The sequence below is a fragment of the Vidua macroura genome, chromosome 1, assembly GCF_024509145.1.
Source record: "Vidua macroura isolate BioBank_ID:100142 chromosome 1, ASM2450914v1, whole genome shotgun sequence".
NCBI classification, from domain to species: Eukaryota; Metazoa; Chordata; class Aves; order Passeriformes; family Viduidae; genus Vidua; species Vidua macroura.
Window position 1 is genome coordinate 129,951,276 of NC_071571.1, and position 144,179 is coordinate 130,095,454.

The following is a 144,179-nucleotide window of genomic DNA, read 5'->3' on the forward strand; positions in this document are numbered from 1 at the left end:
GTCAAAGGCTACCTTCAGGTGTATTTTCCTTAAATTTATTTCCATAAAAATATGCACTGGAAACAAGTTATCTATTCCACAACAGAGAGGAAGGGAGAGCTGCAGCTGCATGAGCTCAGAGACCTGGCATGATGCAGGCTCTAGAGGAAACCCCCCCACAAACCCCACTCCAGAGTATGGAGGAAGAAATGAGCTCCTCCCTGCTCCTGGGAGTCCTGCCTCTGCTTGACTTCACAGGAGCTGGCAGGAGCACTGATGGGAGCTTCCACGGAGCCAGAACTTCTCCCCAGGATATGAGAATCAGCACAGCGCTGTTAAACACATCCTGAAAATCTGCCACGTCTCATGAAAAAAAAATTGGAGGTGGTTTCCCCTTCTCCTCTGCAGAGAGGGAAGCTCCTCACACTGTTTGTATTACATCCAAATATCTTCTTCAAACAAAATATTTCCCTTGTGAAGCAGCGCAGCCAAAAACCTGGAGGAAACCTTGGTACAACTTTTCCTCTGAGATGACAGTCCTTACTGGGAAAAATAAGAGCATAATCCTGTGACTGGGGAAGGCATTGACATCAGCAATGTGGGGTGTTAGATTAAGAAAGGGAAAATGTAGTTGAAATGCTATTTTTTCTAAAGTAAAATCTGATCTCTTTGCTTGTTGGCCTTTTTTAAAGCACTGAAGAAACACTCACATTTTTTATGCATACATATGTATAGATAAATAGTTAATTTATACAAATATTTTATGTATGTTAGGCATTAAAAGCCTAACTAATTGTGGAAGTTTGTTTATTTTACCTAGAAAAAAATAGATAAAAATCCTTGAGGGTAGGACATTTTTCTTCTCAGTTATACAAGGATCAGCACAAGGAATCCTGGATAATACCAGAGGTTCCTGGACAGCACAGTTGCATAAAAGGTAGGTTACCTTTTTTGCCCCATTGCATTATTTGCTGTCACTTGTGTTGATAAAGATACACCCATCTTTTTCTTCCTAGTTACTTCTCAAAGCTTTGCTGCTCTTGCATTTAAAAAGAAAATTTCAGTAAGCCAATAAAGATGGTTTGCTGTGCTTTGGAATCCAACTTAATTGGGGTCTCTGTTTACAGTTGTTGTACAGAGAGCTGCTTGTTGTCCTTTTCTAACTAAAGTGATCACACTGAAAAGACAAATTTTGAAGCTTTCTACCCTTTGTCTAAGTCACCTAGCCTGTGAGCTGCAGAACCAGCAAAGTCTCTTGTCCTAAACATTATTTCCCAGCAACCCACACTTACATTCACATCTACCACAGATCTTCCCACTATACCTCCTTCAGATCCTCCCACTTGCCGGGTCTCATCCCCATCAGATGGACAAATCAGTAGTAGCTTGTGTGGTGGCTTTTTGTGGAACAGGCATCCAGCAGTGTGTGAGGAAAACACATCTGTTCCTCTGCTGGTGCAGCTACACAGCACACAGCTGCTGGGCTCATGCTGCAGACACACTCTCAGTTGAAGAATTAATTTTGGCTATCCTCTTCTATCCACTTAGTAAATTTTCATTGATTTGGTACATACACATCTTTGAAATCAGTTTTAGTAGAAAGTGGTAAATGGGCTCAAAAAGATAGGGGAGATGAGAGGACTAAGTTTTTGTGAATGCTTAAATCTTTTCACATAAAGCTAAAAATGCCTACTCTCAAAAAATGTCTTATAAAATATATTTTATCCACCAAACATTCCATGCAAGTGGTTAATGTGCCACAAGGAACAGAAAATCTGGAAAAAGATGTTTTCAGACTACTTTTCTTGGGCCCAGCATCTACTTTTTTCATTTAAACATTAAACAAAAAAGCCAGTCATATGTAGGTTAATAAAGTGAACACAAGGGAGATGTACCTCTAAATTGGAGCCAGACGATGAATAACAGAGCAGGAATGTACTTAAACCTCGGTACCAGCTCGTGACAAGGTCTGCTCTCTGTCTTAGCCCGTGGATTTTGGAAAAAAGCTTCAGGAGCTAAGAGAAAAACTTTCAAGCTGACAAATACTCCTTGGCTGGAAAAGGCTTCTGTTTTAATTCAGTACAGATGTGACTTTTAATGAAAGCATTATGGCTTTGCAGCTGCATGGACGATACAAACCTTTTTAAAGGAATAAATGACTCAAAACGCTTTATTTTCACTGCACCATTATGCTTGACCTTTGCTGGGATACAATCCTAAAACCAGCTACAATGTTGTTTATGCTTACCTGTCTCTTATCCAGCCTAATCTTGGGAGAAATGGGGCAGCCTGACTCCTGCTAGATGAGAAAAGAGAACAGCCCCTACCTCCCGTGTGGGATTTAACACTTTGCAGGATTAGGTGTCTGGTGAGTATAGACACCAAAGGTAAACAAAAAGGAAAAAAATCTAAATGCACCAGACAGGGAACTGCAAAGAAATACTGGGTCACATTATCACAGAGTCACTAGATAACTGAAAACTAGGTCAATGTGAGGAACACTGGGAGCTTTTGCTACAGCAGTCATTCTCCAGAAATTAAGCTGGATCCAAGGGCTGGCTATTTGGCTCGTATTCAGACACCTGCTTCACACAGGCACAGGGGTAAATTGTAAACCTAATTTCTTCTCTTTGTTTCATGTCTTAATTCTGCTGGGCAAGAGACAAGACAGACACCTGCGTAATAAACCTTTTTTTTTTTTTTTTTTTTATTTAGTCAGGTAGCATCTTCTTTATCTCACCTAGCTTCTGTCTGATTAGAGTCCAGTAGTTTCCTTCCATGCAGCAGCATCTCTGGGGGTAATTAACCACATAAACCTTACAACAGGATAAATCAGCTCCTAGAGAGAGGCTGTCTCTTTCCACCTATAGAAGCTCAGACCAGACAGCTTTCAGATAGCCATTAAGGTGCAGCAAATCCCACCCTTATTATATACAACCCCACTGAGTAATTAAAAAAATAATACTGACATCAAGCATATATTTTCCATCTCACAGAACAAGCACTGATGCTCTGAACATACAATCTATAGTTAATTTTAGGTAAAACCTTTCAGTCCATCTTCTTTCCTGCTACTGTTTCTGTATATTTCTTTTAGATTTCTTCCCCTACGAGGAAGAAGAAATCAACCCCCTGTGGTCAACATTTTCTTTCACCCAAAATGCCCTATATCGACACTGCACTAGTCTGGCCCTGATTCAGCAGAGCACTTATCCATTTATTTAAAGACTGCTGAATCAAGGCCAGAGGTACCATCCTGTGCTCAGCAGTGAACTAATAAGCCAAATATTGTGGAGTCAAGTTCAACATGCCGAAAAATTCACATTTATCAACTTGGATTCCTGGAAGTCTCCACATTTCTGCAAAAAATTTGGACTTTCACTGATTATATTCTCTGTACTGGAGGTGCAATATGTTGCATCTTCTTACCTACTCAGTAAAATTTTAAAAGTATTTACCAATGCTCCCGTAAATCATTGGTACAACAGTCTCCAATAATTGTCCCATAACATGTGTATAATATGCAGAGCATATGGAAATAAAGAAAGCATTGTAAGAGACCAGTTCATTTCCTAGGGTAGCTAGAAAAGGAAATAAGGAAACCCTGGACAGCTGATGAGAGAGCCTAAACAATTCTGTTTAAAGGGAGAAACTTTAAAGTTATTATTCTTTAGCAAATCATCCTGAATGAATTTCATCATTCTTGATTCAAATGTGGTTTTTTGACACTTTAATTATAAAGAAACCATTCCTGAACCATACAATATGAACAGAGATGACATAAGTTTAAGTAAAATGCTATTACCAGATAATTTTGCAAAATTCACAGCCTCATTCAAATTAAACAGCACTTCTCTACAACAGATGAAATGAATATTACAAAAATGAAATTGTATGCATGGGTTCAGGAATATTTTAACTATTTTATACTTTCTATAAATATGCATGTGTGTGTGTATGTGGTTGTCAAGAATGGCATGCTGGCAACTTGCAGTTTAATTTTTTCCCCACAGTAAGATACACTCTTATGTTCTTGGAAATTAGAAGCATTCACTACAGCAGTATAATAAAGCAATGTTCATTAAAACAGGATATGTAGGTAATACATTTCTATTACCACATTACAGCATCCACTTAACTAAAATACAGACGACTCTATGAATTCACCTAATTTTTTTTGCTTGTATTCTCCTGCTCCTCATTTATTATTGAGCTACCACATTTATACACATTTGGACAAATTTTCTCCAGAATAAAGCACAACAAATCAGCACAGTATAATGTTTACCTCTCACCCCTTGTCTTTTTCTTTTCCTTCTCTTCCCTTTTCTAGTCACAAATCATTTTCACAAGCTCTGACTGATTAGTTGTCACTTTCCTCCCCATTTTAAATTCAACAAAAAAACAAAGTTGAGCTCAATATATTTTTCTTTAATAAATACATGCTTCTGAATAATGCAGGGTAAGCAGTTACTTCAGGTATTACATAATACTCTAGTTCAATTGATAACATTTTCAGCCTGTAAATCAGTTTCTAAATTTGCATGACAAGCACAGTTCACATGACATTTAAGCTAGTGACTTGCTTTACAAATTTATGGATTCTTCTCTTCTTATAATGCTAGAAGAACAGGAAGCGTTAGTGTTAAATTATTTTGATTCCAAAACATTGCAAATTCTGTTTCACATTTCCAGGATCTCTGTTCCTCTGCTATGCAGTAAATATTCAGGCAGCAAAAGGGCGCTGCAGAGGGTACAAAACATAAAGGGAGACAGACTGTAAGAAACTGTTTTCAACACCAGCCAGAAGTGAATTGGAGCCCTTTGCTCTACCATATATAAAGAAAATAAAAACAAAAGCAAAAATCTTTAAAAAATATTTCCATAGGGAACAGAGCAGACATTTGTAGAGCATCTTTTCTGATAAGGTGTCCTCCACACAATATTAGCTGAGGCAGAAAAGCAAGATGATAGTTGCAAACAGAAGTAAAAGCACAGCAACAAACCTAATGTCCCATATTATTTCACCTCTCCATTTTCACATTCAGGGTAGACAAACATGAAAATTTTAGAAAAATTGTCTGGTTACACTGCAGTTATATACTTTTATCCCACTGGCGTTAAGGCAGCTTGGGCTTTCCCTGAGTTACCCAGTTCCTTACTGTACCTCCTTTGTCTAGCTCTATTAAAATACAGCACATGCAGAAGCATATTAATTCAAATTGCACAGTTGTATATACACAGACTGACCTGATTTATAAGACCAGGATTCAGTAAGTACTTAACACCTTGAATCTCCAGCTCAGCTGCACTCAAATGACATATACTGGACTCAATTCTCACCTCAGCTTGCTCAAATACAAAACTCCCTGTGGTTTGGGGGGCTGGTGGCTAATCAAATGCCAACCAATTAATGAAAAATAAGAGGTAAGATATTAGCTACACTGAAAACCACCAGCCAGCACAACAGGAAACAAGGCTGAGTGAAATTATAATTTCTGAATGCTATTAATTATTTGCAACTGAAGAAGGAAAACCAGTCCTGTGGTTAAGAACCTGTAATAAGACTTGGGGCCAGACAAGTGACCTGCTTCTTGGTTGTGTTGAAGTTTCCCTGAATAACTTTGTGCTGGCCAATTTGTCTCCCATATCATTTTCTTATATATGACATGATAATACCTACACCTGTTTCTCTTCCTGCTTCTTTGTCCTCTTTCCTCACCTTCACCCATAGAAACACTGACATAAGAGGTAGGCTCTCCTAAGTGCCTGTTACATTTTTTTTCCTTTTCATGAAAAAATACCCCATGGGGCTTAGGTTAAAGGAATATGAAGTGCAAAATTTTACAGTAAGATTGTTTTTTAAAAAAAAGTCTGTTAGAATTACTAGAGAAAAATGTTTAGGTCTCAGTGAAACTATATCTATATGCTATTCATAAAACACAAATTTTATGCATATTAAGATATTACATATTTCAACATTATTCAACCTTACCATATCACAAGCCCTAAGCTTGACTATAGAAATCCTATTTTTCAGCAATATTGAACTGCACAAAACCTTCTGCAAAATAAATAGAATCAGCTATGAATTAAACATCATTCAACCTTAAACAAGTCTGCATATATAATTTTACTATAAAATCAATAAATTTTTCCATTTTTTATGAAACAATATAGTCAGCATTTTTCTTTAAGCAGGACTGTCTTTTGGTGAGGTTCTAGGGCTTATATTATGCAAAACATCAAAGTCCAGGGCCCTCTTCATGAATATATATACCTTTTCTTCCAGCAACCTCAGCAATTATAAAACTTGCCTAATTTTTTTTTACTCTGTACTGAAATTGAATGGACAATGTGCACGCTTGTTTATCCACAGGGGGGTTGAGTGACCAGATAAAAGCCTTTTTTACCCTTATCAGTAGGCCATACCAATTGGCCTACTGAAAGACTTAGCTATCTTCACACAAATATAATCAGTGAAAGTTTAAATTTGATATTATGCAAGACAAAAATGCAGAAATGCTAGAGTACGCAGGAAAAATGAAAGCTTTTAAAATAGTTTTCCTCTTTTTTAGCAGTCTGTACAGCATGACATATCCCAACACATTGACTACATTAATACATGTATGCTTTAATAGATCAATACCCAGAACACACTTGCTCATAATGCATTACAGATGGTTCTCTGCTAATTATTTACATTTTGCTGTATGGAGGCTATGCTGCTTACTGCTTTGATGATACTTTGAGTTACTGTTTTGATGACTCTGAATAACTTTAAAGACTTCAAGGTGATGCTGTGTTCCACTTACAAGTCTCCTCTTGCTCTTATATATGTGCTTAGCATGCAAATTGGAAGATTTCTATTTACAGGCCAGACACTAAGTGAAAAACAATCTGTATCAGATAATTTAAAGAATATAGTAACCTATGCTTCTTATCCATTGCTTATATACTTGACCAGTCAACAATCCAAAATCTAAATTTATTTATCTGCTTACAATGTTTGTGTTGCTTTCTTAAGTCTTGTGAATAACTATATTCAATATCTATTTCAAGTTTTACAGGAATAAATCTCACACACTGATCTACCCTATTAAGTATCATCCTCTGTCAATTAGTTTTCTTCATCTTATTAAAATATTTATTATAAAAATATTATTTTTTAATAACAAAAGATAATTTTGGGAGAGAAAATTAAATTATTTAATGTAAATGAAAAGAGCAATGCTATATTTATCACTAATAATATCATTAATTAATTCATCATTCCAGGCATGTACATTTTTTAATATACCATTTCCATTGTTTAGCTAGAACTGTGAAGTCATTTTAGATTTACATATTCTTTTCTGATCTTCCTGAAGGAAGAATTATATAAATCAGAAGAGCAAAACACTTCAGAAGTGGTCTTGTAGGAGTGGAAGAGAATACTTTTTTAGCTTAAAGGTGGAAGAAGGCTTCTGCAAAAACTTCCAAATTACTTTGTTCCTCTGAGTCACTTTAATCCCTTGCAGAGAATATCTTCTGGAGTGACCTCCTTGAACCTTTGTGACCAGGGCAATAAAACACCAAAAGACCTAGAGATTAGAAAAGAGAGTCTTGAAACTAAAAAGGGTGTTCCTCAGGGCTATAAGTTACACCAACATAGTGAGAATGAATCCCAGTGGGAAGGGAAGATCCTGTATCCCTATCATTAATTATCTGCTTCATAATCTACTCCCATTATAATTGCAATACTTTCCAAATGCAGCTCTCCTTTCTCATGCCTGCAGCAATGCACATTGTTCCCTGTCTGACAAAACCAGTCTTTGTTTGGGAATCACAAGCTATGTAAACTGCAGAGTAGTCTTTAAGAAAAGAATCAGATCTTTGTAGTGTTTACACTACACGTTTCTCTTCAGTGTTTTCTACACATGATTTGCCCATAGAACCCCACGGATATTCCGATAGAATAATTTAAGAAATACTGATCTACATCTCTAAATGTTGCTTTGTTCTTCGCACAGCTTTACTCACCCCATGTGTCTTCATTATTTGCTTGTTCTTCTCTGTTATGCTTGTTCTTTCCTGTTATTTAAAAATAAAGAAAACCAATTTTATTCTGCGGTACAACTGAGGACACCAAAACCTTGCTCAGAACAATCCACGAGAATAATTTAGACCACAGACAAATAGAGTGCATATGTTTAAGAAGAGGAATGTGTTTAATCCTACAGATCACACAAGTCGTCTCCACCGCGTGCTCGGTGCTCGGAGCACTGTCTGCTTGTCCAGCACGAGCTGCAGGCCACACTCTGCAGCACAGACTGCACAAACCTGTCAGAGGCACCACAGCCAGAGCCCTCCTCACTGCCCGACCACCCCATGACACGCTGTCCCTGAAGCCAGACACGGGCACCAAGTGCTATGCTCTCTATTTGCAGAAGACCACCCTGGGCTGCTCTGGCTCTGTTACTGCACATGCACTGATAACAGAGCATCTCTCCCAGACATGGTCCTAGGCCTGGAAAAATACAAGAAAGAAAGCTTTCAATGAAGACAATAAGACATGAAATGCATGCCTGCTATTTTACAACAATGTCAAATTTAATATTTATGCCAATATTCTATATGGCCATATATAAGTGTAGACAAATTTGAGAGGTTTTCATAATTTTTTGCTCGTGTTTTTTTCCTTTTCCAAAGAGTGCAAAATTACTGGAACACTCACACTCCCTCAGTTGGCAATGCTATTTTTGCTAAAGCTAACTCCTGATTATATCAAGTATAATTCAGCAATGTCTCAGCTGTTAATGAAATATAAGAAAGAACATTTAAAAAAAGAACCAGGTCTATGGTTTATGAAAGGATTTGTGGGAATTGGGGAACAATTACCATTCACTAAGACAGTTGCTTTGCCAGCTGCATACATCTATTCTATCTCCATGAAGACCCCTAATCCACAAAGCTGAAACAGTCTTTCAGGAAAGGCAATTGTTTTGAGGGGTTCATTGTTGCAAAGGCAAGCAAGAGAATCAAGAACTGATCATTTATAATTGTATCTTTTAGTAATAGACATACTGGCTTGAATCTGGAATGTTTCAAAATTATTTTTTAGTTATTCAATATCCTTTTTGATTCTTTGCTTTGAGGTTTTTTTAAATAACTTGGGACATCTTTAAAGTTTGTGGTTTAATTTTCTAATACTTTTAAAACACAGAAGAGAGGTGGCAATAAAGTAATCATTTTACATTAAGCATCAGGAGAGGAGTAATGAAGTGGAATCACAGTGTTCAAGTCCTTCATTTACAAAACACTCTTTTATCCCAAACACCTGCATCTTTCCCCAGGCTAAGGGAGCATTTTTATTTAGAATGTTAGAAGCTCTAGTGCATTATCACTTCAGATCACCTACAGCCAACTGATTCTGGGTGCCAATTAATGTTATTACCACCTAATCAAATGCTATTTAATGCAAACTGTGGGCTATACCCTTGGCTTTGTATACAGCCTGAGATTCACAGCTGAAGAGAAGAAACTATTTGCCAAGGGCAGTTTACAACAACTGCAAATATGACACTAATTTCTAAGCCAAGACAGAGAATTAAAAAGAATTATATGTATTTCAAGAGGGAGATCTTGTTATAATTACTTTCAAGGTATTATATGTAAAGGTCATATTGTCAAGAGTATCACAGGTGTAGAGGTTTCAAAAGCATAAAGCTAAGTAGGACTCACTCTCTGTTCTCTAGGAATATTTCCAAAACTGGAGTGGGGGAAGGGTGGACTAGATAATCTCCAGAGACACCTTCCAACCTCAGCTGTTCTATGATTCTCTAATAATTACCCTTCCAGGTGGAGGGCATGCAACTGTGATATACAGCCAACTATGGTGCACAGCCTTGTGCCCGCTCACAACCACATGAATAGCTGCTCACATACCAAATCCAAGGTATCTCCCTTTTCACCTTCATCTTCCTGAGAAAACTCCTTAATCAGCAGTTTGTAATCTAAGGTGGCATTTTCTGAATTTCTCCTATCTTCTCTGCAGGTGTTACTACAGTATTAATGGTAAATGAACAGACACAGCAAGCTTGGGCTTCCTGTGCTCAGGAGAAAGCCCAAACACAAAAGGATTATCTGCAGCTTTGCTACAGTCATGTTATCATATGAAACACCAAAATATGCACTGCAACATATTTTGGAACTCAGGAAATTTAGTATTTCTTTCTTGGATGATGCCAAAACCACTGAACTTCCTTGTTTTTTTGTCCCAGGAACTGCCAACAGCTTGCCTCCAGATCCCATAAGGTCCTCAGACACTTGCAGCTGTCTCCTGGGAGTTTGCTGGTAGAGTGTCATATCCCTGCAAATGAACAAAGAGGAAGCTAAACCTAAGACAATCTTCCCTTGCAGATATTCTTCAACTCCTGACGCACTGAGGAAAGAAAAGAGCAGCACCAACTCTCTTCACAAGCATAAGCACTGGTGAACATGAGCTTTTCCACCAGATCAAAGGTCACTAAATAGAACATGCACAAGCCTCCTCCTATAAAATTTGATGGGGCAAAACCTGCAGTAGTCATATGATTAAAAGAGCTAGCTTTCTATGATAAAAAGAGAAAGCTTTCACTTTCCCAGTAAAAATTCATGCAAAAGTTCTGACAAAACTTTCTGACAGCCTTAATGCCTTTGTCCTGACATGGAGTGACATAAAAGCATGAGGTCTAAACCCTAGTGCATGGTTTGGCTAATTTATCAGGAATGCCCACATACTCGTTTTTGATCCAGATCAAATGTGGACTTAACAGACCCAATACTGTACTGTGCAGCCACTTCCTTCCTGCAAAGGGGAGTAAGTGCTTCTCACATTCCCAGCAAAGACCATCCTATCAACGTGCTTTCAGGATTTTGTGTGTCAGAGCAAACAGTACACTTCTCCAGTTCTGACTCAATTTCAGAAAATCTTGCTTACAGACTGAAATTTTCTGATATCTTCTCGGAATGCCATTAAATTTGCATGGGAGCTGGGCTTCAGTAGCTAGGCCTGTAAAATGTGTTGGGTTAGCTGCAATCCATTCACAGAATATGTGATCACTATCTCATACATTATTTGAAACCCTGCCAAAACCTACTTGAGAAATAAGTTATCTCACAAATTATTTCTGAAGAATTTCTTTTCTATTATAATTAAAAGCCCACTTTATATACACTAGGCATCTTATTTCCTTAATTATTATCAAACAGTTCCTGAATGGTTTATGCATTCATCCCCAAACACCCCAGCCTGTAATTCCCCACTGGAATATAACATATGCTGAATAATAATTATATGAATATCTAAATGGCAAATATTCTTTTCCAATATCTGTTTGCTGACCAAACTTTTCATTATCAATTAGGCAAGACTAAAGAAGGCAGAAAAGAGCAGTGTCATCCCAGCAGATATGCTCTATGTGCTTGGTGATGCCTTGAGTGTAGGCACACTTTGGACAATCCATCTGCATCTGTAGCTGATTTACACTTGACATCATTGCCAAGGGCTCTCCAGCTGGAAGGGCATAGTCCACCAGTAGACCACATTGGGTCCCCAGGCCTTGCAAAATCCATTCTTCAAGTTGTGTTTGATTCAAGTTCACCATGCCAGGACTTAACTGCTGACACCCTCTTGGTCTAGATGGTCTTTGCTTGCCTTTCAGACCCAGCTTGAGAAATTTCTCAGAGTTGATCATAACTGAGTTTTGATGCCTACTGCTTTTATTCTTCTCTTTGGTACTATTTTCTACTGAACTATAGACACAACCATATGCATTCAAACAAAATCATCATTATTCTTTTTTGACCAAGTGCCAAAAAACTTTAAAATTAATGGCATTCAATCCCTTAATAACACTTTTCTGCAAACTTGAATACAGCAAAGAAACACTCTGGAGTTTTCTGGTTTAACTATTTGGATTTTATTACTGTGTCGCACATGACAACAATCCTAACAAACCAGGAAAACAATATTTTATTGTATAATGACTTTGTTTATTAACAAATTAAATTATTTTTGGTAAAGCTTCATGCATCTATCAGAAATCCTAAGATATGTTTGAAATTGCATAGAAATATGGGAATTGTAGTTTTAACAAAAGAGAAAGGCAATAAAAGTCCAGGGTTTCTGTGTGCTCGAAACTCATATCTAATTCTCAGTCTAAATGCATGAGGTCAGTGCCTTGATTCTAATTTTCAAAGAACAGTTAAAGTCATTGTTTATATCAATAGTTGCTTTTAACTCAGATACCACCGAGGTAGCTGCAATTCCGTGTGCTAAAGTTTACTGTAAATGGTTGCAACCATAATGAAGGCTGTTGAAATTTGGAATATTTGAAGAGGTGGAATCTGTAAAACTAACTCCTAGAAACAGGTCAGAAAAATGCAAAGTGCAACTATTTTGGAATGTGACTCCATATTCAAGGTCATTTTGACTTAAACCTGCTTTTGCTGCAATCCTTCCCAATCATTTAAGAGGTATAACTGTAAAATATTTGTACCAGAAAAACACAAAGAGTCAAATTGAGAAAAATGTGACAGAGTAAAAAAGGGGCCAGTTTTTGAACAAACCAAAAGTTAGTAATGCAAACGGCAGACTAAAGTTTAAAGTTTTCTGAAGTTTTGGCTTTTGGTCATGGAGACTTTTTTTTGTTTTGTTTCTTATAGAATTTCTTTTAAGGCTCTTGTTCTAGCCTATTAAGGAAGTGTGGTCTTGCTGTAATTACAAATAAAATTGTAACTCTCACTTCAAAGAAAGAGCACAGCCAGTTCTTTTTGAAGTGATATAAAAGAGAAGTCCATGTAAAAGAAAGGAGTTATATTTTGATGTAAGAAAAATATTGGCTACAGAGTTTCTTCAGAGAATGCTCAAAAGCAAACAAAAGTTGCTTGGGAGTTAGATTAATTTTAATGAGCTTCCAGGAACATTTATGACATATCTACCCCAGTGACCACAGGTGGATATCCCTGCTGGGTAACACTTGGCTGCTCCTGAATAAAAGAGCAGAGAGCAAACAAACAGAAGAGACAAAAAAAAAGGAAGATATTTTTGTCAGGGTACACTTAATGAACACCTGCACTTCACAGGCATGGGTAACTATTTACCACCTTCTTCCCTCCAGATAAATATCTACTAAGAAATTAGTCCTCTTTCTGTATCAGTGACAAATTAAACGAAACCCTTGAAGACTGCTTGAAGGCAAACTACGCATAGGTTAATTTTCCTTTTTTGTATGTCAGGAAAATAATCATCAAGGGAGCACCTAATTAAAAAGGACTCAACCCTTTGTGCACAGTCATGCTTGTTGCTTCATAACAGAATGACTATTGATCTGGACATGGAGAATGCAGTTAAACGCAGCTTCCAACTTTAGTGGTCCAGCTGCTTGGCATCAGAGCACCCTAGCAGATATCCATCAGAAAATCACCTGCGTAAACGTCAAACTAGCCACAGTAAGAGAAACCACAAGGTATTATTACATATGGAAGAAAGGTCTCAACATCCTTTGCATCACTGCTAGTTTGGGAACTTGGCCCATTTGTCTGGCTCTGCCTCCCTTCCTCCCATTTGCAATGCTGATTTATGCCTTAGGGGCCTGGGCTTTTGCAACATATTTATGAGCCCCAGACAAGTTACCCAAACAGGGTAGCAGCCTGAATGCAAGCTATGTATGTAGTCCATGTGCCACAGTTAAGGGGAAAAGAGCTAACAAACACCAAGAGTGTCCAAAAGCTAATTTCACAGATAGTGTAGAAGGGCAGTAAAATAAGCAGTATATTCTAGATAATGCTAAATAAAATTCCTTATCAGAGCATGGGAAACAACCACTCCACTGCACACTGCAAGCAAACTAGTGGCAATTCCACAAGGGGAAGCCATAAGTTCCTCCAGAGCTGACCAGAGCAGAAGCTGAAATTTAGGCATGCCCAGCACACTATTGTTCACAGGCTGACGTCTGTCCCCAGCAGCATGTGCCATCCTGCCCATCAGAAGTGTCTGTAAAACACCAGTGTCCTTGTGGTATGACAGACGTTTATGCCAATACAGGACAGCGTGTTTTTCAAAGATGCTCAAGGACTGATAGGAATCTTGAATATCTGATGAGTTAATTTTAAAGGCTAGATGCAGAAGTCATCTTAATGAAATTTACTTAGGTGTCCAATACCAATTAGCCACCTGAGCACATCCAAGAATTTTGTTTCCACTTAGTTTGAAATCCTGACCACTGGTTGGATATCAGCTCCTCTGGAGAGGACTGTTCATGTTCAGTGAGCATAAATGGAAATTAAACATTAGTCCAGAACAGCCATGGAGGGTCAGATGGTTTAGACTTGTTTTAGATTAAGACACTTACATTTAGGTACTCAAGCATGCATGTCTTAATATCAGACTGAACACTGCCCTGAACTTCTGGCCTGGTCTAGAAAAATATTGTCTTCATGGGTTGAGGAAAAGGTACACTCACAATAAACTTCCTCAAGATCTGCAATCAAGCAGAAGTCTGTGCCGGAGTTTTTTGGCTCCTGACTAATCCAAATGGGTAATTTTCAGACTTTCAGCCTTATAAGCAAAGAAAGCAAAATCATAGAGCAGTTCTTCCTCAGGTATTAATCCCTTATTACTTTTTGTTTTGCCTTTAAAATATTCTAGAGCAAATAGTTTCACTTAAGTAATATTAGTGCTTCTTTCCTTCTATTAATCTTGGTCTCTTTATTTCTGCTACACCATAAATGATAGCATTTTTGCTTCACTTTCTCTCTCTTCTTTTTTCATGGCCTCAAATGATTCTTTTTATAAGTGGTTACACAATCTTCTGCGGCACTGACCTGGATCTGAAGAAAACAGACCTTGTATTCCATATTTTAAATGCTAAACAAGGAGAAAAAGGATGAAAGTTCCATTGGCAAAAGATTTTTTCACTCAGATCCTATATCGCATCTACTGAGGGTTTTGCATTCAAAAATTTTGGATACACAGTAAGAGAAAAATACTTAGAGAAAGTAGCAGTACTGGTATTATTGCATTAATGTCAAAACAAATGTTCCACACTCTGGTGGCAAGAAAGTCAATCCATCACCAAGGGTCAATTGCTTTTGCTAAAGGTGGCTTAGTTGTCATTAAAACAAATACACTGTTGTGACAAAAGCATCATAGGAATTATGCTCTGTGCCCCTTACAAAAGGAGCCTTGACATCCTACAACAAAACTGGACCTTTGGTACAAAAGGCCAAAAGCTTCAAATACTCTGTGTATGACAGAAGAGAACAGGAGAGGTCAAAGTGCACCTCCTGGTGTCTTATGTCCTCATAATAGCCGCTAGTGAAAAAAATGGATTATCCTAGGAAATTGGCCATACACTACAAAGGCAGAGAAAGTACTCTCAGTGTTCTTTGCCAGCCTGTCAAGGGAAATCCTGACCTCAAGTCCTCAGTGATTGAATAGCCAGGTACCCAAACTGTTTCACAATCAACTTGGGACACCCCCTGTGCCTTGCCCAACATCCCAATTCTGACTGTGGCTAAACTCCAGTGCTATTGGGAAGTATATTACAGAATTTGAGATTCTACCTCATTTGGGAGGTGTGGATTTGCAGATTCTTTCAAAAATATTGCAAGATGTTATTTCACAGTGTGTTGATACCAAAAAGATCCCTGCTACTCAGTAGTCTTCATAAACAAAACAATATATTGCCTCAAACTAAAATAAGACAATAATTCAATACAGAAATTTATAGACAACATGTGACACTTCAATTAATTTTAAAGACTGCACTTACAGTCCCCCTTGGGTTAAAGCTTTTCTAACACATCAGGAGAATCAAGCAAACAAAGTCTATATTTCTGCATAAAGTATTTTATGTTCAATACTTCAATATTTATGTATGACATTATTTACCCTACACAAAAATATAGGCTTTGTGCTTTTCATTTATTCAACACTTTAGAATTGCTAATACCCATGGGTATATTACACCCACAGGTTTATTCCTCTGACAATGCTTACTCAATAAAATGAAATTTTAAATTTTAAATTAAAGGTAGCTCTAATATGCAATCATAATGCACTGTAAGATATTATTATACAGGATGTGTGCCAAAGGAGCTACCTTATGCTGGTAAGGTACACCATGGTAAGGACTGCTGTGAATGAATGTGACACATGAGAATGAGGAAAAAGATACATCAAGTAGCTCCAGCTTCTGACTATAACAACTCCACACTACTAAAGTAATTTTAGAGGTGGCTGATAATCTGCCCGAACCCACCAATATCTCCAGCCTGGCAAAGAAGCATCACTTACACACTACTCACCTGCAAAAACAAACCATGTCTTTGTAACTATGCAGAAAAGGCGATGTCCCCAAGATACCTCCCTTTTTTAATGGTCTTGGCATTAACTCTTCTGTCAATGACATTTTATCAAGAAATCTTTTTTATTACATTGCATGAACAGAAAATTCTCATTGTACCGTTATTCACATCCCTACTTAGCCTAGATCTATGCTGGGTGTCCATGTCAACGACCCCTATTCAAAGACGCTATTCTGAAACAAAGTTGCTAATGATCTTCCCAGACAATCAGCAACTGAAATGCTAGCCTGATAAACCACCATTGTTTAATTCTACTCCCACACCAGGGAAGCTCCTGGTTCATCACTATCCTCCTCTTTTTTCAGAGCTAGGAGCAAGAGACCCCGTAAGGAAAGCTTGGCTGTACACACTCATATACTGCGAGAGGTGTAAAAAGGCAAGGTTCACTCCGGATGATGCTGTACTCTCTTATTTAGAGTTGCCTAATATATATCAAGCCTAAATTGCTTCCTGAATCCCAAAGATCACTCCCACAACCCTGCTACGGCACACAGCAGTCAATAAATCTTCAGAGTGCTACCATTTCTCAAGGTGTCGTTTGTTGTCCTTAACGCAGCAGGAATAACAGAGTTCATGTTCCTTGACAGCCTTAAGTGTCCTGCAGAAAGAGACTGCCCATCCCTCATAAACAACCACAAGGGTTCCTAGGATTTGTGGTCTGAAACGGGCCAGATGCTCCTCTGAGCATTTCCAGAGGTCAGAGGCAGCGGTGCCAAGGGTCCTCTTACACTCGTTATGTGCATTGGCTGGTCTTATATTAGAAGAGCATCTTAAAAAGCCTGTATGAAAACAAACCCCTTTGCCTTCGGGCATTGTTTACTGCCATCAGAGCGACTCTCCCTGATGTGGTCTATCGAGTATTTATTTCCTGCTTAAAACTAATAAGCTGTGAGAGTGTTATTTGTTCCCCCACCTCCCACTTTTTCTAATTTTCACTGCAAACACAGCTTATTTACACTCTGTCTCTTTTAAAAATCAAGTGTCAACCAAGTGCTAAACTGCTGCTATTTGCCAACGTTTCATTAACACCTTATTAACTTCCAACAGCTGAAGGTGACTGGACCCTCACCTCTGTTTATTTCCTCAAAGTAACAGTTAACTGAAGCATCAGGATAGAGGCACCCCTGTAAATACGACTGAAAACAAATATGCATGAGGAATATAATCAGGCACAACTTCAGCCAGATCTGCTAACTGACACATCTAGTTAATTTTATGCATCGTCACATACTATCAAGTTTGGAGCTCAGATTTTTATTAGAGATGATAATAAAGATCTCTGCATTTCCCCCCTAGTCCATATCAGAAACTGGATAAAACAGAAATACAAACCTTGTCCAAATTAGGCCACCAGTAGTTTGCCATTTCAGTTTAAATACCAGGTTCAAAGGTGTGATCCTTTTGTCATGTAAATCAGCACAGCTCCACTGATTCCCATAAAAACTTCAGTGGTTTACACAGATGAGCCTCCCCCATGTGTATATACATTATTCTATATTGAATTCCAGTCCATGTAGCTATAACTGTAAAAGAAAGGAGGGAGGAAAAAAAAAAAAGGCAAGCCCCAAGAAATAGGACTCCTAGAACAGGAGGATGGGAAACATCCTCCTTCAGAGGTATCTCTGAATAAAAGGAATTAAAGCTTTTCTTCAGCTTTCCCCTATTTCCCTGTCCTAACCTCCCTCTCCTACCACTCACTTCTGTGTCCTCATTTAATTTGAAAGGAAAGGGACAGGAGAGCTTAGACATATATATTTGCTATATATCTCTCTCTCTCTGTTTTTCAAATCACAAAAAAATCTTTCCTGCTATTTTGTTTTTTTTTTTTTTTTTTGGTGGGGGGGTTATGGGATTTTTTTGTGGGTTTTTTTTGTTGTTGTTTTTGTTTTGTTTTGTTTGTTTGTTTGTTTTGATCCCACCCTTCCAGACTACAATTTTGCACACCTGGAAAAAGTAACTGATTTGGTGGAAAGCAATATAGAGATTTTTGTTCCTCTGCTCAAATAGGCAGGGTCTTTGAGCTCCAGTAATGCTGGAGGAGCTGGAGCTGTTATGGTTGTTCTCCAGTTCATACTTTTATTTTTGAATGGCATATTGTTTTCTACGATTGCATCATGTATGTATTAACTCCAGGAGCTCAGCTGTCAATCCTAGTTATCACTTTTCATTGTCCAAACAAGAATACAGATGTTTCCAATAAGCTAAAGAGAGGGAGGTCTCTTCTATGAATAAGCATTCCAGAACTTGAACTAATCAACAATAAAATTTTCATGCATATAGTAAAAAAAAAAATCACTTTCTGAAATAATCACTGGAAAAGCTGGTAAATCACAAAGCAGCTAATGTGAGAAGAGTAAAAGGAAAGGAATTGGGCAGTATTTAGTCGGAAGTCTAAAGTCCACAAGTGCAAAGAATCATATGAGTGATTAATAAAACATGGATAAAATAAAATGGATAAAATGACATAATAAAATAACATGGATAAAAAGGGATACTGGTGCCAATAACAAATGTAATGTACGTAGTTATTGCAAGGATGGAACCTTGAATTATTGTTCTCATCTCAAAATATTGTGTTAAATGAGAACATTTAAAAATATTTGCAAGCTCATAATCTGAAAATTAATGTAGCTTACCTGATTTTTAAATTTTGCATCTACCCAGGAACATTCCCAGGTTTTACTAGTTTTGGTATAATCTAGTGTATAACTTTTAACCTTCTATTCTCTTAGTGTTCATTCTGTTTATGCTTATAGTTATAAAGAGACTTGTGTTCAAGGATTTAAAAAAGTCTGCAGGGTGGTATATTTTACTTGAGGATTGAAATGAATGCTTTGCTCTCAGATCTCTGCAAGTACATTGGACCAAATTTTGGTCTCATTATCACCAATTTAAATCTGGAATAGTTCCACTACTCTCTGTAATGTTACTCCCAATACATGCTGATTTAACTGAGTTCACAAGCTGGTCCATTGACCTAAGTAGTGTCAGTAGGAATGTACTGTGAAGAAAATTTGATCTACTAAATTCAAATCCTTGAGGTGTTGTTCTAGCAGCCAAGTTGTTTAGAAAGAAAACACTGAACTTGAATGTTGACCCTCCATCCCAGCTGGATCTCCATGTAAACTGTGCTCCTGCTGTAGCCTTTTAAATAGATCAGCAATTTACATTTTAAATAGATCAGCAATTCAAATTAGTGACATGCCAGAATGTAGGTAGTGTGTAGTGGGGAGATTTAGCACTACCTGAAATTTCATCAGTGTTCAGCAGCATAACTCTCTGTACATTTTCTGAGAGCAGGGATTGGATGGGCTGTAAGGATTTGGCCACTGCATGTCTATACCCAGGGATGGCAGAAGTGGCTGTTAGATAAATGACGAGCAGAGATGGATGTGGTGCCCCAGATTGCCACCAGACCTTGACTGGTGATAGCAGGTGGGCTGAAGCATGAATCTTGCTGGGGAGAAACATGCCGAAGAAGCATTTTGGACAACTGTGGGAGGCATAACCATGTTCTGGCCTGGCATAGTTTGCTTATGTGGATGTGTCCCACAGGTATTCAGAGTGAGGGGAATGGACTATATGGAGCAGGGATGTGACAAGATGATGGCTCTATGTTCCAATTTGTACTCCTTCAAATGCCCAAATGTTTCCAAGAAAAGGAAGCATTTGCTCCTAGGAGTTCTGAGATCTACTAAAATGGAAGTGGGTGCCTCTAGGCTTAAATTACAGTGGCCTGTAGGTTTTAAAACCATATTCTTGAATTTTAGTGCCACAGTAGGTGGTCAAAATCACACCAAAGATAAATGACTGGTTGTGAGAGCAATGTGTAAACAGAGGAAAATGTAAGTGGAAAGGCCAGTGTAAAAGTGTATGACTTCATGGTGTTTTCTTCTGAAGGTCCCAGCCCATGTCAGTCTGTGTCACACAGTGGCTCATCAGGCCCTGCTAGACAAGGATCTGCCCTTCTGCCTTCCCACAGAGCCACACGCACAGCAACAGTCACTTGTCCATGAGGGCCCAACACGTGCTCTGTACAATAAGCCTGTGGGAGTACTTGTAAGGTAGAAACAGCCAGTTCTTCCGAATTAGTGGTGGGAAAAAAATACAACTGACAAAGAATGAGATTTTAATGAGACGTTTTGTTTGTTTGCTGCTTTTTGTGGTGCTTCCTAATTTATTTGTCCCTCCCTTCTCGTATTTAACCATTGCTGCCGGGCAGCGAAAAGACTTTGAGCTACATTAGGTGCACCTTTGACCTTCAGCACCAATCTTACTGTGAATGGACCAGATGATTTTGGGCTGATAAAATGCTGCTGCAGTTCCCAAGCCCAAATAATTTTCCCCTCAAAGAAACGGTGAAGCTTCGGTACTTATGCCCATCTACATCACTTCCTTTACAGGCACAAAGAGCCTTTAATTGCTGCCACCAATTAAAGGCGTGTAGTGCAGGCACGCACCCCTCACCCCCCTCTGTGCTAGGTCTAGCTGTCCTTGTGTCAAGGAATTCCACTGCATGTTATCCGCCTCCCTCACGGCCTGACACAGCGCAGAGCAGTGTCACACACCTCAGCGTCTGCCTTAAAAACCATCTGCGCCAATCACAACACAGTTATTCTTAATTCCTCCAGCTCAGGCATTTGTTCACCTCACACCAGGAGGAAGAATAGGGGGCAGTTGCTTGGGATAAACACGAATGACTGTGGGAGATCCTCTCAGAAGCGGCTCTGTCAACGAGGACATTTGCCTCATTGACAGCCCCCGCAGCCTGTCGGCTTGGCTGCTGCTCTCCACAAGAGAAATGGCAGCATTTCAGGCTCTTGAGGGTGTGATTGATGGGTGTTGTCGGTCCCTACCTGTCAGCTCATTGCACTGACAGGAGTGAGATCCCCTAGGGGAGGCAGCCTTACACAGTACAGCCCACCCGTCCTGCTCAGTGAGACCCTGATGTCCCTCTGCAGCGCTCCTGGCAGGTGGCAATCTGCTTGGCAGGGCGGGGGAAGGGCAAATGAAGAGCTGGGAGCACAGCTTTTGCTGGCAAGGGCAGTGACATCTCTCTCAGAAGTACCTGGAGACGCTGAAGCAGGGCTGCCAGAGCAGCTGAGGCAGGCTGGCTGCTGCAGAGCACTGGTTCAGCCTGGGGTTAGGATAGATCCTGCTGCTGCAGCTGCAGCTGAGGGGACGTCAGTGGGAGAAACTTGTGGGATGCTGGCACGACTCCATGGCTTTGCATGTGCAACATTAAACACGTGCAGAGGGTTTGCAGTATGTGCTCCTGAGCCCAGGGGATGACAGAGGTGATATAACCATTTACCCCCGCCTGGAGGAATCCCCCACAGATGCCCATCGCAGAGCTGGCACATGTAGGTGTGAATTCCTTACTCCGCAGGAGTCAGGCTCAATGTCATCTGACTGTTCCTCTGGTTTTGCATTGAAGAGGCTGGTCAGAAAAATAATTCACCTTGGGAACCAGGAGCTTTTTTTCTGCTTTGTGTTTGACAGCAGGAGGTTTAGGGCTGTTTTTCAACATTGAAGTTTAAAGAGGATCTTTTCATCCACAAGAACATACGAAACCTCAGACCATTCAGCCAGTGTTAACAAGAACAAAGCAACAGCAAGAAAATCCAGCTGTCCATTCCCTTTCTAGCTGTCCCCTTCTCTTCCCCACCCTCTGCCCCTCCAAACCAGCAGTGGTTAACCTTTGAGCAGCTTGACCTGCCTCTCCCTGCACCTGGCTCAAATCAGCACCAATGCTCAGGCCAGGAAACCCCAGCAGGGCCATCCAAAGCCCAGTGAAGTCAGTGGAAATACTCCCACTGGCTCTAGGGGAGGCTGCAGCAAGCCCAGCTTGAAGCAGAGCCATCTTTCCTTTAAAACTTTTGCTCGACAGTTCGGAGCCCGCAATGTCTGCGCATTAATACTTTTGGGGACTTGCTACGGTGCCTGCAAGGCAAGCACTGACGTCACAGCTGGATCGCTCCTTTCAGCTGGTGCCTGGGATAACAGTCTCACAGCTTCCCTTTCCCCTCCAAATCAAAGGCAGCGGCTGCAGCTGCACAGACCAGCGAGTCTGTTTAGTTTTTGTGGGCCAACAGCCACCAGCTGTAGAGGCTGCTGTGCTTTTTGCTGGATGGGAGCTTTTAATTCCAGTAGACAATGTGTACAAATATTTCCCATACCAAAATTGTTCCATATCTTCCTAAGTTAATTAAATGTTAATTTTCTAATGAGGTGGCAACAATGGCAACAACCTGTTATCAATATGCTAGCTAGTGCCCATAACCAACCAGTGAACGCAGAACCCTTGCGCTGTTACTAAACTGCATTCTTATATTAATTAATTACTTTTGCAGCCATATTATTCTGAAGCTGGACACAAATGTGGATAGCAATTAAATGAAAAAAAAATTTACATAATTTGTAGATTCCAGAGTTGCTTTGTAGAATTTATTATTTCACAGTGTTGTTATAGAAACCCCTCATGTGTTTTCATGTCTGCTGTATGCTAGTTTAGCAAGAAATGGTGAAAGGAAAACTCAGGATGAAAATGCTATTTGTTGTGGTTTAAACCCAGCCAGCAGCCAAGTCCCACACAGCTGCTAGCTCACTCCCCCACCAGCAGAATCAGGGAGAGAATCCAAGGACAAAAGGTAGAAAACCCATGGGTTGAGATAAAGACAGTGTAACAGGGAAAGCAAAAGCCATGAACACAAGTAAAGCAAGGAATTAATTCACTGCTTCCCATGGGCAGGCAGGTGTTCATCCATCTCCAGGAGAGCTGGGGCCCATCACGCATAATAGTTACTCAGGAAGACAAACGCCATCAATCCGTACATAACCCCTTCCTCCTTCTTCCCACCACTTTATGTACTGAGTATGATGCCACATGGTCTGGAACAACCCTTTGGTCATTTGGGGTCACCTGTCCTAGCTGTGTCTCCTCCCAACCTCCCATGTACCCCCAACTTCCTCACCGTTGTGGCAGCACAAGAAGCAGAAAAGACTTTGGTTCTGGGTGAGCCCTGCTCAGCAATAACTAAAACATCTCTATATGATCAGCCCTGTGTTCAGCACAAATCCAAAACATAGCCCCATACCAGCCATTGTGAAGAAAATTAACTCTACCCCAGCTGAAACCAGCACACTCTTCAATATACATTCAGCATAAATTAAGGTTTAAAAGTTTCCTGAGTTGTGCAATAAGAATGAAATTTTGGCATTCAGATGGAAGGGTGTGGATGTATCTGTCATGGCTTTATACTCAGAAGAGGACTTAGGTGCTTACAACCTGGCAAAGTTGGAATTTATGTGCTTACATCCAAAAGAGAGATTCTACTGTCTGCTTCAGGAGGTTTCCAAACTCTAAGCTCAGCTGCCAGTACAAAAGCTTCCCAGGCATCTTGAATTTGGGTCATACCCAACAGCTCTTCGGTGTTAAAAAGATCAAGTTGCCCAGCATCCACTTCAGGTACCACCTTAGTTCAGACATAAAAATATGTTCCTCTGTTTATCTTCCCTCAGGGCTGGTTTGAACACTCCAAGAATTTCTACCAAAGAGCTCTGAAATTGGATTTTTCATAAAACACAATGGCAGCTATTGATTTATTTTGAAATATGGCTGCTGGAGTCCTCCCCTGGTCTAAGCTACTGTAGTATTTGAATGGGATATGAGAGATGCAGCTCAATGCCTTACTCTGCCCAGTCAGAGCTCACAGAACCACAGAGGGTCCTGAGTTGAAAGTGACCCTCAAGGATCATCAAGTCCAACTCCTGACCCTGCACAGGACCATCTCCAAGTGTAACACTATCTGCTCAACAGCATTGTCCAAACTAATCTTGAATTCTCTCAGGCTTGATGCTGTGACCACTTTCCCAGGGAGCCTGTTCCAGTGCCCAACCATTCTCTGGGTGAAGAACATTTTCCTGATATCCAAGCCAAACCTCCCCTGACACAAATTCAGGCCATTCTCTCAGGTCCTGTCACTGGTCACCAGAGAGAAGAGATCAGTGCCTGCCCCTCATCCTCCCCTCACAAGGAAGTTGCAGACTGCAATGAGGTCTCCCCTCAGTCTCCTCTTTCCCAGGCTGAACAGACCAAAGGACCTCAGCTGCTCCTCATGCGGCTTCCCCTCAAGACCCTTCACCATCCTTGCTGCCTTCCTTGGACACTCTCTAATAGTTTATTATCTTTGTTCTCTTGTGGCACCCCAGACTGCTCCCAGGACTCGAGTTGAGGCCACCTCAGTGCAGAGGAGAGTGGGACAATCCCCTCCCTTGCCTGGCTGGTGGTGTTGTGCCTGATGCACCCCAGGACAGGTTTGGCCTTCCTGGCTGCTGGGCCACTGCTGACTCATATTCAACTTTTCACTTACCAGGACCCCCAGAGGAACATATTCCTCTTGTGATATACTCTAGTCAGAAGATTTTATCTCCCTGGAAATCATTGTGAGATCTTCTCATCCCTTCTCAGAAAAGGAATGGTAATTTCCATCAGGACCATGATTAAGAGATCCAACAGGTGCTCTGCTTTTGACAGAGCTGGCACCTACCACCATCAAGAGAGCATTCAGATGGTGAGGAAGTGGACAAGTCTTCTTGATGGCATTGAAATTAAAAAGCCTGTTAAAAAGCCATTCCAAAGTGGGGAAGGGCATGGGATTTCAGACAGGCTTATTCCACATATCCATGTTCTGCTATCAAGTGTGCTCCACCCTCCAGCACCTCCATGTGCTGTTCATGGACCCTGGACACCCAGTCAAGGATCCGGGACTGAGAAATTGCATACATCAGTGGTAGAGTGTTGTGATAGGTAAAACCTGCACTGGTTCTGAATCCTCTTAAATCCTGGGATTTGTATTTGGGAAACTCCAAACATTTTTCTGCCATTGCCCAGCATGCTTCAAAAGTACAAAGGACAAATTTTTCCCCACTGTTGCAGAACAGACTATGTTTATAGTGACTAACAGATTTTATTGGGAATAAATTTTATGCACTATGTTTAGATAATGAGGTAATGCACTTCCACATAGAACATTTTTATAGCCATTCTCTTAATGGTATGAATTTCATCACAAGGAACAACAGGTGAGATGCACCTGTAAGACATTTCTTTGAGGGCTTCACAGAGCCAGTGTAATGATGTCCTACAAAGGAATAATAAAGTCTGCCAGGAAAATTAAGACATAATGTAAAATTCATGTTAAATCTGTTTAAAACAACTTGTTTGCTGAACTCAGTCAAATACCTCTGAACTGTTTTCATTACATTTACTACTACCTGAGTTAAGTAAAAGAATACAAAGCTGATAGTAAACTGTGTGTCCATTCACACTAAGGAATAGGTAGACAATTACCTCTGCTGTATTCCTGAGTACTTCTTTCTACTCCTAATGTGGATAGAAAAATTCTTAGTATTCACCCCTAGTAGTTGATGACAATGGCAGTAATAATAATGATGAGGATCATAATGATAATAGTGAAATAATTTACATTTAAATAAAATATTTTCATTAAATAATTCTACAAACTTTGCAAAATGATGCAGTGGGACCACTTTACTCAGTTGCTGAAATGCAGCCACTGAAATGCAGAGTGAATCACAACATCTGCTCAAATATAGGTAAGGTCAATCCTGTATGATAGATTAGGATCAGGAGAAGGAATAAGTACTATTATGTAACAATGAAGGGGAAAGTATTTGAGTGCAGGTTTGTAGGAAAACAACAGCTAAAACCCCTTTGCTTCAGACAAAAGTCCTACATGGTGTTTAGTAATTATTATGTTTTTGAGTTTTGCTTCAACCTAATGGCAAAATCTTAACTGTGCAGCGATCCCTACACCATACTGGAGGAAGGAAAAAACCTGGCTGTGACATACCAGCACTGTAGCTTCCCAATGGCTGTAAAACCTGAGGAGGTTTCAGGAGGAAGTCTGTTGGCACCATGCACTGAATGAAGTGAACTGCTTTTTAAGATGACTCCTTTCATCCCAACCTATCACTTTCATCTTAATGAATTTGGTATTATTCAGCACAGTGGATTTAATTAAAGATATTTAAAGTATTTAAATTATTAATGTTTTAATAATTAGAAATAAGTATTTTAATCAGTGACTGAATAATGTATATTATTAAATTCTTTTTTTTTTTTTTTTTTTTTTTTTTTGCAAATAATGGACTAGGTTTTTTCATTTCTCTGTATTTGCAATTCAGCACTGTTCAGAAGTTGCAACTCTGTTATACTGGCTTGTTGCAAAATATAGTGAGTGCAAAACTGCAGCCCAAGAAAACACACATACATGTGGGAGAAAGAATATGACAGTCTACTAGAGCTCTGCTAAAATCTCAGTGGTGATTAGATACAGTGGTGTGAAAAACACTGGAAAAAAAATCACAAGTCACAAAATCACAAAAACAAACAAAAAAAAAAACCACAAATCACAAGTCATAAAAGTTATAATTATAATTATGACAGAGAAAATGTACGACTTTTATACTACTAGAGATAGGACAAGATGTAATGGCATTAAATTGGAAATTGATAGGTTTTGATACTAGGAAAAAAATTTTTACTGTTATGGCGGCACTCTGAGACATTGGAACAGAGAAGCTGTGGATGTCCCATCCCTGGAGGTGTTCCAGGCCAGGTTGGATGCAGCTCTGAGCAACCTGATCTAGTGGAAGGTAACCCTGCTTTTGGCAGGGAGGTGTGATCTAGATGATCTTTAAGGCTCCTTGCAGCCCAAATCATCCTATGCCTCTATGCATGTGCCCACAGAGTCTCAGCACAATATCATGCAGGCAACAAACATGGGCTAGCCTAGGAGCAGCTGGAGACAGCCTTTCAGAGACCACACACCCAAGCACACCCAGAAGTAAATTTAAGATTGCCATGAGATGAAGTGAGTCAGACAGGCTGTTCCAAAAGTCACCTGTGGTTCCACTGTGGACTGGGAGCAGACATCCTGGCCAGACATGGTGGCCCTTTGGTGGATTATTCACACATCTGCAACTCCAGACTGCCTTCTGCTCTACAGAGACTTCTGGTGTGCCCAGTTATTCACTGTACACTCAGGATCAGTTGAGAATCAGCCCTTAACCAAACCAACCTCTAAATTCCCTTCATTTCTGACCAGAGTTGGATTTAGACACCAGCCTCCTGACAATTCAGCAAATCTAGGCTCTGTGTCCCCTGTGGCTTCTGCTCATCCTGCCATATGCACTCCTGACTTGGTTTTCTCACCAGGGTATTTCTTGCTCAGGTCCCCTGCAGAGACCCGCCCTGTCAATACTAATACTTCCTGCCTGGAAGGCTTTTGCAGCAGCAGGGAACACATCAGCTGCACTGGCCCTGCAGGGACTCTGAACTCCCAGAGCAGGCAATACCACTGGGAGAAGTGTGTCATGATGGCATAACCATGAACAGACTCCTGCCTTCTCCAAAACAAGCTGCCCTGCCAGAGACACTGCACCCATCTCTGTGCCAGCCACAGTGAATCAAGCCACTATCTGCGTGGGCTTTTTTTCCCCTTTAATGCAGCTGCCATATATCCAAAAAACAAGTCATTAGGAACATAGCAGTATTAGTCAAATCAACTTTGTTTTCAGAGGAATGAAAAGCAGTGATATAGTTCACAAGTAGGGAGTGTCAGTGGGTGGGAGTATTACACAGTTTTCCAAGCTATTTTTTCCCCTGTGAGCAAATTTTCATTCTTGCAGAGACCTCCTGCATAATTGCTGCTAAAGGTCACACAAGGTTTGTTTTTCCCAAGCTCCCCAGCAGAGTGAACTGGCCAAAGGCTTGGGATTCAGATGGAGAGGAAGTGCTGCTCCTCCAGGCCATGGCACTGCTGTGGATTTGAGCTTCTGGAAGAAGAGCCTGCTCTGCTTGCTGGTTGCTTTCATTTCAGTACCATCTATTCAGCCTTACACATCACTGATTATTCCTCCACTGGGACATAGATGGCCCAAAGCTTTTTCCACTGGGCTTTCCAAAGAGGAACAACAGTGTCTTTCCTGAAATACTTTATTCCAGTTCCACCTCCAAGGACAGCTGTGATATCTGCCTCCAAATAATTAAGACTAGCATCAAGTAGAGGTTTTTACAGACTATCCTCTTTTTCCTCCTCAATAGCCCACCAACTTCATCTCTCAGCCCATGCTAAGGTCAAGAAAACTTGTGAGAGGACCAACATAATACAAAATCTCTCACAGAGTCTGTATTCTTCAAGACTTCCAAGAGACAGGAGAACTTGACAGAGCATGAATATGTTGCTGGTGGATCTGGTTATGATATTTGCCTGTGAGGGATGTAATAAGTGGGGTATCTATATAAGTTATAATTTAATGAACGGAGAGGTTTATTTCTGCAGGTCTCTAAACCACAGAAGTGAGGTAGCCTGGTGTTTTGTAATCCTGTTTTACTTAAAGTATTCCTGTTGGCTGGGTGGAAAGATGTGTCACCCTATGACTACCACATGATGAAAGGAGAGATCAGGAGTGTACATGACTCCTTCCTCAGACTCCGTCAGAGCAAGGACCTCTGTATTTCCTCTGGAAGAGACTTAGCATACTTCTTATTGAAATGTTTTTGGGGTTTGGGATTTGGTTTGTTTTTTTTTTTTTTTTGTGGTGTGTGGGTTTTTTTCCTCTCATATCCAGCTGCATGAATTTCCTGATTACAAGAATTGTTTAGTTATCTGTAATGTGCATAGACTTACATGAAGCTTTACAAAGGAACCTTTGCTGTTAGGCTAAGAATGGTTTATTGTAGCACCTGCAGTTCTGATAATGCTGAGTTGTTAATGAACTGAACTACTTTTCCTCCTTCTTAGCATGAGAAACACTTCTCATGATCTTACTCATGAAAAGATTGCATTGTGGTCCTCTCATAAGTTTTCTTGGGTTTCTGCCATTGGAGGAGGGAGTCCATAAGCAGCAGCATCTGGCAGAACATCTGCATCAAGTCCCTGCTGACAACATGAGATCTGTCTGCCCAGGCTCACTCCTCCCTTGATACAGAACTTGACACATCGTGTACCCCATTGCCAGACAACCTCAGCAAATATTTCTCTCTCTAAGGGAGGCTGTGTCAGTTTTTCAGTGTGTTCATCCTGTGTTACCTCATTGCTTACCTGATGGAAGACTACTCAGACTCTTTTCAAACTGCTTAGTCTCTCTGGAAGGAACCTGATGAACCTTGATATGAGCAAGCTGGAAAGCCTGATCTAGGTGCAAAGATCAAATCTAGCTTTCTCCAGACCAATGACCAAGAAGTTTTAATCCTTCACAAATGACAGGAAAACTAAGTAACTAAGATAAACGTCAATGAATGGATGTGACTGATCTGTTCTTCAAGGCTTTGCAAGGAAGCAGCAAGGAAGTGCTGAAGGTCGCCATGCCAGCTCTGTAGCTCTTTGGTTGAAATCCAGTTATATTTTTTTTGCTGCTATTCTACATCACTTTGAGTTATACATTACTGTAAATACCCTCTGGTAGACCCTTTCAAAGCAATTGAGTAACTCAATGTTTAATAAAGATAGATTAATTTTCTTGTTTAAGTTCTGGGAAATACAAGATCATTTTTCATTCTGAGTTGGCAATGACAATCCTTAAACTAGTACTGGAATAGGTGGAATAATAACTTTGTGGAAATTATTCTAGAGATCTGTACTGTAAGGAATGGTGAATCAATGAAATCTTCCTTTCTGTATTTGTATTATTTTTTAAATTGAATGTTTGATGCCCATGCACAACTCCCGTGCTGCAGGAATGATTCTTATTTCCAAATGCCCTTGCTCGTGGGGAATGTTTTTTTCTTTTTTTCTATCTGTAAAGACGTATAAAACAGAATTTATCTTTTTCTGTAGAGAGGAATTAATCTAGGAAGAGACACCTCTTCTGTGTACAGGAGCCTAATATAGTGTAGAAGAAACACTTGCCACTGTGGTTTTGAGGGTGCTACATTCACAAGCAAAGTGGGCTGTCTCAGATGTGCTGCCTCTCCATACCTCATAACACTGTCATAAGCCCAGTCGCAGCCGTGTGTACATAAGAGGTTGAATAATGCATGGGAACAGTCTCTTAAGCATTTATTTTAGTCCTTTCATTTGGCCTTCAGGCATTTCCCACTCCATCCTGGTATCAACTTGAAAATTTCCTAAGACAGAAGGTAAAGCCCACTGAAGGAAAAATTTCAAAACCATTGCTTTTGTTGGAGTCATACATCTGATATTTCTGTGGAGAATTTACCAAATTTCATCATTGCAGTCTTCAGGAAAACTCATACATACTACAAGTAATTCTTATTTTGAGGTAACCCTTAACCAAAGGGATGTAATTACCACTCTGTAACATTTCAGATAAGAAGCTATATTTGACCGAACTGTATCACTGAAAAATAAAGGCCACTCTTCTATTAATTAAAAGCAGCTGATGATCAGTTTATGAGAAAATAAAAAATTCAGATGTATTCTCATGAATAACACAGTCATGTTTATAACTTATTTTAATGTGAACTCAAAAACCTCCATGTATAAGTGCAAGGACTGTCAAATATAATTCACAAGAACAGGCTGCTCTTCAAAATAAATATCTATACAGTGTACTGGGAGAATGCCTCCACATATATTGACTAACTTTAAATTAATTTGTGGCTTTGGCAATGATCTAAAAAAGTCACTCTACTCGCTTTTCTGTTTAGTGCATCCTGTTATTACCAGAGCAGCAGAGACTGAGTGGAACAAAGGCAGAGTACTGCCTGAGAAGAGCAGTTCAAGAAAGGTGTTAATGAACACATAAACATAAACATGGTAATCTGCAGTCATGAGCTCTTTAGGGCAGCAAAAACCCATTATACTGTTGTTAAAACAGCCCTGCCTTAAGTAGACAAGCATAGCTCATCTTAAGCTGAAGGAAGTCATCAAAAGGGAAATAGGGAAAAACCTGAGTTTCACCATGCTTGCAGCTCTAAAGGTTCCTCAGGCAGGAAAGGCTAAATAAAGCTGCCCTGAATTCACAATTTGCTGTCCTCACCAAAACAGAAAAAGTTTTACTACATTACACAGTAATAGTGACTTGAGGCCTCTTCAGCTTCAGCCAGGTGAGAGCAGGGGAGATGGCAGGTCACTCCCCAGCCCCTCCTTGAAAAGGATAAGGCCTACCAAAGAGCAGTAGGCATGAGCGTGGCATTCTCTGACTGGACAGGAGTCCCACAGACAGTAAGCGAAACAACTGTGCAGAACAGTTTCAAAAGGACAACAAAAGACAATTTTTCTGGCACCTTCCTGAGAACCTAATACATAAAAGCGAAAAGGCTGTGCCTCAGCTTCTATTTACTTGTGGCAACAAATCAGGCACCAGTAATGGTAGGAGATTCACCCAGTAGGTTAAACTCTGCTCTATTCTTTTTGTAGCCTGTCCAAAGCAACCCAGGACTGCAGTCCTACTCTAAACACCAGCAGCTCCCCACTGAGCAGGAAAGATGCTTTAGGAGTGCAGAATCAGCAAAAGGGCTCCCCATTTCCCTCCACATCCCTCCTCTCTGCTAACAGTCTCACAGGAGAAGGTGCCTCCAGAGAAATGTGGACATTGCCAATATCAGAACATTTACATTTAACTCTGTAACAGACACACACAGCCACTCTCTTAGCATAATGTGACTTTTTTTACACATGAAGGCAGCAACAACTGCTCTGACCTATGCTTTGTCCCCAAACCCTGTTTCTTACTTAAATAAATGACCCATTGGTCCAAGAAGAAGCTGCTTTGCTCCAGACACCTTTATCTCCTTGTGGCCCTTTATCATCCTATGAAAAAGAAGAAGTTTTATTAGCTCTGACTTGATATCAGACTTAGCTCTTCTTGAACAACATGGTGAGTTGTGAGGTGGTGGGCTCCTGGAAGAACTGGCCATTTTGCTTCAATCTTTTTCCAGTCTTGTTTCTGGAAGTGCAATAGAACAATGACATCTGTTTGTCACCAAACTACATACTCACCTCCTGTGGCTGCACTATTTTAAATATTTCTACAATATCTTTATGAAATGGCAAAAAGAGTACTAAAGATCTTTATGTTGCTCAGTTTTTCCACAGTCCAGCAAAACAAAGCTCTTTGTAGTTCATATTTGTAACTGACTTGGACATATAACTTTTAGGGAGAGTTTGAACTGTGGTCCAGGGTGGACAGCTTTTCTATGCTATATGTAGCTATGGAGAATAAGACAACATAATCAAGCCTATTGATTGACTAGTCAGGTATTTATTTGTTTTTAACATGCGAAACCAGTACAACAATCACAGAAGCTAGAAAAAATGTACCACTGAAAAAAGTATTCATGCAGAATGAGTATTGTACTTGAACTATCCTCCACAATCATCAGTTAGTCTGTCCCAATATTTATAGTTCATCATTACAACTGCCAAAACTGGCAACCACCAGGATTGTTGTCTCAATTAAGGACAGTAAACAGATTGTCCCATTTTTTTTAATGAAAAAATCTAAAATGTAATACTTCACAGTTTAACATATTTATTCATTTAAACGAGCTAAAAAATAGTGGTGTGACATCTGCTTGAGAGACACTGGTACCTAACATTTTGGCTGTCTCCCCACTAATTTGATTGTGATTAAGGGGGGATAAAAGGATGAGTAGAGGATTCTGTCAATTAAATGAATTGATGAACTGCAAAAAAAAAAAATTCACTCTTGGAAATGTGTAGAAAGAAATACAACTACAAAAATGCATTACAGCAAACTAAGAGGATGATGGAGAAAAGTATTGCAAAATATCTCCACTGGCTCTTTTCAGGAAAAAATATTGTAAGCATAAGATCACAGATAATCTTTGCCAATTTATTCATCTCATGGCTTCACTTCCCAAAGTGCAAGCATAATCCACTGTAAAATCTTTTAGGATGCAGTTCCAACATCACATTTCTGCTGTCTTATTGATGTGCCATGCTGTTATTTTCTTAGTCATAAGCACCACTAATTACTATGCTACTGTAAGTAGAACTTGAAATGCGATCAAGATCTGTAGTATCTTTTTTGTTGGAACTCTAACTTGCCTACTCTGCTTTTCAAGTACAGTTCTCTAAAGAAAATTGTCCTGAATGCATTTGACCTTCACCAACTGGCTCAGTTGTGCCTTACAGGGACCATCCCTTATCAGTCATCTCTCTGCTGGGAGCTCCTAGCAGCATTTTCCTTCTGAAGAGGGCAGCATTCAAAACATGGCCCTAAGTCAGCAGCTGACTCTCTTCCATGGTAGCAACCTTCATGAAAGAGGCATGAACAGTTTTGTAGGGCTTTCCTTTAGTAGAGTTGTTCAAAACCTGTGTTTTCAAACAAAATTTTTAGGTCACCTAAGGACACCTAAGTAAACAGATGAGTTTGCTCATGTAGTAGCTACTTGTAGTTATATGTTGCAGCACAATGTCCCAGTCTACATGTCCTGCTACAGCTGGTCTGATGCATGGAAGCAGCTGATTCTGAATCACATGGTGTCTATATGATATGCAACAGTGAATTTTAACTACAGCATTTTTCAAGAAAAGTTTAAATGTATCTCTAGGGTCTATTAGGGAAATGCTTAACTTGCCTCCTAAGCTTCCAGTAAAATATGTTTATGGACTCTAGGTAGTAGAACTAGAGCCTTTCATTGGCAATGTTCACTAGAAGCACTAGTAAAAATACTAGACTGAGGCTTCTGTCCTGAGATGGTCTACATGGTGGTTCTGCTTTTGAAGTATCAAAGAGAAAAGGAAAACCACCTAGGAAGATTTGCTCAGCAAAATCACTTCTGGAAGACTGTTATGCCTTCCTAGCCAGAGATTCTCCCAGACAGGGTATTTGCTCCCACCCACAGCACAAGGACTCAGTATAAGCATCTCCTCCACAACCTCTGCTAGAAAGAAATTCAGTATACTCCAGGAGTAGAGGGCAACTACTGATGTCTACCTTTTCCTTCAGGTGATTAGCTTTGAAAAAACTCATTAAGTCAGGTTTGCCATGTAAATTGTTTGATCAGTAATCCTTCTTTGAAACAAGCATATAGAATTACCAATTTTATAATAAAAAAAGTCTTCTACAACTGAAGTGATAGAGCTGCATGGATCAACTCTAGAAAGAGATCTGATCTATTAGTATTGGGCAGGATGCCAAAAGAAGTTCTCTTCATTGTCTTTTAAGTATTCATAGGCCACATTTAGTTTTATATGAGTTTAGCAGCTAGAACTGCCTAAAGTAATCCAGATATTCTAAAACTGCTTACATTACAATGCTTACTTTTGAATATTGTGCTGTTTAGATTGCTTTAATGTCCTTTCAAATGTATACATAATTCAGTGTGTTCAACATTAGTAAGAGAACCAAAATAGAGAAAAAAAAAAACATTTATTAATAAAATAGACACCAAGCAATTCATACAAAGATAAATGGTCCAAAATCCAAAAGGCATATTTCAATCTCAGATATAATTAATGGCAAAATAAGCAACATATCCCATTAGGAATTATTGTACTGATAAAAGAAGATTTAAGTGTAAAAGAAGATAAAAGTGTATTTGCTGTAATATTTACCATGTATTTCTACATACACTGAACAGAAGTCTACCCAGTCTAAGCAGAAAGAAATTTTCCAGTTACATGAGAATATCCTTCTAGTACCTGAAGGGAGCCTACAAAAAAGACAGACTTTTTACAAAAGCGTGTAGTGACAGCACAAGAGAGAGTTGATTCATACTAAAAGGGAGTAAGTTTAGATCAGACATTGAGAAAACATTCTTTATTCTGAGGGTGCTGAGGCACTGGAACAGGTTGCCCAGGGAAGCTGTGGATGCACCATCCTGGAGGTGTTTGACACCAGGATGGGGCTTTGAGCAACGTGCTCTAGTAGAAGGTGTCTCTGCCCATGGCAGAGGTATTGGAAATAGATGATCTTTTGCATCCCTTCTAACCCAAACTATTTTTAAATGATTTCATGATTCTATGATCTTTCATGCAAATGAAAAGACCCAATCCAAACAAAGCCAATAGACAAACCAAACTGCAAACTGTGGGCAATATGAACTCATAAGCCACACATCGGGGAAGCTGACAGAATCACATATATGCACACTTCAGATTTGGTTTGATTCACAGTAATGGGAAATGGAATATTCCTGTTCTAGGAACTTCATGTTTATAAATTTGACAGTAAGAATTGCTTCCCTTTTAGTGCAACCAATTGAGAGAGCAGGTTACAAGATGACCTGCATGAAGGGAGTAACTTCCATATATCTTCATAACTTCATATAACTTCAACATATCTTTCTCAGACCATACATGACCCAGAGAGCCATATGCTGACATTAAGGAAGCAACCACTCCAGCATGTAATAGAACATGAAAACTGCTAATGTAAAGTAACAGGAGAGGTCTGCAGCTTCTGTGACATGTGGTTGGGTGCTGGTGAAGTGAAAGGCATGTCACATCCAAGGAGATAGCTTGTGATACGCCTTTCCCTCCACTGGAAGTTGGGCCATGTGTCAGATAATGCTTCACCATAAATTCAGCATGTTGCAAGGTGTTTGGTCAACTGTGTGACTAGTAGTGGACTGTAAGTCATATGCATACACAAATGTTAGGATTTTGTGTCTGTAAGAGTCATACATAGAAAATGAGATATATTTGCATATATACGTTTCTCTTTCATATATTTCTCGGAAGACTGTTGTACTCTGAATTTCTAGAGTTGTTGTTTTGCATGGCAGAAAGTGAATGAAGACTATGACACATATGGAGTGGGTCCTTAGAGACTCATGATGTATATGATCATAGTTACTGTATGATTTAAAAATTAACTGTATTGATCCAAGTTTCATAAGTGGTGATAATGGGACTGCGTCAATTTAAAAGAAATATATTTTCCATTATAATATTTGCTGTGATTTGTATCCCTTTGTCTTCAAAATCACTGTATGAAATCTTAGTCAGGCATCTCAGGAACAAGACAATAAATACCTCAGTTGTAATTAAACCTAACATTCAGCTCTGAAATTTATGTCAATGGCAAAACCAAGCTGCAGAATTATGGAAACTTTTCTGAAAATCAGTCTGCCTAAGTTTCCTTGCAACATTCAGCACCAATGGCTCTACATGTTTTGATACCAAACTGAATCAGAACTGAATCTCAGTCAGAGAAAGACTGACCACACTTCTAAGAGGATCAAAACTGAGTCTTTACATCCACAAGCTCAGTTATATGCCAAACTCAAAGCAGAACAGGATAAAGCTAGAATTTTAAAGCTCCCTGCAGCTGCTTTGACACACCAAATTCTTCAAGTGGCTTTTGGCTATCAAAAGGAACAAAAATGCTATCTACAGTGCCTAATTTGAAAGGTACTTTGCAAGAACTGAAGGATATAATGGAGCCAAGATTTACCAGTTATTAGTACAACAGGAAAAAAGTGGTTTTTTATTACTTACAGCCTCTCACATTAGTTTGATGATTAAAATGATTGTATAGCTGGAAAGGAATGTTTTTATACAACATGCTCCTAATAGGTAGAGCAAGTTGATACTAAAACCATCAGGAAGAGCATAATTAAAACACAGTTTTGACTTTATATTAATAGTAGACCAATACACTAATTAAAACCAACATCAACTAAACTTTCTATTTACACTAGTTCAGACAGCACAGGAGGCAAAGAACTGTGTTTCAGAAGCATATGTGAATGTTAGAGCTTCTGTCATCCAGGTGCCATTTCTAACAGAACACATGTGTGCTGAACAGTTGGCAAAAGAATGAAAAAGATTACTGCAGATATATGGGCACACAGAATCTGGAATGACAGAAAATTAAGTCCATATAGAAGGTGACAGACTGCTTGTAAGAAGATAGTTTTTTTCCTACAATTTCTTCAATCTTCATGCATGTGCACACATGCACAAGAAAGATTAAAAGGGAGAGAAAGGATGAGGGCATTTTGATATATTTTAAACACAAATGAAGAAAATACTTTTTATTTGGTATTTCTGCTTTCTTTTCAGAAAGGAACAGGAAACTAATTTGGTTATTAGGAAGCTCTGATTCCTAAATTTGGTCAAGGCAGACACTCCTGTGAAGTCAGCATCAATACCCATGATAATAGTAGCACCTGTCTTTTGACATCAAAGTTCTCTGCCTGAGAAAAACATAATGTAAACAATAAACTTCATGTATTGTACTGTTGCTCCTGGCTCTGGTGTTAGACAAATACACTTGGCCAGGCATAAGTGTTCTTCTTTTGGAGACCTGGAATGTGACTGATGTATTGCAAAACTTTCTTATAAATTTGGACTGCAAGAAAAGGCATAATTTACTGTCTTACAGTGAAGGGACTGTGTGTTCCTGTGTAGTCTTGTTGAAGCTGAAGAAATCTTGATGATAGAGTCATTACATCTGCTAGTTTTCATCTGGGTCCAGATCAAGGTCAACTTCATTGGAAACATTAAGATAAAAAAACGCATAGAAAGCCAACAAAAATACCAGTATAGCTGCAAGGACAAGGGCAATTTCCTGTAGAAATAAAAGAAAACAAAAACCTGTTAGAAATAATGCCGTATTTTCAGATTAATCAGGAATAAATATTATTTCCCTTCTACAAAGCACATCAAAATAACATCAGACATAATATAATTGCATAAGGCATTGATACTTTAATGATTTCTCTATGGTGGTTACCATTCCAAATGTTGTAGAATCCATTCACTTAATAAAGATTTTGGTGAATCTGATATACCATCAGAAAGAGGATATTTAGCTCAAAAATCTTTAGTCTTACCTAGAAATAGGAGCTTTATATATTTTTTTATCCAATTCCTTATTTTTTAAAGGAAAAGACAGAATTCACAAACCACAGTTTTGAACACAAATTTAAGTTATGAATTTACACTGTGAATTTTGATGTTTTCTAGCAATATGTTACTGCTTTTTGCCAACAAATTTGTAATTTTTTAATGAAGCAAACACAGTATGGTGGAAGTCAATGAAAATTGCTACCTCTACCTCCCAACCTCCTGGCATGCAGTACAACATGGAACTACAAACTCCTTCAGAATTGGATGAAACTTTTCTTTCTTCGGCTCTGAAATAAGGCAAAAAGCACAACAATTTGCACTTGCCTCTCTTCCCATAAAATATTGCAACTTGCTGCATCTTCCTTAATTAGCATAAAAGAGACTTCCAAAGTATACATGATTTATAGCAGCTTTCAGAAGGAGAAAAATGTTTTTATACTACACATTATACTCATTATGTGACTGCTATCATCTTAAGGCTGGACTCTGTAAAAATGTAATTACAGTACAATCATCCTCTTAATATTTCTTTCATTTCCTGTATTTCTTTCCAAGACACCCTATTTCTCATTTTTAAGTTTTTATTTTTCTGTAAGGCTCAGCACACTTCCTATAGTGTTGACTCTCATTTTGCTAGACAGTGAAAGATGAAAGATAAATAAGATAAATCTGAGAAAAATCCTTATGTCCCTTCAGCTCACAGAAAGTATGACTCTACAGCTAACATCTACTGCTTGACTCCTGATCATCATGATGAATTTTTAAAATTGTGCATTTGAGATGCTCCAAAGGTTAGTTTGTACCTCCAAATCCCACTCTCCCTCTAAGGAAAGAAGCAAAACTTCCCCTCCAATTCTCAGCTTCATGCTAAGCTATAAAACAATTACATCAGAACAATCCCAATGCACATTTAAAATGAGACAAGAAAAAAAGTTCAGTGATTTTATAACAACTGGTCTGAATTGGTACAGAAGATGTCACATCAAACCTACTCTGTCAGTTGGACTGAAATGAGATGCCTACATTGAACCAAGTCAACAAGACCCTTTACTTTCCAAGGACAGAATCTGTCCATCTTGTGTCCTCTAGGAGAGGCCAGGAGACTTCTTCCCAAAAATGACCATTTCTCCCCTTAGACTAGAAGGGAGTGCAGATGGTACCTCTTTTTGTGCACTGTGGGATTAATCCTACCCAGCATCTCTAGGTTGGTGGTGGCTTTGTGACCAGCATTGTGTTCACTGACATGAAGGAGTTAAAACTGTGCGTTTCATTTTTTTAAAGTCTAGCCCATAATCTGGCATTCTTCTATAGAGCAGCATTTAATTTGCATTTACATGAATGCATTATATAGTTTATCAGAATGTTGGATCAATAATTCAACATATGCCATCTAATAAATTTTGAAATACTACTGCCTAGTTGGCATATGTTCTATAGGAGCATATTCTTTATTCTATAGGAACTTTTGCTTTATATTTTATATGGATTATTGAGATGTACTTTAAATTTGTTTTACTACATTAAAATTGCTCCTGCAAATTTGCCGAGGCTGTTGGCTACAGATATCAACTACATTTTCCTCTTAGAACTGTACCATCCTCTGAACTTCATCCTCCTGATTTCATGATTTGATTTTTAAAAAAGTACATCTAATTCACTCATATATTAAAGGAAAGTGATTTTTGCTTTGTTGCAGTTGCAACACGTCAGTATCTCACAAAAGGGCATCGCAGCATCAGACAGGTTTCATTTATTTCCTTGTATCCACAGCTGTGCTCCCAGACCCATCTGGCCACACAGCTACTAATCTTAAGAGGATGTAATAAACAAGTGACATACAACTGCAGGCTCCATCTGCTCAGGAGAGTGGACAACAAAACCGTACATTGCAGGCACCATTCACACTTGACACAGAGAGCAAATTCATTCCAGTATTAAAAAGTTTTTCCCTTGTTTGGATGCCACACATCCCACTCTTTCTGCTTTACAATATGTTTACCTTTGCCCTCCCTTCTCCCTGGTCTCCCTTGTGAAATGCTGTGAGTAGCAGCAGTAAACTTTTCAGGAACCTTTGCATTAAAGATTTGTTTCAAAGGAAGTGGAATTGGGAAAATCTTGAGTTTTATTCTCAAGATTTTTATTCGCAAGACTGCCCAGTAACTGCTTGACAGAAGCAATGCTTTAATTCCTCTGCCTAAGTTTCACAATGAGTAACACTGTGATAATAATACTATTTTCCCTACACAGCCATTAGGAACGGTGTGGGTGGATCAGTATTTATTATCCCTGGGAATGAAAAGTCTTACTAAAACTCCAGGTTGGAGAGTTACGCAAGAACCTTAGTTTTGAGTTACTGAAAAAGACAGAGTAACAAAAATATAAAATAAATGGCCTTACAAAGGACATCTGGCTCTCAGCTAGGGATATGTAGTCTCTTAAGAATTGCATCCAGTTTATGGACTTTTATAAACATAAATTTTGCAAGGTAAATAGCAAATGAGATGCTGCACCACTATAGTGTATTTGCAACAACAGATACATATTGTCATTTTAATTTGTTTTATACTTTTCAGGCTTTGCTATTTGTATTTTAAGTCATGCATAGAAATGAAATGTTAAAATACTCCCTGCTTGGCATATATAGCTCCCTTTCTCTTGCACTTTATGGATCATCCCCATCATCCTCTGCAAAATCCATTTACTCAAAGGATTTTACCATGAATAATTAAAGAATAGAGAAAAAGTTTTATAGGAATAAACTTAAAATGATCAGAGGGCTTTTTCTCCTTTTTTTTTTCTTTTATATCATGGTACAGAACACTAGGAAACAACATTTCTACTCTCAAATCTCAAAGTACAGTCAGAGAAGCCTTTAAAAAGGAACAGAATTTTCTGTTTTACTCTCTTACATGTAGAATAGCATATGTAGAATCCTACTGATTTCAGTTTGGTTAAGTTTTCCAGAAACTTTTCATAAAGGAAACACAAACCATTACAGCATAATGTAGATTTAATTCTCTTATCATTTTTTGTCATTTTTATGTCTCTCATGCCAAAATACTTGGATTATGTCCTGAAATTCACCCTGAAGGAGCAAGTGGCAGAATGGGATATAAACAAGATTAATCAGGAGAGGGGGTGAGGAAAAAATGTTAGCTGTGATAACAGAAATCTGGACACTGTGTATGGCAGCTTCATAGCCTACACATATAGAGAAATATCATACTTCCAGGAAATGTCAGGGGGGTTTTACATGTTGTTTAATTGTCCTTCAAATAGAATCATACCTTTTTTACTTGAAACCTGCTTAAAACTAAGTGAAAGAGTACCACAAATTGCTCTCTTTGAATTGCTAAACTCTCCCTAGCTCTTTCTGAAAAGAGATGAAAAGAAAATCAGGCTGACCAAGGATACCTGTAAAAATACATATACAAGAACTGACAATCTTTTTATCTCATATTTTTAATTGAAGACTTTAGGTGGATATTCACTGCGACCATGTTTTAGAGTTTCAACAAAATCGTATTTATACATGAATGTTTACTTCCTTAATGCAGGACATTCTACAGCTAACAGAAGGCAACAAAAGTAATTTATGAACTTTTATCCACACTTTTTTGGCTCTAATTTTTTACTGTGAAAATTTCAGATGGAAGAAAGATCATTGTTGTCTCAAATAATGAGAACAAGGTACTATTAGAGAGTCATTGAAAATACCTGGCTATATGCCTACAAAACAACAGGATTCATTTGAAAACAGCTAGATGCAAAATAATATATATAGGTATCAAAGATGCATACAGTACTTTTAAAGTGGAGTACTCTGCCTTGAAAAACTGACTCTAAGAAGGTCTTTGGTTTTCACAGGTAAATACTCCCTCAGTGTGATTTCTGGATGTACAAAGGTGGAGGGATTTCCAGCAGGGAGATGACCGGTATTTATTTTATCATAGAGAAGAATGAGAGCTAGTTTGGTTACACCATATAATTATATACACCTGTATTTAAGTAAAGCATTTCACAGTGTGGGGTCCTTTTATCCTGTTTACAAGAAACTTTCAAGGCCCAGCTGCAGTTAGATAAGTTCAGCCTTGAACTAAGATGCCATTTTTTTAGGAGCAAGAATGATTGAACATTCTTCAGGAAAATATGGACTTGCATACCTGTGAGTCCTTTACCATCTGATCTCTCTCAAAGAAGTACATTTTTATTTAGAAATTGGTAAGAATACTTCAAATTTGGCTTGTGTGAAAAGAAGGACCTGGCTGCCAGGAATCAACAAACTCAACTCTCCTAGCTGCTCCTCTCCTTCACGGCTCTAGGAAACCTCAGATTACTTCAATGGTCAATGCTACATTCTGAACCCCACAAATACTAAATTATTAAAAGTAACAGCACCCTATGTTTAACTGCTCAGACTTTTTTATATAGCATCAAAAGTTTTCTGATGTTGACATTTTCCTCCATTGTATTGATTTTATTTCTAGGATTTGAGGTTTTGCTGTTGTTGATTATTCTTTGAAGTGCCACAGACTGGTCTTAAGTAGAGACAGATTTGAGAAGAAGGTTTGTGAAAGATGGTCTACTGCTCCAAGCTGGTACAGATTTTGCTTGGTGCATCTTCTTCACATCTCAAACCACCATGATTATGATACTTATGTGTTCAGGTCAGGCATAGATCTGATTTTGTTCTTCTCTGTGCGTGCTGTTTCCCCTCCCTTTCATTTCAAGGTCAGGGATCAAAGCCTGACTACAGGGATAACTGGGAATATCACACTTTATCTATTGCTGGCACATTAAGCTGCTCTGCATTTTGTGGTTTGAATTGGTTTGAAGACCCAGTATTTTGGCTATTACAAAGTGCTTGGACTTGGAAGAAAGTATTTGGATGAACTTTTATGATCAATAACATATAGAAGTGCAGATCAAATAATCTTATAGTCTCTTGTGGCCTTAATTTCTACAAAGCTATGAAACTGTATCTTGAAAAATGTAGTTCACTAATTTAGCAGATTATGAACAGCATGAAATTGGAGAATATCCTTTGCTAAAATACACCAGGAATGTGTTGCTATCTATTCCCATCTAAGTTGTTCCAGATGAGAGAAACTCTCCATAGTGAGGTATCTAACTACACAACAGATTAAGCAGATATGCTAAAGAATGACAGACAGTAAGCTCTCACTTTGTTTAGGAAACATTTTTTCCTTAGCTGAATCGATGTACTGTGTTGCTAATAATTCTCTGTGGAGTGATATTCTGCAGTCAATGATGTCTTTGCAAATACTACTGTTAGGATTTGTGTCTACCTTTCAAGAAGAGAGAAAACTTCGTCACTTGTCCCATGGACTACTGATTTGTTCTTGCAGCCTGTAAAAAAAAAATCTCTCCCCAAGAACTCCCATGACTTTTAGTCTCTGCATACCAAACTCCAGCTATCTGGGGTCCAAGCTTCCACACCTCTCAAACAATTTTCTGCTTGTCACCCTCCTGCTGGCATGTTTTCCTCACCCAATGAGAGCAGAACTAGCACCAGTAGTGGAAAGGCCTTCCTGCTTTACTTGGTAAGGATGAACAGCTGGGCTTCCACCAGCACAAGCCCCATGTGGGGGGGCCAACAAAATGACCCAGAGAAAGTTCAGAGGCTCCCTTTTTGGTACTGCTACAAAGAATTTTGTCTTATCCAAACACCAGGAGACATATAGCACATTGCTTTTTCTTGGAGCTGTTTCTCGAGACTAGGTCCTGCTTTTCCAAGAGACACAATGTATTTTGGCACTGTCTACATTAGTGTCACATATACAAACACAGCCAGTACAATCACTCTGCTACAATATTTAATCTTTAAACGTGTTTAAAGAGCAAATATGACACACCAAGTACTAGCATGGTCACCCTGCTTGAACTAACTTTGGATAGTTATTAGTGCTCAGCTGCTTCTCTGACATTATCAACACAGATAAAAATCCCTCATTGGGGAAATTAAAAAGTACTAAATGCCAGTGACTGAAAGAAACTTTGTTACTTTAAACCTTGCATTAAAATGACAAGGCAATCAAAGTTTGACATGACAAACTAATTAGTATGCCAGCGATGAAATGTGAAGAATCTCCAGGGGATTGGCTCTGAAAAGTTTTATGTCATTTACAGGGCCTTTTTTTAAGCTAATGTTGTCAGCTCTCATGGTGAAATACACAACAGTTGAATTTCATTATCCTCGTAGAAATTAAGGACTAAAATCCCTTCACTATTTTCTAGTCCTCTTTTTTTTCTGCCCTAAATACTACACTAAGTCTTAGTTCACAGCCAGGCATGTAATTTCTTCAGGACAGTAATGCAAAACAACCCTAGAGTTATCAATGACATAAAAAAGCCTATTGTTTTAAGTGGCTGTATGGGGCTTATTGCATTAGCTTATTGTGTGTATGTATTTCACAGAACTACAAACATATTCCCCTTTCCCAGAGAGTTTATACTTTTACATTTATCCTTCCTCTACAATATTTTTATTAGCTTCAACTTAGCATTTTATAATAATAGGTTAATTTATTTTAAAATGCTGCATACTGCATCATATACTGAATAGATATGTATATAAAAAAAAGTACATTCCAAATACATGTATGTGTCTGGTTTCTTCTCAAAGATTTACAAGAACTTTGGACATTTCTTTTTAAAGTGCCTACTTACTGCATTGTAGTTATATCACTTTTTTTTCTCTCAACACAGATTTAAGTTAATCAATTGCTACAGAAGAGAATTAGGGCCTATATGATAAAAAAAGACTAAAATCCCAGTCTTTGGAAGGTGAATCATGTTGCTTATTGCCATTACTCATCCCAGGGAAAAGGAGGAGCTCTTAAGAGACAGTGGGAAGTGGAAATGAGTTTCTGTTTGGGGTAGCAGGTGAATTCCTTGCTGACCTACCTCACCTCTCCAGGTGCCCTTAAACAACAGATATGAGACCCTGGAATGTGAGGACCAGGGAGATGAGAATGTAAATGAAGATACATCCAGGTTAGAGGGGCTGCCTAGGGCAGGGCAACCTAGCCTGCAGATCAAAACCTCCTCAATTAAGAAAAAAATAAGGGTAATAGTCATTGATAACTCCCTTTTGAGAGGAATGGAGGGCCCAACATGCCAGCTGGACCCAGCCCATAGGGAGGTGCGTGAGCCTCTGGGAAATCACCAACAAACTTCCCAGCTTGGCATGGCCCACTGACCATTGCCCACTGGTTTTCCAGGTGGACACATACGAAGTCCCAACAAGACTAAGGATGATCAAGCAGGACCTCAGGGCATTGAGACAACTGGTCAAGGGATCTGAAGGACAAATTGTGTTCTCTTCTGTCCTGCCAGTTGCTGTCACACCAAACATAAGTTGTCAAGAATAATTTCAAAAATTATCCAGAAAACAACAGAGAAGGATTTACAATAGGTGTGGAGGATGGATGTAAAAAGATGGCACTTGGCAGCTGGAAGATCTTAACACTGGACTGAGCAAAACAAGCCATGCTCAAGAGAGGGGTACAGGTTATGGGGCTTCACAAATAAGCCTCTCCAGGGGTAAGGAAGGAGATTTCCCTACAGACACTCCAGGAGCATCTACTGCCCATGGTGAACTTCAGCTACTGGAGGGATTGAGCAGGGTGAAGAGCTGTCACTGTGAGATGGGAAGAGGTGCACCTTTACCCCAAGACATTAAATACACTTCGCTTCCATGCTGAGCACTGTGGGGTCTATAAGCAGAAGGGCAGTTTACTCTACAGAAATTGCCCATGTTCTGGTAGAAGAAGTATTGTAACATTTACTAAGCCTGAAGTTGTTGGCATTAAGCAGGCTCAGTGAGAAGGATGCATTTAAAAGCCCTGCCTTCCTTCCCCTACAAGCAAATCCCCGAAGGGAAAGGTGCCCAACTTACCGTCCTTTTTGCTTCAGCTCTGTCAGCTTTTCTCAGCAATTTGGAAGCAAAATAAATTAGTATGATCTATTTGGGGAAGACAGACTTTTTTCTTAAGGTCCAGAAACACAAAAGAATATTACAGCTGGAAGAAAGTATTTTAAAGATTTTTTTTTTTTTTGAGGCAGAAGCAGAATTGTAAACGTGAGACATCACACAGTACAACTAGTAGAACCCCAGAAACACACCCATTCAGGACCTGAAAAGCACATGTGCACCTTGATGGCAAAAGTCCTTTATTCACTAATACTCAATTCTTCATTACATATATGATTACACATATGCTTTCCCATTCACCCTCATTTTTAGGAAAAAATTACTTAAGAAAATAAGGAAATGAAACAGGTTTTGAAGGACTAAACCTTATACTCTTCTCACTTGTGAAAGACATGCAAAAAACGTGTTCATTTAAAAAGAATTAGGCTGTACACTAAGTCTCCAAGTAGAACATCACTTTTAAAAGGTCACGCCATTGAAAGAAAAATGAAAAGAAAAAGGAAAATTTAATACAAAAGGAAGAAAAAGGAACTCAAAAGGTTAATAATTTATCCTTTAAACAAAAAAGGCAATCTACTTTTTCTCATTAAAACCTGACACACAGCACTAACTGAGGAGATTATGTTGTGAAAACATACTGCATCACACGGTAATGCTTGATCGAGATCAGCAATCAGGAGCAAAAAGAAAGCACTGTTTTGTGATTATAATAGCAAATTCTGGAAGACAACCAAATACATCATCTGGCAGCCTAACAGCTGTTACAGCTTGGTAGTAATACCTTGGCATTTGCTATAAGCTATAACTTGAAAAAATTGATTTCTCATCTGCCAGAAACAAGAAAATGTTCTCCTTTTAACATTTCTGAAGTTTCTTTTACTAGAATACCCAGATAATGGATCTACTTTTTTATTTTCCTCATGTTTTACCCTTGCTGTTAAGTTAATAGTGTATCAGTTAGATTTAAAAAAAATAAATCCGAGGAAAAAATACTGGAGGCAACATAAATAATGTGTGTTCAGATAGATCCTGTTTTGATGACACACCAGGTAGTAGATAACAGAGAATATTTCTAATTGTCCTCCTTGCTCATATTCACAGCTGTGATCTAAAGTAATTGTTATACTTCTTACCTGCCTGAAAAAGGAACATTTTCAAAATAAATTTTAGTATCTTTCCATATGCTTTCCTTTGCTGTTAGTAAAGTCTTCTTTTTCCAAGTCAGAAGTAGTACACAAGGATGCAGACTGAGACAATAAGGCTGAGAATTAACAATACTTAACAAACCCAGTCTTTAAATTACTACTGACATAGGATGAGAAGAGGAACATGGGAAACGTTTATTGTAATTTGTCTAACTATACGAAATAGTTAAGGAATTTGTTCTGTGTGTAGACAGGCTAACTAAAACCATCAATTTTCTAAGCACACAGTACTTTAAACCTTAAAGTAAGCATGCATCATAACAAGGACATAAGACTACGTAAAATCTTTCAGCACTTCAAATATTCAAGTCATTTTAGGGTTAAGTAAAAGCAGTTAATCATAAATATTTTAGATTCTAGCATTCTACTTCGATTTTGAAGTGTCATAAACAATATCTCTCAGAAATCAATATTCACACATTACATCTATGGGGAAAAGAAACAAACACAAAGGTGGTTTGAGCTATCAAAGAAGTCTCTACCTTTACTCCTAGTGCAGTTTTCTTGGCCTCTGCTTTTAATCTTGTAGCTCTTAACATAGGCCTGGTTTTCTTATAATCTTGTTTCCCTAGAGTAAAAAAGCATATTCAATCAAAACAATGCAAAAATAATATAAAGAACATGAGCATTTATTTCAGTTGAAAAGTCAGATTCAACATATTAAAAACATCCCACAGTCCAGCATTTTAAACAACAGCTACTCTGTCACACAGTGATTCAATCTGTGGAACAACCACGCTTAACACAGACAGTGACAGAAACAAGATCTGACAAATCAGTGTAGAACCTGTTACTCCAGAGTGACATCAAAATACATCTATGGATAGATATCCACTAGTACAACGTTTAATACATTGTTCCATAGGAATCAGTCAGCAAGTAAGTAGATTAAAGGTAGATTATGTTTTTCCCTTTCATTGAAATCAAAACAAAAATTTCCATTAGAATTTTTCTTGGTAAGTCATCTCTAACGCACATATAAATGTGCAAGACAAGACATTCTGGTGAATGTAAAGGTTTTTGTAATGTAATTCTGAACCGGAAGATTATTTGCAGGTATCAGAACTCAGAGATATGGAGATCAGTCTAAGTAAATACTAATAAAATCATTGCTTGACACCATCTGCTTGTAGAAACACGTTACACAAAAATTTTTAGCTTAACTTTCTACAAGTTACAGGGACTATCTCTTGCAGCCACAATGCGTGCAGCCCAGTGTTGATTACACTGAGTCCATATGAACTGAGTTCAGAGGAGGACATGTAAGCATTCAGAAATGGTAGAAATTGCATAAATCATTTATCTCAACTTAATAATGAAGCATAAAACACCTGATATCTCTCAGGGACATTTCTGCTGTCTGAAAGGCCTGTTACTGTTGTACTATGAACTATTAACCGTAGCTTCTTTAAGCTAACAGAAGTTAAGGTACAGATACAGTCACGAAAAAAGAAGAAAAAGAGGAATCTGTGAAGAAACTGCTTGGAGGGATACAGTCTCAGTACAACTACTTTGGCTTTTTAAAAAAGTCCTTTTCATTTTTTCCCTCCTAATGCGTACATATCTTTTTTTTCTCTATGCCTAATTCCGAAGCTAAACCATAATGCTTAAAGCAGAGTGTCCAGCCTTTTTCAAATCACTAAGTTTACCTGTATTAGCTTTCTTTACTGTTACAGTCAAAGAGTTTAACCTTTCCTCTAAAACTTTGTCCAGTGGTTTTGTATACAAAAATCCCATTTATCCAAGCAGATGTGATTTTACATTCATAATCAATAATGCAAACTTCTCATTTTATGGCTGCCTTGAAAACTGGGATATTATTGTGCAGTGATGAAATTCTGAAATGTGAGTATCTCTTTCCAGCAATACATTGGATTCATGGAAACCCACTTCTGACTATGTCTACTCCTTGTATCACCCTGCTCATACTCAATACAGAGACTGTCTGTGTAGCATAACATAAATGCTGAACTCGCATTACAAATCTGCTTTCATTATATAATCTCTCCTCAATCCTATGGATTATATATTGGGAAGGTCTCCATACTATTCTTTGGTCAGATATTCATGAAAGACTTGAAATAACTTAAAAATACTCAATAACAAATGAAAAAAATAACTGAAACCATATGTATTAGGAATAAAAAAAAAAGGAAGCATATATCCAAGGAAACTCAGAAGACAGAGTGAAGAAAGGATGACAGAAAGATGATTTATGTCAGAGGCTCAAATATATTCATCCAGTCAATACATCTTATTATCAGGACAGGACCACTGCAGCATTATTTTTCAGAAGTCAGTAATATCTGATAATAGGATGCATCAGGAGTACAATAATTTTTTAGAACAGCTGGAGAAAGACTTGCAGAAACCACAAAAATGGCTAAGTCATGAGATGACACCAGCCAGAGTGAGAATATGTTTCTTCTCCCTAAAGTCCCACACTCATACTTTTGCCATGAAATAGTTAAAAGATCTTTCAGAATTTCCATTACAAATGGCAGGAGTTTATTACTCATAAAAATACACTCCAGGCTGAAATTTGGCATAGACACACCACAGCCTTGAATTTTTTTGTTTGTTTGTTGGGAGCCAACTTTCATAAGTGATGCAGCTGTTCTTACTTACTTGTGAACTTGATAGAAATGTATCAATCTGAAATGTTTTAAGCATGAAAAATATCTTCATTTAGAACTATATAACTGACAAGTGCTAAGTTCAATCTCAGTTCTCATAATTCAGGTTTGCTGCTCTTCCATCAGGGGTAAATGAAACAAGACAGTCAGAAATTTCCCTTCCAGTGATGCAACAGCATTAGATAATGAAAACTAGAAAGTCTGGTAAGGTCCACTAGGAATGGGACACAAGTCAGCTAGTAAAACCCACCTCCCTTTCCTGCCATTGCCCATTCTCCCTCCTCTTCTCCACAGCTCAAGTGTGAAGGTGACATGAGCAGAAGCAAATATTGCATAGAAGACCCAGTCTGTGAAATACATGTACGGGCAGAACCGTGTTTATTCATCCAAATGAGAAAGCTTACTGGTGCTCTTTCCCTTGGTTTCTGGCACCCTGCTACTCTTTATTCCAGTATCATGGCTACAGCTAAGACTGGATTCTACTTATCTAGAGGATACTTCCAGATTTATATTAAGTCTGATACTAACAACTAACCCTCCTGTAACAACCAGGCTATTTCAGTGATGACTCTAGAACTGGTAGTTCTCCAAATCCATGCACCTGCCATTAATTTACCACTCTCCTTGCTAAATGTAATAGGCAAAAGGAAAAAAATACAGTAGAGAAACAGTCTGAGTCCACCAAGTGCAAGAGTTTAAAAAGGGCATCTGTGGACTTCTTTGTAATGAAAACCAGATTCAGCAATTGAACTAAAAGACTCTTAAAACATGTGAACTTTCTGAGGCCTTGGAAAAGACATCTGCACTACAGGACTACAAAGAACAATGAAATGCAAAGCTTCTGTCACGTGACTACTGATCATTACCACCTGGAAAACAAGCAGAAAAAAGTAATACAGGCTCCCTACAGCCTCCCCTCTTTCGGGCTTGCAAATTCAACCAGTATATTCACACTCTTAGTGTCTTCTAGTTTTATCTGACTTATCCTGCAAGCTGTCTTATACATTTATCTGTCAGAGTCATCAGTTTAAGCTATTTCTTCTTCTCAGGAAGTGATCGTCAAAGCCAGTTGAGACAGACTCATCTCATTTGTCTGCTTTATCCAATACCTATCTGAGACATCAAGTTTTCCTGATGGAATATATGAAGGCAAGAAGAAGCCAAAAAGATACCACTGGAAGATTTCCAGACCAAATCTTACTTTTCTTACTAAACATAATCCTTACCTCTTTGACTAGTCATTATTGTTATCAATTTGTCATCTCTTCTCTCAAACTCTAAACTCTAGTGCCAGCTTCCCAACCGCTATTTATTTCTTTATTTTTAAACAAATGCACTACTTCTTTTCTTTTTCAGGTCCATCACTTCCTTTCCACTTTTAAGGCCAAAGACTTAAAGTACTCCATGATAAGGCAACTATTTTTACTACAGCTCTCTGCTTGTCCTGCTTCCTGACAGTCCCTCCAAAGATCATCCACCTTCCCATCCAGTGTTTGAAGTAGCCTTTCTCTTTCAGAAACTCTACAGAGCTCATCTTGCACCTCGTCCTTTCCTTCCATCCTTCTTTTCCACTCATTTGGTGGCAAAGTGGCCTCAGTAGCACCTGAACTGAGCTGTACCATGTTTACAGATCCTGTTTGGAAAACTTTCCTCAGATAGAAATGAAGACTATTTTACTAGCTGTAGGATTAGAACAGGGTGAAGATAAGGGAGCTTTTTTAGCTACTAAAACAGCTTTATTGTGAAAAATGACAAAGGGTGCCTCCTTCAGAGTAGATATTAGAGATTCATACAACATGCAAAGTGAGTTTGTTTCTCTTCATGTAACTAGGAATAAAAATCTATTAATTTCACAAGATTTTATTTTTATTTAACTCTGCTTACAAGTGAAATTGAGATCCCATACATCTTCTATTCAATAATTATAATAACATATTAGAGATGACCTGATCTTGTTTATTCAGTATTCTTCTTAATTAAAACCTCCGATGACATGATGATAAATACAAAAAACCAAAATAATATGTATAAGTTAGGCAAGTTCATTTAAGTTCTGGATTAATTTTTTCTTAGTCTACAGAAATACTGTGACATTGCCAGGTAGTATGCACAACACTGTACCTCTGCATACATACCAAGCTCCTTTATACATGCCACCGAGAATGCAGGATGTTGAGCACTGTATTACAGAAAACTGACTACATTTAGGATTGTGTTTAAAGATGCTGTTTAAGACACAACCTGAAAAAATCTACAGAATAACTTCACGAGAAAAAAAAATTGTATTTCCAACCCTCCTAGATATTTACTCTTTCATTCTAACAATAGCTCATTACTGGAATTGAATAACAGACTAAAGACTGCCTCTCTGCTTTTCAATTCATCAGGCTTAAGCAGAAACAGGACTGCATCTTTGGCCTTTGTTGATGCTGCTGTCCAAGCTTATTATCATATGAATATCTAGTTATTGTTTTATAAATGTTCACATTTCAGGAGCTCCCTGCTTTCTTTTCTCTCAGCAGACTTTACAATATCCACCTTCATTATCATCATGTGGCAGCATTGCTCTTCCCCTGCATTTGCTACTTTAAAAATTAATGCACTGCTATTTTCTGAATACTGTACTGCGTAAGCTGCTTATGAGTACATTATGCTATCAAGCAAGCACATGCAGAAAAGCTTCCTAAACTGTTATTCTTTCAATGAAAATACAGCTGGTTCTGCTTCAAAGGCACTTCTTTTCACCTGCAAATGGACTTGCTTCTACACTTATTCCTCAATTCATTGTCTTTTATTTGTGTCTGCAAATCTTTAATTGCCTTTAATTAGAAAGAAGTAAATTCAGTGCTTTAATCTTGCAAATACATTCAATCATAATTCTGTCTGGGATGAATACCAAGTTCTATTCACTGACTGATCTTTATAACAAAGGTATATAAATTTATTGTCCATTTATATAGACCACATCAATTAAGCCACAATGGAAAACCAAATAGATAAGAGTCAAAATATTTGAAATGAGAAATGTGCAATCTAAATTTAATTACTCAGACAAATAATTTGAAGATGAGTTATTTACAGCATGCCAAAAAAACTGACAGATAGTTAAATTTTTTAATCACACTACAGATTTAAAATTCCTTTCAACACTTTCAGTATAATTTGTAAAAACCAACAAACTGCTGTCCTGAATCTTTCTCTGCTGGTATTATAGTCATACTCAAAACATTAGTAAGATGTTTTCCATACATTAGCAATCCATTTCATATGTTAAAGTGCTGCTTAAGGATCAATAAAACTACAACTAGAGGGTAAATTTTAGTTACTAGTAGCAGTTTAACTAAAGTATCTTACTGTAACTGATACTGAAAACCATACTAAAATACATACATATCTAATTAGAAACTAGAGACAGATTGTGGCAAGATTTACTGAAAAACTGCAAGTGTGAAATCACACACCTAGTTAAGCTGAAATCAATTGGTTTATCATGATGTTTGATATGAATTAGTGAAGGTTCCAGGAAACCTCCACAAAACCCCACAGAACAAACAGAACAAGAAAATGGACTTCTGGTCTTTTCAGGGTTTCCAGAGTCTGACTTCACACATCCCATCCTTTTACCTGCAGTAACAGGGGTAAGGGAGAATTAGCTCCCATTAGCATAGACAAAAGCCCAGGATGGAGGAAGGTTCAGTCATACCATTCTCTACAACCTCCCTATATGCAAGACACAGAAGATCACACCCATTTACACCTGAGTTCAGTTTTAGGTGATTGCTAGTTTAGGTCACTCTTTACCTCCCATAGAGAGACTTCTCCAAAGAGTGAGTGAAAGCAGCCTAGCACAACCTAAAGAGCTCCTTGGTGCTGCCTGTTTTACTGTCAAGAACAACTAGAGATGTTCAAGTCAGGTGGGTTGGCTTCAACTCTAAGGTTAAGCAGAATAAATATGAACCAAGGAAATAGCTCTAAGGGATAAACAGAGAAGAAGAACCAGTTCCTACATGATTTTATCTTGATTCAAGACATTTACAGACATGGCCAAATTACCTTTGAAGTAATTATCTTGGGTATTATTAGTACTATAGAGAGAAAAATCACAAAGCCACGAAGAGACTGTGAATTGCATTGAAAACCACAGCCTGAATTCCACCCTGCCAGTTAACTATGCCTGTGCTACAGAGCCACTGCGCTCTGTGCCATAATTAGCACACTGCTTCTTCAGAACCACTCCCGGGTACCAGCTATGCTTTAAGCTACAGTCTCAGGGGATAGGTTAGAAGACATTCCTGGAGGTCATATGATCCATCCCTCTGCTCAGAACAGAGCCAGTTTTTAAACTGTATTCAACGTGAAAGTCAGCTCCAGTGAGTCTGGGAGCAAGTCTAGCTGAGCTTATCCAGCTGAGTTTTTAGTATTTCCAAAGGTAGAGACCCCACAACCTCCCTAAGAAACTCTTCCCAACATTTGGTCATCTCTCTAGTAAAAATATTTTTCACCTACCTACCAAGAATATTCATATTCTAACTTGCCTTTTGTCCTATCATTGTGCACCTTTGAGATAAGTTAGGCTTCACCCTGCCTGTAGCCTCCTATTAAGTATTTGTAGACAGCAATAACATCTCAGTTGAGCTTTCTCTTCTTAAAGCTGTAAAGACAGCTCTTTCAACCTCTTCTTGTACATCCTGTGCTCCAGATGGACATCCTGACCCTTCACCGGACTCACTCTAGTATGCCCATGTCCTCTTTGTTTTCTGCTGCATGTGCATGGCACTTGCCTTTTTCAACTATCAGGGAATCACTTCTGTGGAACCAGCTAAATGGCTGACAACTGAGAGAGAATTTAGTAAAAAAATCACATTGCCTGACGTTCCTTAATGCCACCATTGCAATGGAACCAAAGTGCACCAAAGGGATTCAGTAGGGTCTGCAAACAGCAAGTCAATAGACTAAAAGGTTCAAATAAGTTTGCATTACCACCAATTCCCTAACTTTAGAGTAGTTTGTTTTTTGGTAGGAGTAAAGGCAAGGATTTATTTTCTTACATGCCCTGGGATGTAAGAGAAACTGAGTATGAGCTCAAAACTGAGCTCTATCATCTCATACATAGTAGTACAACTTTTCTTTAAGTGCCTTTCTAAATGCCAACAAGTTAGGTGTCTGGCATGGGGAAAGAAGTGTTTTCTAAAGTGCTTTGTAACACCATCGAAAAACACAGAAGTACCTACACACCTGCTTCCTAAAATGCATGAACAAGTATTTAATTCTATGATCTTTGTGAGATTTTAATACAATCATTGTATACTCCTTGAATAATAGAATTTAGAATTTCAACCCAGTGAAACTCTGTGAAACTCTGCTCTCACAGAACACATCTTCAACATGCCTGCTTCATTCTGAAAATAACTATTTATTTAGAATGTTGAAGAACCTCAGAAAAACAAAATTCCATGGGAATTTCAGGCCTAACTTCAGTAAAAATCAGTTGGCAAACCACACATCAGTAACAGTTTTATAACCTATGTCTGAGAATTGGCAACACAGCCCTAGTTCACATGTATGGAAACAAGATCAAGCTCTCAAGTATTTATTATTGTGTTTTGTGCTATGAGTGTCACACAGATAAATTCAATGACCATTCTTTTCCTGAGAAGCAGAAGTGAGATTTTCTTCTTTTTAATTGCTGTGATTCCAAAGGGAGTTTTGGAGTCTTAGGTTAACAGAAAGATTTTTATATGTCTTATACCTACACAAGAGTGTGTCTGTACTCATAAAAGGCATGAAAACCCCCCACAGCCTCTCTATTTTATTCAGGTTTAATGGCAGCTCAAATCACTGACCATTTTTCAATCTTGAGAGACGGAACAGCTTGACACTAATAATACATTTGCAAAGGACACATCATCATTTAACACAACATTAAGTGCTCAGGGACAACTTTTTACCGTAGACACAATGTGCTCTGAGCTCAGGGTTGACATTTAATGCTACAAAGATAATCCAACCAGTCATTCATAAGGGGTAAATTAATTTTCAAGCAACTATATTTCAGCTTTAAGCCAACAAGAAGGATACATTAAAATGAATAACTTCATCTTATGCTGCATGCAAGATTTAAAGACCCCCAAAATATAATGCATTCTTAAGTACATCAAAATATACCCATTTAATTATTGCTATCTTTCCCTCATTCCAAATCAGAAGTCTGGTAATATTTGTTAAATATAATATTCTGACTGGAAGAAAAATATCCCTCAAATTTTCTATGAGTTGCCATGAAAAGCAGTGTTTTATTTAAAAAAATGGTTTACATTTAAAATTTGTATTAGCCATACTTTGATTGTAACAGGTAATTAAGAACATACTTAAATTAACACCTTTTCTGATACTTAAGGAATATTTTAAAAATCTATATAACTATTGAAGAAAATAAATTCAGGAATCCAATTATTAATAATGTACAGAACAGCAAATAAAAACAATAAATCAGCCAATTATTCAGGGAATTTGTTTTCAATACCTGTAGAATATACTCAATTAACTGTAAGACTATAATGAAAGATCTGAAGAACAGCACTAAAAATATTGATGCTTATTACCACTATTTGATAGGCAGTCCTTTTTAATGTCTTTCAGTGCTAAACCATCTGTTGCAATCCTGTGCTTAAGTCCAACAGGTGCATACCAACAGACATTAAAAAGTACTGGCTCCATGCAAAAAGAGCCTCCACACACAGGATGGCAGCTCTTCAATTAACCTTTCCAACAATCTCGTTAACATTTCCTACTCAAACAGACAACTATGAAACCATTAAATACCTTTCTTAAAAATAAATTAACACAATTAATTTGAAACAGATCACTGGGTGGGTATTTAGCTTCTTTCTTCTCCACCTACATAACATATACATACATTACTTTGTACATGTTGTTTTGAGTACATTTGTACAACTTTGCTATGGAACAACTGCTTGCAGTTACACTTTAATATAAACAACCACATTTTAGTATAAATTTTGAAAATGAGAAAAAGCAAACCAAAACTACTACTGCAGAGACTATTTACAAGAGCATATAGTAACAGGTCAAGAGAAAATGGCCCCAAATTGAAAGAGAGTAGGTTTAGATTAGATATTAGAAAAAAAAAATTCTCTGTTGTGAGGGTGGTGAGGCTGGAAAAGGCTGCCCAGAAAAGTTGTGGATACCCCATCCCTGGAAGTGTCTAAGGTCAGGTTGGATAGAGCACTGAGTAATTAATTCACCACTGGTCACAACTTGCTAAAGAAAAGCTTCCCAGGTCTGAACCAAACAAAACCTGGACTGGAGCTAGAACATGTGGGGAACATACTAAATATATGGATTTAGTACTAGGGATGGGATTCATGTTGTTCACCTAGGAGTAGAAGACCTGCAAGAGCTGAGGGGGATATCCTATGAATAATCACAACCATGCTTGGAAAGTGAAAGGAAGAAAACATCTGAGTAAGGAGATCTGCAAGAAGTCAGGCACCGTAAGAATGGCAAAACTATGATCCTGAATACCTTAGCTTCTGATCCAGTATCTTATCCAGTGGATAATGTTTTTCTCAGAATTGAAAATAGAATGCTCTCTGCCAAGATGCAGCAATTTCTTACTAGTAAGTCATATAATTCTGGACCAGCTGTATATAACAAAGCCATCCCAAAATACAAGGTGTAATTTATTAATTCTGCCTAAGTAAAAGGTTTCCAGTAATACTGAGAGCATTCGCAGTCCTCACTTCAATGAAGCACATTGCAAAGGATGCTTTGTCAGACCTACATATCACTGTCACTCCAGAAGTCAATGCACTGACAGTTGTAGCAGAGGTGGATGTTACAGGATACTGTGAAAGTGATTATGTAAGATAGAAAAGCAGATTTTTGGAGCCTCACTCCAGCAATGCACAAATCAGAAGCTTTTAATGGAATTAGCCAAGAAGGGAACATCTCTTGTACACATCACCATTATCTCTTGGGATCCTAAAATTCCTTGTGAGGAATAATCTCTACAACTCACTCATAATTTTAGCATGCCTAAGAACTACATATCTTCAGCTCACCCATAATTTAAACTTCTTTCCTTCAACAGAAACACCACCTGACAGGTCTTAACTAGAAGTGAATGACAGCAACAGCAGCTTACTTAAAAGTGTAAAGGAAATGCATATTTATGAGCACCCAGAATAATGGTTTATGGACCTGAGAACTAAAGGTGTAATAATGCCTTGAAGGCATATTAGGAGACAGAATTTTACCTTTAAGAGACAAACTGGGTTTCTGTCAGTGATAAGATGGATGTTAAGATAATAGGACAGAGGAGCCTGGCTAACTTTTAAATTTATTTTTCAGACCTTCAACTCCATCCTTTTCTCTTTCTGAAGGCTCACAGAAAAGAAACTACATGCATGTGTATAGTAAAACAATGGAATCTTACTCCTAACTTCGGGACTGGACTTACTGCCTGATAGGTGAATGCCTGGAATCCTTCACAAATACTGCAATCTAAAATACACAGTGAAGAATAGCTAGGCTTTACATCAAACCTTCTCTTAGAAATAAAATTTTGTCAAGTAACTTATATGTTTCATTTTTTCCAATAACTGATATCAGTGATGGTAATGATTTTATCTGAGACCCTTTGATTTTATTTCACCATTTGCATCAGGATCACTGCTCTGTTGACATTTTAATGAATAAAATCAGTTGGCTTCAGTAATAGCCTTATTTTGAACATAACTATATTATAAATTGTTTAAATAGTGAAAGGCATGTATTAGGGAAATCTATTCAAAGAATTAAGGGCTGCTCCCAGTATCCTTTTTTCCAAATCTTTATTCCACAGGATGATCTTTTAAGTATGATGACTCTTGTAGGAAACATACAAAACATGGAAAGACTGTTTAGGAAAAAATTCTACCATCTGGAAAACTATTTGATTAGATCAGATAAAGCATGGAGCTGTCTTCTATTCCTGAATCTTTCATAAAATTACTGTATGACCTTGGGAAATATCTTTTCCTTGCAAGACTTTGGTACTCAGCAAAAACTCTTGAGATCCTAGTCTAATGGTATAATAGAAGTAAAAAACACTCATGAATATTATCTATTGGAGATGATTCTCTGATGGCCTATATTAATTTATTTTTAAAGATTTTAAAATTACATTTACAAATATAATGAGAAATAATTAAACAACTACCTGAAAAAGTAACTGAATCTGCTACTGACCCTTAAATCCAATTTCTTATTCATTAAAAATGTGTGTTAAATATTTATAAAGCCATGGACAAAGCAATTTCAGTTTCTGGAATTAAAAGCAGATAAAATGAAACAGAATTAAACAGAAAACTAACTTTTAGCTATGCTTTGTTCCTCACTAACTGTATGTGGACATTGCTCTGATCACAATGTACCACCTCCTGCATTCCCTTGATGAAGGCCCTCTGTTTAGAGTCACCTAATGTGGTCTAGCATGTGACACAAGATCCAGAGCATCAGCCATGCACCATTAGGTGGCCAGTGACTTGGTCTTAGTTCATCTCCTGTGAGAGAGTCCTGATGGAAACCATCAGCACAGAGGAACCCACATCTCCCAGGTGGGCTCCAGCAGACAGGACAGGCATTGATCTGTACAGATGAGAGCTTATTTGTAAACTCTATGAATGGTCCTCTATTGACGTTCCTCAATCTGCTGATTCTGTTCTTTAAACACACCAGAAAGGACACCTTCATTATACATAACATGCAGAGCAAAAAATAGTCAATACATTTCTTTTTCAAAGTAATTTTTCAGTTCCTTGCAACAGAGAGGTCTGTCTCACATTTGGAATGAAATGTTTCTCTGAATGTCTCATTTTGCAGATAGATAGATAGATAGATATAAGAACACAGAACAACAACAACAGAAAAAGCCACACACCCTCCCTATGGCTCATTTTTCAACAGCTCCATTCTTCAGAAGAAAAGAGACACAACATCACTTTCAGTAACAACACGGTCCTTGTGACAGACATGCTTTTCCTAGAGCCAAAAAAACAAAGACAGTGAATCTCACTATGTCAGTTCTAAGAATTTAGCAAAGGGTTTTTGGAAATGCAGGATAGACAACACTAAATTATTAAAAGAGTATTACTATAACATTTGAGTTCAAACACTGTTCAAATGGCAGCCCTAGTCGACACACCAGTGTGATATATTAGTGACCAACAGTCCCCAGACATACATGTGCCTTCATCACTTTCCACTCCAGGCACTTACTCTGCTATAACCCAGTCTAGCCAATATATCAGCCTATTCCAAAATTTACTGAGAACAGAGCTCTTCCAGTGTTCCCCATACTGGTGTACACTTCTAAGATCTGAGCAATTCTGTGGGAAAGATTTCAGTAACTGCTGTGCACCTGCATGAATTTCTTTCAAAATGTGATAAACTAAGTTAAAATAATACTTGGCAAAATACTGCCTTTGCATATGCTGTGTAATAAATAAATAGGTGGTGAAAGAAAACTCCACCTAAAGAAAGCACCTCAGTCAGTGATATATGCAGTGGAGATAGAACATATTACCATGTCCTTATGCCACCACCTTTGGCGCCTGCTGTAAACTGTTTGAAAGTCTTCCTTTTTACTTACTAAATAAAATATGTTCTTAGGTTCCTTGTCAACCTACAGACACTATGTGTTTTTCTTTTCTGTCACTCCCTGGAGATGAGCTAATTGCTAGAAGTATGTGGTATGAGCTCCTTTTAGTTTCCTACTGAGATTTTTTGATGACAAAATGCCTGTGTCACATCCTACCATTGGGACACGCTGTAACAGCTAGGACCAACAGGTAACAGAGGAAAGTCCCGTCTAAGACATATAACTGGGGATCCTCTGATAAACTGCACACTATACTTACTACTAGACTGTTAGGTACTGCACTTCTGTAATACAAAAAACAAAAAGTGCAGCCATGCCAAATGTACGCTCAACAATTTATTAAAAAGTCTCCAAAACGAACAGAAAAAAATGATGCTGTGGAAATATTGTGATCGCTTCACCATACTGTATTGAGAACACAGGCACTAAAAAACAAAGTTTAGTGTTATGATCAAAATGTGTTCCTTCTCCCTTATCTCTCTCATTTCAGCATGAATTTCATGTTCTCTCAAAAAAAAAAAAAAAAAAAAAAAAAAGGAAAAAGCCAGTGAAATTCACAATTGTGTTGTCAGCTCTCCCGAAATCTTGATTTTGGTAAAAATATTCAGTATTAATTTTTCCACAAGTAAAACTTCAGTTAGAAAGTTATGGTAATCCTTCCAAATGCATTCTCTTGCTATAAATATCTATGAAAGCTGCTCCACTTCACAGTGAAACTTTGTCCATATGGAACATATGACTAGGAAGGACTTGGTGAACTACTGAAATCCAGTGCTTTGCTAGAGAAGGCACATGTATCATGCTGTTTTCTTTAAAACTGATCATAGAAAATGATCAGTTGGAAAACAAGTTAAAGCTTTCAGTTTGGGGCTTTTGGGGTTTTTTTTCGGTTGTTTTATTTTTTTTTTCTTTAGCCTACCAATAGGACATTACCCAAGAAGCTCAATCTCCTATTCATAAGAAACTGCCTTCTGTTTCCTGTTTCTTTATGAAAAATTTATACAGTTATGGCCTGGATATATATGGACTGTGTCTTTCCCATGTGTTTACTTGGGAAGTTCCAAAAGGAACCATATTTGTCTTAGTTCGTGTTCAGCTGTGCTAAACAAGGCTCTTCTTGGTCTTCCCTAGTAATTCTGTCAGCATTCCTTTCACTTCCAATTCATCTTTCTTAAACACAGATGAGCAAAATAGTACTCAGTACTTCAAACTCACTGTCCCCAGTATCCTATTTAATTTTTTTTCTCATTACTTTAAATACATACAAGGATAAAGTACACTTTTTTCATGACCATGAGTAATCACTAGGAGCAAGGGAACCTTTCCACTAAGATTTCCACCCAATGAATTGATATCACTGGTTGCAAACTAGTTGGTCATCGATGTGCACAGTTCTTTGATACCACTTTGGCTATAAACAACAAATGGTAAAGAAACATAATTAGCTTTTCCAGCACTGAAATGTTATTCATTATATCTTCACACTTATGGATTGGATTTTGCTCCCAGTTACAAGGATAAGCATCTGAAATAACTGCTAAATTCAGTAGTGTGATACCTGTCCCAAATTTCCACCATGAGAAAATCCAACCTTCCTACTCATGGTCTCTTGACTGTAGGAAGTGTTTCTCTGCAGACTAAAAATTAACTGAAAGGTAGCTGAATAAAGCTGAATAAAAAAAAAAAAAAACAACACTAAACTATGCTTTTAATTTCTCTTTTTTCATCTGTGACAGAAATAAGATGAGGAAGACAACCCTCTGTGGGATACATTTTTTCAACTTTTTTAAGAGCCAAAATGTTTTATTCTCCCTCTCCAAGGAATACATGAAAGCATTTCCCTCTTTGTCCTTTTCACGATGATTACTCATTAGAATTTGATAATTTTCTCTACACAAACATGAGTTATCTTTCTTTCTTCCATTAAACCATTTGGATAGAAGCTCTTTCACGGAGTATATACTCTACAAAGTCTGTGGGTTTCCAAGCTGCCTATCAAGACACACAGAGCCTCCTGTATTACAGACATGAGTCTTTCTTGTAACTCTACCAATCTTTTCCATCTGGTATTGTACTTAACAGGTGGATTTTCTGAGACACTTCACACTATGAAGTATGTTAAGGATTGTACCTTCAGTTCTATTTGATTTGCAATTTATTCAATGTTTCTCTCTGTGCATTCTAGTTTGCACAGTCCTAATCTATTCCAGAAAAGACAGAGAGGACAGCAGCCGATCTTTTCTGTAAAAGTATTTCTTCAGAGACAACACCACTAGTTGGAGGTTGCCATTTCACTCCACTTCCTTCCACTGTTCAGTAGGCTGAACACCACTGCACTATACCTGAACATTATGGAAAAGGCTGTGCCAAAAACAGGACTGCATTCAGGTTTTGTTATGCTTTCCACACATATGAAAGGCAACATCATTGTTCACTGAAGACAGAGTAAAATACCTCTAAAAATACATGGATTTAAATTATTGTAGTTTAAATGTACTTTATGTGTTACATAAAGTAACACAGCCTGTAGGCCTGATCTGACCTACAGAAGCCACTGGATTGAGATCAAAACTGATTCTGAGAAACCGAGGGAAACTAACACAGGGCACAAATCCTTCTTAGGCTTCCTAATCTGTTCAATCTGCATGTGATATGGAATAATGACTCCTCCTAAACTCAGCTGACATGTGGCTCAGCTTTGCAAAGTATTCAACAGCAATACTGGTTTATTGCATGTGCTGGCCTGAGTTTTGCCACACCAGTTCCAGCAGTGTGCTGTCCTGGCTTTGATGCGTACTAGTTGGTGCAAGCAGCCAGATGATGAAGCAGATCAGGGAATTCACTCAACTCACAAACTGCTCAGCACATGTTTTACTTCAAACTGGATCAAAACGGCATACAAACAGCTCTGCCATCCCAGAGGATGGTATACTATACACTGTGACATGGTGGCAGGAACAAGGAGAGAGAGGTAGGCATTGTTAAAGGTCACTTTGTAATGTTGAACTGTACCCTCTGAATATCAGGTTGCAGGTGCAACATGAACAGGAACTGGAATTAAAGGGTATGCTCACTCCAATTGTTACAACAGTCTCTGACACATGTGCCCACTGTCACTCTCTCCCAAGTAATTCCTACACATAGCTTAAGAAGGAACTGAATATTGCCTGGAGCAACTTTTCATAAACAGTGTGCAAGCAGCCACTCTGTTTTAGGGATAAAAGAGTTTAACAGTACCATCAGGGTTATTTGACCTCTGTGCCAGAAAGCAGTACAATTCTTGCTTAATCTACAAGTGCATACATGAATCATCAGCCCAAACTCTCACCATTCACCTATAGGAACAGAAGCCTGTAGAGATTATTCTTACACATGTCCACTCAGTGCCTGCAAAAGGCCCCATTTACATTCTACTTTAACTTAAAACTTTCCCCTGCTCCTCAGTTCACAGTGACTGCAGGTCCCTCAGGCCAGCTCTAAACTGACAGCTGCAGACTCGTTCTGCAGGTGATGTGAACTGGTAAGGTGCAAGCAGGAGATGCATTGCCACAGTACATAGCATCATGGCCAGGTTAATTAGCGCTGATGAGAGACAGGTCAAGCTCAAGGACTGTGCTCAAGAGGCCCAGAGCTGAAGGGTTTAATGCACAGTGTGAGCTCAGACTTACTCAAAACAGCTTCAGTAAATCTGGGCCGAGCTCTTACCAGAATTCTGTAACCTTGAGCTGAAGGGACTATGTCTAATGCTGAGACACTGTTTCACTCCATATGCTAGTTCATTATCCAGCTCCTCTCTGTTTTGACTGCCAACAAATAATGATGTTTTTCAACACTTCTCCACTAGGAACTGAATGCACAAACATCGCATCATAAATGCCACCCAACATCTGCCAGGCAGTTACCATCTTCCCATGACTATCACCTAGGCTGAACCAGAGCAAGTGATTTACTGACAATCTGTGTCACATCCTCTTACCTATCACACCCTAGATCATCCAAACACCAAGGCTTATGAATGGCCCACAGGTATTCGGTTAAAATATCACAAGGAATTATTTCTAACAAAAAACTCCCCATGTATTCTGAAATTATTGTTACTTAATGTAAAAATTAAATATTGCAACAGAGGATATCAGTTTTGGTACAAATCTTACAGAACCAAAGCAAATATGCTGATAATTATAAGATATTCACAGAAAATAAAGAAACAAAAGGTCAGGCTTTTCCACATTGCCTAACAGGCAGTCAAAATTCTTGAAAATACTATTGTTTACTCTATGAGTTATTCTAGACCAGTATCAGTAGCTTAGCTGAGCAAAATTCCCTCAGCTGGTCCCACAGTGAATAGGGTATCTATGTAATTGAGATAATGACAAGGACCAGATTTCAAGTAAAGTATTTCAAAAATTAAGCAACAGATTAGTGACTTGCCTTATATTATCTGTAAATTTATTAAGTGAAACCAGAGTGCTCAATCAGGGCAAATTATTTGTTTTCCCACATTCCGCTTTTTGTAGAGCTCTTCGTTCATTTCACAGTGCTTTTCTGTACTGATTCAACTACAACACAAATGAAATACCTCAAAATAACTCTGAATATTTTCAGTGTGCTTATTTTAATCAGCCTTTACCACCAAATAAAAGCTAGTCACATGATTTTTGAGATTTCTGTAACTGTAATTCAAATCAAGCAAATGCCTTTTCTTATTTTCATTCTAGCAGTTTGAGCTTCCCAAGACCATTCTCCTGCTGCCCTGTAAGTTCTTATCCAACACTTTAAGCCTGCAAGCAATATGTAGAGCTGAGAAGACAATCCCATAAAGAGTTCAAGACCTTGAAACGCACAATGTAGCCAGTTCCTAATTTTCTTCCAAAATAAGGCATATAATACAAGCAAAAGCTTCCACTGAAAAGAAGAATATTTTTAATACAATCCCCTTACAGGAATCCATGACAACATGCAATTAATGGACTGCATGATAGCAATCACTAATGTGATTCATTACATTCAATTCATTATAAAAGCTACATGACTATTCTGAGGTCATGCCTTCCCTGAACATGGACATCTAACACATTCTTTCAAGGCCATAAATAGGTGCAATACCTGATGAACTATGTAATGCACATGGTCACATCCTGAAGCATGAAATACAAAATTCCCTTCAGTTAAATCTCTTGACTTGATCCAAGGTGACTCTCATGTCTTTCTTCTTAGAACACTGTCCCTGCAATGCTTGTCAGACTCTCTGCTGCCTTCATTCCTGCTAGCCCAGACAGGGGAGAAGCAGCAGAGACCACCACTTTCCATGGTAGAACAATGGCTGGACAAAACTTAACTGCACCCAAAAAACCCAGAGCTACTTCTCATAGCAGTGCAGCTAAAGAAATGCAGTTACAACTATGAATTATGTTCACCCTATATATCTATCAAGCACATCCTGAGATGTGCTTGATAGATATATAGGATATATAGATAGATATATAGATAGATATATAGATATATACATCCTGAGATGTGCTTGAGATGCATCTGCACTGAGCATTTCATTCTCATGCCTGTTCCACTGCTTTGTTATAATGAAATGAGAGGAAATACAATTTGTAGTTCACTACCCAACTCTCCTTTCATTTATATTTATGCAATAGCACCTACAAATATAAGCACATGCATCACACATAGAGAATGTGTATATATGAACACTGTACATACTGAAAAATTATGTCTGAGATTTTTTAGAAATGGGTGCCTAAAATTAGATTTACATGTTCATGCTGATATGAGAGTACTTTGAAGTCCAGCTTTCACACATGAGCTAAGATTTTCAAAGCCTGGTGAAAGAACTTCTAAAAATGTTAAACTGCTCTGCCTCTGAATGTAATATATACATGCTTATATGTGTCTATAGTGAAAATATGATGTATTTTGTAAAGGTTTATAAGAGTTTTTTCTTGGTTGACTTTGACTACAAAAATGAATTCATTGAAGAACTGAATGAAAGTGAGAGTAAGTACAAACATTGCAACAGCCCTGTAGACACCACATACCTCACAGGAATTGCAAGGGCTTGAAATAACACCATGCTAAAAACCAGTTCAGCAACTGGAAACATGTCAAATTTCACTCTCCTTTACACCTATATCAATTTATAGCAACTCCACTGAGTGAAATAGTGGTATTGTTCATGAGATTAAAATAAGAGCAGACTATGAGCCTCCATTTGTACAAGAGTACTAAACAAGTGTAGTATGAACATACAGGAAAATTAGTATAATCAAACAAGCTCAAAGAAACTTTTGCTGTGGAGAAGGGATGGTAGACACAACCCTTCTCCTTAGCTTCTCTTCAAGGTGTGTGAACACATTCTCACAGTCCTCTGGATCTGCAGCCACCCCTTCCACTCTTGCTTAGACTGAGTCTATGTCTGCCCAGCAAATGAAAACTAAATAATATTCTCACATATGTAAGTACATATCCAGATCTACCATCACCTTCTATGTTCTCAGCCAAGGCAATAAAACATAGCTCTGCAGCTTTGGACTTACAAAATATGTGATCACAAGCTGTATGTGCTTAAAATTCATCATCAGTCTTCACAGAACATATTTAAAAACATCCCAATCATCACAAAATGTGGATTAAATTAGTATAGCCAGACTAGGCTTTGCTTCACAGCAGTGTTTTCCTCAGCTGCTCCTGCTTTAGTTTCCAGAAAGTGATTCCATTGGCATAAAATTAAAATCAAAACCGCACTAACTGACCAAAGGAAGTAGTTCATTTTTTTTTGTGACACCAAATTCATTCTTCATAAAACTGCCTCCCAAAAAAAAGGAACTACACATGTATCAGTGGCCTATCACTGTGAAGTACGAAACTCAGATTCCAAAACTTGCCAACAGTCACACATAATAGCAAAAGGAATGCTTTTATTCCTACTTCTCTTTTTTTATGTGCTTAGTAATAGATTTTTATTAGAAAAATTCAAGACAGCAAATGTAATGTTCCATATGCAAAAAAAAAGGTACACCAGGACTGCTATTTTTGGTTTTTTTTTCCAATATAAACAAACAGTAGGAGACTTTCTGAGTAGTCAGTATTTTTTTCTGTACTTTTCCCCTCCTTTCCTTTCCCACAGTTAATAGGTGACTGACATTAAAATAGTGAAAAAATATGACTAGTTAAAAAACAGACTGGAGAATTTTTATTCCATTGACATCTGTCCTGCTACATCTTTGCTTATGGCAGAGGAGAGCAATCTCAATGATGTAGATGTTGCCTTCTGGTTCCATGCCTTTTCTTAACAGACATGAGATAGAAGAATTGCTGTTTTGTGAAAAATGGGGAAATTTTGAAATTTTCACTACAAATGCAGTGCAAACATTTTTTGCTGTTGCTGTTATTTCAGAAATTATATCTAAAATTTTCATTCTGATAATAAGCATTTCCTGATGCAAAACAACCACATTTCATGTCAAAGTATGCAACATATTTCAAATAAAAGTATCAAACATTTTCCTTCTTTTTAAACTGAAAGGAAGGCTGATAGTGGCCAGGTTTTTTTGAGTACGCAATAGCACTTACCTGGGACAAGGAAGATAGAAGCACACTAAGTCCACAGAAGCACAGAGAAGGTGAACAGTAACAGAAAACCGAAGAGTTGAGGTGGTAAGAGGAAAGAGAACTCTTTAGCAGTAGGGCAGGTAGAAATGGCAATCTGACACAAGAAGGGCTTCTCTCTGGAGACAAGAAGGCAACAGGTCCATGCTACAGCTGCTAGCCAGAGGTGGGAACCCCAGAGATGTTCGTGCTGCCATTAGTCCCCAAGCTCTTCTCCATCTCAGGGCTACAGTGACATCACTGCCTCAGCCCTAGGATGGGGCACCTTTCTTCTGGACAAGTCACCAGTCTCCACACCAGGGACATATGTTACAGCAGTCTGTCACAGTTGAGATGGCCACAATACACACAGTATCACCATGCAATTTCAGAAGGCTTTAAGCATCCACGAATACAAAGTAACATCAGATCACTTCAGAATGCTTCAAGCACCTGCCCTTCTTGTTCTTTAGCCCAGCCTTTTATACTCTTCACCTTACATGCATTGCACCTGTGTGCTCTCTGTTCCCTTTGGTGGTTGGTCAGTGCACCTGGGCACTCCATGGCTCATTGCTTTCAATGCTGTTCACCTGCTTTTCACAGCTGTAGCCCGTTAGGGATAAAGCTCGCTGCAGCCCCGCTCCCAAATACCACAAACTGTGTAGCTACATACCTACAAAGGCCCAGCTTTACCCACAAAATTTTATCTGTTAGTTCAGGTGGGCACTGTTCTCTCTACTCCTGTGCTGCCACAGCAGGATTCAGGACTCCTACCTAGTCCCCTTCCCTATCCAATTGCTCCACACAACAAGCACCACCTCCATCACCAAGTCACTGCGCACACTCTACCAAAGTGTGCTTTCCAAAACAAAAAGAGAACGTATTTTCATTCATAACTTTTATTCCTTTCCAGGGGATGTGAGGAGCCTTATTTGTTCCAAAGAACCCCCAGGCTATGCCTATATAAGCTCCAGCTCCTAAAAGATCAAGTTGGCAAGTCAGAAGATATAAAGCAGACAATAGGCAGACCTTTCAGTCTACAAATTGAAGGTTGAGTGATTGGCAAACAACCTCTCATCATGAAAAATTATGCTACAGCAACACAATAGTAATGGGAGCCAAAAGTATGTCTATTCCTGATTTGTAGACCAGGTTTTAGTTATGCTATAATCCTCTCAGTATGCCTGCTTAGGATCCCACAATCACACAAGTCATGAACACTACCCACAAATCCTGCAGCTTCCATGGCGAGCAAGCAACACACCAGATGAAGAAGGATGGAAAATATACATGTGGAATTGTTCTGGGAACTTAAAGCACACATAACAGTAAACAAAGCAAATATGGTACAAAACCTGTTGCTATTTTCACAGCATTTGTCGAGGAAAGCTGCATAAATGCAGAAGGATGCATACTGCCTCACACCTTTCCTCGGATTCCAGCAAATTAAGCACAGCAGCACAAACAGCAGCAGGGAGAAGGAAATGCTCTGCAGAAGAGCTTCCCTGTTTGCTGCTGCACTACAGGTATATATTTGGGTATGTGAGTGAGAGATGAGCAAGAAGTGTTAAAATTACTTTTCCTCGTGGTTTCTTCTACAGCCTTGGCTGCTTATGGAGATTTGAACAGGGAGACATCCCTTAGTGCCATCCTCCCTCCTCCAGGCACAGTTAAAGCCAGTTTGAAAAGGTTGCTGTGGTTGTCCCCTGTCCACTTGGGGCTAAGCTTCATGAAGCTGTTACCAGTTTGGTCTGATAACTAAAAGACTACCTCTGCTCCCCACTGAGAAGGCACTGCCACTGTCAGATACTGGAGCACTCTGCTTAAGTGGCACTACAGACAAATTTTGGCTGGTGGCAGGAGAGATGGCTGAAAGCCAGCTGACAGGGAAGAACAGTATCAATCTCTGTGCTGGGGGAATCCTCTGAAAATGCTGCTGAAGCAAACAGCAACTGCTAGTGGCACAGAGGCAAACAAGACATGAGTGAACCTGTTCTCATGGAGAAGAGAAAAAGGCAAACGGCTGAACTGAAGTAATCAACATGAACTTGAACCATGGCACAGGGCAAACATGTGGCACGCCGTATGGAAACTCAGAACAAAACAGAAAGCTTGGAACAAAATTAAATTAAAAATCTGCTTCTATTTCAAATTACTCCACGAAACATCTAACTGAAAATTACATTGGAAGTTGATATGACTTTGTGACATGTTGTTCCTTGAAGGCTGCCATTTTCCATCAAAAAAAAGGTATGAAAAACGTTTCAATCTGGTTACCTTCTATCCAGCAAGGCTAGAAAACATTAAGTTGTAAGCTAAAAAATAACATCACACCATTAGTCAGCAGGAGATAGCTGTTCAGCCAGCATCTATCATAATGTTTTCAACAATCCATAGATACCAAATGCCTGGAAAAGAAGGCCAGTAATCACTCCAAGCATGGATTTTGAGCTTTAAATGCATTTGATGAATTAATTTTTTTAAAGACAGGCCCTGTGCAGCCTCACTTTGCTTACTGTTTCTAGATATAATCTACCTTAGAAAGGGTGACCAAATGTCCATATCCAAAACAAATGAGCCTGGAGCATTAGGGTGCTCTGTGTTCTGAGGGATCAGAACAGCTTCACACTAAAACATCCCTGCAAAAGTACCTAAGCTGTCAAATCTAAGCCTTAAAGAATGACTTCTTTCAAAACAAAATTCTTTCTGTGTAATTTCTAGTAAGTATGTGAATGAAATCAGGCAAAGAAAAATCAAGAGGAGTTAAAATGAAGAATCTAGAGCATCTCTCCTATGAGGAAAGACTGAGAGATCTGAGAGTACTTACCTAGAAGAAAAAGAGTACATTCAAAAAGACTTCATCAGTGTATAGAAATACTTGAAGGGAGGGTGCAAAGAAGACAGAGCCAGGCTCTTCTCAGTGGTGCCCTGTCACAGGACTAGCAATGGGAACACACAGAAACACATAAGAAGAAAACCTAATACTTTAAGGATAGTGAAACACAGGAAGAGAGGTTGGGGAGTTCCTATCCTTGGAGATATCTAAAAACCATCTGAACACTGTTCTGGGCAACCAGCTCTAGGTGGCCCTGCTTGAGCAGGGCAGATGGATGAGCTGACCTCCACTGGTCCCTGTCAACCTTAACCATCCTGTGACAAATGGATGAATTATTACCAGTTATGCAAAACTATAAAAGATCAAAAAAAAAATCAAGAAATAATGACAAAAAAAAACCCTGACCAAACAAACAAAAAGCAACACCACTTTTATATTCATTAGGGCAATACTGGATTATATTTGTCAATAATACAGCTATTTGTCCTCTGGTATAATGAGACTAGAACGCTCATTCCAAGCTCAGCTACCAGGCCTAAAGATAGCCCAAAATGGTTACACATAAAACTCAAAAACACCTGCAAAACTTAAGTTTAAAATCATATCCACATTTTCAAACTCCCCCTTTTACATTCATTAAGTTTAGAGAACTGATTTCCATTGGCAAACTCTATAGCAGTATCAGTGAATGACCAGAGTAGGAGCTGAAACAACCATTATCAGAGCAAAAGGCAGAGCAGAGTCTATTTGTGCTCTCTGTCCTCTAAGGGGTATTACAATCACAGAAACACCTCCTAATTATGTAGTTTATTTGCCTGCCAGCATGAGATTCTTCCCTACATGATTTTTAAAACTTGCTTTCACCACGTTAAGAGCAATGTGTTGCATCCAAAGAAATTGAGTTGACTATGACCCCCCGCTCCCCGACTCATATTTTGTAGTACCTAATGGAGGATGTTGCTGCAGTGTTTAACAGCGAAGGTGCCAAATTGTCCAGACAACACACCAGGCCAAAACTGCCAAGTCAGCAACATAACAGCACCTCTGAGTGCTGGATCCCAGTACCAATACTCCTAGCACCTTGCTATAGCACAGGGTCCCCTCCCCTGCCCAAGGCACAGCTATCAGTCCAAGCATCTCACAGCTTTGAGAAGTCCAACTGTGCCACACAGTAGTCATGTGCAAGAAACAGCACAAGCTGTTAAAGACAGGGAGGTAATTATTTGAGCATCCTACTTAAATAAAGCTTTACACCTGCCCTGGTCTCTCCAGGGATCCTGCTGACCACCACACTTTCACCGTGTAGCGGATTTCAAGAAACATCTCCAACCATGGTCACCTGAACGTGTTCACAAAAATCCAAAAAAAGCAACCCTAAAGGTGGTGGTTGAAAAACAAGTGACCATGATGAAAAACAGGTGGAGAAAATGCCAAAAAGTTGATACAATCATCCTCTATGCAGGTACCCAGTTACATAGGATGAGTTGTCTCAAAAACAAGCTGTAGGGCTCCCATTTCTCACCAAACACACTTGGGTGAAATATTTGTAGTGTCATCTTCTACTGGACAACAGTTTCCTCGCACGGTTTTCTACACAAAACCTAAAAAAACCCAAAAGCAGATAGTTCATATTTTTAAACATTTTTCTATTGTATCTGCTTCTCATCCAAAAAGGCACTCACAAGTTTTCAGACATGTTTCTTATAGAATGAGCCTAGGAAATCAGCCACACAAACTGCTCAAGATTAGGAAACATACACCTCTCCATACCTATCTAAATAAAATAAAATACAAAATAATCCCTTACTTAAAACTTGATGAGAAGTTGAGAAGACCACTAAACATAGTCATAACTGTTGCACTAAAACAGTTATATTAAAATAATCAGGCAGCACTAAAAAAATTAAGACATGGTAAGATTGTTCACATAACCCTAGATCTTTCACCTTGAGAATGCACACTGTAAACAACCTTTTTTCCCCCAGACACTGGTTGTTTTCTGCATATTTAAACAGATGTGTGTGCTTAACAACTGTAAAACAAAATCATTTACTTAAATAACTGAGTACAGATTAAGGTACTTCAATTTAAATATACACTTTCAAAATACTGTGACTCTTTTATATTATTTAACATACAGAGACAGAATCCTCATATATGGATTTCAAAAATAACTCACCTTTGCATTTAAGCAAAGACAGAAGGATTTTGCATTTGCTATGTAAGTATCTATGTGAAGGTACATGTGTGCATGTACATACTTTGTATACATTACCTACGTAAGTATTAGTTAAGAATAGAAAAAGTCCAAAGGAAAAAAATTAACATGTTTAAAATATCCATTAGTGTGAGAATAAATGTAGTTATACAACATTCAGTGTATCAAAAATTGTTATGAATGAGGAAAGTATCCTGTTAGAAATGCCTATACATGAAATTAGAGACAAACAGGAAAGTTCCACCATTTCAGAAACATTGTGAAGCCACTTCACTGCAGAATTTCCCTAGTGTTTCCAAACACACAGCATATACTTTATCTGAAGTCACTCAAAATACTGTCTTCAAAAAGATGAATGACTTACTCAACAGCATATACAAAATGAAGTTTTTAAAGAGGAATGCTACATTTTGTTACACTAGTGGGCCTTGCTGGGAAAAAAAAATTGTTTTTATTTTAAGCACACAAACTTTTCTTTCAAACTCTTACCTATTTGTTTCCTGTACTGGTCAACAGGAGTCCTTGATGTAGAGGCATCTTTTCTACCCATTGTTTTCAATCCAAAAATCACTGTCAGTATCAGAAAAAAAACAAACCAAAACAAAAACCACAATATTATTCCTAAATAAATTACCAACAAAATCAATTGCTTATAACATCAGAAAAATGGTAACAAGCAACATTTACATGATTATACACAAAGACATAAGCCTTCCCAGAGTACAATGAGACACTGGAGTTGAAATCATCACTATTCTGAAGACTATTAGATACATTCTAAACATACCTTTTTCTCCATTGCATGGGTTATTAACATTACAGAATGCTTGTTAGTTTGAATGAAAATAAAGAAAAAAAGAAAGGATTTAAACTGATTGCACTGTAATTCAGCATTTGGTACCACTGTAATTCAGTATTTGGTACCACCAATTACATTCCTATATAATTTATTTCTTTAGTAAACCAGGGAATGAATGTAGTATTGTGAATTGTTTCCATTATTGAAAATACATTTACACCACGCACAGGAGTCAGAGGCAGGACTAGGCTGTGTGCATCCACACGTGAAATTGCTCAGGAAACCCACCTGCAGACAAGCAGAGACCTAAAACACAGCAACCCCACACGCTCCTATTTTCCTGCCATGGGCTCTAGATATCTCTGAATGAACAGGAAGCCAAGAAAAAAAAAAGAAAGCTGGGGCTGTATGCATTTTACACCTCTCAGGCATGGTATTGATAGTTTAAATCACCTTCATTGCATTTAAGCAACAACCATCCTGACTCTTGAATGGGATTCTCGTGTCGCACAGTCAGCTTGCACACATCCTCACAAGGAGATGACACTAGGATTGCACAAGAAACTGTATAAGCATCCATACAAAGATGTTCTTTCTGATATATTGGTGCTTCCACAGCATTCACGTAACTGAACAAGCATCATCTGAACAGTGCTCTAGCAAATTCCTGATGTATCTTTTAACATGCAAAATCTTATGGTTTTATATTCATCCCTCACAGGGCTGCCACTCAAGTGGCAGCTTCTACAAACATGCTCATTTCACCTCTTTTTCCCTGGTTATGAAATAAGTGGCTGTTACAGTCATGCTTATTGCTCAAAATACTGGGATCGAACCATTTTTGCTGGGCTGAAGACAGTGGGCTGGGGTCACCACAGTCATGATAAGCCCCACCATCTGACTGCCTCTACAACACAAGAGTCCCAACATAAACACCCACACTCATGAGAGGTCTGACATTTTCAAGAAGTGTCAGATTTACTGTTCAAGCACAGAAGATGCACAGCAGCCAACCCCTGCCTTTTCCCAACTGGCCCTGGTGAGAACCATGCCAAGGGCAAACTTCAGCTGAATCATCCTGGGTAGCCACAAACCATGTGCAGATTGTGCACATATGGCCATGGAGTTATCTGCAAGAGTTGTACTTTTCTGTTAGGCATAACCAGCTGTGCTACAGCAAGACAAGCGTCCCTGGTCACTGCCAAGGCACGCTTTCTGGGAAGTGCAACCCTGGAAGTGCACTGGGATGCCAAATCACGACCCAAAAAGCACGCCATGGCACTGCCGAACACTACTGCCAGCATCCCAAATTTAAAGCAAACCCCATTATTTTCTCCATAGCTTCAAACATGATTTAAAACATAGCTGCAGGAATGATGCCCACTAGTTATTTGTGCATTTTAAAACCACAAAGTTTATTATTTTATATTTATCTGTTCTATAGAAATTACTAGCATTTAATTTCAAGTGACAAATCCAGGCTCCTTAATTTCATTTTTGGGATATATGGCATAAAATGAACTGGGATGCTCCAAAGTCAGCAACCTTTTTTAAAATGTATTCAGGAATAATAGCAAGGTAGAGAAGAGTGCCACTAATTTTTAATCTGAACTGAAAATTCAATTATAGTGTTCTAATTTTTCCATACATTGCTTTGGTTGAACTCAGAGAATATTCCCTGTTTTATATAAAACACGGTTGCAGTGAACTGTAATTCACTGGGTTGCGTTTCTTTCCCCTTCTATTATGCTTCACATGACTGGATCGTATTTCATAACATTCACATCATAATAATTAGAAGGGAAAAATAAAAGTACAATTTGAACTTTCAGCTAATTGAGGAGGCAACAGATACATTTTTACACTGCAAAACTAGTTCTTGGTTTTTTTATGCCACTGTTAAGAGACTGTTTTGACTTGCCTTTTGCAATTTCCATAGTCTACTAATGGTTTATAACAAAACATCAGCTGTGAAAGATGTTTGCAGTTTTGGCAATGCCAGTAGAACAGAAGAAGAAAACACAGGCAAAGATTATTTCCTGACTTAAGCCACAGAGATAGTCGTGTTTGCCTGTGTGGCTCAGCGTCACCGACTCTCACATCCAGAACCTTGAGTCCTCTTGTTCTTCAAAGGGATGCAGTAATCGTCATTCATTTCCACTGCTTTGATGGTTACATAGCAAACGCCCGAGAAACCCACGGAGACACTGGCACACAGAGACCAGTGTCTAATAAGACAGCTATTTGCATAGAAGATCAGCCACAATTTAGAACGTGTTGTGATAGATGTGGAAAGGGAATAACAGATCTATATTAGCATGTTGGAAACTGAGATTGTTTTCACAATTTAATTCCTTGGGGACTATGGCTCATCACCTTCTCTTGTAAAGAATCCCACATTCTTGGGCAACTTGCCATGAGCTAGACTTAAACTAAAATATGGATTAATAAGAGGTAATATTTATTATTTATGAACCTTGCTGTAGGAGTGGTTTTCAATGCAACTTTCTAACCATTTCTTGATAAAGAAAAAGCCTGAAACCGTTGTGAGTTACAAAACTAATCCTCCCCATTTAAAACAGGAGTGGTCATCCTACAATAATTGGTCATCTTTACTGTAAAAGAAATTTACACTCAGGTCTCTGACTCTTTTGCTGCTTCTGACATCAGCTAATGGAGGATCTGGCTTCTCCTGTGTTTCTTTGCCAAACCAAAGGGACAGGCAGCACGCTGTGCTGCATGCATCCCAAGCTGCCTTCAAGTCCCTAAAGTTTTAATAACTACACAACCATTTAACAAAACATGTAAAGGAGCTTGTCACTGCTCCTTTTACTGGCTACTGAAAATACTTGAAAAGTAATTTCAAATAATATGAAAGCAATGTGGGCCATCCTCAGCTTTCAAGCTTTTATAAAAGATGGTTTTAAGAAAACAAAGCGTGGCCCCATTGAATTTTTGTTTATTTCTGCTTCAGAGATACTACAAGATTAAAAGACATCTTTGTTTTTGTGGTACCCTTCACTATTTTTTCACTCCCTCTGGCTTCCCCTCTATTAATTCACCTTTGAAAACTACACACTCAGAAAAACACTTTGTTCCTCTCTTCTTTTACTCCTAAGCAGTGGCTGATAATAATTAAAACACATAATAAATTGCTTATTATAACCTCCCACTGTTAATAGCATTTGGTGAGATTAAAACCAGTCCTAAATGTCCATTCAAGCTCTGACTGCAATTTAAATCCCAATTCACTGTTCTTGATGTATACATAGCATTTTCTACACCAGTAAAAAAAAAAAAAAAAGAAGAAATTACATTAATAAAATAAAAAGTTACTATTAATTACTTTAGAAATACTAATAAAAATAAGAACAGGATCTGTATATACAGATTGCGCTTTGTACATTATTGGTGCAATGCAAATGATTCATAATAATAAGTCATAAAATGTAAATCAGTGCACACCCAAAAGACATGCATATCTGCATGTGTACCAACTTTCTTAGCAGTGATATTTGACAGCATGTCTGCACTCTCCCAGCAGGTTGCCCAAATATTAACAGTGGGAACATGAAAGAAATAATCAATGAAATGACTGGTTTTGTAGCTGAAATATAGTTAGTCAGCTGAGAGAAAAGCAAGTAAAACTCCAGGACAGAAAAGAACCACTACAGAGCGTAAAGCTACTGAACCAAGTCTTTGGCATCTGTATATATGCACAAGTTCCTCATCTGTAATTGCAAATAGATATCTACCTTAAACAAAACTTTGTTTTTGTTTGTTTTGTTGGATGTAATGCAGGTTGATCATCTGAACTCATAAATAAGATTCATTTTTAATGTGATTCAAAGATGCTATGAAAACTTACTGATATCATTGAAGGATAACTGGTCTTCTCCCAGTTAACTCCACAGCTGGTAATAACTAATGGATAGTAAAATATTTACAAGTTACAAGAGAGCAAATATAGCCTTTTATCTACCTCAGGTAAAATTCAAGCAGTACATCAGATAATCTGGAAACATCAAGTTATCCCAAAGAAATGGTAGCACTACATTTAAAGTGGGAAACCATCTGCATGTAGGTACTCTGGAAATTGTTGCTGCTGGTTATAATAATTGGCTTTTTTTTGTTATTGTACTCCTGAAGTACAGTAACTAAGGTCTGTCTACACAGCAGTGGAAGCAACCTGCAACCAAAATTGCTAAAATAATGTAAATTAATTATTTAACCATACTGTAGCCAAGAAAAAGAATTTTAAAATCTTTACTATTATTACCACCTTAAGAAAAACTTCTACAAACAAAATACATTCATGTTCTTTTGGTAAGCCTTACAGTAGTCTTCCATTCCTCTGGAAAGTCTCTTTCAAAGAATGGACTATTATTTCCAAGGAAAGAGTCCCCTGCCCATGGTGCTTCTTGCAGAATCTATCTCTGCTTTATCTGGGGATTTATTTATTTTTCTGTTAATAAAAGGAGTGCAATACTACTTTACTTAATTTAACCTTGAAAGCAGAAGAGGTGATTTAAATTTAATTAAATTTAGGAAAATTAATCAAAAACACAGGATCCATAACTCCAGTCAGAACAGATATTAAAAATAATTTCAACATTCTACACAAGGTCAAGAAACACTGTACTACATCCCAAGATTCAAACAATATAGGAACTACAACTTTTACTCAGACATATATCAGGCTGTTTCATAGCTTCATATAAGACTAGGAACAAAACACACATTGTTACTTCCGATTAGTACCCTCTGCGCTGTTGTTTTTTTAGCTATACAGTACCTACAAACTGCATTAAATTAGCTCTGCATTTTTTTAACAGAAGTAATAAACAGGTAGTAGTTCATATGAATTTTGAACATGTCCTCATGAATATTTCAAAATCCTAAGGCAATATGTTCTGAAAAACTAATTTCATCAACAATCCAGATTAGTCCCACTAAATCAGGAACATAACTCAGACACAAAAGCCACACAGAAGGCCATCTCCACCCCCTTTGCAATGGGTGAAGAAAGAAATGTAATGGTTAGGAATCCAAATCCCTGCTGGAAATCTTGCTTTCTTGTTATGTTCCTAAATCTCCCCAGAGTGCCTAAAATTTGGTGGGATTATTTACACCCAAATATTTGCATTTTCTCATCTAGTGAAGAGTCTACATAATTTTGCTAAACATGGAATGTTTTCAAACATCTGAAGAGTTGAAAATATTATCCTTAAATGTACTCACAGCTAGGAAAAGAATGAATATTTCAAGGGTGGCATAACCTGAATAAGTTTTTTTTTTTTTAAAAGGACTTCATATTTATGTAAAATTGCTTTCTTAAGCAAAAGTAGGCTATTAAAAATGTTAAAAGGTTCCTTCCATTCCCAGAAGAGTACAGTTTGTCTCTGCTTCTGCAGGATGAAAATGTAGTAGGCCAAAACACACTTATAAAAGGACTACTAACACAGAAGAGATTTATTTTGCATCTGGTGTTATTCTTGCTATAAAAAAATAGGAAATTTTGCAGAAGAATATTCCTAACTGTAGTGATTCTATACACCTTACATTTTATTTTCATGATTAGGTTGTTATACCTTCAGAACAAGATTCCCTACTTACTTCAGAGAAGAGTAGAGCTATAGCATGTGTGAAACATATATTCAATTTAATATGAAGACAGATCTTCATCTGAACAAATTTAAAATACCAAACGTCCATAGAGGAACTTTTTTCCCTCATTTTTATTAATCTATGATGGCACTGATGTGTCAAGAAAATATCCTTAAAGAAGTTCATGAAGGAAAAAAGCACACACGTGGTTCATTTCTGCCTTGCCAGACAGTTGAAGAATTACATTCTTCAACAGTAACTGAATCTGGCTAAACATTTCTGCGGAGAGAGGGAAGGACATGGGACTATGGAAAAAATCAGAGCTAAAAAGGGTAGAAGAACTGACACCCAGACCACTCCATTGCCCAGAGGCAGATCTGCCACGGATGGATACAGTTTTCATGGGAGCACATGGTGACGCTGTACAGACACCTCTGTGGCACGAGGTGTAGGGAGGATGTCACCACCACCACACAAAACAGAGTGAAGCACAGCTCTCTGCCTGAAGAGTCCAAAGTTCATAGAGTCAAGAGCAACAATGAGAAACAATTATTTGCTCTGTCTCAGTAACTGACGTGTCAGCAGCAGACACTTTTGCAGTTCAGTTAAATCCCAGCAATTTCACTCCTTCTTTGATCCCTGGCACATACCCCTTCAGCACTCATTTTCTTTGATAAAGTAGGGACTAACTTTAATTATAAAGCTAGAGGTCAAAGACCTTAACTTTCAAAATCAGCTAAGTTTGCCTAAGCACTTCACTTCCAGTAAGTTACAAAGTTGCCATTCTTAAAGGCAATGGAGTCCTGTATGGTTTTACCAAAGTCTTACTCCAAAATCTCAGAGACTTTTTTGCCCTCCTAGGTGTTACAGCAAGGGAAGAGTGACTTCTTTCCATTCTGTAAATGAGAAAATAAGCCCTCTATTCTCCCTTCTTTAGTTCTGGGAACTGACAAAAGTTCTCTTTTTCCTAAACACTACTTCTTTCCTGGGCCTGTCACAAGCCACGGCCTTGCTATAAGCCTGAATGCTTCAATTACACACACTTGTTAATTTCTCATTTGTACGTTTTTAAGCTTAGGCTCATTTTTGATGGAAGTGAAATTCTGATTTTTTCCTCCAGTGAGAAGAAGTATTTAGGGATTATCTTCCCTTTAGTATATCCATCTTAAACTACAGTTCTCAGCCATCCAGAGAACAGTGTTTCACAAAGTTTTCAATATTGCAAAATGGGATAATGACCTTTATTGAAAATAAAACTTTTAACTTCTAAAGTTATTCACACATACAAAAAAAAAAAATGGGAACAGGTAGCAATTTCATATTTATCATGCTTTTATTTCTATGGTGCCTTTCTTTTCACTTGTCTTACCTTAAGACATCTAAAACCAAAAGATTTCACAGTAAATTATTTAAAAGCTGAAATAGTTTTTTAAAGTAATATTTCAAAACAAGACAGTTTGAAACTGCTGTAATTTTTCCTTTCTTCTCATGCTCTCACACTGTTTATAAAAAACCCAAACTTTTTAAAGTATGTGAGGCTAAGTCTCCACTTAATTTTTCTCCATTAATTCTAACATTGATATCTACTTTTCTTGAATATGCCTATCATTCAAGCAGAAACCTAACTCTCAGCAAATAAAATTATGTTAATAATTGAAAACTGGAGGAGAAAACAGTCACAAATACATCATGCAGGCACAGAGCTGAGAGACAGACAAATCAAATGTGCCCTTCTGTAACATATTTCACTGTAGTATCACACAATGTCCCATCCCATGACTTCAAGTCATAGTAATTGCCAAAACTGGTCACCATGTTTGTAGCCTAATGATTGCTCCCCTTCTTACCCTGAGTAAGCTTGCAAAAGCTGAAAGCACTCTACAAATGACAGTAGCAAATAATACTTCAGTCTACATAAACCTAATCATAACGCTTCAGCAAAACAAAATTATTAGTTCCATTACTAAACCTGGTGTGCAAAAGGAGTTACAGGATAATCATGGAGGCCCAAAGGCCTGCCACTATAACGCCTCAGCCCTGGAGAGGTCAAAGCAGGCAAGGAGAAACACCCCTCTAAGATTAGGGTCAGAAGTGTCTCCCTCCCATAGACCTTTGCAGGCACGTGTTAACGTCTTAAGTTCTATTGGTTTGTACCGGTGGGTTGTATTGGTGTGTTCCACCCCAGTTCGGCCCTCATTGACCATATCTGTATATTCCCTAGAATGGGTCCCAGTTTGCTGCAGTGTTCCACCCCTGTTATCCATTGGTTCCCCTGGTTGGCTGCCCCACCTCTGCACCACTTTCTCCTGTTCCCATTGGTCTTTGACCCTCACATCTACCCCTTTTTCTCCATATAAAACCCTGTGCCCTCAGTCCAAGTTTGTCTTTGTCCCTGGACCCCCTTCAAAGCAATAAGCAGCTTTTGGATCTCCAAAGAAAGACCCATCCTTTGCCTCTTTCGTCAGCCATCATAGTAAGCATACTCTGAGCCCCGAAAGCACTGGTCAGAAGGACCCCAGAAGAACTCATTGAAGCCCACTGCTTCAGGTAATCTCTCCATCCAGCATTCAGAACAAATGCACATTTTTTTCCTTTCTCTGAAGCTACTGCAGCTTAATAAGCTTTAAAAAGGTTGATCTATGAATGAAGAAAAATAGTTTTATGCCATTTTTTTTTTTTTTTGTTTCACATGCTGTATTAAGCATTCAGGAAAGCAACTCAGCTTTAAAAAAAAAATCATTTAGTCTAGTCACCAGGCAAAAGAAACATGAAGTATAAGGAGTTTTAATTTGGTGGGTTTTGTATTTATGTTTTCCTCCATTATTCAACAGCTGATTAAAGACAGAGGAATCACAGAATCGGTCAGGATAGAAAGGACCACAGTGGGTCATCTCGTCCAACATCCCTGATCAAGGAGGGTCTTCCTGCAACACATGGCATAGGACTGCATCCACATGCAGATCTTCCCCATGAAGATCAGAACATAAAGCTGGCATGCATTTCATCAGCCTTAACAAAATACATCTTTTTTTGTACTTTCTTTCTTTAAAATTGAGACGAAAACCAGTAGATAACCAGTAGCTAACTTAAGTGTTAGCAGAAAAAATGTAAAGTTCAGCCCTACAACACTTAATAATAAGCTTAATAGTCAGTCTTAGTGAACACAGACCCATAGATGTTAACAGTAGCATTTTCAAAATGCCCTACTTGGTTTTGAAGGATTAAGCCATAACTGGGTGAGAAGTTTAATATGGCATAAATAACTTCAGCTCAGTAGTTTCTAAAGTCGTTCAAAACAATAGGCCAAGCACACTCTCTGCAGATTTTATCTAAATTGCTCAAGACTTGCCTCTCCTGAAAACTACCTAGAGATCCCATTAAAGACAATGATTTTTAAGAATAAAGTAATAGCTTACATGATACCATCTCTTTGGGAGCTTTATGTTGTATTTGGGCAAAAAGGGGAGTGTAAGATCATTGATGTCTATCTACAATCTGAACCTTGAACAAAGTTTGAATTAAATTAATCAGGCTAAAACCTTTATATGCACCAAATGAAAAAATAAGTTTGATAATCATCAGAAAATCTGGTAAACTGTTTCCTTGCCTCATTTTAAGGCAGAAAAAATTGTAGAATGCAGCTGGGAAGAAGGGCCGCAAAATGAAAAAATCATCAACCAGCAGAAAACTATCAGTTGAAATAGAACATCATGTGAAGAGCTGAAGATTTTTGATGAAACCATTTGTGCAAATGCCTGCTTGGGCTCTTTTCACAGTTCTTCCCACTAATGGGAACAAGGTGGGAGAAGACTACATCCCCATCTCTTCCCTCTGTTCCTGAACAGCGTGCAGGTGTGTGTCATAAGGAGGAGATTTTGTTTCAGGGTTCACTGTCCAGAAGAATGCCAAAAGACAGAATGACACTGAGACAAAAACATTAAAAAAAAAGTATTCCTTTTTTGTTTTGAGTCATTCCGTATGAGTGAAATTTTATTTACCATAAAAATAGTAGTGAAATACAAAATTGAACACTTTTTTATGGGTGGCTGCTTTAGAAGATGGCACATTTTTTTAAGATCCTGAATTCTAATGTGTTAAAGGTTGGCCTTTTCTGGCCTAAAATACCTCTGATTAGAGATTCCTATACCATAATCCAGTTACAAACAGAATAGTTGTAAGACTGCTAAAAGACATAGTTTGCAAAGCAGTTAGTGAGCATTTCTTATGGAATCTAACCTGAGATAAAATGGCAGAAGACAATCCACTCCATTTGCTCAAATTTCCTGAGTGCATCTCTCTAAGCACTAGAGGTGTCCTTGGGTGACAAACCAGGAAAGGGGTTTGCACATGCCCTTGGCTAGAGTCGAAGCAGAATGTGTGCTTCTGCCATAAAGTTTTATTAGGAGAAGGTGATTGCACTGCCTGAAATCTAACCTTGTAGATGACATACAACAATTAAAACCTTCTAGAGCATATAGTAAAATGAGTTTAGATTGGTTTTCTTAAGGACACACCAATATCACAAGAAATTGGAGGTCTGTTCTCTTCCTGCTACAATTGCCCAGTCCGGCCACTACTGTATCAACAGCTGTACAGCTCTGTAACAAAGTTTAAAAGTTTAAGCAGAGCTGGGTCAACTCTGAAAATAAAGCTAAGTTGCTTCCTCTGTTACCTTTCAGAAGATTTTATCCCATGCACTCAGCTTTACAGCTGTTCCAGTTGTTTCCACCTGATCTATATATTTATTTTAATAAGGTGAGTAAATAAAAATGTGTAATGGTATAGTACAAGGGAAACACCCTTCCAGCTCTTCACTATTTCCAGCAATGTGCATAAATGTGAAGGCTCAAAACCAGAAAAGAGACAAGTTTGGTAACAGAGTCATCACCCTGGGCTTTTACCTACACACATTATTCCCTCCCCTTCAAAGTCCCCTCAAGGTAAAGTATATATTCTATAGTGCCTTTCTATGGTCAGGATACAGAATTGAACCAAGCCTATACAATATACATTACTTGTGTGCAATAAATGACAGAATACAAATGCTTTGAATTCCTTACTCTGCATATATGGCTATGTTATAGTACAGCATCCACATTTACATCATAATTTCCATGGGTCTATATAAACATGCACAAAGATAAACAGGCACTCTTCCCATGCAGAATTGGAAAAATTCACCCAGAAGCTTTGCTCTGTAAATTATTTCAGATGTATTTTAATGAAGCCATAAAAGATATTAGCAAGTGCACTGGGAACTTTAGCTTTAAATTATTATGATCTGTTACTCTAACAGAAGTTATTAGTATTATTTAACCCCACTGGTGTACTTAAAATGAAAATGGTTTCAAGCTTTTTGCAATAGGTTTTGTCTCTATTTTTTTCCAGAAACCCTTCCTGTTTAGCCTGCTGGTCTCTAGCTTTGTATACACAGAAAAATACCAAAATAACCCAGGCTTTCAAATGATCCTATCTTTCAGAATAAAAAGTAAGCATCAATCCAGCAATGCTTTATTAACCTTTTCACTCCAAATTACAGGAAGATTCACTCAAAATTAAATAGCATGTCGAAAAATTCCAAGGAAAGCAACATCCACCCTTGTTTTTACCATTTCATGATTTCAGAATAAAAAAAAAAAAAAAAAAAAAAAAAAAAAAAAAAAAAAAAAAAAGTAAACTATTAGTTGCTGCAATTCTTAGCAGCTCTGTTAAAATAATACTCAAATTTATTGAAAAAAACATATTCTTGAAAGCTTTTCATGCTGCATATATATACAACAAAACAGAAACAATGCTTTGCATGTCCTCTGCAAAGAGAACAAATGACAAATTCAAACAGATTCAGCACAGCCTTGCCTAAGACACTAAACAGTATGTATGCAGGAGGGCATCTGTAGCAACCAGGTGGGAGAGAGAGCTAACAGAGGTGCCTGAGTTAAGGCAGATGCATGGTCAGAAACACCACAGCAAGCATGGACCCAAACTCAAACCCATCTCTCAAGGGCAGTTCTACAAACAGAACTAAGTCTGTTCAGGACCTTCATCATGCCTTCAAATTTTTCAGGACATGTTTTCCATCGAAATAAAACTAGATGCAACATTCCTGCCCTGGTCGTATTATTCAAACCATGCTTCTACCTCTCCTAGACAGCACCAGCCCTTCTTGACACTGCCCTGCACTTGAATCGCCTTTGTCTACAGGACCTTCTTCACAAACCTTTTAAGTTTTCCCTTAGCCACACCTCTAGAAGATAAAAATTTTCCATTCTGCACACACATCCAGTGTTCCTTCTTCCTTGGCACATGCACACGAACTACATTCTAACAGACACACGTTACCATGATCTCAGCCGTGCTTTAAACTTCATCCTTTCTTCATCAGTCCAGCAATTACTGAACTATTCATCCTTTGCCACGATGCCTGTATGTTTACACACAACCAACCAAAATGACAAGCATGTCACACCTGATGCAAATGCTGGGACAAGTCCCCACAGGCTCTCAACCATCACCAGTGGCCTCCCAGCCATTACGTCTGAGTGCTGGCAGCTCAGCAGCTCTTTATCCATTTTATTGCTACTGTACAGTTCTAATTTTAAAATTAATTTTAGTTGAGTAACAGTAAATCAAGGACCTAACCAAATTTAAATGTTAGTTATATAAATAGTGTGCTTTCAGTTTGACAGCCAAGACACAAAAACAAAACAAGTAATCCACTGCTTCAGGTTAACAATTTCCTTTTGGCAAGAGTGTAAGTAATACAAAACTAGTCTAGCCGTAAAGTAAGTGATGCAGTCTTAATTGGAGGCAGTGTAACCAGCTCCTCACACAATGAGAGCAACACACTGCCCACTGAACAATTTCCTTAGCATACACATTACATGAAAGAAAGATCTATGGTTTTTAATATAAGCTTTTAGGCACATTTAAAAGCAGCCAAAAGTCAGAGTTTAAGCAGAGATGGTGATATGGTAAAGCTAAGCTTGGAATTATCCTCCACACTCACTTGATACAGTTATAAACTGAAAATATAGGTAATTTAAAAAAAAAAAGTTTTGAACCTATTCAACTTAAAACTACAGAGGAGTCTCATCAAGCTCTGGGTGTCTGAGAGGCTTTAAGATGTTGCTGACCCAGGTGCTTAATCTCTTGCCACTGTTTAGGAGGCTGTAAGAAAGGACAACAAAAGGGGGGATGTTCTGTGCCCAGCACCCAGGATCTGATTCCCATCAGCACACAGCACCCTAAAAGGAATGTGAGCTCAGGTGAGGGAAGTGAACTGCGGTGCAGGTATTGCCAGCTCCTCCATACAGAATGCAATCTGAGGGGTGGGGAAAAACAACCAGCTGGCACCATCTTAAACTAGAGCATTTAAGGCTTCTAGAGTACATCTGTCAGAGCCATTTGTGAATAAATTTCAGCATAAGAGTTTGTAGAATTGAGAACTTCGTATGTAAAGATTACAATGAAAACAAAATAGATAAAAGCACAAAAAGCTACACAGGCTGATTTGATAATGTAAATGTGAGAGGGAATTATCATGGGTAAACTTAACCTTTTCTTCATTTACATCACACAGCACAGCCAGGGAGAAGACAATTGAGACTTCGAAACCTACTACATTTTCAACCCAATCTGTTTCCCCAATATAAAAAACATTTCATGACATGACAAGGTTATTATTTTGTTTCACTACTTATTTTATTTCAACAGAAATACATGAGAATTAGTTTAGCTTTCTGGCTAGAGGCAAACAACTACAGACAATGCAACCCCATTTTTGTTGTCTTACCTAAAACTAGAACTAACAGCATTAATAAGTGACAACAAATTTGTGTAGAAAATTGTGTGCTTCAGCTTGTCCTCTGGATTTTAACTTTCCAGCTATTATTCCCAACACTAACCTACTTCCATGATTTGTTCTTTTCCCCTCTCACACTTGTCCTTTCTGCTGTGACTTCTCCACCATAAGTTTCTGCTGTCAGAACAGTCTTTCCTGATTTATTTATTTTACCAGCTCAACGTCTAGCCCTGGAATTCTACTGCACCCTTCCTTTCGTATCTCCAATCCTTCTTTATAAACCCCTCTGGGTTTATATTGGCTAATTCATCAGCCTTTCCTCCCAATTCTGCCTTTTTTGATTGTAAAATATACTGAGTGAAGGATGATGACAAGAACCATCACAACACATGAATGAACAATATTTTGATGATGTATATATTATATTTAAAAATGCAAGAAATCTCAGGACACAATAAATTGTATTGTGCAAAACTCCACTATATCACTGTAGTGTGTGTTAGGAAGGCAGAATCAAACTTAAAAATCACTAATGATGATTTTTGCCCTGTGGCTAAAAAAACACAAAACAAATGAGAAACAAAGGAATAAGCACTGTTCCTGTCAGGAATGCCTCAAGTATTTACTCAACTCACTGATTACAGGGGTATCTGTGCACAGCTAGTGATATAAAAGCACCTGGGATTCCGTGACATTTTCCCATGACCTTCAAACATAATTCTAAAGAATAAAAATGTATCAGGAATCATAGGCTGATGCAGATAATTCTGCAACATTAAAGCTGTATTAATGCAAGTTCTATTTGAAAACATATGTTCAATAACTTGTTATTCTTTCACAGCCATACCAGTGATCATCTATGTCATTACATGCAACAACAGCTCCTTCCTCTACAGCAAACACCACATTTTTTCTGGAACTATCTTTCCTTCATATTTTTCTTTTCAAAAGGACAAAAAAATTGTTACCTGCTTATTTTGTGTGTCAAAAAATACTTCCAAGAGTAAACCTGATTATTAAAGAGCTATAAGAGACACTGTTTCTTCATTTCCTCTACCAACCATGCCACAAGGTTTATGTTGTACATAATACTGCAGTGATATAAAGGATCATCAGGTTAGTTAACTAAAAGCAGTTTCACTGTGCCTATGATTGATCAACTATGGGACTATTAAAACATTAAAAATGTTAATCTTTGTAATAATCTCCTGAAAAAATTTTATATTAATTTAAACCATGGATCATTTTAATATTTAATCATTGCAGACTTCACTTGGAATGAGGATAGCCATTCACTGAAAAGCACTTCATTTTTTATTTTGAAAAACGATCAGCTAGTATTTATTCTGTAAATCTCTTCACATATTTTCCTCAAGCAAAGTAAACCTGCAAGTAAATGAAAAAATCCACAACAGTAGAAAAACTTAAGGCAGAGTTTGGGTCAGAAAACATTGACTTTCACACTCCTGTTTCCCAGGAGTAACTGCATTACAAGAGTACTACTGTATGAGAGTCAGAGGACTGCAGGAGACTTCTGCAAATGGAAATGACTGCCTTCTTTGTCTACATCTTACAATCATCTATGTTGCATTCTCTTCACATATCTCATAACATGTAAACATAGTAATTCACTTTTTCTTCACAAGTACTTAACGGAGTGACTCAGCTCCCCACAATGATATTAAACCAGTTTCGGCTTTTTAACAGGCAACCCAATTTTGTAACATTAGCCCAACTCCTACCCTCCTATAATTCACAGCTTGCCTTGCTTAATGCAATATTAATGAAATATCCCAAAGAAAAAAACCAAGAACTTCCTAGTCATGATAAAAATCTCACAGAAACTCTAAAATTCTAACTACGATTAACAGTAACTAGTCTTCATGGTATCAATTAATTTTGAAAACTATTTAAAATAATCTAACCAAAACTAATTCATGGTCTAGAGAAACAAGTTTCACAGAAAAATGCAAGGACAGTATGTTCACTGCACTGCAAAAATATAATCCAAAGATATAATCTATCCCTTGTCTTGTTTCCTGCATAGGGTCTATTAAAACTGGATGTTCTCTGGAGCTACTGCCATAAAGTATACTGAGCAGCCTTTTAGACTGGGCTGCGGGAATTTGGCTGAAATATTTGAATTAAATAAATCCTAAAGATACCCTGAGCGGTACCAGAGGTTAATATATTAGCTTACATGACTAAATTCATTCTGTATTTTTGACCAATAGTGAGGTAGAAGATTTTCACACTGGCACACAAACCGGCTTCTTGATCTGAAGAGGCTGCAGAGTCTAACAGCAAGAACTACGAAATCCAGAACAGGTGGAAGTGAGTGTAGCATCTTTCAGTGCATATAAATTTACTCTCCATAGTTCAAATTCATGGAAAAAAAAAACAAAACACAACTAACCAAGCAAAAAACAATAATAAAGGTACTGCCTTACTCCTGATTTTATGAAGAAAGTATGTATCTCCTTGCATATTACCTTCCACTAAAGTATGTTCTTAAGGATTGACATATGGAAAAATCCTGGTCATTCAATGTGATGCAGTAACAAACTCTGGAACTCAGTTGCTTGTATCTGAAATAGAAGGCATAGTCCTGTTTATGTGACTTTATAAAAGCCACATATGTGTCTTTGTATAAAACTCAGTGTAAGATTTAAAGCTAAATACATAAGGAAATTTACCACTGTTGAAAGGCATCTCTGCTTTAGTAATCTAAAGTAATCTTTCAAAACCCAGATGTCTGAAGAGCTCCCACATATGCACTGAGGAAGTATTTTCTGTATTGTTTTTGTAGATACAAAATACTATTTTAAGCACAATAAGAAGTCAGTTGAAGAACATTGCAGTAATCTCTTCTTGACTACATAAATTAAATTCAAAGAATTCCCAAGATTGCTGATGGACCTTTTGACATCATCTACTTATGCTCACCTATTCCTCCTCAGGAACCAGGTTCAGCTAGAAGACTGAAGTGGATGAAGTAGACTTACACCTTTCCAACTTTCACAGTGACAGAAATGAAGTCCTAGAGGATAAACTGTATTAATGCATGATGAAAGACAATCATGTCAACAAAAAAGTGGCCAAATTTCCTTTAGGTGAGCAGAAGAGTTATTTTCTGAACAATGGTCTGTCCCCAGCCCATTCTGCACCAAAGAGTGAAGTGATTCAGCCAAGGATCATATGCCAAACCACAGTACTTGAGAAATGGTTCAATTTTCCCTGCACTTGTAGAATTTAGTGTATCTCTTAAACATAACTTTATACAGTTTTCCAGTATAGAAATGTATCTTTAATAGCAAGTACCCTTCCATTCTGATTAGCTCTTTGGGAATGAGCCTGGGCCCCAACAGGAAGGAACTCAAAACCTATGACATGCAATTGAATTACTGAGTGTGAAGGTGTGTGCTGGATATACAGCCCAATTACAACAAAAGCTCTTTCAGAGGGGGTTTCTGACACTACTGTGATCTGTCCTTGTAACTGTGTGGGCTGATGGAAGGTGGAGCAGCTTGAGAGCCACACGAACAGTATGGCAGAGAATCCCCTGCCAACACTTCGCACTTAGAAGTTTTTGCAGCTCACATATTCTCGCACATTTCTGCCCAGGATTTTCTGAGCACAGGCATGACCAGAGCACCCTGCAGAAAACACAAAGAAGTCCAATGTACCCGGAACACATCACGCCTATAAGGCAAACATAGCCAGCTCAACACTCCGGGCTGGATCAGATTTAGTGCACACCCACAGCCGGCCGAACACATCCAGCAGCACTACACGGCCTGGTCTCACTGCACGTGGGGGGTCAGTACACACAGAGCAGCGGATTGTCCAGCTCCAGACACCTTAAAACCTCACACAAGACAGAGTTCCACACACACACCCAGCCCACACCACACGGGCCGGCAGCATCTAAGCAGTCGTGCCAACGCAGGAAAACCGTGTACACGAAAGAAAACCCATGGAGGCATCGCAGGCTTCGGCCAGTTCGGCCCCACTGACGTGCCCGGGCCAGGCCTCAAACACGGCCCTGCCGAGGACACTTCCGTGAGGGGTTTGTTTCCCTCCAATTTGGCTGCCTAGTCAGGGTCGTACTTCTTTGAGTACGGAAAAGCAGCCCTGGCAATCGAGGGGTCCCGGTACGGTGAAACGGATCGCCAAACGCCACCGCAGGACAGCGCAGCGCACCAGGCATCCCCGGCCGCGCTCAAAATGGCGGCAGCACCGTCGACCCTCTCCCACCCCAGCCCCTCCAGCCCGCGCTCCGGGGGCGGAGCCGCCCGGATTGACAGCGCGCTCCGGCCAATGGCGGGGCCGCGCGCTTCCCGCCGGCCAATGGCAGGGCGGGCCCGCGGCGGTCGGCGGGCCGGCCGCGCGCGCCGCCCGCGCGAGTCCTCGCTGCCCGCGGGCCAATGGCGGCGCCCCCGCGGCGCGGGAGGGGCCGGGGTCGGGGCAGCGCCCGCTCGGGCCCGGCGGCCGCGGCCGCTCGCCCGCCCCGGGACGCGGCGCGGTACCTCGGGCCGAGCCGCAGAGCTCCGCCTCCTCCCTCCTCCCTCGCCGGGGCGACTTCCTGTGCTAGCGGGGCTCCCGCCACCTCCTGCCCGAGCGTCTCCGCCTCCCGGTCCCGCCCGCTGTGCCCCGGCCCCACGGCGCTTGCGGTGGCCCGGTGGGTCCCGGTCGCCTGTGGCACTCGAGTGTGTTGCTGGGTTTTCCAGGGAAGGCGCTGTGTTGCTCCAGACTTGTAGCCCGAAAAGCAATTAGCCACTTTCACGCTGTAGTCACAGAATGGTTTGGGTTGGAAGGGATCATAAAAATGACCCAGTTCCAGCGCCCCATCATGTTCAGTAATCACAAGCCAAGTGGGAACTTACGTTCAAAATCCTAAAAACAAAACACATGGAAAATTATGAACTCCAACAGGTAATTCTCTGGCTACCTTGAGATGATGCTGAGCTTTCTGCAATAGATAATTCTTCCATGCAAGAAGCAAGCCACTGACTCTCAGAACAGTCTGCTGATTAATATTGAAAGTGCATGCCTTGGTTCTTGCAAAATGGCACTTGGTGACCAAAAGGAAAGATACACAAAAAAAGAAATATTTGCATTTTTTTACCTCTGCAACTTTGGAAGTGAAAGCTGTATCCAGCTGAACTTTCCCATCTTTCTAGATGACATGCAGACAGAGTGGACAATGAGCCTGCAGAAAAGCTGATTACTCAGAGTTTGTGTCCGGCATGCATACCAAAGCTCAGTTTTCTGCAGCCATTTCTGTAGCAAGATTAGTAGATCTTTAAATGATATGCCTTTCTTAGAAGGATAGCCTGTCTTGATTTTGAGTCGTGAGACAAAATACTATTTTTGTAGCCTTTTCTTTTATCAAGATATCTCACACTTAAGGGTATTTAGCTGCTTTGAATGTGGGAGGTCACTGGACACAACCTTATATTTTCTTCCCAAGAAATCTTGTGCCCCTCTGGGACTGGAGTTGCCACAACCACTCTGCTTTTTCTAACTTCTATGTTCAGAATTTTCAACAATAATTTTATTTCATCCATACTCCTAATGGTAGGGCAGAAACCATATATGTGTAAAATATTTTAATACTTCATTTTGATTCCTTGATTGTTTTAATATGGTTCACTTAAACCCAAGTCATGATTATGATCATGGATGTTTGAATATAGTATTATGTAAAAAAAAACAGCAATCAAATTTAAACAGACATTACACATGATTTTTGACTGTAGAATCACAACCAAAAAAATCCCATGAAGAAATACCAGGATCAGTGTTCTTGGCTACATTATTTTGTATTATCTGAACCACTGCTGAGGACTTTGTCCATGTGAGTCCTAGTAGAAAAATGCATGTGGTTCTAGTTCAGTTTCACCTAATTTGACCTAATCACAATATTCATTTCACTACTCAGTTGTTCTTCTGAGTAATAAACCAGTGTATGCCCAGCAGCCTCAATACTTAATCTGTAAAGAAGCCATAAGGAATTATGACTTTGTGAAAAAGAACTCTATATGCACTGAGATGATTTCACCATTTTAGTTTCACTCTTTCATGTCTTCATTCTTAATGGGAAAATTGTTTCCTACTGCAGTTTTTTTCTGCAAGAAGGGATTCACACTGGTCAGAATGGAATGGTCAGAAGGGCAGTTGACTTTTAGACAATGAAGTGCTACTGACAAGCCTGCTTTGTTTTGTGGGATTCGAAGCAGCCTGGGTGGAGTATATGTGTCCTAAGATATTTTTAATCTGTTTTTTACAGGTAGTAATACAAGTACCATTACTATTATGTGACTGTAACTGAAACGTATGTCAATCAAAGAGGGATTTTTGTTGATCTTGTCACACCCATCAGTTTGCTGTCATATCCCTGGATCAGATTAGTGTAAAATTCTAAATATATTTTTAAATTACGTAGTTTTATCTCACAATTTTTTAAAGGAAATGTATCAGCCATGTTTTCAGTGACTGTCTTTTCCTGGATTTCCTTCTGTTTTCATTCTTTCACAAGATCTTCAGCTTCTTCTGACAACTGGACAAGAGTCTGTCCCTTTTCATTCTCATATGCAATGATTTTATGATTTGTGAAACTTTTTTTAACAGAAGTGTAGTTAAGCCCATTGAAAATAGGTTTCCTTTTTTATTTATCTTTTTCAAAACTCCAAGAAGCCATTCCTGAGCTTTTAGAGTTTAGTTAGTTTAGGTAAAAGGTTGGGAAATGATGCTCAACATCTTTGTTCCAACTTGACAAGACAGATTAAACTAACATACAGAAAACTATCTCCCTGAAGGGTAACAACTTGTCTACTGTCTAACCTGATGTCTCCTAATGTATGTCTAAATACCAAGTTAAGTTCAAAGATGTGAAACAATATTCTTAATTATTTTTGTTCAATTAATTTTGCTATCACCAAGTAACAGTTTTTTTCCATCTCTTCTCCTAAGCTGTCACCAATATTGCCAATAAAAAAGCTATTTGATTTGGGCTACTATTCAGGCTAACATTGAAACTTTCAGGTAATACCTTACTTCAGAACTTCTAAAAGGTACAGTATTCCCCATCTAACCACAAAGCTAAAACTGTCTTCATGCTCCTGTCACTTCCTAACAATGTAATTTCTGGTGGCTTTGACAGATACAGTCTTGCTCTTCTCATATCCAACCAGAACTGCTACTGAAAGAAATAATCACTTTAGCTCATCCCATTATCCTTGTAATTCCTCACTTTGCATCTCTCCAATGTCTCCCTATGCTGGCTCTGTACATACTATGCCTTCATTTTCAAATCCTTTCTTCCTGTCCTGTCCTGTTTTCACTTAACTTTTATATGTCTTTTCTTGCCTCTGCCTAATAAAGAATTCTGATACCACTACTTTTTTTTTTTTTTTAAGCCTTTTTTGCTTTCCCCACGCGTCACTGTTTCTTTCAAATCCAAAAAGAGAGCTACTGTAACTTCATGCTGCTGGTGTGCTGTGCCTACTCCTATCGTGCTTGACACCACTCTCTCTAAAATCAGGCATTCCTAAAATCCCAGCATTGTCTGCAGCATAACCCCAGACAACTGTCCTTACCCATGCCTCCTGTGAGGATAGGAGGGTTGTGGAGTCCATCCTCTCTCCTTCCAGTCTTCCAGCTGAAAATCTCAACATGATGTCAGTCATGATAGATGGTGCATTTTGTGACACAGACAGCCTGCCATTAGGACAAACCCATTTCACTGAACCATCTGATGGTAATGACTTTCAGTGACAGACTGACCTGGGCTGGCTCAAGTCAGCGTGCTGGAGGTGAAAGGCTTCATATTCCATTACTAAGACTCTGAGCCATCAAGTCTGCTCCATCCCACCCCTACTTAAGCTGTATTGATAGATTTGGTAGCACTTTCCTAAATGCTGTCATCCATACAGATGTCTGCCATTGTTTTGTTGATGTGGTCAATCAATACTACATTAAATGTTGCCTTCAGTTTACCCTTAGTTGTCTAAAGTAGATGTGGTATTTTCATTATTCATACAACTGTGCCATTAAATTATGCATTCCAGATTAAAAGAATAAAAGACTTGTTTACATTATTATTATTATTGCTCTGGCATTAACTTTTGGATTTCTGTGTAAAGAAATTAATCTCCTATCAGAGGGGGAAATGGGGACTGACAGGCTCTAGCTCCTGTTGCCTCTGGGACGTAATTATGCTTGCAAATACAAAACCAGAAAAAATCATAAGCTTAACACAGTAGACACTCTTGAAAGTTTCATCTCAGCATGAAGCTATGTTTTAATTATTATTTTTGTCTGCATTGTTCAGATTGACAGTGCACCAACTAGAGTAAGTGCTTATCCTAGTTAATTCTTCATGAGACTTATGTCACTGAAAGATGCATTTAATTTATTTCCTTTTGCTTTCTTTAAGCTGGCACAGACTAAGTGGTTATCTATAAACATTCCACAAAGGTTTTACTACTTTAGGGCCAGATCCAAAGCCTGTTAAGTCAATAGGAAGCGTCAAAAGTCTTTGGAACAGGCCCTGTTCCAAAGGCCTGTTCCTTACTTCCTTACAGAAGTAAGCTGTGATTTGTTTGGGAACCTTGAAGAATAAAAAAGGAAAAACTCCTTATTTATATTCCACAATATTAACATATCTCTCTATATGGTAGAGATTTTCCATTCTTGTGAAGCAAATTTGGGCACTTAGACCTCCCCAGTTATCTCATAAAAATTATATATATGTATACATATATATGTGTGTGTATATATATATATATATGTGTGTGTGTGTGTGTGTGTGTGTGTGTATATATATATATCCCCCCACATATCTATATATGTATGTCCTGATTCCAACTGAAGATTGATAGCATTATAATAAAATCTTTTTCTGCCACAATTTCTGCTTGCAAATATTATTCTACGTAACACATAGAATTACCTACATAATGCATAGTTGTTATACCTGAACAACTGTCATCTTTGTTGTGGATGAAGATTTTCTTATTTGCTGATTTAATTAGGTAATTACAATTATGTATTTCATATTGGGGGAAATAGCATGTTTTGAAAGTTACTGTGACACTAGTTTGGTTCATTTTATTTAAAAAAGCTAACATGCTAAGTATCAGCATAATAGCTATCTGTTACAGGATCAAATAAAAAGTTCGGCTTCCAAGAATGAATATAGATTTTGCAATGCCAGAATTAACCTCAGAAATGCACTGCCTCCAAATATTAGTGTCTTCATCTAGGAAGCAAAAACCTATATACAATTTTATAAATTATATGTAATATATTTTGAGATCCATTCTCTCCAAATTGCATGATAGTCCCAAATTATTAGGCTGATACAGTTAAGGCTACTTGGAAATATTTCTCAGTTAATGTTTGTTTAATGTGGACAGTGTTAAACTTTTATATAATTAATTTCAGAGGAAGCTTAATTTGTCACAGACAGCAGTACAATGGTGTCTGCATTTTCCAGATTCATAGTTTACTTCAGAAGTGAATGTTCTTCTGTCTTTATCTATCAGAATAGTTTTCAGCATCTTTTAACTGGGAAGGTGCTTCTATACCCTAATCAGACCACAGATTAACCCTACTTTTAATAAACTGAGATTTGGGAAGTTTTGCTAAGATTTCTTACCACTAGGCATTTCCATCAGCTCTCACACATAATTTTTACAGGTGTCTGCTGCAGTCTGCCTAATTTATCAAAACACTTTCCAAAATACAGATGATAGGAGTGTATGAGTTATTCAAAAAATGATCCCATCAGTGACAAATTCAGAATTAAAGCATGTCATTAACCCTGGAAGTTACTTTATTATCCAACAAGTAAGCATGTGCTTTGTCAAAGCTTTGCTTTGGCAAACTGCAATGACTCATTTGGAAGCAGTGACCATAATAGTTTCGAAGCATTAGTTTTCAGAATAAAGCTTTCCACCTTTTTAAGTATCACTTGTAATTTTTTTGTTTGGCTTCATTTAAATATGGTTTAATGATTCCAGACCAGCAATGGATTCTTATCACTCTTTTAATTCCATCCTCGATGTTGTTTGCTGTTGGCCAATTTTTTGTTTTCATTTTTTAATCAAAAAATAGTTTCTGTTCCTAACTGGAGCTTTGGCAAAAACCTTAAAGCCTCTGTGGCTCACTCTCATTCCCAGAAAACCCTTATTAAAATCCATCTTCAATAATAGCTATCTTTTGGGTTCACTGTGTCTTTCTTAGTATCTTTAATGTGTGCTCTATTGATTTGTTACTAGAAAAGTCACCCTTCACCATTTCTTCCCACAAACACAAGTGGACTGACAAAATTCTGTAATAAGTTTAGTAACAAATTCACAATTAGAAATCAGATGTTTTAGCTTGACAGCCTCTGGCTACTTTTGGCATGTGTTGTGACTTATGGCCTGAAGTGAGAGCAACTTCAGGACTGTCCCCTTGACCATTTTTGCTGCTGGTCCTTTTCTGCAGTTGGGAGGGATGACAGCAGAAGTGGTGGCAAGTGCTCTTCAGCCATGCAGGCACCAGCTCACTTGCTGTGTGTCTGGCATGCTGTTCCTGGCAAGGCTGCCCATCCCAACACCTTTTCCCTTTGGTAATGATTGACACAAGACAGAAGGATCCTTCCTAGAAAGATCCTGGCATCACCTGTGAGGGAAAACAGATGGGATTTTTACACAGCCTGAATTCAAGAATAATGTGGATGTTTTTTCTGTCAGCACTTCAAACCACTAAAGTAAGTACAGAGACAACCCATGTTTCCTGGCTGGCCACGAGTCCAAAGACGTAAGGTGATTAGGTCCTGAATTCCCCTTTACTGAGATACAGCTTTGTGGGTGTCATTCTCCTCTGTGTCTAAATGTTACCAAACCCAGAGTTCATACATTGAATCTGAACAGCAGAGTGGCAGACAGCATTCATGGAGAGCATCCCTATTCTCCTCCTTTCTTTGCAGTAGTAGAATAAGATTAGAGCAATAAGAAGCTGGAACTCTCAAACCTTTCAAATAATTGCCAAGCACTGTTCCAATTAACTGAGACAATACTGAACCAAAGTGATGCAGCTGTAATGTTTTATCTATCTGCTATATATTGAGGCTCTTCTTGATGCTGTCTTGCTTTAATGGCTGCATGGATTTTATTTTTTTTATGAGATTTATATCAGAATGACCTAAATATAAGCTAAAATTACCTCAAAAGGATAGTCAAGATTAGTACAGCTGAAATGAGCCATCTTTTCAATATCTTTATTCAAATAAAACATTTACCAAAATGAAGGGCAACCAGATCTAATTGGAATTACTTCAACGCATTTTGTAAATACATTGTTACTAATACTGATAATACTAATGATATGTTGAATTATGCATTATATAAATATACAAGAAAGGTATTTTTTGCCTGAAAATATCTGAAAATGAGCTTTGTATAACACTATGAGCTAGTGTCCAACAACTAAAAAGTGGGTCAGTTTCAAAGGGGTCATTAGCTTCCAAGGATCTGTTTAAAGATGTCAACACCAGTGTAGGATAAAATACAAAAAAATGCCCCATTGCATAATAAGAAGCTATTTCTTAAACATCTGGTGTAAAAAAAGTCTTGAGTAGCTCAAAATAACTGGAAAATTTGTATTTATAAATAAAATAAATAAATAAAATAAATAAAAAACTGATTTCTCAAAAGATCAGGAAATTAGGATTAACTTTCTACTGCGAAATCTTTTCCAGGATAATTGAATTCCATAGTGACAAAGAGAAAGTACATGCAGATAATTAATTAGCAATAATTCAGAATGGAAAATTAATACTTACTCTACATAATAAGGTGAAAGGTAGTATAGCTGAAAACACTATTATTCTTAATTATGAATATTTTTGTTCATATTCATCTTTCATCCGGTATCTAATATCTTCATTCTTATTGAAATATTATTAATTCCTGCAAAAATTCTCATCCTGAAAACATTTCTGTATATGCTTTATATCATACAATCAAATGCTAAGTTAAGAAAAGTTCTAGCTTCTAGGGACTTCAGTTTTCAAGCACTTCTTTTAAAAATCAGCTTAAAATAAAAACAGCTTTTCCTTCTTAACAGACTGAACATTTTCATGTTAACAGAATAAATAATAAACTAATGTGACAGGAGGTGTAGGATTAGTATGAAGACTGAAATGCTGCATTTTCAGCTTTAACATGTTTTGAAAAAAAATCTGATTAAAGCCATTTTATGAACAGAAATTTTCTATTTCCCTTTTGGGGTAAATTGTCTTTATTGTGGAAAGAGGAGTACTACTGGGAGCAGATAAGCTTTTTTTGAAATCTTTTTCTAGAATGAGTGCTTTACTTTTTCAGATTCATAGCCGTTGGTCTTTTTCTATCACTAATCATGCAAGTGATGTCATAAAAAGTAACTTTTTATATAAGTTTTGACCACATATATTTCAAATCTCAAGTAGGCTGTTCAGACAAAACACTGTTTAGAAGACCCTATTATACCATGCAGTAGTGTGTGATGAGGAGATGCTACATTTATTTTAGGAGAGAAAGAAATCTGTATTTCATTTGTTACACTGCTAACTTCACTTTAGGTAATTGCATTCAGCTTTATTATTGCCCAGAGCAATAACTGATTGTTAGTTATTGAAGTCTGAAATGATTTTTCTCATTTCCCAGGGGAATCTGGAGATTTACATGGCGCACAGCAGTAACTAATAGATATAATCTGGTCATAATGCAGCCCTATAATGTGTTATTTACTTGTTGAGAACATGGATGTGGAACATTTTAACATTTCCTCAAGAAGTGTTACAGATTTTACTCATGATATGTGAGCTTTAAATGTGTACTACTCTTATTTTCACAATGGTTGCAATGCTAGCAACCATTAGAAGGTATATACAACACTGGGATCACACACCTGTACTTACCCAGCTGCACAGGAACTTGAACACGTTTTATCCTCAATTTCTAAAATGTACACACATGAGTTAAAAATAAACTATGGTAAGTAAATTTCATCAACCAAAGGTACTCATGAGTTTGACTTGGAATACTGTGGAAAGATGATTAACTGGGACAGAGAAAGGTTTTTATGGAGCACAGCTTGTTTCCATCAGAATTATTTGTACCAATTTTGGTACCAGTGTATGTGCAGCCTGGAGTATTTTATGTAACTGTGTGCATTGTTTTATGAATGTTTTGTACTACTCTGTAGCCCAAGGACACTGAGGGTGTGCAGTCACACTGTATATATTCTGGAAGCATCAAATGTTTTAAAGATGGGATTAAGATGCTTGAATTTAGGCATCTAATGCCATTTTGCTTGCTGTGGTGTATTAAGAGCCTGCCCCCCCAGGACCATCATATAAGGCACAGAGCCTGCAGGATTTTTTGCCTATGGAAGCAGCCAAGTGAAGTACCTTAGGGCATATCAGCTGTCTTGTGACACACCTTTGTAGTCAACAAACTAGCCCTCTGAAACTCTCCTGCATTTATTCAGTGCCCAGAACAAAGGACCCCAAACTAGCTCCGACTTTCTTTAATGCAGTAAAATAAACCTTTAACAGCAATTGCTTCGAACACATATTTTCTGTGTCTTCTTTTGAACCACATTCAGAAACGGGGTCTTAGAGAAAGAAGAAGAAACTGTTCTGTAAACTTGAGTTCATTCTGGCTTTCTTAAAATGCTCAGTTTTGAGGTTACAGTAAAATGAACTCTTAATGTTAGATAAACAAACCAATAATATGAAGTAAAGCAATCTTGGCCTGATAATATATAATAACAATGCAAGTATGTTATACATTATACTCAAGTAAATAAAACACCAACTGCTGATTGTATAATAGCAGTAAACATGTTTTATTAAAATAGGTTTTCCTTTCCATCATATATGAATGTTTTATGAAGATTTCAAAGTATTCCTCATGGAAACATTAAGGAATCTGTTCTTCTCTCAGTCCTCAGGAGATTTGTGACTGTTATTCACATTAAATCTAATGAGAATTACTGACATAAATACCTGGTGCATCAAGAGGCATCCAGGCTCTTAATCCTCAGCGTCTTCGTCATCCTTTCTGCACGAGCTCCACCTCTTCCCAAGTTGCTGCTGCTTCCATTCCTAATGCTCATTTCCTCATACAATAACATTCCTGCTAATGTGGGATCGAGCACTTTCTTTAGTGAGGAAGATTGCTTGAAGAAAATCACCCTCCTTGACAAATTGTGGTGTGTACTTTCTTTTGTGCTAGAGACAGACCCTATTCCACACAGCAAAGATCTGGATGCCATTTAAAAAGTTTTATTGGGACCTGTATTGGATGGGGAGGGAATCAGAACTATTTCTGCTCTCTGGATTCAGCTCCAGACTGTTTATTGTCATGGTGGGAGATGAAAGGCAAGAGAGAAGGAAGAAAGTAGTAAAGTGAGGACTGCAGGAGAAAAGGAGGGGGAGTGAGAAAGGACAGGATGGGTCTGTGCTCTGATAAAAACAAAATATACAATTAAGAGTTCAAAGCCATTCTTTCCCAAACAGCAGTGAGAAAGAGCAAAATAAATTAAATACAAGCAATACCATCCTCCTTTGAAACACCCAACACTTACTATACTCCCTCCCTCTCAAAACACAGAGCAAACAGCCAGAGCTGTGTCCTGGAGTTAAGTGTCCCTTTAAAGCTTAAAATGGCTGTTCAACATGAGATGTTCAACTTACAGTACCCTCTCTATCTCAAAGCACAATCCAGAAGGAAGGTGCTTCTTTTTCTGAAGCCTTCTAATACCAGCCTAGATTCACTGCTTCATCTGCATCTACAGAAACTATAAATAAAAACACTTGAAGCCAAATGATTGGGTTCCAGTGAGCAATCTTACATATTATGCTTTGATGGATCACTGCCGATAACATGTACTAAAAATGTCACATTTCACGCTAAAGCTGTAGATCAGGTAACTCCTGCTCTAGACCATCAGCCAAGGCCACATACATAATTACTGACAGATTACGGCTTGAAATTTTTTTTAAGGATTTCAGTCAAAATTACTTAATCTTTCTAAATCTCGTAGGGCCATTCATTTTCCTGTATCTTCACTCTGATCTATTTCATCGTTGTACTATGTTCTCTGCTAGCTCTTTTTCCTCCCCCAAGTCACCTCCATGAAATTCTTCCCTCCATTTTGTCCCTGGATTTGCGTATTTTAGGAAGGTGTTGTATTAAAGAAGTTTTCAAACTTCTGATGCTGGCTGTCACAGCATTACTTCTGCCCTCACTAATCCCAGCTCTCACACATTGTCCCTTTTAAATTATATGAGGGTTTTTTAATAGGATTTTTTTTTCCAATAAGTAAAAAAATCTATACAGAACTAGAAGATTTTGAGAACTTGTCATGCAATAGCTTACCTCATGAATTTACTTTCTCTAATTGTTGTCCTCATACAATTTTTCCTATAGCCACACCTGTATTTGTCTGGCTAGTTCATAACAGCAGCTCTCAGTCTTTAATCAGAGCCCTCTTTTCTATTCTGATTACAAATCTACCATTATATATTTGTCATAGCCCTCTGCACACCAATATTGGGTTCTCTTCTGAAGACACTTTTCTGCAAGATTCATCAGCTGTGTTCCAAAAGAATTAGGTGAATGTGGAACAGATACGGGAAGGCTTTGGATACTCATGTAAATAAGCTATATTTTGTATGGCAGTGGAACAGAAGACTTGAAGTTTGGTAGGATATATGCCCAGGGAATGGGAATGGCTGGTAGGAGAGCATTTAAGCCAGATGATAAAGCTAGTCAAATAGCAAAAGGAGTATGGTGATACTTTCATGGAAGAGTAATACAATGGTAAAATTTACCATAGATAACTTCTATTTTTTTTTACTAAGAAGATTTCTAACCATCTTAGAGCAGAAGGACTGGAGTAACTTTCAATGAAAGCATTTGTAACAAGGAATCTGACCCTTTTAAAGACAGGCATTAAGAAAAGGGCCTAGTGTGGTGCTTGGATAGCCAGGAGGTAGACTTAGTGATCCAGGGATTTTTATTGTTCCTTGCTTTTTTTCACTGACTTTGAATATGTATCTGTGAATTGCTAGATCTCTTTCTTGGGTGCTGTATAAACAATTATTTCTGCTGTATGGCTTTTTGTTGGTGCATTCCATTTTATTCAAAGTGCTGATAACATTTCCTCCTCTGAACAAATGTACCTGATAAGATTGAAGTAATATTTTTCTATTTCAAGTGTATTAGAAAAATCGACTTAATTTAGTGGTCTTTGTTAACTTCATTAATAAGCAAAGTAGGAATCAAAATGCACCATTCTTGTTAATGTTTTAAAGAACTGACACTCTAACTTGGTAAAAACAATTTTATTGAAGCTCCAACAAGCTGCTAGATAAATATGTTAATACTGTACATACCCTCTTTGGCTTGCAACCATGTACCTGTTTTGGACAGATTAACTCAGCAAATAAGGCGAATATACATTAACTGTATTGACTGTCCGGTGAATAATGTATCAAGTACATGTACAAAAAATAGATTACATTTTCAATAAAGAAACCAGGACCTATTAAAATCAGCTTCTAAAATTAACTGTTTCAGTGCTTACTGCTGTTTGATACTCTTAGACTGTGAGCTTAGAGTTAAGAGCAATTATTGGCTCCTGCATTTCCAGAAGACACTTCATTAGGAAAAGTGTTTTCTTTCCCAGGCAATGGAAGTTTCCACCATTCTACTTGTCTATCAAAGATTGGACAAACAGGTCATCAGCTGCTAAACTTGCTTGTACAGAACAGGAAAAAGTCCTACTGAATTGAGTTTACACTTCCTTATGATATTAGTAATTTTTGGTGCAGCTCTAATTTCTCAAAATTTGTTTATTTATCTCCTCACATCCTTTGCCCATACCTGTCTTCAGGGTTTGCAATGAAATATGTCTGTGTGTTTCCTAACATACTCCATATGGACACCTACAGTCAAGACCTTTATGAGAACAGTCATAAAAATTTCCCTTGACCCTGAGACACAAATTCTAACACCTATCTGATACAAAGCCTTTGGAATGGTCTTCCATTAAACAGCACAGGACAATAAGATATTTTGATGATGATGGTAGGCAAGCCACTGCAATATTCTGGTAATATCTTACAGATTGGTTACCTTTATTAGTAATTAGTGGTGTATTTTGCAAGGTGAGAGTCACCACAGCAGGATGCAAGTGCTTTCAGGGCAGAAACATCACTGTCCCTGGGTACATGTGGTAGACATTCTGAGCCATTTGTACACAGGCTGTTGCATAGTATTCCTCCTGTGTTTTACCTCTTAGGCTGCACTGTTTGTTTAAAGCATGAGATTGCAGTTCTTATGACTATAATTTTTAATTGAGTACTTTACAAATAAAAATGAATTACACAAAAATGATGTTTTTCCACACTTTAAAGGACTACTAAATGACCTTGTCATCTCCAAGAGGATAACAGAACCCAATGTTTTTCGGTTAGAGTTTTTCCCTTTTGAAAATTGCCTGTTGTTTTTATTATTGTAAGAACTGGTCCACTGAACTTAGCACAGCCTCTGAGGTCTCAGTGAGAATCCTATGATTAATGAGGTAACCATTAATGTCAGTAGATTGAACAACTGAAATCTGATTATATTAAAGTGCTTCCCAAACATTAGGGTCACATTAACAGTTTATTGAAACAAGCTGATAAAATTTAAAATGGTCATCCAATTCCCGAGGGTTTCTAATTGTTGCATGATAAATCACTCTGTAGAGAAATCTATTACAATGTTCCAAATGTGAAAATGTAATTTACTGTACCATTAGTGGGGTGTTTGAAGAACATCAGGTCTTTCATGGGGGAATTTTGCCAGAATAAGACAAAACGCTGTATATGGAGGGTTTTTTTTCTTTTAGATTGAGATAATGCATGGGCCTTGAGCTGCTTAAATTATATAAGAAACATGAGACCTTTATGGATACTAATCATCTGACAGTGACTTGCAAGTCTATTGCAAAAAGTACGGCATGAATGAGCATTCATCTATGTTTATGGTATTATTCTACTTATAAGAATATTTTTGCAGAGATTAAAAATTGTCATGGCTCAGTTATGGTGGCTTCTTACAGAGGAAGAATCAGCTGAAAATTTACACATTTCTGGTTTCAGAACTTCATATGCTGAAACAAATTTTTGCACAGAGGGACTGAGTTATTCAAACCAATATCTGCAGGGTCTGGGTCTGTCTTGATAGTGTTTTTCCTTTCAGTGTCAGAAAATTCCCTCACACACCTGTATTTACATCTTTCTTTTCCCAGTTTATTTATTGTATAATTTTATTACTCTCAGTCTGTGCCTAGGTAGAATTTGAGTTTCTGACATTAATACATTTATTTCATTGTGTGCATGTAAATAAGTAGCTGAATGATGAGCATCTCAGCATATGCTAATTTAGTCTAATTCAGTGATAACCCAAGTCAAGAATGAAAAGCAAGAATGAAAAATTATTTAGTACTCACCAGAACTATTTTTAAGGGAGGAAAAGTATCTCAGCTTCATCCTTTTCATGAAAAGAGGGCTAAGATATTGTAAAAATGAGTGCTAGAATGGGAGAAAATTGTCGAGTCATAGAATGGTTTGGGCTGGAAGGGACCCTAAAGATCATCCAGTTCCAACCCCTCTGCCATGAGTGGAGACACCTTCCACTCGATCAAGTTGTTCAGAGCTCCATCCAGCCTGGCCTTCAGCACCTCCAAGGTTGAGGCATCTATAACTCCTCCAGGTAACCTGTTGCAGTGCCTCACCGCCATCACAGTAAAGAAGCTTTTCCTAGTATCTGATCTAAACCCTCCCTACTCTGTTCCTCTTTCATTTGAAGCCCATCCCCCCTTGTCCTGTTATGTTCTTGTAAAATCTCCCTCTCCATCTTTCTTGTAGGCTCCCTTCAGGTACTGAAAGGCTGCAACTAGGTCTCGCTGAAATCCTCTCTTCTTCAGACTGAACAATACCAATTCTCTCAGCCTTTTCTCATAGGAGAAGTGCTCCATCCCTCTGATCATTTTAATGGCCTCCTCTGGACTTACTCCAACAGATTCATGTCCTTCCTGTGCTGGGGACTCCAGGTGGGGTCTCACCAGGGCAGAGCAGAGGGGCAGAATCTCATCCCAGCTTTGGATGCAGACCAGGACACAATTGCCTTTCTGGGCTGCCAGTGCACATTGCTGGGTCATGTCCAGCCTCTCACCCACCAGCACCCACAAGTCCTTCGTGGCAGGGCTGCTCCCCACGTCCCCAGCTTGTGCTGATACCGCAGCTTGCCCCAACACAGGCGCGGCACCAACCGTTGGTTAAAAATGTTGGCATTTGTACTGAACATCCTCCCAATAAGTACCTGGCTTTTTTTAAGTGTGCCGTTCTACCTGTGACAGAATTTGATTCACATTGCATATGAATTAAAAAACCTGATGGCAGGATGTGAAATTATTAGTACTGCTTGCAGCTTGGTAGCATCTGGGAGTCTCAGCTGCACAGCAGAGTTCTGTGTACAAGGAGAGGCACAAGCAGAGGACAAAAAAAACATGTTTCAGTAAGTTTCAGAGGATGAAAAAATATATGGCAGATGGAATGGAACATTAAAACAAGCTGCAGTCTTAGCATTGTTTGCTGTAGATTTCACACACACACACAAAAAAAGAATTCTAGGCTGGCTGTGCAGAGAATAATAAGGTGCAGCTTTGTGAAAATTTGCTTTTCCCAGAGAAAGCACATCTGGAAGAGGAATTAATGACACTGCTTCTTTTTTATACAGTGCCTCAGTGGTCAGAATAGCCTCATGGGAAATTCAAGTGCAATTTTCCAGGCTTAGTAGTGTAGAAGTCAGATTGAAGAGGATGAAGAAAAAACTTTTGAACAGGAAAAACTCAAGATTTTTGAAATGGAAGAGACAAGAAAGAAATACAGTTACAGTTGAAGAGCAGTCTTTTAAAATGGAAAAAACATTTGGGTTTATATTCAGATGAAAGAGGAAGATGAGATTAACCAAAAGCAGAGAGTCAGAGTGACTCTCAGCACTGTCTTAGGGGGCTTAGGGGAGATCAAGCAGTGGAAGGAAAACAAAATATATAGTTAAGTTGTGGAACTCATTGCTACACGATTGTGAAGACTAAAAAGTGGTGCATTTTTGTTCAGTTTTTTTGTTGGGTTTTTATTTTTTTAAAACCCATTAGACTTTTATGTAAGATTGGTTCATTCATACCTATTAAACATGGCTGACCCAATGGGACCTTCAGCTTAGGTCAGTGAACAATGGTGGATTTAATTTTTTTCTCTCACCTGCTTATTACTTTGATTTCAGATAGAAGCCCTGTGCAAAAAGAGTCCCTAAAGATGATGAACATACTTTCTAGGATGCTGATGAAAATACCAGGCTTTCAAGGGCCCTTTTGAAACCACTGGAATGGGTCTGCCTGATCTTTCTGAGAGACTGAAGCCTGCCCAGACTTTGAGCTGAGTCTGACAGGACAAAACGCATTTCCTTTTCATCTTCTCAGATCTTCCTGTGTCCTGATGGAGCTCAGGCACCCAGCTGCCTTTCCCCAGTCACTAAGCTCAGTACTGAAACTGTGTGAGATTGAGATCACTGTATTAGATCTGCTTTCTCTTCTCTGGGCTATGCAGCTCCTCGTCTTCATTCACTTTCAGCCCTCCTATTAACTTTGTTCTTTTCAGTTGATCAGTCATCTTTCCCCACTGCAAATGGGGGAAGGGGAAGAAAGAATAGTCCCAGGGACCAGTAAATTTTGCTGTGAAGTACTTACAGAAGTAGTACTTTGGGGGGTTGGGATTTTTGGTGGGTTTTTTGGGTGGATTTTTTTTTTTTGAGGGGGTGTTTTTTGGTTGTTGTTGCTTTGTTTTTTTGCTTGCTTGGTTTTTGATGAAGAAATAGGATGGAAAACTAAAAAAGAATATGTAGAGATGACATTAAATGCTTCACCTGAGGAAGGAGGAAACAAAGACAAGGCAAGCCAAGAAAAGGAGACAAATAGAGGGATATGGATCAGCAGGCATCTGGGTCAAGTTCAACTGTTAGTATGAAGTCATTCCACTGTAGTTCTGATTCAGATCAGCATTTACTATTCACTTTGGAAAGTTCAGCATAGTTTGAATGAGCTTGGAAAATTAATACCTGTAAAAAGTAAAAATGACAGGACCTAGATTACATAGCAGGGAGAAGCTTCTGCTTTTTTGTTTTCATCCTTGTGCATTTCTTCTCTCTGTCTTCTGTAGTCTGACACATGGGATGAAGGATTAAGAAAGAAGTAGAACAGAACATGTGAGAATTGTCTGGTGCCACAGCCATAGCAGCACCTTCACCAGGAGTAGGGAAGAAGGAAAGGCCTTTTTAAGCAGTTAGCCAGTTATCAGTTTGCGTAGCTTTAAGGCACAACAAGCCCAAGTCAACCAACCACCATACAGCACGATGTGGACATGCGGCAGCCACGCGGCTCGTCTCTCACATCTCTCACGTCTCTCATGTCTCTCATGTCTCTCTACCCCTATTCCAGCTGAGTCATTCTCCCATAGTTCCCTTCTACTTAGCCCAAGTAGCAGGCCTGAGCTGTGATTTGAAGGCCCTTATTTCATAAGGCTTCACCTATGTGCAACAGTTACCTAAAAAGGTCTGCCTCTCAGACCAAAGGGGTACTGCTGGGATTTGCATTATACTCACTGCATTACTGAAGAATTAGCAATAAATAAATATATAAATAAGAAAATAGACTAATAACAAACTAATAAATTAGCAGACTGTTTCCATGACAGTGACTGATTTCCTAGACTATATGATATTAATTCACTGCACAGCTATTAGTTTGGGAGGCACAAGGCTGTACATCACTCACATGCTTTCACTCCCTTTTTTTATTCTTAAGGAGTTGGCTGACTTTGAATTGAAGACTGCAGAGTCATGGTGGCTGTGGATGTGCCCCTGCAGAGTTTTTTAAATACATCATTTTATTGGGGAAAAGTTCTTCAGATGTAACTTGTCTGTCAGTTTTTCTCTAATTATTGTTATTAATGCAATCTATGAATGATATATATGAATTTCTGTGGATTTATAGTAAGTACAGATTTTTACATTTTGGCATTAGAAATGTGAATGTTGCTATAATGTGCAATTCAGCTCCTCTGAAGTTGCTAAAGGTTTGCATGCTGGTTTGGAAGAACTGCTTGCACACATCACATTGCAAATTGGTCCTTTAAATGGCTGGAAGTAGAGGATTTTTGTGATACCTTTTGTGTGAAATTGCCTTCCTGGTTTTGGCAAACTTGACTGAAGTCAATAGAACTACTGCAGAGATGAATTTGGACCTTTGTATTTTGTTTAATCTAAAAAAGAAAAAAGAAAATATGCCTTTATGGAATAAGAAAACATACATAGTATTTACCTGAAAGCTCTCAAAAGCTTTTTCATAAATACATGTAGTATTTTCATTCATGTAAATGTGTATTTGTATTTTCACAAAAATACTACTTATTAGTAGCACAGTTAAATAAGTGTTTTGGATGTACAGTAGGAGTTTCTTAGCTCAAATGTGATTTACCTTATCAGCTATAATGGCTATCAGGATAAACGCATATTTTGCTGTAAGTTAAAATGCATATTATTAATATTTTTAGAACAGTCTACATTTATATAGCATCTTTCATCCCAAATACCATAGTGTATTATGTATATGAATAATCCCATTGAACTGGTGTGAATAGTCCATTGAAACCAATGGGACTATTCACATAAGCAAGGCTATTCACATGAATTACAGCTATAGAGTCTGGCCTTCATTATATAATGCATTTTTTCTCCACAAAATTGTCACTCACCATACATGTTAGTTTTAAATAAATTAATTGCAGAGGAGGTGAAATTGCAAATGCTACTTCTTTAAATATGTTTTCAGAAATTTACATATATGAATAAGGGTAGGAGGCCAAATAATTAATCTCTCATATATTAACATAATAGTTTAGTGCTGATTTAAAATGAAGATGTCTCTTGCTAATGGCTCATCCCACAAAAACTTGCTACAAATAAGGAGCTTAATCCCAGAAGTTTTTACTTCAGGAAGTAGGTTTAAATCATGTTAAGAATCTTATTTCATTCAGTGGGATTGCTCATGAGTTAAGATGCTAGGATCAATATCAAGGCCAGATATACAAGTGGCTAATATAATTGATTGCTCCTTGGTCTGTATTAAGCAAACATTTTACACTGAAACAGCAATTTGAGGAATCAAAATTGGGTGACAAGCACTTTTAGTTCTACTTTTCATTTTGTGTGCTAGACGTGTTCATAAAGCAAACTTTTTGTGAGATTTGGAATATGATACTTAATCAGCTCTAATTAAACAACATACCAGCAATACAATTCCCTGAAAGACTAATAAATTTGGCTCTATTTCCGGTGAAAGGATTCTTGCACTGCTTTGCTCGACTTTGTTCCTGCCTTCTGAGCCCACTATGCCCTATGTCTACCCACGCCATTGTGGAGCCATACATTGATCATGTCAAGGACCAATCTGGCTGAAAACTAGCAACTAATTTTTTTTTAGCCAGTTTATCCCTACTATTTGTCCAGATGAAGTCCATGACTGTATCAATAACTGTTCCAGCATCAGGGAGAGGGTGACGTGCATCTTAAAGTGCAAAATGGGGGATGCCCTTTCTTCAAAATTGCTCATGAAACTGCAGCATTAATGTGCCAGTGTCACCGTTGATGCAGGATGGGAACAGAGAGACTCTAATTCAGAAGGTGAGAAGAGAACTGAACTCAACTGATTTATTTCAAATACATTGCTCTTTTTATAGAGAACATCGTGTAGACCAATTTTATTGGTCTTAAAGTAAAAACATCTCACACCATTGGTGCGCTGTGAATGACGCACGGTGGCAGAACATATCTATAAACAATGTGAACAACATGCCAGGGCTGAGATCAAGGACCTGAACATTGGAAAGGCTTTAACACTGAGTGACAGTTAGTTTTCCATCATACCCAAACAGAATGAGGTGTCTTGGAAAGTTATCCCAGGACACAGAGGTAGCAGTGGTGAGAAAATGGCAAATTAAGCCATGTATGGGCTCTCAAGAGGCTCTTATCCACCTCTCTGTGGCCAGGACAGTCAGGATTAAAATTTGAGAAACTGTCTGGCAAAATGTGAAGATCAAAAAAGGGGTGCAGCATGGTTCTTGAACTTTGCCAAGGTTCTGGTAACAGAGGGGCCACAGGGGTGACTTCTGTGAGAAGCTGCCAGAAGCTTCTCCCGTGTTCAACAGAGCCAGTAGAAGACAGACCCGCCGCTGGCCAATGCTGAGCCTGTCAGCAAGAGTGGTAGCACCTCTGGGATGATGTATTCAAGAAGGGAGGGAAAGTTGCTGCACAGTTGCATCCAGAGAGAGAGACAGAGCGAGAATATGTGGGAGCAACATCTCTGCAGTCACCAGGGTCAGTGGAGAAGGTGGGAGAGAAGTTGCTGCGGGTGCCAGAGCAGAGATATCCCTTCACACTGTGGCACAAACTATGGAGAAACAGCTGTGCCCCTGCAGCCCATGGAGATCCATGGGAGTGCAGAGATCCATCTGCAATCCCCATAGCAGGTGGATTCCCGAAAGAGACTGTGACCCATGGAGCAGTCCCCTGGTGGGACCTGTGGCCCCATGGTGAGAGCAGCCCATGTGAAGCACATGTGCTGAGAGGACTTGTGACCCTGCAGGGGACCAACACTGGAGCAGCCTGTTCCTGAAGGTCTGTACCCTGTGGAAGGGACCCACTTTGAAGCAGTTTGTGAAGAGCTGTAGCCCATGGGACGAATTCACCTTAGAGAAGTTTGTGGAGGACTGTCTCCCATAGGAGGAATTCCATGCTGGAGTAGAAGTGAGGAGTTGTTTCTCTGATGAGGAAGGAGTGAGAAACAACCTGTGTTGAACCTCCATTCCCTGTCCCCTTGCACTGGCAAGAGGAAGGAGGGAGAGCAAACTGGGGGAAGCCCAGGAAGAAGGGAAGTGTGAAGGGAAGATACAGTTTTATTTATAAGATACAATTTTATTCTCATCCTGCTGTGATTTGATTGGTAATTAATTCAGTTAACTTCCCTAAGTCTGTTTTGCCTGCAAGAGTAACTGGTGAATGATCTTTCTCTGCCCCTATCTCAATCCATCAGCCTTTTATTAAATTTTCTCTCCCCTATCATGCTGAGAGGTGGAGTGATGGAGCAGCTTTGATGGTCACCCGTCACTGAGCCTGGTCAACCCATGACAACAGCACAGGGACTGAGTCATTGAGGATGCAAGATCCTTCAGATCCCCATACTGCCTGATGTGGAGCATTGACCCCATTGTTTTGGAATCTTACATGAGGTGCTAGCACATGGGCTTAGGAAGACAGGCACTTCCTTTTCTTATTTGCCTTTACAGTGCAGTGCAATGCAAAATACCTCCCACAGGCACACTAGAGGAGACCCACTCCAGAGGGGAGCACACCCTGGCAAATGGGGGACTCCCTTGCAGATGTGTGAGGTGATTGAGCTTACATTCTTGATTTACAGCAGGTAGAATAATGATGAGAAAAAACAGGAGCGCCCCATTCATCCACCAGTATGGTAAAACCAAGCATACAGAATCATGGAATTATAGAATGGCTTGGTGTGGCATTCACATTCTCTGGACAGAGAGACATAATTCTGTCTCTCAGGAGAAGCACAGCGAGAAGAAGAGAAAACAGTCTTTATCTCTGCTCCTTTGTTTTCTCCATGTGGAATTTGGTATGTTTACCTGAAGTTATTGCTTGATTGGATTCTGGTGAAGGTTGTTTGGGTTCAATGACCAATTGGATCCAGCTGTATCTCAGACTCTCAGCAGAGAAGTCATGAGTTGTTGGTTCGTCGATAGGTAAGATGTATGTAGAATAGGATAGTCTCTCTTTAAATAGTATATTAATGTAATATAATGTAGTTTTAATAAAGCTATCCCTCAGCCTTCTGATCTGGAGCCAGACATCATCATTTCTTCCTGCAGTCAGGGTTGCCTTTTTTACAATAGCTTAGGCTAGAAGGGACTGTACAGATTATCTTGTTCCAACCCCCTCCACCCTGTGCAGGGACACCTTCCACTAGACCAGGTTGCTCAAAGCCTCATACAACTTGGCCTTGAACATTTTCACAGATGGGGCATCCACAGCTTCACTGAGCAACCTCTTCCAGTGCCTCACCACCCTCACAGTAAAGAAATGCTTTCTAATATGTAATCTAAATCAATCCCCTTTCAATTTAAAGCCATTCCCTCTTGTCCTACCACTACAAAATTCCCTCTCCAGCCTTCTTGCAGGCTTTCCTTTAGATGCTAGAAGGTCTCTCTGGAGCCTTTTCTTCTGCAGGCTGAACAACCCCAGCTCTCTCAGCCTGTCCTCATAGGAGAGGTGCTCCAGCCCTCTGATCTTCTTCCTTTGGACTTGCTTCAGCGTGTCCAAGGCCTTCCCATGTTGTGAGCCCTAGTGCTCAGTGCAGTATGTATTACCTAGCTAGACTCTAACATCTTGAGTCCAGTGAGGAGGCAGGTCTGGGAATGAGCCTTGATTAGGGTTTTCATGAGATATCAGTGTGGGCTTACTGCTCTCCAGATTACCCTTGTGCTGGGCACACAGCTGGTCAGTAAAGTTAAATTGCATTTTCATGCTGGCAGGTGTATTGGTGATAACCTTGGTGTTTAAGTGTGGGCACTTGGGGATTTGGTTGTTTTCCTGCTATTGAAGTTAAGCAGTTCAAGTGGCTGACCAATGCTTGAGTCTCTTTGCAGATGAGTTCTAAATTATTAGAGGAAGTGTAATTTATATATGTGTGTGTGCATGTTTATATATATATATATATATATATATATATGTATGTATGTATGTGTATATGTATATATAATATTCCATGTAAACTTTCCTTGTTTCCTGGTCTAGAGATTGTATTACCCCACCTCAAGGAAAGGTCGTAGCCATAGGAAGCATATGAGACCAAAAATTCACTTTTAAGTTTTGTATCCATTATACGGGGGTTGTTCATTAGTTCTGAATATCATAGGGCCTGAATATCGTTCTGAATATCATATCTCAAAAAACAAAGATCCCCTCAAGGTCATTTAAGAATCTCTGAAGGTCTCATATGAAATCGTAGTAAAGGATTTTTTAGCAAAATTTTTAAGAAAACATTTTTAATACTTTGTGTTTTTAAGTATTTATTGAAAATATGTCAGATTTGCTATACCTTTTATACTAATGTCATACTTAAAATAAATCACAGTGTGTACTTCCTGTGATCTTTTCAGAACGCAATAAAACAGATTGTTTTTAATGGCTGTTCCAGCAATGAAAAATATCTGTGTTAGGTGGAAACAACAAATTGATGCTTTTTCAATTCCTTTTAATGGCATGAGGATCTTTGCAACATGCTGTGAAAAATATTCTCTTAATGATAGGCCTGTGGCACAACTTAAGGAGTCATCAAGAAATAAATGCTCTGCTGTCTGGCTGGCAGCTTGGTGTCCCTTAATTGAAGTATTATAAGATTCTGTGCAGAGTAAAGCCTCCAGGGTTTTGTAGCTAAATGGCACGGACACCTCTGATGAGACATGCAGATGAAGATGTGTCAATACAATCTTCACCAATTTGCTGTAATAGCAGAGACTGATTAATTTTATAACCACGGGTGCTTCTATTATCTAACCTAAGGAATGATTTAGACTTTATTAAGCGACTTATTTCTATCTTTTTCGAGAGACTTCTGCAGCATAGTTTATCTCCAACTGCTAGACAGCACCACTTTTTCTAATGAGGATTCTAAATTTATTATTTAAGGACAGATCATGAGCATAACTCAGTTATGTGCAGCTTAGTGGGGGCAAATCTTTGTGACTTGGCAAATCAGCTGTACTTAGGTTGGTGTTTCTCAAAAAATAAAGTGGCTTGATATCCTATGCAACTGAAATGGCAGCTCCTGTATACATTTTTAATGTACAAAAAAGGAAATTGAAGCAACTAAATCAAAAGTATGTGGTTCTATATTTTTATCTTCTTTTTTGCTAGACTATAAAACTTTTTTAATATTTTATTATAATTGCTTATGGACATCTAGCATGATTTGGTTACCCATAATCAACCGACAATTTATATTTTAGGGCTTTCTTCAATAAAATATGAATTACCAGAGGGACAATGCGTTTCATGATTGCTTCACACAGTGCTGGCTGTGCAATCATGCTTTCTCTCAGGACTCCTGTACATTCTGGACACAGCAGACAGTCAGAAAAATGTCATATCCATTTTTTGGATGGCAAAACCCCTGAATTGATGGCTGTCATCAGTTTCCTTACCCATTCAGCAGAAAAACTGGTGGCCGTATTTTTTCCATCACAGATGTCATCATGCCTCCCACTGAGGAAACTCTGCATCTTTCACTGTTCCCCACTGCTGCCTCCTGACACAGCACTATGTTCAAGGAGAACGTTTGGCCAATGAGTGGAGACAAGCCTCCTTCCTTACTCTTACTTACCAAAAATACTGGAGCATGCTGACCTTGTCTTTTTTATTTTTCTGTTGGCTTTGTGCTATTTTCCAATTAGTCGGCCTCATACACATTATTAAAGAATATGCTGTTTACAAAAGTCAAGTTCAAACATGTCAAATTATAGCCATCAGCATAGATAAGGAGTAACCCACTTCCAGACCATGGTCCAAAGTTTCACTCATACCCTAATGGCAGAGAAAGTAGTTACTCTCTGCTCATCATGGTCCCAGGATCCCGACACAATTTAATGCAATCTTGTGCTCCTTTATTTAGTCTGATTCTAGGATGGACACTTACTGCATGAACTCATCTGTTACAAGGTAGGAGAGCTGCACATACAGTCTGGAGTTCATATTTTTCCACTACCAGCAGAAACATGAATGTGGGAGGGTATTTCTTTGGATCAGGGATTTTCCTCCCATCTCCTGTCCCCTACTGGTTTTGTGGTTTTGTGTTTTGATTTGTCTTTTTTTTTGGTGAATGTGTGATTCATCATTTTTCTATATTTTTCAATTGTGGATGAATTCATAACCCTATTTCAACATCTATTTGTTTGAAATTTTTTTATTACCTGCTTCATAATTTCATTTCTTTGAATAACTGTTGAAATTTTGAAATAGTAATAAAAGATTCCTCATTGGTGAACAATAAATTTTATTTATTTTTCTGCATATGAGCAACTCACTTTAGTAGCAAGGTTCTCCGGAATCACAATTTTTCAGTATTTCATTCTTACAGCTATCTGAAAGTTCAGTCTTCAAAATTACAGGAATCCCTACTTTTTCACTTGCCTGAGATCTTTGGAAAGTCAATTTATTTCTAACTTTGCCTCTTGGAGGTTCCATATACATTTTCCTCATGTATCTGGTGCAAATTTCATGCCAGCAGTTGTCTGATCTGGCATAGCAGATCCAAGTGCTGCAGACATGTTCAAAGAAGTCATTCTCCAAAGGCTTGTGGGAGCCAAAGGCAACTTTCTTGTGAAGAACAGAAAAAGCATCCCTTTGGAATTGAAGCAAACATTGGTGATCACCTTTCATCATACTTGCTTTGCTTTTTCTTTCTTGCCTACATCCATAGGCTTCATTTTTTTTCCCCTCTCCAAACTGGTTTCTCTATCACCCCTGCAATTTTAGAGCTTCTGATCAGAAGTGGAGCAGCATGTGAAATATGGCTGCTTTATTACAAGCAGGTACATGCCAGTTCTATCTAATCTGCTTCCCTCAGTACTTCAGGCTTGTTCCTTCTGCAAAGATAAATTAATAGTGCTACTGATTCAGGTTGCATTTGTGTTAAAATGCATAAGAACCTGCTCTGATACTTACATTTCTCACTGAATGCTGCTCTGGCAGCTCCACGATACCCCGCCTACCAATTAGTTTTCCTTTGAGATCTTCATGGGTAGTGAGATTGAGGCTGCTGAGAAGTATTGTGGCATTTACTGAAGATCCATTCCCTAGTGCTTGAATTGGTAGCAGAGAGACACTTGTCAAAGGAGCTATGACTGACAATTGTCTTTAAAAAGTATATTTATAATGTGTGTCTATGTGTGTTTGCATTTACACATTAGTTACCAGAAATATGCTTTAAAAATAATTATATATTTTATATATATATATAATTATATAAAGATCACTTTATAAATTAAAACACTGGCCTTTACTTCACCTTATAATTGAAGCAGTGCCTCTAGCACCCTGTCCCCTGCATCGTCCTGGAGAGACAGAAAGGACAGCTAAGCTCAGATGGGTTCATTGGCACCATATTACCCCATCCAGTGAAGTTCCCTAACCCTTGAATTGGTGCTGCACCTAACACAGATTGAATCACTAAACATTATTGATTTTGGCTTTCTAAAGAAGTCATTCATATGGCCTACAGTGTATAAAAGAGCTTCTATTCTCCCTGAAAATGATTTAGTATAAATAACTAAAATAAATGTCAGTGGGAGATCTGTGAACTTATTAAGCACAGGTAGACCTCTTGATGTGTTGCACACAGAGGGAATGTGTATATGTACAGATTTAAATAAAGATACATCTATTTTCAGTCCCAAGTTTGGCACAGGACCAGAATGGACCTCAGAGTGCATGCAAATACCCCAGACAAATGACATAATATGCATCTGCATAGGGAAACCCAGAGCTGAGGCACACCATGTCTATTAATCCTACCCCAGAGGCTACTAAAGTCTGGAGAATGCATACTCATAAATAGGGACTGTGGCCCCTGGTCACTGAGGTGGTCCCTGGAGGCTCGTTTGTACCCACTTTGGCAAGGTGGTTTTGCGTCTTTGAGGGTGACCAGAGCTGGGAAAAAAATTCTGCCTTATGGCTAGAAAGCACTGTCTTGTTTATGTCCTGCATGGACACAGTGCTTTCTTTGGCCATTTAATTTGGGTGCAGGTTGCTCACAGTTCAGGCAGGTTTCTGACGCACCCAGGGGTTTGTTACCTCTCTCGCCTGTCTCGCTGAAGCAGGAGCATGCTGGTGAATGCTGGAAAGTAGGGACCCTGTGCCTTCCCTAGATTCCATCTCTGCCCACCACAGGGCATCCGAGCATCTCCTGTTCTTTAAATTAATGTCATATTTAGGTTTTTTAGAGATGAAGCACAAAAAATGCAATACCATGCCAGATACAGGCATTTCAAGTTAACTGATTCATAGTCTGCTGCAGGCACTAAAAATCTCTCTATCATCTCTGATAGACTCTGGATCAGGCAGATACTGAGGCTCTAACAAAATATTAAATTCTACGTAAGTGTGCACACACACACACATGGGATTCATAAAGTATATACATCTATGCATTGCTTTAAATTTTCACACTAATATAGCATAATTCTAATTTATAGAGTGGATCCATTGCTCTGTTGGATTTTGGAAAATAAAAACAAAATAAATCTTCCCTAAAAGTGGACAAGATTTTTTTATGTTGCATGTTCTTACAGCATGACAACCATTGAAAGAGCTATTTAGTATGTTACATGGTTTAATAAAAATAACTTGTCTGGCAACGTCTGAAAGCTTTTGCAGCTGCAGGGGCACTTCTTGGAAATAAATTTGTGTTTACACAGGTGCAGCCATATTTAACAAAATTTTTATATGCAATGCAAACAGCTGCCTGTCTGTTTTCTTTGGCAGAGCTCTTTCCAACTGAAACAATTTGTATCAAACATATCTCTCTGTGATACCTATATAAACAATAGACAAAATTCCTGTGAAAGGAAAAGGTTTTCAATAATGCACTTTTAAGATAAACTGGAAAGCAGAAGCACCTTGATTAGAAAAAGCTTGTTCCTTCACAAAATATTTTACATTTGAGAAGGGCTCAGGGGTCCACCAAGAAAGTATTAAACACTCTGTAGGAAAACTCAAGAGTTTTATCGAGTTAAAGTCAAGCTGAAGGATTCTATGTTCAATAAAAGGCACTTGGCAAACTGGATATTTTCCTTAACAAGAGCACTGCCAGTAGTGATGTACATTATATTATTCAACTTTTGTAATATTTTTATATAGAATGAAGTATTTCCCAAAATATTTAGTCATAACTAAATTTTCTTTTTTTCCCTATACTTTAAATATTTTGTTATAATTTTTTACATAGTATGAAATTCTTGTTCATTCAGAAAACTGTTATTTACTACAGTCTTTTTACTGCACTTTTTACTTCTTTACAAATAATCATGCTTTTGAAGGGCTGACCTTTTGCCAGCTTGCTTTCTTTTGGTCAAAATTCTGTAGGTTAAAAGTCTGTGGAATTTAAATTGTGATCTGGAGTTTGGGTTTCAAAGACACCTTCCTCAGCCTTCCCTATTCCCAACCAAAACAGTGAGTAGGAAAGAAAGATTTCTTCACGTAATTCATCTTGATGTTCACAATTTCTTCCACTATCTGTTCATGCAAAAATGTTTTCTGTTTAATTTGCAGCAAAAAAATGTTAATGTTAATATATGCTGCTATTGATTCAAATTACATTCAAATATTTTTGAACACATACACAAAATAGAGTTCCAACTTTAAATATCAGTTTAATTATTTCAGCAATGATGAGGAATACTTTTCTGTTCACAGATGAAGAGCAAACTCACCAACATTATCTTCTCATTAATATTTTTTGTTCTTTTGTAACCATGCAGTATAGCATTTGAACCTAAGCATGTGATATACTTGATCAGTCCTTTTACTTTATCAAAGAGTGAAGTGGAGAAGCTAACAATGCTTCTGGCAGCCTCACTACAACAGAAACCTTGTTTAGATAAAGATTTTAATAAATTATATATTTGTGTAACTCCACTGACTTCAACAGAGGATCCAGTGGGCTTTGTGCTGTACTTGCATTTGTGTGGAGCTGACACAGCTTCTGAGTGCCCAGAATGACAAATCTTTGTTAGCACTGCTGCAGCTTCGCAGAAGGCTCTTTATGAAGTGCAGTTTAGCCTCCCAGTGCCATGGGGGCTTGTCACACTCTCTCCCAGGCAGTGTGCTGGAAACATATTTTTAGTGAGGTCGCTTGTTTGTTCTTTCCCTGTGAATTTTCCCCTCAGTATAAATACAGTCCAACAAATGACCTTTTCTTAAGCCTATTTTGCACACAATATGCTCGCATATCTCCACAAGATGTATTTACATATACCTATTATATCCCTCTATCCCTATATAGAAGGAGGCAGTACTTCACCACTGCTCGGAATTTTGGCCACAGAAGAAGATTCCGTGATTGTACATTTGCTACACTTTCTGAATTATTCTGGCCTTCTGTTTGAACTTCAATCTGATGAGCTGAGAACCCAGAAGACATATTAAAGAAAGCTGTACTATGTGTGTAAAGGCTGCTTTATTTTTATATGACTACATTAGGTGTGAGAACCAGCTAGAAAATGAAAATTCTTTTGGGGTATTAAGCTTCTCTTTCCCATCTAAATAGCATTTAAATCTTTAACTACAGTGTGATTATTTGTTCCTAGGCTTAAGAAACATGCTTCTATCATCAGGCATGCCTGCACGTTGGTAATTGTGTAAGCCTTGTGGTTTTTTGAGCAATAGATTTACTAAGTGAATGAGGATTCTACATATCCCTTAAGCTCTTAAATTTTCACCCTGAAAGATTTTACTCCAGTGTTTTTAGCTGAGCTAGACTATAGGCTAAATTAGGAACACTGCTCACTGACAACCAAGGAGATGGAAATTCCAGTATGTAAGTTCACGTTAACAATCTTTTTCCTAATAAATGAACAATTAAATAGAAGAGGGTACTACATTCAAATGAAATTTAAAAAACACTAATAAAAAAGAGGTGGAGCAAATTTCATCTTGATGGAGAAATTTTTTTTCCACATTGACTTGGGATCAAGTGCTCAAGAGCAATATTTCACCAGAAGCAGAGCCGAGTCTGGGGCAGCTAACCAGAAGAGTTGAAAATCGCACTCCTTTGCTTCAGAAAGTACAAACCAGTGGATCTTACTGCTGCTGAAAATTCCTTTAAGCAAGTTGCCTAACTGACTGCTGGACCCTAACACCTTTATAAGCAATCCATTCCTGTATCTCTGTAAAGCCATAGCTTGCTTTCCACCAGAATTCCCTCTCCAAGTGCATGACCACCACCTCTCTGTTCAACCTCAGCTTAAAAAAGTATTTACATGAACAAGTAATGGTATTAAGTATATGAAGAATGGTATTAAGTCTATGAAGAAGCCACCTAAGTCTATTAAGAACCTCTTAGATAAAAAAGTTCTTTACAGAAGTAATTATTATTTGTTTCAGTCCTTTCTTCATTTAAGTTACTTTAGATATACTTTATCTAAAACACTCATAAGACTTGTTTTATTTCCTATATGGGCTGTTATTTTTCTATGCTGTCTCTATGTGATGCAGCCCAGGTTTGTAGGGACCCTGAAGGATGAAGTGAAATGCTACAGGAGCCAAATCCTTAGCCTTGGATCTGACTGCGAGCAAGCTCAAAGAAGCTGAAGATGTACTTTAAAGGAATAGTCACGCTCTTAAAGTTTTAATCATACAGGGTCCCTGAGAAAATAATTTATTTTACATAGATAGTCTAATGAAGACTTGCTACTGGGATCCGCCCCTTGAAAGGAATTCTAGGGCAGCAACCCTGAAAATAAAGAATAAAACCTGTAATCATTAGTGCTAACTGTAAGTTTAGCAAGGCTGGGATAATGTGAAGATGCAGTAAATCAGGCATTAATATTAAAAAGATAATAATAAAAGCTATCTGAAACCTCAGATAGCTATGTTAACTAAGCTCAACTAGGAGGCTTAACTGCATTCTTTGGTATAAATTGTATCTTGAGTTATGTCTTCAGAACAAAGACCTGTACTGCCCTGTAGTGGGCGATGGATGAGGGAGCCTTACTCATTCCTTTATCATTAGCTTATAAATCACCCCTCTTCCCTTTCCTGCTTTCATCTTACTTCCTCTCTTTAAAGATCTGACATCAATTTAGGTCGTGCTGCTATGTGACTGCCCCAAGAAACTCCATCTATATCTATGCTTTAGCACCTGGGTTGGACATCCTGGCAGAGCAGCCTGGACAGGACTCCTGGAACACACACTTCCCTTGCAGGTAGGCAGTTCACCCTGCCCTGTACTGATGAGGTCAGTAATATTGTCATTCCTTTACAAGCACAAGCAACTGTCCTTTCCCCAGGTGCATAAACATGAAGTTGCTGGGAATTAATCCTCCCAAGATAACGTGGGGGAGAAATGGGGTAAATATACTATTGTATCATTTAGACTAACCAAATACACAGTAAAATTATCTTGCTTGTGATAATGCTAGTTGCAATAAATTAGCATACAGGTACTAGGAAATAAAAGTGGCCAAGAACTATTTGCTAACTTTCAAGCAAGTGACACATCTCATGTCCATATAATGAAATTTAATTCACATTGCCTTCTATTTCCCAAAATAGAACAGAAACAGTTTTGCCCAACATAATCCATCTGGGAGCAATCCTAGTTCCTTTCAGTCTCCCTCAGTACTCCTGCATACTAGTTCCTGACTGACATGTGCCAAAACTGGATGGGAGAATGTACTAACAATAAATACTAGAGCCAGCCCTGGCCATAATTATGCCACGGCTATATTTTGCCATGATCACCCTGCCCAGCTTCCTGGCACTGTGCTCCATCAGTTCAAAGTTATTTTGAAGACAGTGCAATATTTTAATTTTGCTAGAGCTAAGGATTTATATAAATCCCAGATTTATATCAAAATCCAAGATTTATATCAATCCCTGCTTCATATCAAAAGTACTTAGGTCTCAGCACTCTCCAAAGGACTTTGGTGATTTGCAGAAGAATGTTATATCATATCACAAAGAAAATTAAGGAGTAGTATTTTTTTTAATAAATTGGTTTATAAAGGAGTACTGACAAGGAAGATACTGGGGTTTCTTGCTTCATTCTTGGCTGCATCTCAAAAGAGTGAGAAGCAAAACAATCTAGCACCTTTTTTTTTAATTGTCTCTGTATTTTTTAGGGTGAGAATAAAGATTACTATTCAGCACATGGCGACAGCTCAAGTTCATGTTGGTGATAAAAGAAGTCTTGTGTCGTAGGACTTTAATCTGAAGTCCTGCAAAGCAAAAGCTCTTCAGTAGCAAGGACAAAATCTGTTTGCTAAACAATATAATCTCATTGGTCAAGTGCTTCTTGGTTTTTCAAAGCCCTTGAGAATTCTGACATCTTTCATTCTTGAAGGTGTTCAAAGCTGTTCTCCTGAGCACAGGATTTATTTGGCTTTGTAATCAGCAGGTGTTTTAGCAACAGTAGGTTTTTTAAGGAGCATTTGACCGTATTTTGTCCTAAGTCTGGATAGAGTCACATAGTTTGAAGACAGGCACAATCTTCTCAGCATTCCAGTCAATTGACTTTAGAGCACAAGCTGGTGACTTCAGTTACAAGCCTCTGTTGCCATCATCTTTTATTATGTAACCCAAGTTATATTATTGCATCCCTGGTCTGCCTGTGATCACTCTGCCACTTCATTGTTCTGGTCTTTTCTGTTTGAAACAGATGTTTAAAAACATTTGAATAAGATATTTTAGTTTGTGGACTTCTTGTCATCATCCTGCAAATTTACAACAGTCAGCAATGTAAACATGTACTTGACAAACTCCAGCAGCTTGTAGACTTCAGAGTTCATCCACTCATATCAGCAAGGCAGATGTTTCATTTTAATACTCTTCATACTATAGATTAGGATTATGCTTTTTCTTTCTTTTGCTTTCTTTATTTCTCTCTTTGAAAAGGGAATAAACCTGACATGCTACTAATGTCATTTCACACTGCGGGCCAGATGGCAAAAAATGCAAAGGCTGCAACTCTGTTTATGTATGGGAAAAAAAGGAATTTTGTTTCTGAAAGACTTTCAGCTCAATCATTTGTTACTTTAAACTAAACACTAGATGATGAATAAAGTAGGACTATCTGAACTTCAAAAAGGTCCTTGAGATTAAGTGCTTAACAATGTAATGCATCTGGAGGAAGAGTATTACATTATTCCTGCTTGCTGCATTGGAAAGATGTTGGGAATGTTTTCACTGTAGTGGCTGCCTGTGAGCAGGGTGCTTGAAGACAACATTTGGCAGCGCCTTGGAAATTTCTGGAGATATAAATCATATTTCCATCACTTTTTATTATTATTAGTGAAAGATGGTACTTGAACAGACTGTCTATGCTAAAATAGCTTGTTTTATCTGCCATTTCAAAGCAACAAAATTGTGTATTTACCAAGAATTGTGTAAAAATGTTTGCACAGCAGTTCAGCATTATTCCAGGTAACTTTAGACTCTGAAACTTAGGGATGGGAAAGGTTTCACCCAGCAGGTTTCTCATGATGTGCAGATTATCATAGAAGTCATCTAAAATTTGTGATTCTACATGATTTTTAGAGAAAGGCTGAGAAAACTAACTGTGCTTTGATTTGTTTACTTTAAAGCAAATGTTTCAGAAGAGATCTCAGTTTGGGGATCAAACTGTTTTGGTTTGTTTTCCCACCCCACGTCTGTGGTACAATTTTAGCACATCCTGAATGTTGCAGTCCAATTGCCTCATTCTGGTGTTTGGATGGACAGGGTGGTATTTTCTATGAAATACCATTACACTTCAAAAATTGAAGTGGTCTCATGCATCACTGAATGCTCCAGTTTTCCAGAGAAAGTCAACCCTCATAAAATGGTGGGAACAGAAAGGAAGCAAATCCCAGGTGCAGAATCATATTCCATTTTAAATCTTCGCATTTAGGACAAAGTTCTTGAATTTTTATTTCTATTTATTAAAATAGTGGGGAGAGTTTGTTGTTTAGGATTTTTTTTTTTCCTTTGGTTTGTTTTTTTTACTTGGGTGGGTGCATGGTTGTGTTTTGTTTGTTTGTTTGTTTTTTCTATTGGGAATTTTACTTCCCTAGCTATCCTCAGTAATTTCCAAACAAGCATGAAAGTGAACTTTGGACAAAGCTGGAGGAAATATTTTGTTCCTCTGTTTCATGAGGGTTTTAAAATGTTTCTGTGTCATCATGATCTCTCTATGACACCAGGTTGTGTCTGGAAGAAGAAATGCCTGTGTAGCTTTCTTCAAATGAGTTATGTCAGATTTTTAGAGGAAGGAATTAACCATGTAAAGGGGAACAACCTTTTGAGATTAAAATTGCCTGGATGAACCCAAGAAAAGCTCAAATAGAAGAACATTGACCATCCTGTGACCTCACAAAATTGCTTCCTTCACTCTTGGCTGAACACTGTGATGATATATCACAGTATGCATGAGAATCTGCCGGGATGTGTTAGTATATTAGATTCTGGTTAAGAATGAAAGGCAAAGATAGGGTAGGCATCTTTCCCTGCAACATCTTCCTGTCCTCTGCACATGAGTATTCTCTAGCACCAAAGTTATCAGGAATAAAGGGAAAATACAGCAGAACTCTAAAAATAAGTTGTCAGCAGTATTTTTGACAGTTCTACTGATTACAGTAGAAGGAAGCAACAAAGGAAATTAGTATAAGTCTTTGGTTAATCCAGGTAAATACATGCATTAAAAATGTAACTTCAGGTGTGCATTAACAAGATGAGACTTGAATTTAGGATATTATCAAATAAAACAAACTGTGCCTATTGTGGATGTAGTCCTAAAGGTCATGATCATAATAACAAAACACTCATATGACTTAAGAAATCTATTCTGTCCAGATATTACTATATGAGATATAAAGAAAAAAAACCCTTATTTTAATGCTGTTTATATTTTTGTCATTCAAAATGCAAATTACAATTTTGAAGTATGATGTAGATCAGAAGTAGATGATGAACTGAAAGCTCCAACTGAACCTCATCAAATGCCTGCGCTGTTTGAATGTGTCTGAATCTAATCCATCCTAGTACTTTTTTGATTTTTGACCAAATCCACATTAAAAGAGAGACTTACTTAGATACAAGTGAACTTTTAATGTGAGTGACTGACTTCACAATTTTTCCAGCACTCATACTGCTAGAAATTCCTGAAGAATAATTTATCATAAACATTTTACCCTATTTCAAACTACCATATCATATTCTAGACTGTAACATTGTTAGTCTCCAGTTTACACACAAACTCCAGTCTACATCCAAACAAGATTCAAGTGTGTGCAGAACTAAGCATGGCTAGAGTTTTTGAAATATGTTTTTGAATAAAGCTACTGTCAGTCTTCTTTCAGTCTTTTCATGAAGTCTATCGAAACTGAAAGGGAGGTATTTTGATATAGAAAGACTCCCTTACAGAAACAATACTGTGCAGTGTGAGTAGAAAAGTCTTATAAAATCTTTTTGTGTTACTTAATTAAAAGATGATGGGCAGAAGGGATAATAGGTTGTTTCTCAAATTCTAATGAATTTTATCACCATAATGATGATTACCAAATGTCTGTATTTGCAAAAGAACAGCACTTCATAAATATCAAATTTGTGCTATTATTAACATGCAGAATGTGCCAGTTTTTATCAATATAGGAATCTGGTAATTATCACTAAAGCCATTAATTAAAATTAAGAAGTAACTAAATAAGGAATAGGAATGCCACTTTTTAATATCCAAAGAGCAGAAATATCTACCTATTATCCTTTTCAGGCATCTGACACTGTGACAATGGAATAGAAGGTTGTCATGGCATAATAGTCCCCAGCTGCTGGGTGTATGTGAGCTGAAACTGAGGCATTTATCAAAAACAAATACCGGGGGAAGCTGGGAGATATCCGTCCTGGGACAACACTTGGTTAAATCAATGGTATTTCTGTGCCAGCAAGTGACTGATGGGTGTGCTCTGTCCAACGGGTGTCGGTGTGGCACAGTGGTCCCACACCTCAGGGAGCCATGTGGTGGTTGTCCAGGGAAGGCAGGCACCCTCACAACCTGCCTCTGTGGGGTGTCACAGCATGTCACCCCTCCATCACCCTCTGCCTCACAGGGCACTTGGAGGACTGCGCACAGCAGGGCCAGCACCCGTGAGTGTGAGCGGCCCGAGGGCTGGGGATGACCCACCACCAGGCATCCCTGGTTTCTCCAGCATTGCATTGGTCAAATCGGCTGAGAGGGTGCAAGGCAGACAGGAGAATGTCTGACACTGCAGGGCACGAAGGTGGGAGGTGATCAGAGAACAGTGGAGGCTTGGGGAAGGAAAAGGGACTGTGCTTTCATTTGCTGCAGTGAATCTGCAGTGCAGCTGGAGCCAGGCAGAAGAGCCAGAGGCTCTACATGGAACCACACCTGCACAGCCAGGGAGGTGGTTAGTGCACACCTCCATGAAAGCAGCCATCAAACCCCCATGGAGCACTCACTGCAAGCCAAATGAAGTCTATGGAAAGGGGTGTTGCTGGAAAGGACGATACTCATGATTATCAAGACATTAGTACTCACTTGCAAGCTTCATCTGCGCAGGACACGAAAGGTTTTGAAGCAGACCCAGCCTGCCAAGGCAGTGAAGGAGGAGGTGAAAAGGGTACATCTTTTCGAGGCAAATACCAGTTACCTCTGTTTCATAAGAGGCTTTCTGCTTTCCTGGCATTGTGTTATATATATCTTCAACCTCACTCGCTGCCCCCTCCTGTGTAAAATTTACACAAGCATTGAAAGATTGTGGAATACCCAAGGAAATAATTTTTCAGTCGATTGAGTTCTTAATGGAAAAACCTCCCTGAATGCTATCTTACAAATTAGAAGATCCCCTGCTTTCTAAATAGTTCAATTGAAATCAGCTTTTGTATTTATCCTTCAGGTCATTCAGGCTCAAATGTTGTTAGCTCTGAGTCAAAAAGTCAGATTTTTAAAGGGAAAATGTCAAGTCCTTTTAGGCTTCAACTGACCTTTTAAACCAGATTAGGGATTTGAAGCATTACACATGGATTTCTACATTTTATATCACAGTATTTAACAAATGATCAAATACAACTCCCAAGAATACTATTTTTACAAGCTTGACATTTCAGGCCTTAAAGGATGTTGCTGGTCTTTCTTTTACATAAAATTACCCTGGAGAAATTCAGCCTGTTTTCTGTTCCTTCATTTCTCTTTCGCATGAGGGGAGGTTCTGTGCATTTCATTCCATGCTGTTGTTCTCTCTCTGGCATTGCAAGCAAGAAAATATCATGATGAAATCTTTGAGATATGCTCAAAGTGATTGCTACAATAAATTCACTCGGTGGGTGTCACATATGGTTAGGGCACAAATCAGGCAGTTATGGATGCCAACAGGGCCCTAGGAATAGATCTGACCTTACTTTGTGCCTGGACTGGCAGATAATGCCACTAAAAATGCACTAAATCTCCCAAGGTGGAATAATAGAAACCCTCATGTGCTTCTGAGTGCTTCCCTCACACAGGTAGGACAGAGCAAATGGATGCTAGAGTGGGATCATGGATGTGTGAGGGGACACTCATAAACTGAAGGAGCAATCTGGGTTGAGTGCTCAGAGATTGCAGACAGGGGGGCAACAAGAGGAGGAGTCCCATTCTGAGCTACTGTGGTCTGTAATGGGTCTCTGTCAGTCTTACATCCCATGAGTTGGCACTGCGTGATGGTGATACCCTCGGAGAAGATGGAGACAAGGTAAATTTCCTTCCTGTTCTTGGTCAAGGGAGGGAGATCCTACTTCAAAGGTATCACATCAGAGGACTCAACTCTGCCTTACTGGCTGTTCAGCCCTTCTGCTTTTTTCTGAGGATGGCTCATTAAGTGCTAATCATGGTTGTGGAATTTTTAGGTGGACCGTTTCTCTGATCATAGTTGGAAAGAGACCAGAAAATGGTCACATGGACCAACTAAGCATCAGACAGCAATAGGGTTCAGGTTTAAAATGCTGTGCATTAAACGACCAGCTCCTTCTATGTTTGTAGGGGAGATATGTTTTGTCATTTAGGCACATGGGTTTTGCTTGTTTGGGTAATTTTTTCCCATACCAGACCAAGACCTGTAGATTCCCTGACAACCTTTACTGGTAGTTTCAAAATCTCTGAAATCAGTATTATTATGGAATGTAGACGACATTTCAAGGATTTTCACACAGTCCCATTTTTGTTCAAGCTCTCTCCCCGGTGACTTGACTCCAACCCAGACAAACAGAATTGACTCCAACCCAGACAAACAGAATGCAACATTCTGCTGCACACTGCAGTCCAAAGGGGTTAAATCACAAGAGCTTGTTACCAGTCAAGCGCTCTCCATCCCTTGATAAATAAAAGGTGTTAAAAGGGCACATTTAAAGAAAAAGAGCAGAGACTGCCTTCAAGTTTAAGCCCTGTGCTGGTAGCATTTAGCACAAGTGTGTTTGTATTTTATTTTCCTAATAGGCAGCTACTTTGCACACCACAGTACCTGTATGGGTGTGGATAAGTAGAGGCTTGCAACATCTACACATTTTAAGTGCAGAGCTTGCCTTCTGAAACAGAATTCCAAAGTTTCAATTGCACAAGTTATTGTTGTGTTGGAAAGGACTGAAGAAGTAAATCTTGTTATAGCCAGAAATAGTGCTGACTTTGAGTCTCTACTGGTAACTGCTAACTATAAAGTAAATGCCATACAATTGTGTACCTCTGTATGCTTTGATACTTTCTGCATTGTGACATTAGTACTGTCCTTACAGGATCAGAATAACTCGCTTTTCTCACATCCTACATCTGAAGAGGAAAATAAAAGAAGCAATCAGCAACTCTGTGCCTGGGATACAAAATTACTGTAGGCTGAAGCTAACCTATTATAACTGGTTAGAGCAGTTATTTACAGTCCTTAATGTTAGTTTTGCTGGTGATTTCACTATTTTCAGCTCTTCTTACTGATTGGTTTAGAATTCTAAGATATTCAAAATTATAACATAGAAAAAAGCATTTGTAGCTTATAGCCAGATGTAGAAAGTCATGACAACACCTAATGATAAAATTACCAAAGACATCTGACAAATGCCATTTTGTGTTGCTGTTGGGTTTTTTTCTAAAAAAAAGCTGCTATGCAGCTGTTTTAAAATATTTGTCAGACTTTATCAAAATCATTTACCTATCACCATATATGTGTTCCTTGTAATGGAAAATACCTGTAGTTTGACAAGAAGATTAGGTTAATCTGAAGCAAATCAACATGATAGTTTTCCATTATTGGAACTCAAACAGGCTCGTCAACAAGGGATGACACAGAATAACGATGCTGCTGCTGTTGCACAAATATTCATTCACAGAACAAAGAGCATTTTTGAGATGTGTTTTCCTTCTTATTTGGCAACATTTTATAATGAAAACTAGGCTATTCTATTAAAGCTCAGGAAGTCAAGCCCCTTTGAAATAACATGTTCTCCTTGGAGCTTCTGCTTTGCTCAAGTTTATCCCCTTTCCTTCCACCAAACGATACTTTTGTCGCTTTAGCCATTATTAGAAAGACAGAATTAAGAAAAGCTTTCCAGAAGCATTTGGATTTGCCATGTGCTCCAGTGTTAATGGGGAGTACTTGGTCTCTGATACTAAAGTTGTATTTATTTAATTTATAAATTTTATAGGACAGATCTTCTGATCATCTGTTTTTCCTTTGGAAGCAATTATACATGGAGCCTTGGTGGACCCTCCATCTGACTATGGGCACTTTTCTTTATGCCAATCAGCTCTGCATTAACAATTAGATGTTTGCTTGAATTACACTGAATTTTTTGCAAGAAAATGCTCCTAAAAAAGAGGGCTATTGCACTCCTAGCTCCCATTCAGAGTATTCAGGACATCTTTTCTCCATTAACCAGATGTGGCAAGAAAACAACACCACAAAACTGAAATGGCTAGTTATTAATGATTGCATAATGGTTATTGCATTGCACTTTATCTTCAGTTTGGAGAACATCCTGTCACAACAGAGCTCTATAGTAGGTGACATGAGTCTATGAATTTTGCAAAGCCTAGAGGGCATAATTTTTTCAGAGTTACCAGGTAGGAGCACAGTCAATTCAAAACACAAAATCAAGAGTAGAGAAGAAGGTTTGACAATGTTAAAACCCCTAAAGTTTTGGAAATAGTTGTTTGCTTGGTTTAAAAAAATTCAAAACCCTCAGCTCTTGCTTCAGAGAATCTTCTCCCTTAAGTGTGCTGCGGGAATAGTTTTCAGCAAGATACTCCAGGAACAGCCTGCCTAATGAGGAACTCAAATGAGTTTCTAAAGCAAATGTATCACTGAACTGTACTGGTGGAGCTCCTGGCAGATCTCCTGGTAGTCAGCCACAGTCCTGTCTTCACCATGCAACAAGGTGTGATGCAGAGGTTCCAAATTAGTGCCAGATGCAATAGTAGTCCTGGGACCATGTCAGTGTGCTGAAGCCAACTATAGGATTTCCGATTCATTATCCCAACTGCTATCTGTGCTCAATAGCAGCATGGACCAGGCTGGGAGGCTCTCTCTGACACAGAACCCCTTGCTCTCTGTCACATACTGATATCTAACAATATCGTTCAATAGTTCACAATTGGTGTTTTACCTCATTCTTCCCCTTTTTTCTGATTGCCCCAGTCTGAGAAGAAGTTAGTCTTTCTCAACTTCAAAAGCATCATCAGAAGCATCCCAAGTGCTGTGTTCTGCATCCATCCTGCCCTTTGTTTAGGAACACATGACTGGAATAACAACTGGAGTTTGAGGGGCTGGTAAAAGCTCATGACTTTCAGACAGCCAAGAGAGAAAGAGATAAGGTGCATATAAAATTAGAACTGTTTCCTTTTCTAATGCAGAGGGTGTTCCTATGGTCTTATATCAGCAGAAAGGCAGATACCATACTTTAGAAGCACATCGTAGCCTTGATCCCATTAATCATCTGCCTTTACCAGATTAAATTAGCCAGAACAGGAAGATCTGGCAATTGTTCTCTGGGATTCAGGCTGGTTTACTGCCGCATGGACTCAGTTTTCACATCTCTTTGTACATGGCCTCTCCCTTCTAAGTCACTTCTGGTCTCTCCCTTTTCCTCTGCCTTGGGCTAAAGCAGCCTGTTTCCTTTACTCAAACTCCTGCTTAGTCCCCACACTCCAGTCAGCAGCTCAGTGCTTCACTTCTGTGTCTCAGGTTTGTACCAAGTTTCACTCTCCATACATGGGTTTGGACATGAAACTCCTTTTTTCCCTGAGAACACTTTCCCTTGCCCTTAGCTTCCAGGCAAAAAGGCTTTTCTTCTCTACCTATTACTTTACATTTATATTGGGTCTATCTCCTCAGAGCACCCCAAAGCACTTTACATACTCTGTGCAGGAATCAGTGGAGGGTGAATGCATTGGGGCTCTCTTGTTATTTCTATATTCTTAGTTACAGTACTCTGTGTCATAAAAACTGTCTGGGTGACTGACAAGGTTAATTCTGCTTTGCCTAATTCATTCCAGTAGAAAAGCCATGAAAAAGTACAGTTTAAGTGCATAGAATTTTAGAGGGAGTATCAAGCACACTTCCTTCACTGTTTTAATCTTGCTCTAAGGGAATATATGAGAAGCATAGTTGATAGGAAAGAGTATTTACATAATTTAGATTACTCCAGAGCACTTCATTATAATACCTAGAAAGAGTGGAAAGAACAAGTGTTTTGGAGATGGCTGTCTGGGCAGCAGAACTATCCTTATCCAAGGATGCAAATCAATCCTTTCAACAGTCAAGGAAACCAGGGTTTGGGTGGTGTTCATCAGAAAAGTGTGGCATATATAAGAAAGGAATACGATTTTACATTTCCAAGTACATGACTCTATTCTATTTCAGCATTTCCTTTTAAATGCTACAAACAAGGTATGCAAATTAAGATGCTGTTCACATTGCTTAATCAAAAAACACATACTGGTATAACTGTCATCTTACAAGAACAAAATATAGTCTCATGTTTGAAGGATTTACGACCTTAAAACAACAGTTGTTTCCATGCTTATATCAGAATACAGGAGGAAGTATGATCATATCCAATCTTAAGAGATCAATACTTCACAGCAGTCAAGGAATAGATAAATACAACAGTCAATTCAACAAGCAATATGGTATAATAACTTTATTTTGAAGGTAACTTTTGGAAGGGTAGCACACACCTGATAGGAGGGAGATACCATGTGGAAAGTGAGGGCAGAGCAATCATAGGCTATGAACAGTGAACGTTTGCATTGACCATGTCCTTCCAGTGACTGACCCACTGACTTCAAACAACTTCATAAAAGGACTTGGATTTTGACCAATGCACTGCATTTTTCTTTTCAGTCTCTATCATACAGCACATCAGCACATCCATGTGTCCTGCTCTGAGAGCTCACAAATGTACAGCAGATACCAGCGGGTCCCTGTTTATCACAGTCTGTGCCGCTGTCCTCAGGCTCCCCGCTGCCTGGTTAGCACCTCCTGCACAGAGGATCACAGAACAGGTCAGATGGGAAATGCAAGTCATGCCACTGACAGTGGAAGCAATACTGCTTACAGCATGGGATTAAAGAAATTTTTCTTTCATCTGTTCAAAGTGTGGTGAATAAAAACCTGTTCATTCTCCAGAGGAAAGGGCATTAGGAAAGTCACACTTCTGGCATGAGAATTTCAGTCAAAGGTCCTCTTCTTCCAAAATGCCTCTTGTTACTGCCTTGCTGAATCCATGAAAATTCCTCTTTTAGCTGGAGCTGCTGTAAAACAAGTTCTACATTTACACTGAATGCCATGGGCTTATTGACTGCGGTGGTCTCAGCAATTCAGAGTATACTCAGTTTGACAAAGTTTGTGCCTAGCAGGTCCCTGGACTTGTGAAGATTGGTGTCTCTGGATAGCTGGTTCTACCACACATAAAGCAGAGTAGCCATGTGACAGAAATTAAGATTGGCAAAAAATCATGCAGTTCAATGCATTATGCTTTGTTACAACAAAAAAACATTCCATGAGGTACGTGGCAAGGTGGTGGTGTTTTGTGGAAGATGATCGAGTTTGGCCTAAAAGGTTCTGCCCAGAGTTACACTCAGTTAACCCCATTACTGCTTCTGATGATTGCAAGTTCACTGAGCTCTGTACCTCAGATGCCCGAGAAATTCAGGAGGTAACAAGGTGGCTTTGAGAGGAAAAATGGTGACCAATTCTTCCCTGTTGGCTAAAACTCCTTTCACCAGAATGCACCTGAAATCCCTTTTTGAAAGTGTTACTTTCTGTACAACCAGGAATAAAGGCTTTTGTTGTAGTATCTATAGAAGACCTCTGACCATCTGTCATGGTCTTCTGATAGTGTCCCAGTTGTGCCTGCCCAAAAGAAAAACTAATTCCTACTGCATCCCAAAACATATAATCATAAAAAAGGAGTATTATTCTTTTTAGCTAGAAAGAGAATTAATGGAAGGTCTGTTTATGTAATCTCATTACTTGGTCTATATTTGTAAAGGGATTATTAAACAATTCTTCCACTGTTGTTGTGGCCTAGAATAGAGCTATTTCTTTCTAATTTATCCAACGATTCTGAATACTCCAGCATTTCATCAATAACAATGCCAGGGATAGATAAATTTATAGTCATTCATTTTGATAACTTTCTTTTTGTGAACCTGAGCTTCTTTCTGATTAATGTACCCCTATGTTGATAAAGCATTTCATGGGGAAAAAAAAATCCAAATGTTTGACAAGAATACAGTGGAGCTCCTCTTCTATGTCATCCTCTCCAATGATTGCAGTATGGAGACAAAAAAACTTCATGCCATCATGACATAGGCAGCTTTTTAAGTATTTACAAGTATATTGATTTTGATTTCACTAAGGTTCCTCAAGGCAATTCAGCAAAGATTTTTCAGAAGCGGTATTTCACTACTCTTAAAACAACAAAATTAACCGGATAAATGAGTCCATGTCTTCCTTTGACCAGTTTAAAGAGCTTTCATTATCTTTCTGTGTCGAGATTGAACACAACACTTCTTTGTAAAGATGAATACATAGAATTATATAATTGGATCTGACCTTTTACAACACAAGAGTACCAAAATGAACACTGTTTGTTCACATTCAATTCCCACAGAGAAAAGTAAAGTGAAAATAGCAAGGAACTTCAAGAACCAAGGAGGCCTTCAGGCAATGGCATAGTCATTTGGAAGGTGAACAATGTCTGATTCACATTTTCATAAGGCTTAAGAATCTCAAAAACCTCATAACAGCCTTGATCTAATACCATATTCAAAGATCATTTTTCTTCTCTAGGTTCTGTTTCACAGTAAGTGTAACCATGGTCTGAGAACATTAGTCCAAGTGCACTATTCTGTGAGTACCAGTATATCCACCCAAGCATTCAACAGCTTGTAACTATTCTATGATCCTCCCACTGCATGATCTGCAGTGTACTGTCCAACGTTAAGGCCAGATCATGCCAAAATCCTTTCCATTGAAACAAAATATGCCAAGGAGAAATACAGTTTTAATTCAATATTTCAGATCAGAATACACTTACATTCTTCAAAACCTGGCTTTACACTTGGAGCAATTAATCCTGCTGGGCTACTCAGACCATTCCATGACCTACCCAGGAGCAATCAGCTTGGCGAGTTTGTACATGCAAGCACACGCAAGGTCACATTTTAAAGCTTTACAAACCATGAGCGATTGGAGATCTCATGTGGCATCTTTTTTTTTGTCCTGGAGATGGGTCAGCCCACTTCTCTAGACCTGCCTGGCACCCTGTTTCCTGTTATGTGGAAAGTGCACATCTGTTAAATGATCTGGGAGAGGCTGAAGGACCCCATGGGGCACAGAACAACTGGGAATGGATTGCCACTGCAGGAGTAATTTCTCCAGCCAGCAACCTACTCTCTCTTCTGTATTGAGAAGCCCTTGGGAAAGTAGAAAAAAACAAAATATCGCATGTCCTCTGCATGCGTAGGACATCTGGTCCTTCCCAGGGGATATGCCATCATGTACTGCTCCTCAGTGGCAACTGGAGGGAGCTGTGTGTCCCACCCAGTGGGGAGGGTTAGGAGCTCCTGGTCAGGAGCAGTCATTTTAAAAAGCAACTAGGGAAACATTTGGCTTTCAAGTGGTCAGATCACTTGCCCTGGCAACACAGCTTCAGGCCCTTTCTCCTCACCTTCAATGACTTTCCCAGAGCTCTGTACCCAGTTGTGTCCTTGCATCAGCAGAGCAGCTCCTCCACTTTTACCTTCTGCCCATGGGGACTGCCACTTGGAGCCACAGTTCCATCCCGCTCGGACCTCTTCTGGCCTGGGCCTGATTCCTGGAGGCAGAGGGCTGCCCGCTCCACATTGGCTTGAGGAAGCTTTGTTTTACAGCTGTCTTTGGCTAATTGGCTCTCTGAGACCTGATATTCTCCAGGACTTTTTGCACAAGCAGCCAGAAAGACTGAGGGGGACAGAAGGGGCCTCAGGGTGAAATACTTGCTCTATTGAAGTAAGATGCAAAATTCCCTTTGACTTCAAGAGGGTCAGAGTTTTACCCTGTAGCTTTAATTAGCTCACATTGTTGTAAGTGTCCTGTGCTGCTACATGAGGAATGTAAAGTATGGTATGTTCAATAGTGTTGTGTACATAAATGATTTAAGAGGATATAAAAGAGGAGTAATGCATTTAAAAGGCATGAAGTTACAGGAACTGGCTTGTTTAAACCCCTATGCTTCATAATAACACTGAAATCTATGTGAAGGCCCTGTAATTTGTGAACAAAACAAACTGGTTCCCCCAAAACAAGTATCTGTGAACCACTAGGAAAAGTGTCAGAAAAAAATGATCTCACAAAAAAACACCATAAAGGGAGTCCACTTTCAAATCATTCAGTGTGTCCCTTCTAATAAAGACCTGAAGTGTTCATACAGGTTTATGTATTTTAAGCAGGTTAAGATGTCTGCCAGGAAGTGGAAGGAAAATAAATCTTAATCATCCTGCAAAGGGGAAGAGGATGCATGGTATAGGATGTTTAGCATGCTGGAGTGTAGTAGACTCCATAGGAAATGCATTTCAGGGTGTCACAAGTAGTACATAGTGGCAGAGAGCTGATCTGGCAGAGCAAGGCATATTTTGACAAGAGCCACAGTATGAAAAGTGTTCTATGCAAATGCTGTGCCTGGAGTAATGAATAGTGTAATTTTTTCCTCTTCTGAGAATTTCAGTGGAATGGACACCTGGATTTCACAGAAAAGCCCCCACAGAGGAATTAACAATGTTTTATTCATTTATGAAGCAGACTTTGTCTTGTGTGCAGATTTCATCATTTCATTGTCTCTGGTATCTCAGAGAAGAACAAACAGCTGGTTCCTCACTAGATGTTTCCACAGAGGATTTTTTTTTTTTTTCTTCCCAGGAAATTATCAGTCTATTTGAACAGGAAAGAATCAGACAATGCTTCCATATTTCTGATTTCTAACCCATGCTGAGTGAAGAGGGGCAGTCCAGTTTTGGAGGGAAGAACAAGGAAAGCCACATAATTTTCTGGTCTTTCCTCACTCACAGGCCTTCTGAGTGCTGGAACAAGGAACATTGAGGCCAGGTACTACCAATGACCTGGAAAGACCGCCCATGATGTGCACAGGGCTTCAGCTTAATAGAAAGCCCACAGTCCAGGATTCAACTCGTGCATATGATTGCTATGCGTTCAGCCATGGCTTTTGCATCACAACTGCTTTCAAGACAACTTAAGTTTAGAATTTCATATGCTTTTCTTTAGCCCTGCCCAAATTTTAAGGCATTGAAAATTTGCCTTTTGATATTCTTTCAAAGCAGACTTGTAGAATAATTTAGGTTGTAAAAGACTTATAAAGCCATCAAGTCCTCAACTTAGTCCATTAAGTTAGCCCTGCCAAGTCTACAACTAAACCACATCCCTAAGCATGACATCTACACATTTTTTAAATATCTCCACTGATGGTGAGTTTACCACTTCCCTGAGTAGATGGTTCCAATGTTTGACAACACTTTCAGTCAAGAAATCTTTCCTAATATTCAATCTAAACCTCCTCTCGCACAGCTTGAGGCCATTTCCTGTCATCATATCACTTGTTTCTTGGGTGGGTAGAATGATACCAGATATTTGCTTGTTGGGGTAGAAAGGTCATTCTGCTCTGTGTTTCAGTTGCAGAGGTATGCTGCAGTTCTTATTTACATGAAGAGATTTCAAGGTCCTAATTTGCTGTGTATTATAAATTGAATACTAGCAATTCTTCTATTTTGCATTGTCTTTTTAATTGCTCACATGATAGCTCTGAGAACGCACAATAAAACTCAGTATGTTTTCTTAAGGGGAGAAAAAGTTTCTTTCCATATCCTTTGTTATTGGTATAACATTATTCTTTGCTAATGCTATTTAAAACTGAAATTTAATGTTTTATTCCACAATTTTCTCTAGTTTCTAAATGGCAACCTTCTTCCTCTTAGGAAACACTGGGGAGACAGAATGTCTCTATCATGAGAATCCCCGCACTGGGGAATTAAAAAAACAACTTGTAATGAAATATGCTACAATTGTATAAAAATACTTTGTGTGGGACTTTTGCCTGTGGCAGTATGTACGCACATAAATGACAGTATTGTGTGAGACAGAGCATTGTGTTGTTCAGTGCCAGTGTATAAAGCTACACTCATTTTGCATAAATATTTGACTGCTTTCTGGGATGTCTGGGTTTTTTTTTTTTTTTTTTAAAGTAATGTTCCATTTCTCTTTCTCTGCAACCACTCTTTGAATTTACATGTTATAACCATGGTTGTCACAATGTGGAAATGTTCATGTGCCACTTCAGTAAGTTTTATCAAACTGGTGAGGGGGAAAAGGAGGAAGAAAAGGTATAGCTTGATAACCAGCAAAACGGTATCTATTTTTTATCCATAAACTCTGCATTAAATACAAGAGGTTATGGTTTTAGTCAGACAGTCCTTTAAATTTCTAATTATTTGGTCTTTGCAATGTTCCACATACTTATGAATCACCTCCACATCTCCTTGGAAATCCAGGGATAAGATGCCAGATGACAATGTATGAATATCTTCAAATGTTTTAGTTTCAGTTTTTCGATCCCAAGTGCACTTACGCAATGAAGATTTTTCTCGTCTCTAATGCTCCAAAGAAGACATTTTTTGCATAGTTCATTTGATGATGAGAATAAGATACTCAAAATTATCTGGACTGATTACTTATTTGGATCCGCTCTTTTACATCTTCTTTACATTTAAGAAGCAGGAAGGATTCATCTGCAGGATGAGAAATGATACCTTGGAAGCTAGGGACTCAGAAGAAGATTCAAGGGTAGAAAACGAAGAGAAATTAATCTAGAGCTTTCAGTGCAATGCCCAGAGGAATCTAGTTTCAGCTTTGTAACTTGATGGGCCAAAAAGGTGACATGTCCCAGAACACTTAGAAGACTCATGATGGGAAATGTGTTCCTGTGCACACAGTTTTAAATTGGAAATCTAAAGTTTGAAAAGAGTTTTAAGCTTCATGTGAAGCCTAGAGAAGATATGCTAGAAAATACTGTGACTCATTCAGATTCTTTAATAAGACATAGACTGACAAATGGCATGGAGACTAGAGTGATGAGTGGATGATGAATCCCAAAGAACCCATTAAAGCCCCCGTTTAGTTTAACTGAAAATAATGTCTGAAGTCAGGTATATTGACAATATAAATGAGGTAATGTTTATCACTCTGAATGATCAAACCACTGGGTTTTCCTCTGTTTTGTGGAAACTTAGCCAACACTGGATGCCTGGAAGGTGTTTGATTGGCCACCCTTTCATAAATGGTAGTCAAACCACCAACCCTCAGTGCAAGGGTTACTGGGTAATAGAGCAGAACTAGGTTAAGAGACCATTTGAACTGGGAGATCCAGTGAGATAATCTAATGCCCCTTCAGGCTGTACACCTGATCAGGTTAAAGGAAGCTCTTAGAAGGCAGTTTCAGGACACAGAGTCCTCTCATTGCTCCCATTTTGCGGCTACTTCAGACTGGTTTGTTCACTCAGCATTTTCAGTTGTCAGCTGTGACACTTCCCATAGATGTCAGAGTAACCAAAACTGAAGGGAAGGCCAGAATCAAGAGCAGCTTGAAGCTTTGCCCAGTAACAAGTTGGCAAACTCAGTTATCATGTATATCCTGCTATTACTCCAGGGCAACTGCACAATTGTAAATGCATTGTCTGCCCTAGGAGTCTCATGGAGAGCATTCCCAGGACATTCCCAGGACATAAACACCCAATAGGTCTTGCTCTAACCCATCTCATTTGGTTCAGTTAATTTTCGTATGTGCTAACGGGCACATGGAAACACTGCAGAGGACATGCCTCACTGTGCCACTGACTGTTTTTATCATTCCATAATTTCTATCTACCTGTGCCTGGAGCCTGGGTTACAGGCCTGAAAGAGATCACTCTTTTTCTGAGTTTTCTGTTGCAAATAAACTCAGAGTATTTACATTGCATTGAAATTATTCCTTTTTTGAAAAACGTTTGATTTTCTTATATATTTAGGATTGACAAAGCCATAATTCAAAACCAAATGCAAATCCACTTCCCAGCATGTCCAATTAAAAAAAGAAAATCAAACAAAAAAAAATATTCCATTATAATGTGATGTGCTGTGGAAAGGGGTGCTAAAAACACCTTTCAGCTGGGAGAAAGAATGAGATCAGAAATAAGCCACAGAGCTTGGAGGTAATTTAGTCTGTGTGCAGTGTGAGGAAGCAGGACTGACAGAAAGCTCAAGGAGTTAATCTTTTATTTGAGTCTGTGAGCATGAGACTGGCAAAACTTGAGCCAAGCTCTGCAAGTCTGTGGCCACAGCAGAAGCAGTTCATGATCTCTACATATGCTGCACTGCAGTTCTCCAATCTGTAAAAATTTAATACTGCAAGTTTTCAAACATTCATCTCATCAGAGCAGGAACCACTCAAAATGACCACTTCTCCATTAAACGCAGGATCTCCGTGCTCTGCCAGTCACCTCTGAAAAGAATCATGCTCTAGCAATCACCAGACCTCCACCAAAATTGCTGCTCTCAGTCAATTGGTTTATCTTAAATGAAGAATGATTCACACAGACAAAATTTAGCAAAAGTAAGAGGCAGTGATTGCCTCTTTGATCAGGCAGAACTGATCAAGATGAGCTCCTTTGATGCTGGTCCATTCTTTCAAGGCACTAAAGTAACCTCTTTGACAGCAGATACAGATGGAAAGGAAGAAATGCACTCTGCAGCCAGTGCTGATCTCAAGTGGGAGATGGCAGCAAACAGCCCACACCTCACTGAAGGCAGAAAGAAGCCTGGTGCCTGTGTACTCTGCCTTGCCTTGACTCCTAAGATGTAGGAGGCACCCACTTGGCTTCCCTAGACTGCTTCATAGAACTGGAAAAGCAGCCAAAGGGACTTTCCAATGAACCTCACAAGCACCCAGCCAGCTACAACCCACTATCCCATTCAAACAAATCATAGCACAGTGGTGAGCCCCATCTCCTCAGACTCTCTTTCTGCGAAGGACAGACAGCTTTGGTCTTCGGGAGGTCAGTAACGTGCATGGTAGGTAGAATGAATTAGGAGGCAAAGCTAGATTCATAGTTGGGCAAAATCCATAGCACGCCAACAAAGAAGAATGTCTGTAGGCTTCAGAGCAATTCCTACAGATTCATTTCTCCTTTGCATAATTTCCCAAACAAGAAGAGGACTAATGTTTTAATAATGGAAATTGGCATTTTTAAGGTTCTAAATTTTTGGTATTTCTGCAGAACAACTGTTACCTTCATAAAGTATAGGTGGAGTTCAGCAGTTCACTCTGACTGTGAGCAGAACTTGACAGTGTAAAAGGTGCTACACAAACACCTAAGACAAAATGTGAATTATTTTAACAAGCCAAGAAGACAAAGAATGGCAGAAACCATTGTGGAGAGAGGGCGAGACACCTTATTCAAGGTTGTTCCTTGAGTGTGTGGTAAATTCAGGCAGACAGTTGACTTATATAGTCTCTCCAAACAGATAAAGTGTGAGAGTCTTTATTTGTTACCATCCAATAGGATCATTATATTTGCATTGAATTTTCCTTGGCAGAGGTTCTTCATATTACTAAATTCTTTGAAAGAGTGATTTAGCTGCTGTAGGTTAATAAATGGGGATTTTACTGTCACAGGGAAAAGCCACTATTTTCAGTCCTTTAAAAAACATATTCTGAAGAAGGAGGTGAAACAGCTGAAAAAACTTTCTGCACATGGTCAATGGAAAAAGCAACAAATGACAGAAGTTAGAACATGTTGCAATAAATGAAATCAGCTACACTTTATCCTAGAGATTCGTTCATATGGTCTTAACCCTATGTGAAGGGAAACCTGATATGTTTTCCCTGCTGCAAAATATTCAACAGCAAACTTTGTGAGCTATGTCCTGTAAGTTCCTTATTCACATATTACTACATAGAACAATTCTGAGCACTTATTTTAACAATTAGACTGTTTGCTTTTTAAAATAAACTTTAAAGCTGAAAAAGATTAATACTATTTTAAAAAAGAGGATTTGATTATTTTCAAATTTGATGCAAAGAAATAAATGCCCTTGAAAGCAAAGTTCTGTTCTTGAAAAATCATCTAAGGCTTTCTGTCCATTCATTTATATTTAAGCATATACATATTCTCTTCCTTACTTTTATGTGAACACCCAGAGCAGTTCAAGGGCTTTTTCCATACAATCTTTTGTGACAGGAAAGCAGTTTCTGCAAAATCAAATTTCCACAGGGAAAATTTATTGAATTCTCTTTCTCTAGGGAAAAGGGAATTTAAATATTTAGTTCTGAAATATGCTTATAAGTGTAAGAATTACCTCCAAGCTTAAAATTCTTTTTTCTGGTATCTATAAATAACCTGTGTGTCTCTCAGTCATACATATGGGCAATGTTAGCAATCACTCTGGGTCCCAGGCACATACTCCTGAAGGACATTGAAAGGCATCTGTTCTCACTTTAACCTGTGTTTCAAACTTGACTAAGTACAATTTTCAGTCTTTTGAGAGACTTTGCAAATGAGAAAGCATTGTATATTTTGTATTTTCAGGTGGAATTGGTAATAGCTAGGAGTGTGAAAGAGTTTGGTATCATTTAATCCTATGGCACTCCCCTATTGATGAGGTTTCTTGTTATTTTGCTCCCCTACTTTGTCCCAGAAAGAGGTGACCAGTTCAATACTGCACGATGCTGCCTGCGGTTCACAGCATGGGCAAAACCACATTGCAGCCCAGTACATTCCTGATTTTTCACCGTGATCACTGGCAATTAGAATTGCTGAACTATCAAAGAGAAACTCAAACTTTTTGAACTCAAAATGTGAGTTTGCTACACATAAACTCTGGGCTAATAATTTATTGGGTTTTTTTATTAGTTGTTATGAGCTATTATATATTTACTGCGTGTTGCAATGATTATAAGCTATATTCATTACTTTGTCTGCTACTGCTGGCTGTTTTGTAATCTGAATAGTCTGAACCATGGCCGGGAAGATGAAAAAAGCATAGGCAATAATAGAAACAAAAAGACCTATTGAGTTAAAATGATAAATTATTATAACTAAATCATCTGAACATTCTTAAATTAATACAGGATTAAATA

At 38.5% G+C, this 144,179-nt stretch overlaps 1 protein-coding gene across 6 annotated transcripts; it reads right to left on the reverse strand.

Annotated features, from left to right (window-relative positions):
- Positions 1 to 34,915: 34,915 nt before the first annotated feature.
- TRIQK (triple QxxK/R motif containing) lies at positions 34,916 to 92,065 on the reverse strand. 6 transcript variants are annotated; one of them, XM_053987225.1, is made up of 6 exons: positions 91,618 to 91,735; positions 90,454 to 90,547; positions 90,000 to 90,095; positions 73,790 to 73,870; positions 47,834 to 47,919; positions 34,916 to 37,908 (listed from the first exon to the last, which is right to left on the reverse strand). In XM_053987225.1, exons 4-6 carry the CDS (start codon positions 73,848 to 73,850, stop codon positions 37,795 to 37,797), a joined length of 261 nt encoding a protein of 86 aa, XP_053843200.1. In that variant the 5' UTR covers positions 73,851 to 73,870; positions 90,000 to 90,095; positions 90,454 to 90,547; positions 91,618 to 91,735; the 3' UTR covers positions 34,916 to 37,794. The 6 variants fall into 6 exon arrangements, 3 of the variants coding, with proteins under 3 accessions (XP_053843200.1, XP_053843209.1, XP_053843217.1); XM_053987234.1 differs by having other exon boundaries at positions 90,454 to 90,559; XR_008438794.1 differs by lacking the exons at positions 34,916 to 37,908; positions 47,834 to 47,919; positions 73,790 to 73,870 and adding exons at positions 88,799 to 88,893; positions 89,708 to 89,817.
- Positions 92,066 to 144,179: the final 52,114 nt, after the last annotated feature.

Bases quoted from the DNA above. Each gene is read 5' to 3' on its own strand.
- TRIQK (XM_053987242.1), bottom strand. From the start codon at position 73,850: ATGGGTAGAAAAGATGCCTCTACATCAAGGACTCCTGTTGACCAGTAC. The intron at 47,920-73,789 runs GTAAGAGTTTGA...TTTTTACTCTAG, and splicing joins CCAGTACAGGAAACAAATAG to GGAAACAAGATTATAAGAAA. The intron at 37,909-47,833 runs GTAGAGACTTCT...TTATTTCTACAG, and splicing joins AAACTGCACTAGGAGTAAAG to GAAATTGCCCTTGTCCTTGC.